Here is a 144,179-nt window from a genome sequence, read left to right on the forward strand (position 1 = left end):
TCTTATAGTATGTCGTCTGAAATACCATCAAAAAAGTCAATGCATAGTATGTTGTCCAAAATACCATCCAAAAAGACATAGTTTAAATTGTCATCTGAAATACTATCAAAATATTATGCAATAATACCATCAAAAAAGTTCCTGTATAGTATGTAGTCCAAAAAAAGAGGAAAGCCCTGTCACCAGACAGCTCTTACACCAGCCAGCTCTGTCACCACCAGAAAACCGCCACAAACTGACATTTTATTCAAATTTAAGAAGTAATTTTAGGTGAAATTTTTGGTATCTGTTGCTTTTATCTACGAGTTTGAATCAGAGTAAATATTTAAGCCATCCGCTGTTTGGATCTGGAGTAAACCGAGTGGAAAATCCTGACGCTGAAAACTTTGCCGGATTCACACGTCAGTGGGCCCTGGGTCTTTGGGCCTTTGCCAGTAAGTTTCCTCTCCGTGGAGGACCTAAAACTGCTCTGATCCTCGTCGAAGTCAAGATAACGCCTCTGCAAATCACGAGCCAACCCAGGAGTAGCAGGGATTCAATACACGCTACATCTTTGCTCCTAACCCAACATGCCACCACTCACCTCGTATTCCGGGTGTGACCGCTGCCTTCATCTGACCCAAACTATCGCTGAGCTGGAGCGACGATGTCCAACCTTTACAGGCTCAGGGATGAAGAACTGTCCCTTAATTCCCTGGTTTAACTTGTCACTTTTCCCACCGCTACGACCGAGGCTGAGCTGGGCTCCACTATCCCGGCTGACCAGGCTGACCAGACCTCCGACAACAGCAGGGTGCGAAACCAAAGAAAACGGCTAAGGCTGCCTTCACACCAAAACCCAAAATCTTCAGCTCCACTCTTAACCAGGAGCCCCGGTCCATCGTAAACTATGTAGGAACAGCAGGGGGAAGAAGTCTCCCCCGCGTCCCTCTCCACCCTGTGAAATTCGGGCCACCAACTGGTTCAGCATCCTGGATGAGCAGGACCTCCACCGGCTGACAGAAAACTGTCCAAACTCGTCTCCGCTATGTGCGCCAGTCGCCATGGCTCCGGGTGCTCTGTCAGGACGCATGGTCACATCCTAATCCGTTTTGCTCTATTTTGGGGGTGAGCTCTCTTTTTTTCTTACTTCCTTTCAGCAAACTTTTCCATGCAGGTGGCAGTCTCATGTCACTCACGGACCGCTAATCACTCCACAACAGTCTCCTGCACCGCTCACTAATTGCACTTCCTCCCTGCCTGTCAGGACCAAAAGCTCCCCCTACAGCCCAAATAATGATCATAACACACAACACACAGAGAGCCACACTATCTCAGTCAGAATCAGAACTATCAAAGTGCCTTCTGCATTTAATTTTCTAAATACCTGCTGTATTCAAAATAATTCAATTCCAGTAAAACCATTTCCCATTACTGGTCATTATTCCCTTGCTTCAAATATTCCAAATGTCTCCTTTAACTCATTAGATCTAACTTCTTTTAAATCTAGAAAAGGCTTGGGTTTGGTGCATTTAAATGTCAAAAGCTTATTATAAAATGGACCACGCTGGTGTTTTGATATCTCAGTCTGAACCTGATATCCTTGTTATTACCAAATCATGGTTAAAGAAAAGTATCAGCGATGCAGAAGTAGCTATTAATAATTATCATTTATTTAGAAGTGACAGGGTGGGCTGTCTATGTCAAATCCAGATTCCCAGTTGCAGTTTTAGAAGTTATCTCACTTCCTAAATAATTTGATTTTATTGCCCTGAAATTTAAACTTGGTCACAAGAATCTCCTCATGGCTCCAGCTGAAGCCTTGGTTAAATTGGCTGAACTTCTGTCACCTTTTCTATAGTCATCTTGGGTGATCTCATCCTCAACTGGTTATCATCTGTTTCAAACGAGCTCAAATATATCTGTAATGTAACTTGATATTTAACTGTAACAAACCTGATAAATACATCATCAGTGGGGTATTTGACCCAGGGATAAGTGATCATTGTCTCATTGGTTGCATCAGAGATGTGAGCATTAAGAAATTTTCCTCCCTCGTGAAAATTAGAAGGAATCCGAAAAAACTCAATAATCAAGTTTTCCTGCATGTCTTGTATCACAGAAACCTTTGTGATGTTATCATTTTACTAATGTTTTTAAGTCAGTTTTTGAGAGGCATGCCCCCTTTAAGAAATATAGAGTAAAAGCGTACGGTTTATCTCTGACCTAGCTGATCTCTTTAACTGTAGAAATAAAGCTTGGGCTCAAGTGAGACGGTCTAAAAACCACTCCCACTGGCTTGTGTTCAAACATCTCAGGAAGTGCTGTACTGCTGCACTGAGGGCTAAATCTGACTACTGTTTACATACTTTTTTCAGTTCCTCACATGATCAGAGCACATTTTGGAAGGTTGTTATATCAATTTAAAAAAATAATAGCTCCTTCCCAACTAGCACTGTTAATGGGGACACTCTTTTAACAGACTGTAAGGAAATTTGCACAGCTTTTAACAGTCATCTTGCTGCCTCTGGACTTCTTTTTGAGAACACTACATGTCTATGTCTATCCTCAAACCAAATGATGTACAGGCCAATACTTCTCCACAAAGCTTCATTTTGTCCACCTTCAGTCTTGAGGAAATTAGTCCACTGTTATTCCACAATACTATGTTATCAAAAATATCATGAAAATGTAATAGTATGTCATCGAAAATATGGATAAAAAAACCCTAATACTATAGAATGTATTAAAAAATCCCATAAAAACGTCAGAGTATAGTATGTCGTTAAAAAAATCCCATAAATATGTCAAAGTACAGTATTTTGTCAAAAATACCATAAAAAAGTAAAAGCATATGTTGGAGTATGTAAGTATATGATGCAATGTTCATGTTCATGTTCATTCCTTTTATCCTGATTATTCTTATGATTTATTCCTTATACAAGATATAGTACTGTAATAACTCAATGTTCTGTATGACAATCTAACCTCTGAGGTCAGCGGTGGGAGTGAACGCATGAGGCTCTGGATGACTGTTTAATGATCTGTATGATAATCTAAATCTTTGATGCCAGTGGTGTGTGAAAGCATGACGTGAGGAGAACTTGGTACCTGGAAATATGAAGAGGAGATGTGTGGGATGGATGTGGATCAAAAGGGCGTGGGTGTGTGGTATCTATAATGTTGTTCACCAGGGCACCCAGCAGGGAAAAAACAATTCCTAATAAGGGATTGTCCTTGAGGTTGGCCAATCCAAAGATGATACCATGCCGGAAGGGGAGCCAGATAACGAGGGGAGCCAACCAGAAGATGACTCTACCTACATTCGCATTTTTTGTTATTGTAATAGTATAAAATACTGGATCAGGGAAAGACAGGTTGTCAGAATGCAGGCTGGCTCGCTGATGTTGTCGGCTAGGGAGAGGCATTTCTGATCCAGAGCTCTGTAACTGCTCACTGCTTGCTTGAAAAGATTCACTAAAAGGTTTGAACTTAAAATTCTAAATTCTGTGTGGACATTCACTCATTTGCTGTTTATTGAACTGAACATAGCGCTCAGCCTGTGAGGGTGAGAGTTTTTTTCTATTTGCAGCAATCGAGAGTAAAACTCCTTCACATAGAATATCAACAAAAATACCATAGTGGAGTAGTATAGTATGTCATTAGAAATGTAATAAAAACATCACATTATAGCATGTCTAAGCGCTAATCTCTGTAATGGTCTGGGGTGGTTCGGGCCATGTAATGATTGGCTATATGCCCATTCAGTTTGAACTGTTTGACAAGTAAAAATATTTTTTGGTTTATAGGTGCAACTTAGCCATATACCTGAGGCAGTAATGTGCCTGAGTAGTGTCTAAACTGGCTGTTTTTTTTTTTTTACATACAAATATAATGATATAGTTGTAAAAAGGTTTATTCATACTGGCTTATTTATGGGGGTTTTGGCACTTCAATTTTGTTGGTACTTAATAAATGGTATTCTATGTTTACTTTTGGAGGAACAACTTATTTATTAAAGCATGAATGCTTTTATTTGTGTGGTGTCACTCTGTAGTGCAGTGACTGATAGGTATTTTATCTTTTATTTTATCTTTAAACATGGATATAAGACACTACAGTGTTAGTAGTTAAAGTAGATATGGGTAGTAGAGACAAAAATGGTCAGTTAAAGCTACGCCGTGTGTGCGCCCGCAGCAGTGCTCGTGGGCTCGTGGGCTCGTGGGTAAAAGTCAGTGCCCTACATGGACACCCCCAGTAAAATAGACGTCTGGACACGCCGCTGTTTAAAATCACTCTATTAGGCTCCTTAAATCAATAATTAGGTGCTAAAATAAAAGAAAAGTTGTGTCTGTCACAATTAAAACTTTTAAAATGTTATCTTAGTTCGTATAAAACTGCAACCGGTCTCATTCTGTGTCTCTGGATGCCACTATGAACTATTATTGGGCTGGCGACGCCTCAACGCGTGGAGCTGAGTGAGGTGCCACATCCCACTGAGACACCGGGTCCTGGTGAGTACAGGGTCATTTTGGTGGCAACACGAGGGAGTCACGATGACGGGCAGCATAGAGGGAGTCGAGAGGTTTGACAGTCCCGGTAAAGGGCGAGGTCTGCGCGTTACTAGAGCCTTTAAGCTTGGAGAGCTGCTGTTTTCCAGCCCGGCGTACTCTTTTGTGCTGTCAGTGAAGGAGAGAGGCTGCTACTGTGAGTTCTGCTTCACCGGGTAAGTTTAGCGACGACGGGGTATGTTTTTTTTTTATTTCCGCGTGCTATGAGGGTGTTTTTATTTTTTTTTATTTCCGAGTATTACTTTATTTTATTTGTTTATTTCCCCCTCCCTCTTCTATGTTGCACTTGCTTGTTCATCTTTTTGCTGTTTACAAACCTGTTATATCACTCATTGCATTGAGCTCTGTCTTGCCTTATTTGTTCTCACCTGTTTTGTCCAGCTTCACTAAACTAAATTTTTTATTATTATTATTTCCTTTAAAAAGGTAGTGTGTGAATTGGTTTAGACATTGGTTGATACACACACAAAAAATTAGGTAAAAATAATGCTTTGTTTTGATAAAAAAAAAAAAAAGTTTGATGTCACTGTCCCACATGCGGCATGAATGAGACAGGGGTCCTGGTATGTTTGAAAGCGTGTAGCTTCTAAACAAAAGTGTATTCACAGGTCATTCCTTTATGAAAATTTTAATAAGGCCTAAAATTTAAAAAAATATGAAAACACCACTTAACTAAGTTAACCGTTTTTAAGTCTTTTTAGGCATATACCAAAAAGTTTCCCACGTTACCTGAATTCATCCTATTGACCAACACACACACACACACACACACACACACACACACACATCCTTGGAAGCTCTCTGTCATGAAAATGTCACTCCATCTATTTTGGTTATCTGGTTCATGTATATCCTGTTCCGAATGTCTACATGCCTTCTCCGACACATTGTTGGAGTATATAAATGGTGAACGTGAGCAAAGATTTTGTCACCTTAGTGGCATCGTGAATAAGCTCCATAATACAGTGTCCTTCAACTCTTTAGCTGTGATTAGTGAGAGAGCTTTACAATGCAAATATTATCTCTAGTGATCTATTTTGCAGGCATGTATTATTTTATTGTTTATGGAGTAAACATTAAGTTAGGTAATCAAGGGATGAATAGGCCTAAAGGTTTATCTTATCTTGATTGTGTTTGCTTGCCTGCATGTGGAACAGTACAGTACGTCATGTGTTATAGTATTAAGTAATAAGCTGGGTGAGGCCCTGGTTTACATCTAAGAAGGTGTTATGTGGCCTGCCACACAACAGCTGTTCTAAAATCACTATAAACCACAGCTGCAGGCAGCTTATTGTTTTTATTAAACATTTACTATATATACCAGTCAATTATGGTTAATAATCACTAGACACCACACAATACAATATTATCATGATACTTTGGTCACGATACAATATTATAGTGATTTTAAACGTGTTGCAGTATGTTGAATATTGCAATAAAATATATTGCAATTTATTACTTTTTTAACTGAAAATTATGTCCCTTAGGGAATACTTTGTCAACAGATGTTTTATCTCATAAGATTAAGTTTCAGTCAGTTCATGTCACTCTAAAGCAGCAAATGGTGTCAAATGGACTAAAAACAAGCAATATATTTTATTATTCTATTAAGCTTCCAAAAGATTAATTTATATTGTATTATGAAAAGGTGTGCCAGGTTTCAAAAACACAGACAAGTCACTACAAACCACCTATGCTTGGAGCTCAAAATCCAATGAAAACACACAATTGGTTGATACACAACACCCCCGTTTGGAGCCTAAAAGCCACTGAAAACACACTAATTGGTGGCTATATAGCTCCCACATTTGGGGCCTAAGAAGCCACTGGAAAAACACAGACAGGCTGCTACAAAAACACCCATGTCTAGAGCCTAAAAAGCCAATGGACACACATCAACAGTTTGCTACAAAACACCCACGATATAATGTATTTGTGGTTTGCAAAAAACATACAATGCCAACATTTTCTGTTGGCACCTGGGCTGCAAAAAGTAGAAGTTAGAAATGCATCAAATGCATTTTGTTTCTATTGTAAACTGCTGTAACTCTGCCTCTGACCTTAGGCTTACCTCAATCCACACTCTAGCTGTGACTTCCTATAGCAACTGTTTGGGTTGCACCTGCACTTGTCATGTTCACTCAACACAAAGCAGCTTGGCCTGGCTACCGACAGTAAGTGTCTCAAAATTAAATTGGTGGACTTTTGGACCGCTTTACTTTTCAAAGTGGTAAAAGACAGCTGGTCCGTTATACCGTCAGCTCTATTAATACCACAGAACGTTTTAAAGCTCTTCATTGCTATCAGTTACGATGGGCCAACAGCAACTGCTGCTTCTTGCCTCTGAGTTATGGAGCAGGATTTTTGAATGTCCATGCAGACACTTGCCCGTGCACAGGCTTACACACTCAAGCAGTTACATATCCACATACAGGTTCATTCACTGCATCAAAGTGTGTTATCTGCAGAATGATGTTTTGTGTGCAGGTTTGAATCCACTGACTTTTGATGACATTTGAGTGTTTTGTTGTTTGTTTGTGTGTTTGGGGAAGTAAGGTATTTAAAGATGTGTGAGGATCTTTCAGTAATTTTTTAAACATATGCTTCTGCTATCCATAAGCTAATACATCCTGTTTTTGTCATTCATAGGAAAAAGGGCTTGGCAAGATGTGGGAAATGCAAGAATGCCTTCTACTGCAATGCAAAATGCCAGGTGGGAAACAGCTAAAAATGGGAAATTTTCCACTTCAGGCTAGCAATGTAGGGGAGACTGGGGGCATTTGTAACAATTTTTAGTTTTTTTACTCAAAAACCTCCTGAGCTATGAGTATGCATTTATGTGGGTAATTTGATCTGCGTTCTAATTGTTAACAATCCTCAAATGTTTTAACAATGTTAAAGTCACTTTATTGATAACTGTATTCATTCTTCCTTCCTCTCCTATTTGGTAGTAGCCTAAGTAACTAAAATGTGTGGAAGGAATGTAGTGGAGTAAAAGTATACATTTTGTTTAGGAAATGTAGTGAAGTAAAAGTAAAAGTTGACAGAAATATAAAAACTCAACTAAGGTACAGAAACTCCTAAAAATACTTAAGTGCTTTAACAAAGTATTATTACTTAATTACATCACATCACTGACTGTATGTTTTTTAAGGTAAAGGACAAACAGCCTACTAGAAGATCAATGAATCGCCGAACATGTATAGAGACATAAAACTCATTAAAACAGAATTCCTGTGGAACTCAAAATGTTAACTGTACCGATATAAGTCTATGCACATCAGATAATTAGTAAAATTAACTGCAAAATAAGAAACCAAAGTATACCGGTATTCCTTAACTCTTGCATTGAAATCGTGTTCAATTAGCCGAAAGACTACTGGCCCCTTATAAAAAAATTCTGGGGTCGTCACTGTGCGTGTAAAGAGCATAATAAAGCCATATGCTACTATTAACTGAAATCAGAGAGGGGGATCGAGCAGTCAATGAATGGGTCAGCTTGCACGAGAAGGGGTGAGGGTAACATTAGATTAACACAGTGTGGAGTCTCATCCCATCATGCTGCTTAATGCCTCAGCTGGTAGTGTAGCTCAGGGGCTAAATACACCAACTGTTAGGCCTTTTGTTGTTGTGGGACCAAAACTGAAAATAGCTGGCTCTACTGTAAATGCTCACAACAGAATCGGCTCTCAACTACAGGGATGCTCTTTTGTGTTCTGTTATAATATTTGTGTGTGTTTGTGTGTAGAGAGGGGACTGGGCCATGCACAAGCTAGAGTGCTCTGCCATGACTGCATTCGGAGAGAAATGGTGCCCGTCAGAGACATCCCGCCTGGCGGCTCGGATCCTCGCCAAGAAGGTTGGCAAGAAGCGATTACAAGACACCACGTGCTTTTGGAGTGTTTTCCGGCATGAATCTGTGGTTCATTAGGGTCATTCCTGTTTATCATGCTTGTTTTTTCTCAGAAAACACAGAAAGAAAGATGTGCTTCTGAGAGGATCTTACTCATAGGAGAGATCCAGTCACGTGAGTAATGGATCCTTTAACACACATGCATGATTTGGAAAGTGTCAGATTTAGTACAAGGTGTTCAGAGATTCTGAGCCTGTACTTCAGTCCTTAGTGTTTCTAGATAGCCCTCTTAAAACAGCACAGCCCATTCAGATTAGGCTGAGAGAAACACCCATGGCCACATCTATATATATCCTATAGATGTGGGTCGAACAGCCATTAGACAGCATAACAAGTGTAACAACTTGAATGGAAAGCAGGAGTACTTTAGACTAACACACAGTGTTGACTGCATGAGTGTCTGTAAAAGGTGTTGGGTCGAGTTAGTCGTATTAAGAGAATTCATAGTTTAGGTTCAGTTATATTTATTAATATTTTCCGACTTAAAAGAATATTGCATAAATATATACAGCAGCCTATGATGGTATATGTGGCATAAAAACCAAATCTAGGCTGTTTAAGGGGAACTCTTAAACACATGTAAAGGCCTTTACACACCAGCAGCATGATGAATAAATAACATAAAAATTAATTGTGTGAGAATTAATCACACAAAGAAAGAAGACATCAAGTCTGCTAACAGGTGTTATGGAGTACTACTTCATATGCAAAAATAGTTGTATGGTGAATTTTGCAGTTTTAGAGGGAGCTGTGGAAAATCTGATAAATGCCTTGTGGGATGTCACTTGAGTCAGCATCAGTTGGGGATGAGGAAAATTAGTTTGGAAATTAAAAAAATTCTGAAGGTGTGGAGTTAGTAATAGGTACGCTTACCAGACCTCTTTTGCCTCCTCGTCTCTGCTTGAGGCTACTTCCACAACACTAGTATTAGTTACAGGGTATCACATTGCAATTAAAGGTAAAGTTAACTCCAAAAACAAAAATACACATTTTTCTTAGAACCTTTAAAGCTATTTATCAATCTAGATTTTTTTCAGTGTGAGCTGCTAATTGTTGGATTTATCAGCGGTCGAGATGTCTGCTTTATCTCCAATGTAGCGCTGAGCTAGATGCGACTCAGCTTATGGCACTTAAAGTGCCAAAAAAAAAAACATTTGAAAAACTCAACAACAATGTGTCTTTCCAGAAAACATGACCCAAATACTCTAGATAACTGACAGACATTGTTGTAAGCACTTTCATGCAGGGAATATTTATTTCCACTGAACTACAGCTGCCAACCGAATCACTGCACAGAAAGAAGCGTGCATCTACTCATGGACGAAAGGTTCGTGCTCGTGACAGCATGAGAGATAAACACTGATGGCGTTCACCTCGGCTGAACTGTCGTGTTAGATAACTTAGAGGTGCTAGTTGAGCTAGCAGTGGGAGCACACTTCCTTCTGCATGGTTATACCGTTGGCAGGTTGTAGTTCGGTAGAGGGAATATAGTTTCTATGATACTGCTCACAAGATCTGTGGATTATCTTAATTAACTGTGGCGTGATTTCTGCAAAGAAAAGTTGTTTAGTTGATCAAATGTATTATTTTGAAGCTTTGAGCACCACAAGCCCAGTGCCATCTAGTTGTATTATATTGGAGAAAAGGCAGACATCTCTACAGCCAGTATCTCCAACACTCACACCAAAACTATCTAGAATGATAAATAGCACTACAGGCCGGTGGGAAAATATGTACTTTTAATTTGAGGGTTAACTGTCCCTTTAATTGCACTCATGAAACCCTGTAACTAATACCTTAAAGAAGAGCATGGCAATGTCAGCTGTTAAAAACAGTTTTCTTAGTGAGCCCATTCTGCGTGCGACTGTCTCATGTGTCTCTGTGTCTGGGGGGGAAAAGTTCAGCTTTCCTTTGCACTGCTGAGTAGGTGTGAGTGTCTGATATGAGAAGATAAATTGACTCTAATGTTACAGATCATGAACAAGAAACACACACACACACACACACACACATACACAGTCTGTCACCATGTCATACACACACTACAAACTGCCAGTGTGTTCCTGCTCTGAAATGGTGAGAGTGATGATGAATGGAGAGATCTTCATCCTGTTTACAGTTGGTAGAAATCAACAGACGTGACTTGATGAAAATGTATATAAACCTGATCATCAAAGGAACTTAACATGATTTACTTGACTGGTCATTTGCTTTGTGTGATAGGAATGTAGTGTTTTATCATAGTCTAAAATGAATTCTGTGAGAGAGTATGCATGCTTCCTGAGGTAATTTCAGTTAAAAAAAATAAAATGAATCGATAAGAATGTCTATCCTTCTTTCTGTAACAGATGTGGAGGACATTGATAACGACAAAAGAGAGATGAATGAGACAGACATTGCCGGACTGCATCGTTTTTTCTCCAAACATTTGGAGTTGCCCGACCATAAAGACCTTGTCACACTCCTCTCCCAGGTACTACACACGTACATGCGAATGAATCATGCTAATAATATCTTTTCATTGCTGTCCTTATCAGACAAGCATAGATTTTGTAATACTAATAAATTGCATGTCCATGATTTCCTATCAACCACTGCAGTTTAACTGAAGTAGGCAGTTTCCTTTTGGCATTATTGTGCAAAAATCCCCAAATAAACTTTGAGCATGTTGTAATTCGAATGGACTAAGATAATGCACCAGACTTGTGGATCTCCTCTCGGCTGTTTTCAGGGTTTAGAAAAACTAGACAGTGACAGAAGTCTTTGGCCAATCACAAGTTATTTCAGAAAGAGGGTGTTTCTATTGGCCGTTCTACAAGGACAAATGCAGATATGCAAGCATGTTCCTTTGGTAAAAGCCTGATTCAATAGTGGAGAGTCCTGCTGAAAAAGTTGCTATTCCAGCATTGACAACTACCTACATTGCAAAGCAATTCAAAAAGGGATGACGGACTTATAAAAAAGGGAGTCTAAAAGAGACAATAAACAGAATACAATGTACCAATATCAGAAAAGCGTATCAGAGATAGAAAAAATAAATGTTGATAATAGTTTAGCCTTCTGGTAACACGAGTGAAAGGCTCACGGCTGCGGCTTAAAATTCCAATTATTTAGCTAACTTTAGGTAGAGCCTCGAATCACAGAATGTGTTCGGCCTCACCTCCTGCTGCTACAGATCTCACTAGCAGGAGAGCGGGCAGCAGCTGCAGAGACAGACCCCAAATCAGCAGCCCCAACTCCCTGCTGAATCAGCAAACTATCTGTTGCTGCCGTTACACAAGTTAGACCCAGTGCTCATGCTGGTCATTAGCCCAAAGGGACCCCTGGCATTGGGGGACCCAAGTCAAGTTAAGTCAGTTTTATTTATAAAGCCCATGGTCACAAAACACAGTTTGCCTCAGAGGGCTTTATAGCATACGGCATCCCTCTGTCCTTAGACCCTCACATCGTCTTAGGAAAAACTCCCCCAAAAAAACCCTGTTACGGGAGGAAAAAATGGTAGAAACCTCAAGAAGAGCGACTGAGGAGCGATCCCTCTTCCAGGACGGACAGACGTGCAATAGATGTTGTAAATAATAATTAAATTACAAAAATGACAAAAAGGAAAGTGAAAGAGAGAAGGGCAGAGATGCAACGGCAATAGTGGTAACAATAGCACGTCATATAACAATAGTTATAGGTATAAAATTACTAAATGCACTCTATGATCGCATGTGATGTTCCATGCAAATGTCATTGCGAGCGAGTTGGAAAAACTGCAGGGCGGCTAGTTAGCTAATTTTTTTTCTCATTTGCAGTCTGAAAAACATAGTGAGCGGCAAGGAGGGGCTGAGTGAATGAGCTGCAGGCAACTCTGTAGTGAATTAACATTAAATAATTCAGTGTATGGGAAAGATGGATACTTTATGAAACCAGTGTATATTACCCTGGTTACTGGGTGGGAGGGGCTCTGGACAGAGAATGTGTTTTAAATTCTGCCTTTTTTTTAACTGACTTTTCAACTAGACAGCCCAGCAAATTATAAAAACATTGATGTAAAACAGGCAAAAGATAGGTAATATGTATATGAATTGTTTTTTTTTCCAACAGGTTGCCTGTAATGGTTTCACTATAGAGGATGACGAACTGTCCCAAATGGGTACTGCAGTCTATCCAGAGTAAGAGCGAAAACTCACATGCATTCATATAAACGTTAACCAACAGAATATTACACAGTGCATTCGCCCCATCGTTACATAGCTTCTTCACTGTTTCTCAGTGTGTTAGTTTTTTCTCTCGCAGTGGCTTCTTTGGATATGTGTCAGCTCCTTCATTTTATTTTGGGACATGGTCGCTGGATTTGGTATCCAGTCGTTGCTCTTGAAATAAACATACTGGAGGACAGCCATAAATGCTGAATGCCAATAGCAGCATTTCTTTGTTCATGTTTTAAAGGTCAGTATTCAGAGCAGCCTGTAACAGATATCCAAAGAGGCCCGGTTGTCAATTCCCGGCAAGACGACTTTTCTTCTGCAGGTGGTCATTTGGTGGTAAAACTGGCTCCCTGTTGTTGGTGAGGCTGTAAAGTTTTAGAACTGGCTGTGGGAATATGAATTTGCTCTGTGAGCGTCTTTTTAAACTATTTTCAGCCTGCCACCCAAATAACAGCAAGGCCGCTAACATATGTCAGGGACACTCATGACCTCCTTGTAAGTGCAGCTGCAGCATAGTGGTAATGCCACTTAAAATAAAGTTAGGTCACTGTTGTGTCGATAATAATAATAATAATAATAATAAGTTGACATCTTTCTCTCTGCTTCTGCTCTTATTTGTTTCTTTTCTTTCTTGTCTCTCCCTCCTCAGCATTGCACTGATAAACCACAGCTGTCTTCCCAGCGTCATAGTCACATATAACGGGACGTCTGCTGAGGTTCGGGCAGTGCAGAACATGAAGCCTGGAGATGAAGTGAGGAAATGGAACAGCTGCCATTAGAGGGGGTTGGGCTCAGACTTTTTTTTTTTTTTAACCTGTGTTGTTATTACAAGAGTGTGTGAGACTGATTCAGCTGATTTTGGTAGATTAGCCAAACGAAGAAGATTCACAAAACTACTTTTAATCTGATAAAGAGTAGTAAATATCTTATATTTACTTCCTTTTCATCTTCCACTTATATGAATTTATCAACTTTGAATAATGTCTAAGAGAGATATTGTTGTATTTTGATTGTTTTCTGCCACCGAAAGTTTAAATGAATAGTTAAACATTTTGGTTAAACTTGTTCACTTTTTTGCAGAGTTGGATGATATTCTCCTGTCGATTAAATATGCAGCTACGAACTAGAAATTATTGACTTGGCTAAGCATAGAGACTAGAAAGAGGAGAAAACAGCTACCAAAGGTCTACCAGGACCTTTTAAGTGCAGTAATTAACCAATATATGTTGCTTGTTGCTTGTTTAATCCAACAAAAGGTGATGTAGAAGCAACTTTTGACAAATGTCTAAACTGTGTCAAATGTTTCCTCTAAATCTTGAAACAAACTTGATAGGATGTAGTTTTGTTCTCTGTCTTAAAACAGGCAGTTGGATTAAATAAAAGGGATGAGACAGTGTCTTAAAAATGTAAAAGGAGACTTGATATTATGACCTAGTGAGATTGTGTTACTGAAAGACTTTGGCATGAGCAGAGTGGGACATCAAGTTAAGTGTAGAGAAAGAGTCTGGGTTCAATTTCAAGCCTCTAACTTGTAGTTGAGTTATCTGGCAACAAATCAAAACATTCACACAAGAGGAGAGATGTTAAGGAAGGAAAGTGTGCATAATTTAGGATTATAACGTGCTGTGTTTTATTTCTACCTTTAGGTGCTCATCAGCTACATAGACCTCCTCTATCCAACAGATGACCGCAACAGCTTGCTGAGAGATTCTTACTACTTCACCTGTGATTGCCAGGAATGTAAAACCAAATCAAAGGTGAGACACCACAACAAGTGCCATGTGAAAAAAGAGCAAATCATAAAATCAAACAACTTACATTGTTTTTCAAGTTGTAAAAAAAAACTGTCAGCAGCTGACTGTCGTGCTCGGTGTCCTTTCTTCACTTCCAGGACAAGGCAAAGTTGAAAGTTCGTAAGCAGAGTGATCCCATTGAGCCGCACGTGATCAGCAACATGGTGCGCTACGCCAGGAAAACCATCAAGGAGTTCCGGGCCCTTAAACAAATAAGAAATATCCTTTACTGTCACCAAATAATGTCAATAACTGTATTGTGTTGTAGAAATTATCTCCAATATTAATTTAATTTACAAATACTGCAGGTACGTTCAGTGCTTTCTCATTCATAAATCTTCAGCAAAGTAGCTTTCAAGACCCTAAAACATCTGTTAAAACAATCAGGAGCCATTTGAAGCTTAAGTCGAAACTCATCTTGTGTTGACGCAGTCCTTGACTCTGTGGCACCCCCTAGTGAGCTGCTGGAGATGTGTGAACAGAGCTTGGAGGAGATGGGAGCCATCTTTGATGACGCCAATGTTTACATGCTCCACATGATGTACCAGGCCATGGGGGTTTGTCTCTACATGGAAGATCCAGACGGAGCAATCAGATACGGAGAGAAGATCCTCAAACATTACATGTAATGACAAACAATGAACCCTGAAAATGTTACAGCATCCCTTCACTGCCACCACATGAAAGTAACCACTGCTTATTGCACTTTGGGAATCGTAAAGTTACGTTGTGTTATGAGTTTGCACATACTGGGAATAAAATGTCAGGATATTTTATGTTTCAACAATTACTTTCCTTACTGTGAACAGTTTAGGAAGAAGACAGGATTTTAGAAAGATATTAGGGGTCTTCTTGTGATAATAATGCAATATATAACCTTGCATATTTACCTGCTGAAGTGTAACCAGCATGTTTTCTTGTTCCAATGCAGCAAACTGTATCCACCATACTCTTTGAATGTGTCCTCCATGTACCTGAAGTTGGGCAGACTGTACATGGGACTAGATAGGAAGTCAGTGGGCATCAGCGCTCTCAAGAAGGTAAAATGACCTGCAGACTTTTTACAGACTTTCATACTCAAATACAATAAAACTTCACAGCACATTTAATAAACAAACGTACATACTGTTACAATCATGTGCAAAAAACATTAGGACTGGGTATCATGAAATATTTCTCTTACATTTAGTACCGATACCAAAAACTTTGGGGGGACAAAATGCATTTTAATTTAACAACAGAAGTCTTTTTCTCAAATTGGAGAGAAGGCAGACATTTCTATGGACGATATCTCCAACACTTGGCCTCTCACACTAACACAATCTAGACCAATAAATAGCACTACATGTAATGTATGTTTTTGTTTTTTTTAATCGATTGCTTTGACTCAATTGAATTTAGTCAGAAATTTGAATAGGAAACTGTGTAATCAAGCAATAGGAAATGATCACAAATTTGACCAAGCATTATATGGCAGTTTTCAGTTCTTCACACACATTTCAGTTGTTTTCAAAAAAGGTTTGATATACCCTGATGTAGAAATCACGTACATTCTGCAAATATTTTCAAATTATATTGTTTTTTGTGTACGCAGGCAATGGCCATAATGGAGGTGGCTCATGGGAAGGATCACTTCTACATGACAGAGCTGCGCAAAGAGATGACACAGAATTGAGGAGAAAGTTAAGAAGTAACACGAGTAACACGGTGGATCCGTAGAGACTGCATATACTTCTGTGGCTGGGAGCTTTACAAAACTGAAGGCACTTTCTACTCTTTTTGTTAAGAGAGGCAAAAATAGAGAGCGTTCATGTTTTTATACAAGGTACACGGTAGGGTTGTTTTATGCAATCTAATTATTTTTTAATTTCTGGATAATGAACTTCTGAGTGTTATGTTTGCAAGAAATCATCAAGTTTGTTGAATGTTGGATACTTTTGTACCAAGCATGAATTTAAAGTTTAGTTATAAAATCTGAAAATGTGACCAGTTCTTTTTACCCATTGTGACCATTAGGTCTTAAAGAATTACATTCTTAACTGTTAATGATTTCCTGTTTTGTTTTGGCTTGCGACTGACGCGTCAGCTGGACCTTTCATCCCTCAGAGTGCAGTTGTTTACATTTGTGTGTAGGGGCGTCAATGCAGCTAAATCCCTGTCAGCCAATCAGGACAGCTGCTTCACCACAAGGGCCCTATTAAAGCTGCAGAATGTGTCCGAGTCACGGTAGAGGGCTGCTACAGAGTACTGTGTTTGCATTTAGCACCTTGTTTGCGAGAGAAACCCTCTCCAACACACACACACACACACATTGTTAACAGCTGAAGGAAAACAATTAAAAAATAAATGAATTTGTGGTCACAGTCTTAAAGAAAATAAGGCTTTATTGCATAATAAGCAAGTACGACAGCTTCATACATGTCTGGGGAGAGAAAAACAAAAGACTTGATGCACTGAAAACGCATATACAAAACATATGTACACATACTTTGAAAGGTATTTGGGAGTTTTGCCAAAAGGAAAAAAAAATTAGGGGAAAATTAAATATAAACAAACAGTGGAATGCCGTGTACGGAAATACTGTCACAGAGACAACAGAAGTGCAACAAAACACTTATATGTCGAGAGAGCATAAAGCTTATACTTATTTGAGAATATATACATTGAAATATAAAAACGCATGCATAGTTTATTAATTTGCGGTATTTTTAGGGTACCAAGTCAAAAAAAGGAACTATATAAAACAATTGTAGAAATCTTTTCTCACATGCCCATTATGTACAAAGTTACTTTGGACACGGCTGGCTTTGCATCACGAAAAATAAAAAGTATATTTAACGTTAACATATAAAAGAAAATTCTTCAGAGTGTAATTTTATAAACAGGATCCAGGAACATGGCGACTTCGAATCACGTGAGTTTGGATCAGATTAGTTCTAACGGCTGCCTTTTTTGTTTTTTTGGCAAAGTCAGCCAGGTTACTGTTATATTATTATCCCTCAAAAATAAATCTCCTACTGTCAAATTTTACCTGAGAGTTAGGTAAATGTTTTGAAAAAGTTGTTCTTAATGACAAAACAAACTATTAAATACTGATTACTAAGGCACAATGACACAGTGTATTTGCTGTATACGGACACAATGGATTGAAAACTGTGGAATTACATTTTAAAAATTAAATCCAATTCATTGGATTTTAAATTTTAACAATTTTTTGTTTTACTTTTGAAATGCTTTTAAGTAGGAAATGTTATAAGACAAATTTGATCGCAAGGAGCTGTGGTTGAAGATAGTGATGAGCAAAAAAGAAGAAATTAATCTCTTAGAGCGACTTTTTTTGGTCTTCGGTATGTGTTCGTAAGTCCTTGATTCAGGAAACGACTTCCGTCAGCCAACAACACATTCACATGCTCCTCAAACAGTTGTTCTTTCGACTTCAGTGTGTCCATGAGCTTTAAGTTGTGATGTCGAAACGACACAGACGGCACAATGAAGATGAGTTAGATGTTATTGCTCAGAGCCTTTAAACAGCTATGATTTATGATCGGAAACACATTTTTCAGATTATTCTAACACTACATGAATGCAGCTTAGGTCTGCAGAGGTAACTAGGATGTCTAATTCACTCAAAGAACATCAGATTGTAGGTCAGTCTCATTCATTCAAATGAATATTTTATCGTTATTAATGTAAAGTTATACACGATGGCTGGAAATGCATTGGAGAGTTTTGTGGGGCGGGCAGCACCAGCTGTCAAACGTGTGTGTACTATAATGAAGTGTCACGGAGAAACTTACACCACATGTTGCAAAAACTATTAAAACTCTTGGGTCTGATCCATTTACATGAATCAGTTTGAAGGAACCGAAACTGTGAAAAGAAGCAGTCTGTCTACTGCTAATTTTAAAAAAAAGTAACTATAAAAATGTACTTTGTGTGTGTGCGTGTGTGTTTGCATGTGGAGGAGGATCTTAAAGGAGATGCATCAAGGAAAATGGGAGTGATCCTTTTGGCATTGACAAAGGAAGGCTTTTGGAAAAATATAGTAAAAAAATTAAGACGAGTTCAAAGATGAAAAATAAAAAGATCAACACGCTTGTCAATGCTCAAACAATCTTGATAGAAATAAATAAAAAAAAACATTGTTACAATGTTGAAGTAAATATTTGCTGTATTAATCAATACTCTGTTAAAAATAAAAGGAATATTTTAGCACAGTGATTTAAAGAATACTTTTGTTTGGCAAACTCTTTCAGAGTAAAGAAAATAGTAATAATACTGCTGCCACCTACTGTTCATGCAGCATAGTGCCATTTCTAATCATGGCTAGATAATGAATGAGAAATGCCGCAGGCAATCTTTCCAAACTAAAAGTGAGATTTCTCAAGATATTTGTTCTCGTGACCACAAAGGACACGTAGGCAGAAACCTGCAGAGGGAAAACACTCGATAAGCATTCTCCAAACAGAAGGTCCAAGAATTAAAATCGGGAAAAATGAACTACATACACTGATTGGGAGAATTGTTTGTCAGTTTCTATACAGGCCTACACAAAACCTTCTCTCCCTTGAGGTGAGTTTGTTTGAAAATCCACCATAAACTGCCACATAGAAAACAAATCTCTGTTCCTGCTTCCAACCAGCTATCAGTCACACTGTATCTGATGCACAGTCCTCGTGCTAATTTTAAGTACCGTCGTCGTTATCTGGTGCCATTCTGCTACGTTGTATTAGGTCAAAGGTCAGGATCCCCAGATCAGATAAGACGGGAGTTCTTGAGGAACTTGATTAGGACCTGGTAGACAAACTTATACTGGGAAATGGTCTGCACCATCAGCATCCTCTGCTGCCTCAAGCCTGACAACATGGTGGGAACCTCCACAGGCTGATGGGAAGGAAAAAAAAAACATGGAATTGAAAGTACAAGAACAAAACAAAGAAAATGCATAAAGTAAGAGACAATCCTTTAGGCATGTAAACTGTAAAACTGATTCTGTTGGGCTATATTACTCTGTGCAGTAAAAAGGCTCTGTGTGTGTTGGTTAGAAAAAGACGCAGTTACATTGTAAGTCCTGAACCTGCCTCCTCTCCTGCTACATATCTGATTCACTGAGTGAAATAATAAGTGTATCTTACCTCGATTTTCTGAGGGCCTCATTACAGAAATATATCCTAACTGCTTGTCCTATCTTAAGCTTAAAAGACAGTAAACAAACTGTTTTCGTATTACAGAAGAAATTTCTAAACTCGTGGCTGTGTTTCATCCTATCTCAGACCTCTTTTAATTTTTAATTTTATAATGGTCCAGCACATTTTAAGCATCATCATACAGTTTGAGTGGCCTTTTAATGATAAGTGTATTTTTCGGTGCTCATGTTGTTCTCCATCTTTATTATCATTGCCCTACACACCAAACAACAATGCTGCTGCCATTTCTGGCAGTTATCCTAGATTTAGGACCATCCTAACTTAAGATTCCTGACTAAGTTAAGACGGTTCTGTAACAGCTAAAAGCTTATCCTAAGATAAGAAAGGATTCTTTCCTAAATGCAGTTAGGAAACATATTTCTGTAAAAACAAAAATCATACGTGTCATCCTGAACTGAAATAAGATAGGATTTCAGATTTAGGAAGTTTCTGTAATGAGGCCCCAGGTTTGCATAACAAAGTGTATTTATTGTTATTATTCATTGTTTGGTCTGCATCCTCTTATGAGTCAAATCATGAGCAACATCTATTCAAAAATAAAAGACCTTCGTGTACATTTTTCCTACAAAGTTTTTCCCATACAAACTGTCAAAGAAAAGTTGTAATCCTAAAAAGAACAAAAACATAATTAAAACCCCGGACAGATTTTTGAATTTGGAGTCCACCAACCTCATTGTGCTCCAGGCAGCTGATCATGAGCTCAGTGAGGATGACCACTCCGGTGCGACCCACGCCTGCACTACAGTGAACCACCACAGGCGGATTGAGGCTCTTTGACGTGTCCAGCATGGAGTTGGTGTGTCTCCTCACAGACTGGATCTCCTCCAGGTAGGCTGCAGGGAAAAAGAAGGAGACAAAGGTCAGACAAAGGCTGAAGAGAGAATTTATGAGTGTGGATAACTGATTTTGCTGCTCACTTGTATTATTTCTTTTCACCATGTGCTTATCCTGTGACTTCGTTTTTAAATTGATGTCTTGAATAATAATCTAAACTATACTGTTTAGTTTTCCTCACAGAAATTAATGACATACTCCCACTTATTTTCATGGACCAGATTTCCAAACTTTTCTGTGATTTATGGACTCATAATAATAAAAAATAAATGTCTTGCAGCATTTGCCTGCTGTTTTTCAAACTTATCAGTTTAAACTCCACTCAAATGTGATTTCATCTGCTGCCTGTCATGCATGAAGGAGGAGCCTGAACACAGGGAGAAAATAAGGAAACATATGTGATAGTCAACAAATCATTGTTGCATATTAGAGCATAATTGACAGTCACAGAAAAAAGTTTCTACTGTCTTGATGATTATGATGAAGGTTATGTTACAAGTGGAGGAAAAGTTGATACAGCAGAGATATTTTAGCGTGGAACTATTCACGACATAAATGGCAAGTATCAATTTTTAAATCTAAAATATTAATATTACATATACAAATTATACCTTTGTTAGCCTTATAGAATAATAAAATCAATTGCTTTTTAGTCCACTGGATACATTTTACTGCAATAAAATGACTGAAGTCGAAACCTCTATCTTAAAAAAAGTTCATTTGCAGCTAAAAAAAAGTAATGAACGGCAATATATTTCACATCATCATATGTTGTCACAAAACTGAGCACATTGCCACAAGTTTAAAATTGCAATAATATTGTATCATGACTTATTTATTGTGATTGTATCGTATCGTGGGGTCTGTGGTGATTCCTATCCCTATAATACTGTAACAATCATTATACACAACAACATTAGATGACTTTTCCAAACTTGGAATGATTTTTATTAATTCCATGACTTTTCCAGGCCTGGAAAATAAGACTGGGAAATTCTATGACTTTTTCAGGTTTTCCATGACTGTGGGAACACTGTGAGATATAGGCCTACTGTATATTTTTCTCACACCCCTTAAAATCAAGAGGGCCAAGAGCCACTCTGTGAAGCTTTGGTGACCCCTAGTGAGGGTTGAGGCCCTGTTAACATGTTAAGTTGTTACCTGAGCGGTTCTGGTAGAAGAGTCAGGCTAAATTTACCCCCTGCTCCCAGTCTTCATGCTCCGCTAGACTAACTGCCTGCTGGCTTTGAGTTTATATTTATATTGTACAGACACAAGTTTGATATCTTGTCTAACACTCTGCACGAAAGTGAGTGAGCATATTTCACAAAATGTCCAGCTATTCCTTCAATTAGAAAGTAAATTATGACAGCGACTGATACATCACTTCCTGTTCATGTGTGACACTCACAGAGGAATCCCTGGACATATTCAGGACAGCCCTGCTCAGGCCAGTCAGTGTACTGCAGGTGCCACACCGTCCTCTCCTGGCCAGACAGAAGGTGTTTGACCTTCAACCCCGTGGTGGCGTAGCAGCCTGAGTCGGTGCGGAATTTGGTGGTCACCTTGAACTTGCCGTGAGTGGCCGAGTTGTGCTTGGAGCCCAGTTTGGGCCAGTAGCGGTGACTCTTGGACCTGCCACCCTCCTGGATGGAACAGAGGGTGAAGATTGGAGGATGAGGATACTTAGACATAAACACAAAGACACAGTAACACACACACACACACACACACACACACACAAACTCACTGTCATCCTATTTCTCATACACGCAGACAGACGCCAGCTGTCGGCCGCTGAAAAATATCCACATCTGCGTGTGCCATGTGGGCGCATATGTGTGTGAGTACCTCCTCGGCAGTAACCATGGCGATGACGTTGACCCCTTGCTCCCAGACCATCTGCCAGAAGTCGGCACAGGTGTTGGCTAGCGGGCCCTGGGTGGCAATGTAGTGCCACTCCTCCCCTCTGATCATCACCTGGGAAAACACACACATATTATCAATTAGCGCACATTGAGATTACAGTGACTGCAGTGCACACTGTAATGCTCCGACATATGGGTTAAAAAATTGTATTTTGCTTACAAAAAACAACTCACAATTTAAAAGATACTTAATGTTAAAGGGATGATTTGGATTATTTGAAGTGAGGTTGTATGAGGTTCTTATTCATAGTCAGTGTGTTAACTACAGCCGATGTCAGGCAGTTTGGAGAAGAAGGCTGGAGTCCGACACAGAAGCTAAGTGATGTACTGCTGTGGATAGAGGTCAACAACACCTATTTCAGCCACCTAAAAAAACATACACATGCTACGTTGAGAGTATTTTCAACATTTTACCTTTTTGTCTGACAGCCTGTTTTGGCAGGAAAGCTGTTAACGGCTTCAGTTGCCCATCTGGGTTCTCTTCAAAGCCACCGGACTCCACTGACAAAAACTGTGTTTTTTGCATGCTGGAAATGGGAAATGCTGGTCTACCACTGCTACTATCAGTTAGTTAGTGTTATTGTGCAACTTTGGGGAATTTGAACTAACCCTTATAAATGCCAAAGTCACCCAAAAACACAAACAAACTTCCAATCGAGGCAGCAGTAAACCAGCAGCTCCTGTGTTAAGCAATGTTAAACCACAGTTGTTCTCACTGCAGTCTGGCTCTGAAGAAAAGAAATATAACTGATTTATTTTCTATATGGAAATCATTGTCTGACATTAGGGTAAAGCAGCGAAAATATTATAAATGGGATTTTTTTTAAGTGGCTAAAATTTGATTTGTTGCTACCCCTCGACAGTAGTAGATTTTTTTAGCTTCGATGTCTTCCATGACTCCAACTTGCTTCTCCAAACTGGGGACGTGCTGACTGAAATCTACTGTTTGTAATTCAATGTCTATAGATGAGTGCTTCAGACGATCCTATATCAAAAAAATCCCAACTATCCCTTAAACCTCTTACTTACAAACATTGACAATAATCTCATCCACCACTGGAGAGCAGTATTTACATGAAATTTGGCCACAGTTTAGGTCTTTTATCTCATTTATAAAACTATCATCCCCTGTTCCTTCTTTTGCTTTCCCTCATTAATAATCACAAGGCTGCACACAGCCCTGAAAAGCTTCCCATCTTCCTTACACTCCAACCACAGAGTGCCATTACATAATGAGCATGTCCCAGCTAATTCCTCAGGCCACCTCGTGACTGTAAACACTGTATTAAGAGATGGATGGGAATAAACAAGGTCTTTTGTTCTGTGGCAGCTACCTTAAATGACGGAGGGGAGTAAGAGGGTTACACCGTGATAGGCCGCGATTCAGTGCCGCTTTGGTGAAATGCAAACTCATGCATACACACAAGCTTGTGCGCACACACTGTTTGCAACTAAGCATGAATAGAGGGGCTAGTGAGAGCAGCTCAGGTTGACTTAAGAGGGTTTGGAGTTTGGACTGCATTCTTTGGGAATTCCACGAGCTCTGTGAGCTTAAAGGTCTAAACAGCCTTCAGCAGCTGCCTTTCATCCGTTTCTGCGAGCCGTTCGCTGCTTAGGAATGACCACAACAAAGACGAGCAGAGAGCTGAATGTGTCGAGTTTATGCTCTGCGTTTTAATTTGTGGTGCATGATGTGGGTGTTGCAAAGCACTTTGAGACTAACTGTGGTGAAGCTGAGCCAAACACATAAACTTGAAACTTGTAAAACACTTTGTGAAATATTCTTTAACTTAATTTGACTGTTTAATAACCAGACAGTATAATGATTTTTCTCTATGCTGGTTCAAACTGAAAACTAAAAGATTATTCAGTCTCAGTCTTAAAAATCCAGGCTGTCATGTTGACATAGAAAACATCCAATGTTGTATGTTATCTAACAAAAAGTGTATTTCTATTTCCCCCTTTTTTTTTATGTGCACGTGTAACCCTCCCTGCAAACCAATGACTACTGCAGAGTAATTTATCCAGGGAGTGACTGCCGATCTAAGCTCTCTCATTAACCACAAAAGCCAGATTTTAGCAGGTATTTGTGGGGGTTTTGTCCAGTGGGAAAGGTGCCTAACTTCAACGATCGTAGCTGTTCTCCAGCATTTTTTTTTTAGTCTTCGCTGCTTAAATGGCACTGTTGTGAAATGGTCTTCCAACTTTCCCTTGTATACTTTCATCAGACCAAACTGAAGCAGCCACTCAGTCTTGTCTTGAATCTGTCCTTTGGAGTATATCCTTCTGTACACTTGTGTTCATGTGGTTTTAATGCTTCTCTGACCACCTCTGAAAGTAGCTTGGCCAACCGTATCACAACCTGTCCTCAATGCAATTTTGGTACATTTTCAAGTCAAGCACTATCCGGTTGCAATCCGCTCACCTAATACGCATTTCAATGCAAAGTGTAAAGGGGATCGCAGTGAAAGCATAAATTCAATAAAGGTCTGGATTACAGAAAGGGAGGTGCTATAATCAGCCCTAAAATTCCTTTTTACACTTTTACCCTTGATCCCTCAAGCGCACCTTGATATGCGAGGCATTGATGTAGCCCGTGTTGTTCTCCTTGTTTGGCACAAGCTCGACTCGATTCTCTTCATATGGAACAACGTCACGGAAACGGTTGCGCTCTGTGTTTTCGGGCAGAGTTGCTGTGGTGAGAACACAGTCTGCCCTCTTTTTGGGCACCTGCTCGTACTCAGTGAAGACCCGCTTCTCTTCCAGCTTCAGCTCCAAGGTCTTACACTGGAGCGACAGAGAGAAAAAGAGAAAGCGAGAGGAGGGGGTGTTAGTCATTCAGAGGTTTCTCTTTCAGTCCCAGAGGGCCTTTTATTCGTTTACATTCCAAATACCAAAGAGACTATTCACACCAGAAGAATCCAGAAATCTCATTACAATATACGTCCACAATTCTCGTCACCACTCATAACTGAAAATCAAAGAACTCAAAGCATTTTTAATGCATCAACACAGCTGCAAAAGAGCAAAATACCCAGTGGTGTTATTCATCCTAATGGGGTTCATGTTTATCAGGCCAGTCATGTTTGAGAGGGCAGCATCTCTCTCTTTCTATCACTCTGTCTGTGTGGCTCGCTCGCTCTCTCTTGGGTCACATTCTTAACATACCAACGGGCCTAGAGGCGATAAGCACCACCATGCCACGCGTTCCACAGCCCACTTAGGGCTTGCCCCCGTTAGCTTAGCAACAGTCGGGACAAAGGCTGGGTTTCACACCTCCACACTCAAAAAGGGAGCCAACAGACAGTATTTGGGAAATGGAATGCATTAAACAGTGTGATTAATAGAGACTGTCTGGGTTTTGCAGCAACAATCTTCAGCAGAACTTCCTTTATCACTGCCAACAGGTGAGGGAGCTGGAAGTTAAAAGGTCCGACATTAATCTTCCATATCCATCAAACAAAAAAAAAAGTTTAATTTGGGTGTGGAGGTTTTTCGAATTCTATAATTGAATGAAAAGACTCTTAATCCAGCAGAGCATCAGTTTATTGTGGTGTGCAGGCTTGCCGCAGTATACCGGTTTCACAGTATACCATGGCATGAAAAATAACGATTATCATATTGTGTGTATTTGCTTTTCTACGGTAGTTAAAAAAATGTTACCAGACTGAAAATCTTACCTTTATTTTAAACTTTTTAAGGAACTTTTCAGAACATACTCTAATTGAAAAATGTTTTTCAAGTTTCAATTATAACAGGCATTGGAGGAAAACCTCCTGTTTCCCGTCCTTATTATTTAAATTCTGTGTAATTCCGTACATCGTTAAACAGTTATATATTTAGAAATGGTTATCATACTATGTACACATCATGCATTTGCAACCCTAGTTATGTGTGAGTTTTCACATTTACAATTCATCCCAGAAAGTTTGACAAAAGAAAAATCCACTGTAATATATCAGCAACAAAAAATGACATTATTTCAACCACGACACCATCATGTTTTTAAGTTATCCACCAATCACACACACATGCTGTCCAACTGAAAAACAAAAAAGGACATTTGCTAGATCTTTCAAAGATAGTTCCTGGTTCACAGTTAAAGGCATGATATCTTAAAAACTATTCATATACTTAGTGAGAGCAAACATCTTACCCGTTCGTCTGTAGCAGCCTTGGCACCGTCTTCCGCAGGACTCTCGGGGACAGGCATGCGGGCCACATAGAGTCCGTTGAGGGCGGCCATCATCAGCGGCCTCTTCACAGAGTCTACAGACATCTTCTGTCTCTCCAGCGTCTTCAAGAGAGAGGAAAATCCTGGTGTCATGGTTACAGGTACCGGCAGCATTGCAAGACTGACTGACCTGCCGCGGCCTCAAATCGGCGAGCGCGCACATGTGAGTGTGTCGGAGTGGGTGGGGAGAATCTGACGTGCATGCATCTGTGTATCCTGTTTGTGGGGCAAACCTGGCTGTACCAATCCACTTGTATTCCGTCCAAAGGTGTGAACTAACAAGCCCTGAATGTAAAGCCTATTAAGAGTGCAGCTTCTTATCCATCTCACTTCAGCCTCAGATTCTGTCGATGCTTGCATCCTTGTTTTGTCCTCCTTCACATATTTTACATTCTGTCAGTTCTTTGTTTATTCCCACCTACCTCTTTAGCCTCCTTTTCTGCACAGAACACACACTTCCTCTGTCACCCTGTGTTTTTTCCTCTCTACCAAGCCAGCCAAACTCTGACCCACATTGCACGGTCCCTCCTTCCTCCAGGGATTACCTCTCCTAATCTCTGATGCTATTAAACCTCCAGGACAGCCCCACCTCCTTATTCCCCTGTGGGACAGTCAAAACAACAGCTTGGGGGTCACAAGGGGTGTCCTCTAGGTATGAGATAAACCAGAGGGTATAAATGAGTGATAACAGCTTTGGACTTTTAGTGAAATATTTAGTAATTTCATTGACTCATACAACAAACAGGCAACTTAAACAGCTCACACTTTAAAAAAAAGAGGTTTATGGCAACTAAGTGAGGTGATTATATGATTTAACTTATACCTGGTGCTGTGTCAAATGTTTGTGCCTTAACAGAGAGCCGACCCACACGAGAACACCCAACCCAAAGAATAATCTGAGGGATTTATGAGGGTTTTAGCTGCCTGGGGGGACTCAGAGCCTTGCGCTACCCTCTCAGGTGCTGAACCCCGGATTACTGCTAATCAGCAGCTATGAAACTAGCTAGCAAACAACAGACTGAAATATTTAAAACTGTACCAGTTTGGAGGGGTGTGTTTGTCCAGTACTGTATGATGTGCTGCATTGAAGTAAATTTGTCATACCATTTTGTTACTCAGTTTGTTACTGGTTACTACAGTTCTTGGTTACACACTGTTACATTTTCGTGGATTATATCAATAAACCTGTTGATTTTATTTCCCACCAATTTCTCTGAGCCAAAGTAGACGTCTTCAAATTTAGTCCAAACCCAAGACGTTCAATGTAGATTGCAAAAGTATACAATCTAAAATCATATAATGCAGAGAAAAGCAGCAGATATTCACATCTGAAAAGCACAAATAATTGTCCGGTTTTGGTTATACAGGGTACCCACACATTTTCAGAGTTAAACATTGACTTACACACAACAGTACTGTTACTTTGTCTGCATACTTTTATCTATGCAATATTAATCGTCTTCACTCGTCGCTTACACCAAATAGCGCTGCCGTTCACATTCAATCTTTGTTTACATCCATACATGGATTATTGCAATTCTCTCCTCTTTGGGCTCCCTCTCAAGCGTCTTCATAAACTCCAAGAATTCAGCTTCCTGTATCGTTACAAGAACTCAGCACCTTCACTGGCTTTCTGATGAAACATCCTGTCCATTTCAAGATCTGCTTCTCACCTTCAAGGCCCTTCATAATCAAGCTCCTGTCTATATCTGTCAGATCTCCTTCATATCTACATACCCTCCTGTATTCTTAGATCCACTTTTGCAATCCATCTCACTTCACCATCTGTTTGACTGACCACCACGGGCTCGAGAGCCATCGGCCGCTATTCCCCCACCTCTGAACTCTCTCTCACAAGACATTTGAAACTTTGACACCCTTTACACCATGAAAACCGATTTGAAAACACACCTTTTTAAGCTGGCATATTGATTTGATGACACACACAATCTGAATTTGATTTGATGTTGATTTCATTATCATAATTTTGTACCTAGTTTTTTTATGATGGATTTTCTCATGATATTATATTATCTTATTACTGTTGAATGATTGTTGACTTTATGATCTATGGATCCACTGCTGTCTGTTTTTAACTGTGTCTTGTAGGGTGTCCTCGAGTGCTTTGAAAGTTGCCCTTAAATAATTTATAATTATTATTATTGTTATTACTGAATGACTGACTTACCCTCTGAGCGATTTCCCTCTCCACTATGCTGTCTTCTAAGGAGAACATCTCCGACACCGGCCTCTCTTTGACCGGCTCCTTCCTCACCCTCTCCTTCACACTGGTCAGGTCCGGTTCTGAAATGGATGGACCTAAAACTGCCCCATTCACCCCACCCTGGTCTCCCCGCGTCAGTGTCCCACCACCACCTGCACCCCCACCACTACCACCACCACCACCTCCAGGCCCAGCACTACTTGGGCTCTGCCCACATTTGTGTGCTCGGCCCTGGGTTTGGTTTGGGTCCATTGGTCCCTGGTTGCTCTGAGGTCCTTGATTATGATTGTGGTGGTGAGTGTGGTTTTGATTGTGGGTGCGGATCTGAGCACTGCTAGGAGGTCTTGGGGGACCAGGGTACTCTGGAGGGGGTTTGTTGGGCAGCTTGGCCAGAGCAGCCTGGAGCTGAGCGCTGATGCTGATGTCCTCATTGAGTCCTGGGATTTGAACATCCAGCTCCGGCCTCTCCTCCTCCTCCTCCTCTTCCTCCTCCTCCTCCTCTTCTTCACTCTCACTACTGTGTATAAGCATGGTAGCATTGGAGAGAGTCTTTTGATGCTGGTAGGCCACTGGTCCAGGTGGCCCTACAGGAGCCTCAGGAGCTTTCTGGACAGGCATCTGCATGGGCAACTCCTGTGGCTGCTGAGGTGGAGGTGGAGGCTGAGGTGGAGGCTGAGGTGGAGGCTGGGGTTGCGGCTGAGGGGTTTGGGGCTGGGGCTGAGGGATGGGCTGAGGCTGGGGGGGCATCACGTGTTCTCTGAGAGTATTCCTCCGATGAAGGGGAGCATTCATGCCCTTCATCACCATGCCCTCCATCCCTCCTCCTCCACCTCCTCTCATGCTGCTGATCACCTCCATACTGTGTCTCTTGCCCAGAGTGGAGCGGTGCTTTGCAGCTGCAGTTAATGGTTCACTAACCTCCTGCAGGGACTGGTGCACCACAGCTGAGCTGTCTGGCTGGAAGGTCTTGACCGACAGCTGCACCATGCGGGTCACCAGCTCAGGACTGCTGCCCCCAATGCAGCGGTGACGGTGGCTGGCCAGGTCAGGGGTGCTGGTGGCAGGGCGGAAGGAGCTGGAGGGGTAAGGTGGAGGCGGGCGTGACATGTGGTTTCTCAGCATGTTGGCTGTAGCTGCATAGCTACCCGCATTGTTCCCCTGTTGTTTGGTATTTGCGAGCTCCGGTGTACTGACAGTGTGAGAGATGGAGCTTCCTACGCCCCCACTCCCGCCACTGCCTCCACCTCCATTAACGCAGGGTGAGTGACAGGGGCCCTGGCTGCTGGCTGGTCCTCCCTGATGAGGGCCATGGGACACCGGTTTACTGTAGCTGATCTGCAAGGCAACATAAATAGAAAAACAGTGTGAGACGTAGACAAGAGAAAGAAATTTAACAAAACCAATCACAAAGCATCCACCTCTACCTGTGGTGCATAAGGTCCCGGGCTGGGCCCCAGGGCATGATAAGGGCCCCGCTCCCTCATCTCTGGCTGGCTATACACCAGAGCCTCAGGCTGGCGGTAAGCACACGCATTGCTGATGTTAAGACTGCGCAACGATTGGCTGTGGAGGTCATGATGAGCAGGAAGCATGCGCCGCTTCTGCCGCATGACAGCATCGTACTCAGGCGTGGGCCTGTAGGACGGAGCGATGATGGCGCTGTGGCGGTGGCTGGGGATGTAGTCAGGGCGCATGAGCTCGCTGCCGGGAATGCTGAGGTTTGAGGACATCGGGGAGGGTGGGACGAAAGTCTGGGAATGATTGAGGGAGCTCAGGCTGGGGCTGCTGTACATGCTTCCATTGGGCACGGTACCGTTACGATAGGGAAAGTCCGCGGGACAGCGGTCCAGACTGGTCTCCGACTTGTAGTAGGGATCGTCATGGAAGATGCTGTCTGAAATTTAAAAGAGGGAGGAAGAAGGAATGGAAAGGAAGATTATTGTTTTGTATGACGTATTTTTATGTATTTTTCTTTGCCACCAAAATCATTCTGGAGGCTACTGAAAAGGCCCCGCAGTGGCTGTGGATCGGGGACTGCTCACGCCCAGCTGGGTCACACGGGTGACGGTGTCTGATGATTTAGGACCAGAAACACCAGATGGCTGCGGGTTCATTTCTGACAACATGTCCAAGTAGCACTTGTAGATGTATTACAGAACATGCATCACTATACTCACTCAACAGCCAAACACAAACCTTCATCCTAAGGACCACGATGGAAATAAGTTCTTGGACTTTATGGTGTATAATCATGTTTTTATGTAAATTGCAATAAATTCATAATTTATTTCATTCTAATATTTTAAGTATTCAAAAATTTGGTAGAGTTACATAGCTTACATACAATAAAGCAAGTACGATAGAATACAGAACAAGATAAACCCACAAAAACACAACGTTAACATAGTGAAGAGTTCTTAAGATGACAGCGCAAAAGGAAATTATCTGTTTTAGATACGTTGTACGGTATCATCTACTACTAGGTAGATGATTAATATAATACAGCATCCTATAACATATCAAATCATATGTTTTTTATGTAAAAAAACAAAAAAAAGTAACTATAGCTGTTGAATAAATGTACAGGAGTTAAAAGTACAAGATTTCCTTCTAAAATGTCATGGAATAGAAATATAAAGAAAGACAAAATAGCAATACTCAAGTAAAGTACAAGTGTGTGGGTACTATTTAACACTAATACTACTACTGTATATAAGGCAGTTGTAGTGTTTTATACAAGAAGTTTCATTCCTAATTTTATTTTAATTTGTTGTTGCACTTACAAGGTTTAGCCTTAAATTGTAATTGATGTTAATTCTGAGGAATTTTTCAAACAAAATGCTGGTGTAAAATGTATTATTATAATAATTAAATTCACAATTTATATCTACGTATTTATTTGCTACATTTTGTTTTACAATGTTAGAAAAGCAATATTTAAGTCAAGTCTGATGTTACACATACGAGAATGATCCCATTTACTCCCACACAATAAGGCATACAGCTTAGTGATTGAACACTGGTATCAGATCAGTGCTCTGCAAACACCCAGTACCAGTATCAACATTAAAAAAGTCGGACTGGTGCATCTTTACTAAGGTACTGACCACCTTTGGAAAAATTCTGAGAGTTTCTTAGAACAAAGACAGATTTGGATTATTTTCTTCCCACCATAATTTAGGAGATAGTGGCATGCATGTGTCTCCTCTTTACTCAACAGATAAAGGATTCTCTCGTGTGAAACTATCTTATGCCCACAAACCAGCAGACACACATAATCTCTGTCCACACAAATGGAGTGTGATGCCTGAGGTCACACTACAGAGTGATCTCACACCCACTCACAGTAGCACACCCAAAATGTTTTTCCACTCGCTCTGTTTTACTGTAAAGCCGACATGAGTGAAGCACTACGGATTATAAGGCTGACTGAGTGTGTGAACAAGTCAATGAAAGAGTGAGGCACATAATGAGGTCACTGCTCTGCATCCCAAACGTTGGGCTCTAATTGGCTGGGAGATAGTTAAAATACAAATGGGCTGTGAGTCACAAGCCTGATGGGAAAGACACAATTAGCTCTATTCAAATGCTTTAGTTATCATCAGGGAGGCTAAAACCTTAAATGACACTGTGGTCGGAGCAGTGAGCCAGAGGGGGTGAAACTCACTGTGAATGTGTTTGTGTGTTTGTGTCTGTGATTTACCTTGAGAGCTCTGTGTGTCCTGATAATGCTCGCCATACTGGAAGTTACAGGACTGGGGCCTCGGCTGAATGAAAAAACACATTTAATGCAATTAAGAAGAGGCGATTATTTTTTATACTCCAGTAAAGGAACACTTAACCACACAAATGTGCATTTGTACACCAATTATTCACCCTTCATTAGACTGAATTTGAGCAGAAAACTGGGTTTTTTTGCATGCTTCCAGGGTGAACAAAGAGTCTGAAAATGGAGAAATGTGTTGATGAATTGAAGTCATAGGGGTCCACATTTAACAACAGCAAAACTATATCAGGACATCTGTTTGCAAACTCTGACACAACTCCTGAAGTATAATCCAAGTCTCATGTAACCAATCATATGATCAAGGCTTTCAAAACATACAGTCCTTTCCTACAGGGCACTGACAGGAAAGTGAAACCTTTTTTGCCAGAATCCATTTACAAAAACGGTAATTTTACCTTACTAAACACAGGAGCTGTTGGTCTACCACTGCCTTGATCTGTAGTTTGTTTGTGGCATTGTGTGACTCTGGGGAATGTGAACTATCCCTTTAAAACACCAAAGTCACACAATAACACAAAGGAACAACCAATAAAGGCAGCGGCAGACCAGCCACTCCTGTGTTCAGTGAGGTAAAATGACTGTTTTTGTCAATGGAGTCCGGCTTTAAAGAGAGCAGAAATACGTTTCATGTTTAGTTCAGTTCCCTGTCAGAAAACGCTGTCGATTTGGGAAGAACTGAGCTGAACGACAAGACACATGAAACTTTTAATTACAGTGCATGGTTTGTGCAAGAGCATGTAAACGGATGTTTTGATATAGTTTTGCTGTTGTTGACCACCCTTTGACTTCAATTTATGAAGAAATTTAGCAGTTTTTGTATTCTTTGCTCATGCGGGCATGCAAGAAAAACTTCTTTTTTTTTTACACAAATTCACGTGAGTAATTGATATAATATTGGGGGCCGAAGTATTCCTTTAAGTTATGCACATCATCATGCGTCATATTATAAAAGCCTCTAAATAAGCCTTAATATGTCACTTTGCAGTTTTTTCTAACACAGCAGGTGACTGTGACAGACTCAGATTTACTCTTGTGCCGTGAAGTTGTCAACCGTCAATGCCTGTGGTTCCCCAGACAGACAACTGAGCACTCGAGTGGACTGACTGAACAGCTATTGTGCCACATTTAGCCAAGCCATTGTCTGGCCAGTAGGGAGGGAGTCGCACAAATCACTGCCTTCATTGTCGCACCGGAAATCAGAGCAAGCAACACCCTTGCAAACTTTCCAACAACACCCACCACACCACCAACGCACGTTAAAACCAAGGCTCCATGGCACAATTAAGTGCTGCCCTGAGTGGGAGAGCAGGGTCAAATCTCTAACCACCGCCATTTCTGTCTTCCCTCTCTGTCCCCTGTCCTCTGGTCTCATTTATAGAGGCAACAGGACAGACCACTGAGGAAGTGATAGTGCTTCTGACGTTACCAGAGAGCGGCGGTGGGTCCAGGTGGGTCTCCTCCTGATTGGTGCAGGTGAGTGAGTGGGCCTTAAGAGAAACAAGCACAGAAGATGACTCACAAACTTAACATTGAACTCTGTATTTACAGTTCAAGATTATACAGTTTGTTTTGGTATTACGTTTTTTAACAGAACCTTTAGAATGTTGCTAAACTCCATTTTAAACATTAAATAAATCGATTATTCAGGATATATAAAGGCTTTAATGGCCTTCAGCGGGCCTCTCCTTTGGCCTTGAGACTCACTCTGCACAGATTTTGTTCTGTTTGTAGAATTTGTGTCTGGCCGTGAAAAGGCGAGCGATGTACTTGGCCATTTCCATATCCTCCTGCAGATATAAACATGCAGAGAAAAACACGGATATTTTAAAAGAACACAGCAGTTGTATTTATAGATAATCAAGACCAAATTTGCACCTGTATTTGTCTTTAAACAAGGATATCTGGGAATGTGTTTGCCCTTTTTTTTGTTTAACTTCCCACTAGAAACCTTGTGTAAAGCACGTGTGCATGTACTGGGACCACCCGCAGACACAACACTCACCATGTGAAAAATGATGGTGTCGTCTCTGCTTGTTATCTCCACTGTGATGGCTGACTTGTTGTGCGCGATGGTGCCAATGTCCTTCCACCTGTCACAAGCATGGAAATACAAACAAATGCACACAGGGACTGAATTTTTCCACACAAAATTCGGAATATTTTCTTGCATACTGACGTATTTTTAAGATAGAGTCAACTTTCACACAGGCTACAAAAATAGATAAATAAGATAAAGGGTGGCGACTTACTTGTGGAGCATGATGGATCTGCCATTTCTGTGTTTGACAAACACCCCTATGAAGGACACACCGATGAAAATATCGTTGGTGTAGTTGTCCTGTGGAAGAAGAGTGAATATCATAAGGACACAGTAAAGTCTTAAAGTGTGTGTGTCTGTGTAGGAGGCTGGAAGTGGTATGTTATTTATCTACCTTAGCAGGAAAGCTCTCCTGCCCAAAGCCGTCCAGCTTCTCCACCTCCTTGATGTACAGCAGCTCTGCCTCAGCGGCCTGCATTCGACTGAAAAGTACAGACACATAAACCGTAGTGCCTGGTACTAGGTATCTCATTGCCTCTGAATCTTTTATTCTCAGAGTTTTTCCCACGTGCATGTAAACAAACAGTAAAAAAATGAAGCTGTACCAGTGACTCTTGTGCTCCTCAGCGACCTTTTGGGTCCACTCCTCCAGCACCTCGTCTCCATTGGGCCAGTTCTGAGAGGAAACATAATGAAAAAAACAGGTTTTCCATGACAGTGGGAATCCTGTTTCAATATTAACTAGTTTTTCGGGTGTTTTTTATAACATGGGAGTATTTGTCTGGGGCAAGATTGAAAAAGCTCAGAACATGTATTACAATAACAGCACGCTTTATAAAGGAAACACTTTATAATTTTTTTATTTCAGTTAACTAAAATGTATTATTAAAAATTAAACAAACCGGTTCACAGCAATCATGTTTGCAATTACGTGGGATTAGAGAGGCAAAACACACACACTTTTGTCACAAGTTACACCAGTGCTGGGTAGATGTGACTGTGTGTCTAGATGTTACAATTTTAAAAAATAGTCTGGGATATGCAATACATAAGGAATGCAAAGTTATGTACCTTGGAAATATAAATGATTGTGTCACTGATTATGATAGGTATTTAAGATATTATTATTATCAAGATATTAGTGATTACAAGCAATAAAGGCAATAACAAGAAACTGGTAAAAGACTGAACCACCTTCCATAGGAAATTGGTTAGAAATTGTAAGACGGATTTTTACGGTGGATAAAAAGGCCTACCAGCTAAGACTGAGAGAAAATGTTTTTGATATCAAAAGGAGGAAATGGATGATCTAAAACACAGTGGATCTTCAAGAGACTGGATATACATCCTTCTTTGAAAATGGACATTTATAACCATGACTATTCTGTTTTTCACTTTTTTTCTTCTTTTTGTTTTGTAGTTTTTCTGTAGCTTTTATCTCACTGATTGAGGAAAGAAAGTCTAAGTGAATACCAATGAAACTTGTGGTTGTTTGCACAAACTAAAACACAATAAACATGAAAGTTAAAAAAAAAAGTTCATGTTTTGTATTAGTTTTGAGTTGAATTTTGGTTAACTTTAATGACCTCGCAGCAAATGAGTGTCTGGAAGAAACGTTTTCTTTTTCTTTAACACTGTGTCAAACTGATTTGCAGCTTAACTGCAATGGGCATCAGGTAGCTGTCATTGTGACATAGCATAACAGTGTTTCATTCATGTACTGCAAGCATGCACTGTAATAAATTTGGTGCCCACTAGATCTTTATCTCACTCAGATTCTGGCTTATTCTTTGTCTGTTTTCTGCCTGCTAGTTAGATACGCGGAGGGAGGAGGTACGCAGGTGACACAGGAATGTGTGCCTTCAGGCAACACACAAACACACACAGACGTACACATATTTGAACAGTGAGGGTTTGAGGACTCACCACTGGGAAGAGCACGTACTCCCTGAGGAAGTCCTGAGACATGAACTGAGTGAAGTCTCCAAAGTCAGCTAGTAAATACAAACACACATATTTTACAATCTTTTAGGTGAAAAAAAACAATGTGATCTCATTTTAATGTGTATGAATGCAACAATTGCAAATCACATTAACTATGATGTATTGTTTTTCAGTGTTGTGTTAACTCATATTTTTCTAAAAACCGTAGTGTGATTTCACTGTACATGGTACAAATATATAAAAAATATTAGTTGGCCTTTATCTAAAATATGTTATTCAAACAGTTCATAATATATAGGGAAACTTTGTCTTTAGGATATGTGTGTGCCAAAGACGCTAATGCAGTAAGATAACATGAAAGCATAATTACTCCTTCCAGTCCTTCCGATTAACACCAATTGAAAAATCTTATTTTTTTTTCTCCATAAAGTTATAACATTGCCCTAGATTCCATAAATAAATAATAAACACTATATATTTGCTTTGTTATTAGTAACATTTTCAGTAACACTTCTTACTTTTTTACTTTGTATCTTATTTCAAGTTTTTGAACGGTTATATAACATTTCTTGCAATCAAATTAGTGAGGAAAAACTGTTTAATTTGACTGATAATCTTTGATTCAGAATAACCAAAGGCTACTTATTATTTTAATTGGCTAACAATTAGTTAAACTGACTATCTCATTAGTTACACTCCGTTCTTGTTGTAACTATGCAATAATTTGTGTTATTGTTAAGTAGGGATGGGCATTTTTAGTAATTTTCATAATTGTGCGCTCGCATGAAATCATTATCGAGAACTCCTGAGAGAGATTTGCTAAAGATTGGTTATGATATAAAAGTTTAATGTCACATAGCTTGCACTAACGTTGTTAATTTGTTAAAACTCTTATGCCTCGTCATCATTTCGCCTGTAACACTAGACTGAGTCATGTCTACATTAAATGTTTAAGCACTATCTGCAGCTGTGTTGACATCTTTGACACATGGATCTGTGCAGAAAATTATAGACAGCAGTTACATTACTGTGTCTCATCCAAAAAAAATGTACACAGGGCAAATTTAGGTTTCTAGTTATTATAGCATATATGTTTTCTTTTACAGAACAAAAACACAAAAACGGGATTATAAGTCTGGTACTCATGCCCACCTGTATCATTAAGTGTTATAAAAATAAATATCTGATGTCCCGACCTGCTCACAATCTCTAAAACATTGTCAGGCCTCCAGACAGGGCCTGTGAGTACATCCTGAGTACTGCTCTGCTGTCTGTCGGACAAAAGGAGGTGTAGCGGAGGATCCTCGCCTCCTGACAGATAAGGGTCTTCCTGATGCTACTAAAGCTAACCTTGCAACTCGCGATAAGCTAACTGTCTGTTTACATTCCCCCTGAGACACAGACAGCACCCAGGAACAAGACCGAGGAGATGGAGGGAGGCTGTGTGTGTGTATGTGTGTGTTAAGACTGATACCATAGGAACTCAAGTGGACTGGGCTCTCCCAGTGGTATGCAGCCATATTAGGTAGTGAAGTCGAGATGACCTGAGAAAGTGTGAGTTTTTGTTCACTCTGTCTCTCTTGTGCTGCCTGTCTCCCTCGGGTAGATTATTCACATGAGATGTTTGTTCATGTGTGTGTGTGTGTGTGTGTGTGTGTGTGTGTGTGTGTGTGTGTGTGTGTCTCACCTTGTACTGCTAGGCCAGCTAGTCTGATCCCCTGCTCTATTGCGCAGTGGAGACGTCCATCCAACACCTCCTTCTTCACCTGCAGGTAGTACTGATACCTAGAGACAAACAACAAAGAGAGTTAAAATTGAGTTATTCGGATGAGATGCTAAAGAATGAAACTTGTGTTGGAAATGTTTGACTCTGACAAGAGAATTCATGTTTTTGGCAAGCAGCAAGCAGGCTAAAGGGAGGGCAATATGGGTCAACCACGAGATCCAAACTAAAATACAGTACCTCGAAAAATTATTAAATAAATTGTGTTTTTTTGTGGTTTTTCACACATTTAATGTTTTTTTTTTATTATTCACTGACTTTTTCCTCTGGGGCAACATATAGAAACTTGGCCAGTACTTCTTGACCAAAAAAATGTTAGCATGCTAACGTTAACATGTTCACGGGTATTTTTGAAAATGGGTTTTTTCTCTACTTTGTTCTAAAAAGAAATCCTCCTATTTACACAAGCACTGGAAAAAAAAAACCCTCTGTCCAAATGAAAGTGCTGTCAAAAGCATACCAACATTGCCAGCATTGCAATTGTCCCTGCTGTAGGACAATTAAAGGATTCATTTATCTAATCTTAGCCCAACAGCTTGCAACACAACACAAAGAAGATGAAGAGGATGTTGGCTAATCAAAAGCCTGGAAAAAAAACTATTACTGATGGAGGACAACCTGGAACAGTGACCTCCAGAGGACATTTTGACACCTCCGTTCCTAGAAGAGTAACTGTATGTCTAAACATGTATAACGTCCTGTTAGAAAGATTAGAGCTAGCACAATTTTTAGCCACATCTGCCACTGCACTAAATGCCCCTTCATTTGTGATGCTTAACAAAGGAGGGGCGTCAAAATTTAGTTTTCCTTGTCTACACGTTGACAATGAAAACAGAGTTTCTGAAAATGTTCACAGTTTTACAAAAGGTCCATTTATAGAGACCTTAATCACATTTCTCAAAGGGGACAAAAGGCCAATATGCAAAAATGGCTCTGTTTTCGAAAATACCCATGTATGTGTGGAGTAAGAATAAGTAAAGCCTGATAGAGCTGCTAGTATGACTGCATAGACTCAGAGCGTTTTAGCAACAATTGATTCATACTGTACCAAAGTAAAATTGCCTCCCCTAAACTCCCCTACACTCCACCACTAATGTTGGTCCATATGCAAGTACACTTTCGCCATCATCTACGTGACCTATTTGTTGTGCTTAAATAGCAGTTCACTTCTGTGTTTTGGTGCAGCTGGTGTTCATATGTGATGCATACCAGAGTACACATGAACTGTACTACTACCTTTTCAAGTGGACTCGGCATGGACCGGCGTACCGTGCCCGGGTGCAGTACAAAGCGTTCACACTAATCAATGATGTGAAACCACCCTTAGCCTTTTTCAGACTGCATACCACAGCCTTTCTACCAGCTAAACTGCATGCAAATCTGACTAGGTGGGTGGCAGCACAGACACTCTCATTAGCTTTCAGAAACTCACCAGAATTTGGTTGGTGGTTAATGTTATTTTTCCAACTAGCCACAGTGTCTCTGAACACCACTTATATAAAATCGAGTTGGAAAACATGATGGGGTTCAGTTCAACACATTTATCCAAAGAAAGCAAAAAAGAGCTGTGCTCGAGGCGCTGCACATTAGCAACTGAGGGATTGCAAACATCCAAAGAGACACCACAGAGAGACGTATTCTTCAGCCTCTGGTTTGTGCAACAGAAAATATGCGTCAACACAGTTTGGCAACACCATTAGCTGTTTAAAACAATGCCAGAGAAGCCTGTTGCAGAATCCCAGTAAGGAATGAGTGAATCACCTCTATTTGAAATACCAGTGACTCATTTCTTACTTGAGAGGAATTCAAAATGTACACCAGTTTGGCTAAACAATATGATTTTATAGGTCCGTAAATTTTCGGCTAACAGCGAGTATGTTTCATGGTGCGAGGACCGACACAAGCTGGACAAAAGACGAGTATAATTGCTGTGTGAGTGTGAGGCAAACTGGGGACTCTGCACTGTGGTTTTGGGCAGTGGTGGTTTTGCCAAGTGTAAGCTGATATGATGACACAGTTCAGATTGTTGAGCCCACTCGCAGACTTCACATAATATGGTTTAAAAAAAGCCCCAAAACCAAGAGGCTGAAATACACTGAGCTCCTTAAAAGTTTCTGAGCTCCTTTTGTCCACTTTTAGCCGCGGTCCAAATGGATGTTTGTCTTCTGAAGAATAGAGCGGCCACACAGGAGGAAAGAGGAGAATTGTCAGGGTGACCGGGCTCGGCTGCGTAAAAACTTGCACACTGTTTCCTGTTTGTTGCCACGGTGACCACCGGCTGAGTCTTTCCAATGTGGGCTGTGAGACACCTTTTCTGACGTACGCACAAGCAGAGCTGTGAGTGGAAGCGTACATTAGACAGTCTGTGCCAGAGTACACAAACTTCTATGTGGAAACCGCTGAGCTATACATGCTTAGTCATTCACTCCCTCTCTATCACACACGCGCGCACGCACACACACACACACACGCACACACACAGTTTTGAGTTTATTCCTCAGTTCCTAAATTTTCTTTCCTCCTCTGTCATCGCAGTAGCCAATCCTAAACTGTTTGAACTTTTAATTCACCCTCAAAGTTTAAGAATTTCATGCTGAAGTTCTTTACATCTTTCATGTTCATATTCTTCTTCACATTCTCTCCCCCACTTCTTCTTTTCTTTTTTGAGCTCCACTCAGCATACTCCCAGGCCTATAATCTGACCCCGCCCTCCTCCCTCACCCTGTCATTACACCCGTTGGCTAAGCTGCCATTCCGTTCCCGTGGCAACCCCCTAATTAGCCAACCGCCGCGGCTGCAGCGGGGGGGAGGAGCTTGATGCGGTCGGGAGGGGGAGGAGCCTCACAGGACACAAAACCCTTCAAATGATTGTGGACTTTTGTTTTTACAAACTCCCCATGTTTTCCCAGCGCTCTCCCTATGGGGTCTGGGGAAATGTTGAGGTTGACAGCGGTTGGTTCTCATTCTGAGGTTCAATGCTAACAACATGATGGTGTTTATATATATGCGAGGGCAGCGGTGGAGAGGCGGACAGTAAACTGTTAAAACAACTATGAACAAGTGAAAGCGTGACAGTGGAAGAGAAGTCTCCTCATGAGAGAGCCCAAATTACACAAAACAAACCTTAAAGGCTTGAAACAAACCTTTGTCTTCTTGTAAACCCAGAACACAAGCAGTATGTAGTATGTCTACAGGTTGTTACCAGTAAACCCAAAAGCTGATTTTTCTTTTCAGTTTGTTCTATTTAAATACTTTCAGAGGCCAGACCAGATGAAATTGTGTAGTAATTCACATAAAAAATCTATAAGACTAAATCATCAAACAAGATAAAGCACTTGTAAGAATATTTCAGACATTTTTATGAAGGTTTGTATTGACATACTTATCCGTAGTTAGTGTATCCACATAGAGTAGACGTTTGGGAAACAGGCAGGACTGACAGGGAAGCTAAGTAATGTGTTGCTGTGGACGAGGGTAGCAGCAAAATATATTAAAGCCAAATCAAAAAATCTATTTAAGTGTACTTTGCTATGAGAATTTTTTAATTGCTTTATCCTGTCGCAAACACCCCTTTCCAATATCAAAACTGCCAAACTCCACTGACAAAAACTGTAATTTAACTTGCTGAAGAAGGGAGCTGCTGGTCTTCCTCTGCCTTGAATAAACTAACTGATCGAGGCAGCTGTAGACCAGCAGCTCCTGTGTTCAGCAATTGTAAATTAGCCTACTGATTGTCTTCATAAACTGGCTTTGAAGAGTGAAATATAACGGTTTCAATTCCCCATCACAAATCACTGTGACTGTGAAAATATTATGAATAAAGTATCCACTTAAACTGGTGTTGATCTTTTTAGGTGGGACTATTTTTATGTGGCTCAAATATGTTTTGATGCTTCCTTTGTCTACAGCGATACATTTCTTAGCATTTGTGTCAGTTCTCCTGCCTGCTTCTCCAAACTAGGGGCGTGCCATCTGACATCTGCTGTATGTAAACTGACAATGAATAAGAACCTCATTAAACCCCACGTTATAAGATCCAAACTTTCCCTCGAAACATCGCAGTTCCTAGGAAAAGTAAAATCCTTAATGAGTTCAACAACACAGTTTTCAGAGCTTTGTGTTAATTTAAAAATATTAAATATTAAATATATATTTACTGAAGCACTTATTCTCCTGATTCTTGATTTTGTTTATTTGAGATTCATCGTTTGGATTACAAGAGCAACAATATTATGTATATTAGACATAAAATAACACAAGAACTTTAGTTTACTGATAGGTTAATTATCAGATTTAACTTGAGAACTTTAAATGAAACAAATAATATTTTGTTTATGTTTTTCTGTTGGCTCACTTTTAATGTTTGTCCAGTTTAATTATACTATAATAATTAAAATACACAAAGCTGTTGGCTGATTTTGTTGGTTGAACTTTTGGTTAGATGTCATTAGTTGTAGCAACGGAGGGTTTATAGATATTAAACTGTAATATGCTCTTTAGATTGTTTGGAGGTTAATAATGCTGGTAAACAAAAATAATTATTCAGCCCTGAATAACTACATTAGCACACACTTAAGTTTGATGTAAGTTCAATGTAAAGCCATAAAAGCCTTGAGTAATGCATGAGTCTTAAAAAAAACATTGACAGACGCCCAAGGAAATGTTTGTGCTTGAAATGATCCCAGCCACATATAACATCCACATGCTGCATACTTAAGGATTCAATTACAGCAAGACATACATCCATTTGGAGAAAAACCACTCACTTGAAGTTCATGTCTCAATATTTCAAAAATAAAGTCAATCCTGCCCTCAAATATGTTAATACTTTGCAGACAATGGTTAAAATGGGCTGTGAAGTTTCTTTTCTGTAACAGAGTTTACTGTCTTGTTGAAAGTTTACGGTCTTGAAATCAATAAAAATGATATTATAAAAATATATTTCTTTCCACAAACAGTGTCCTCATTACTCTACGTGATCTGCATAATGCAATTTAAACACTTTTTATGGGACTAAATCTTCCAGAAAAATTCAACAACATGTTCATGATATATACATTTTTATTTTACTTTTTACCCCTCTTTATCATAAATGTGCATGAATCTCTGGCACTAACTAATATTCATCAGTTTTCATCATTTCATCGCATGGCATGACCTCATGCTTGGCAGAAAAAAACGATTCACGCCCCTTTTAAAACTTTCTCTAAAAATCAGGATTTATTCTTTCCAGGATGTCTGAAATTTGCTTGGGTATTTCTTGCCCTCAGTGCTCTCCATTTTTCTCTTCATCTCTTACTCACTGAGGAGGATGAGCTGCGAGCAAATCTTCGCATGCCGCATAAAAAAATGTAAGAAGCATCATTTGGTGTAGCTGTATCGTAGTAAAGGTGGAAACAGAAGACCTTCGTAGAGGTATAGGGCTTATACATACTGTACAGTGCGAGGCATCGGTTATGATAACAAAAAGGAGAAAATGATGTGAAAATCTGTCATGAATCGAGAGAAATACGAGACACGTGTGACCTCAGAATCTTGAATTTAGGAGGAAACCGGGAGAGGAAAAACAACCATCTTCTGGGAAAGTCAGGAGGGTTGGCAAGCATGTATAATGCCGTAAGTCGTTTTTCTGTACTGACAGTCCATTTAATTTTGTTGTTTTGGGATGGGAGCAGAAACCTCTGACACATATCTGGAAAAAACATGGACTAATAAAACCAAAACAATCTACATGGTTAGACAGCACTAGAGTTGAGTGAGAAAACATGTGTTAATGTAATTTGGGTAAATCTATCCTTTGAATTGAGAGTCTATAACAGAATAAATTAATAATAGATCTCACTTAAGAGCTTAATCATCTTCTGGTCACATAGACTATCACTCACAAGACCACACATAAGATTCATGTCCACAAAGACGACCTTATGACGCACACACCTAGCACGTATGTCAGAATGACATCACTATGCCGTAATAACAGGTGAATATACACAAATAGCCATGAGGTAGAGCTTTCCTCACTCAGAGTTACTTGTGACTTCCACCATGGCAGAGCGCTCTGCTGGCACTCCAGGCAGCCACACAGGCACAAAGGGCCCTTTATATGCCCACGCATGTTCAAGCCCCGCTCAAGACACGCTGCCAGATGTCCAAGTGGCCCCCGACAACAAGCCTGCTAGCATATGTGCATGCATGCATGAATGTGTGTGTACATATGCTTCCACCCCCTCCTCCCCCACCACCTCTGCAATGGTATGACCCTGACCACCCCCTCAGCCCTGGATGGGTCCAGACAGCTTGTGTGGGAGGCAGGAGGATTTCACTTTGAAATGTGTTGAATCAGCAGGGGCACAACAGATACAGCTGTTGTGTGTGTGTGTGTGTGTGTGTGTGTGTGTGTGTGTGTGTGTGTGTGTGTGTGTGTGTGATAACTAGCTGAACAATGCTAGGATTTCAAGGCTGTTGGTTCTGTTAGCCTTGGGGGCTGCTGAGGCCAGTTGGCCTCGCTCCGGTCAACAGCTCTGTGTTTAGGTTCCTCACTTTCTCTCTCTGGGCCCACTTTGCCCCTCCTTCATGTCAGTGAGACAGAGGGAGCAGAAGGGTACAAGCACGCACACACACACACACACACACGCACACACACACACGCACACACACACACACACACACACACACACCTTCTGAACGATGTAAGATCCAAAGAGGTGATTTTTGGAAAGAAAAAGGAAACAAAGATGTTCCTCTTAAAGAGTGGTGGAGAATCTATAATAAAAGGGTTGCAAGATGCCAGTGTTGGAACAAAAAAAAGAAAAGACTTGAGTATTTACAGTTTCTGTCACAATAGATGGGATATTTAAAAATAAAAGGATTGAGCATCGAGTTCTACAAGAGCAAGAGTGAAGATTATCTCTTCACCAGTCAAAATAAACTAGCTAGCTCCACCTTTGAGTATCGGATCAGTGTGCTGGGTATCCCAGCAGGAGGGTAAGAAAGAAACGGGACAGATCCACAACTTCTGAGAATGGAAATGTAAAAATAACCATTGTGTGACAACGATGTGTAATAATAATTTGTAAGGAACTGAGCTTAACTGGACTGCTTGGTAGGGGCAATATTTTTATCCTTTGAAACCTGAGCAAAACTGGCTTGATTTCTGTCAAACACATGAAGAATGCAATGAGCAATGAAAGAAGAAATGACACAAAAATTAGCAAAAAGTACAGGAAAATTACCTGAAAAACTATAATTTTTTAAAAGAAAGTAAAACAAAACAAAAAAGTAAATGACACGGACAAAGCGCTTAAAAATTTTAACAATTCAGTTTTTAAAAAAATGTAATTATGAAATTAGAAATATAGTATTTCTTTCACTTATTCTTTACCTACCTCTATACCTGGATATTTTCCCATTGTTTTTTCTTTTTAGATAATTTTTGTTAATTTCTTGCAGTTTGTGGAAAATTTCTTACAAAGTTGCTCATTGCCTAATTTACCAGGTTTTTGAAAGAAATCGCATCAATTTGCTCAGAGTTCACAGGTTTAAATTCCTGTAAAAGAAACATCTGAAAGCAGCACTGAGAAGTTATGTCTCTCCAGGTTTTAAAGGATTAATAAGAAGGATCTTTGTCACAGCAGTATTTCGGGATCTCTTTGAGACATCTTGAGATAATACCTTTATCATATATTGTCAGGCAACTGGACTGAGGAATGTGCTGTAAAACATGGCAAAAGCTCTAATATTTTTTACATAATCTGACATACATAGAACTCTTCAAAGTCCATCGTGCAGAAATAACTGCAACTATGTGCATAGTTGAATTAATATATCAGAGAACAGTGTTTACATGGGCTCCAGCTTTCTTGCATTACTGCCTTAATTGCTTGATAATTGGATTATTGGTGTGAATATGTAGTCAGGAAGAACACACACACACACATACTTTAACCCCCTGCTTTGGGTAATTTTCACAGCTGCGTGGAGGGGGGAAGAGAGGGGAGCAGAAACAGATGAATGGATGGACGGGAAGAGAGGGAGATCTCGTATCAGGTTACACATCAGTCAAACCCTGAACTTCAAAGACCTGACCACATTATAAAACTCACATTACTTTCTCAGTAAATCTCATTTACTCAGAGGAGGCAGAGTCAACAGTCCGTCTTTCTGGTTTCTGGCAACAAATTAAGCTATTTTAAACTAAAAACTAAGTCTTTTCTTACTATTTGCTGTTAAAATGAACTGAAAACAATAAGTTACATCTTAGGTGGGAGCAAATTAACATATTTTAATTTGAGTAACAAAATATGATGTAGCATTTTAATTTTGAAGTTTCTAAAAAAAAAAAAGGGTAAATCAAACACCCAAAAACCAAATCCACTTACTCCTATTCTGTTTTTACACACAAGCACAAACATACTTCTCTATGTGGACACTTAAATATGTTTAAGTTCCAGCAGAAGTCCCAGCTAAACCCACATAAATAACAACGTACAAACCCCAAGCCAATTTCTGCCAAACTTTTACTTTCTCTGTCCCCACTTGTCTCCCTCTTCACCTCTGTCATTCTTTCTCCGAGTCCTGCCCTCCCCTACTTTCTCCATCATACCAGGTGTGTAAGAAAAACAAAGATATGCCTCACTGGATCTGACCCAAATCAACCCCAAGTCAATAAATTACCTTCATTTTAAAAAAGAGGGCTGTTAGCTATATCTGTCATCACACTGACTGATGTTCTCAGGCAGTGTAAAAGCAAAAAAAAAAAAAAAGCCTTTTAAAGATTTTTTAAACCCTTGATTAAGACTGGGTAGTAAAAAAGTGTTTTGAACTTCATCAAAAAAGATTGTTTTCAACTTGATGTTAAGAAAAAAAGCGACGGGGCTTTTAGGAGAGCTTGCCTCGGGGAGCGTGTATGTTCTTACAATGTGGTGTATTGTGACTAACTCTTCTGACAGGGCTGCAGCTGGCTCATGAGAGGATTCTTGGGGGGAGTGTGTGAGGTGCGTGAGGTGAGGGAGTGGGAGTGTGTGTGAGTGTGTGTGTGTGTGTGTCTGTGGTGTGTGTGTGTGTGTGTGTGTTTTGTAAACCAGACATCCATCCCCCTTCCCCCAACCCCCCCCTTTACCCCCAGCACTTCTGCTGGGAGGAATGTGTGGTCCGCCTCCTACGCTGGACGGCTGTGCCAACATTCCTGACAAACAAAAAAAAAAGAGAGAGAGGGAAAAGGAGGACGAAGGGATAAAGAAAAAGTAAAAATGTGGGACTGGAGAAATGTGATCTGCTCTTGATAAAAGAGGGACTTGAGGTGACACTATGTAGACAGATTGTAAGCGAAAGAGAGGGGCTTGAGAAAAAGAGGTGGCCATTGTTCCCTAAATTGCCCCAAAGGCCCCATCATAACCCCCTTCAACCCCAAACCCCCCCCCCCCCCCCACACACACACACACACACACACACCATAAAAGCCCGCAGGGGTTTCCTGGAATACCATCCCTTTACCAGTGCAGATCCTGGCTTCTGTATAACGAACCTGCAGACACACACACACACACACACACACACACACACACATGCCACACACACAGACACACACCGTGAGTGCATAAGTCCGGTCACTAATACAAGATGATATCATTATCTATGTAAAGAAATAGCATGTTCACTCCTGTCTCTTGAAAAATGAGGAAATTCAACAGCGTCATATTTAACACACTCACACACACACACACACACACACACACGGTTTAAAACTAACTGTAACATCAAAACGTCAAGCTGTGACCTGCAATCGACCTTTCCCACATCCAGCGAAGCAGAAGCCGCAAATTCACCAGCTCAGTGCGAGGCAGACCTGAGTGTGAGAAGGAATCTGAGATGGCAGACTGTCCGCTACACGCTGACCCCTGGATGCCCTTTTCACAGCCAGCTAACATGCTCATTCACACTCTTTCTCTCACACACACACACACACACACACACACACTGTGGATAAGGAGAAAATGTCTGCTGTTGATGATGCAGATACACCTTAGCCTGATAATCAGAAAGCCACTGTTGCTATTTTTAATAAATGTAACAAGCTAGCTAAGTAGGGAGATGGCAGCCCATTTTATAATCCCATCTACTTAGCTCTGATTAGTCATCCAAAACAGCCGTCAAACACATTGCAAACAAAATCAATTCAGAGAACTGGGGCCACATGAATGCACCTGTCTGTAACCAGACTGCACAAAGTCTGCACACAAGATTCATTGCACACAGATTTATTGTTTTCCTGTGGTATCAATAAGAGTATATCTCTGTGCTCAATGATAATTTGTATATGACATCTGTTTATGTGTTTATTGAGCCGAGGAAATTTTGTTTGTTTTTCTACTAAGATTTTATTAAAGGGATGGTTCATCCAAAAATTAAAAATGAAGTCATTATCTACTCACCCTCATGCCGATGGCAAGTCAGGTGAAGTTCTATAGTCCAAAAATCCCTGCCAGAGGTTCATGCGGAGGCATTGCACTCATCTCCCAAACAATCAAAGCAAATGGTGACCAGGACTCAAATGGTAAAAAAAATACAGAATAAAACCACAAAATGTCTCCATACTTCGTCTGAAGTAATCCAATTGTCCTGAGACCCCGACATGCCAACTTGTTTTGAAAAATGTCAATGGAGCTATGTTTATAGCCTTGTTGTAGCCTGTAGCTTGTAGTGTGGAAGCCACATGATTCGGCATGAGGATGAGTAAATAATGACTGAGTTTTCATTTTTTGGTGAACTATTCCATTAAGCCACAGAAACATGAGAAACAAGTAAAAAAAAAAACAACAGCGAAACGTAAAAACTCTTCCTTTCAAGTTGGAGCATATTGGCAGTACATGGGACATGTAAGAGCCCATTTATGCTCAAGATTACATACGTGCACAGTAAAAAAAATTAAACCTCTTGTCCTCTGTTCATTAAGTTCATATTTGTGCAAGTTTTCTGAGAGTAAATAATAAGCATCTAAAAGGCAAGAAGCAGTAGACTCACTGTATCTGGCTTCTTTATAGACAGAATCATTTTCTAATGTCCAGAGTTAGTTAAATGTTATCGAAGAGCACAGATGGCATTGACTGACTTTAATGTTTACAAAGTAACACGGAGAGCTTATAACAAAGAACATTCGAAGGCGCTGGTAAAAAAAAGTCTGCAGCTGTTGATGTTTTTACAGATGGAGGTACTGTAAGTGGCATTTGGAGATTCTTTACCTGGTGACTTCTTGCTCCAGCCGGGAAACATTAGGCACGTAGAACATGACTCCAAAGAAGAGCAGCGGCTCATTGCCAAATTTGTCAAGCTGCTTCTTGAGCGGTTTCTCCAGCTCCACCCAGCGATGGGCCGGGGCCTGGGTCTTTCCCTGGAACCATAGTCCGAAGTAATTGGTCTGGAGCCAGGGGAGAGAGAAAAGGGAGGTCAGTGTGGTGCGCAGGGTCAAGGGATGGGGATGATGGAAAATGAAACAGGAAAGAAGAGAGTGGAGGTGGGATAAGGAGGAAGCAAAGATGAGTTGCATAAGCTGGATGGAGAGAGATAACAAGAACTTGGGGAAATGGAGGAAATGGCTAATGGGAGTAGAAGTACTGGGATGGGAAATAGGGGTTTGTAGGGACGGAGAGAAATAGGTTGAAGAGGGAAATGGGAAATTAGTTGAGAAATACATTGGGGATAATTGAGCAAAGCAGAGAGGAGATTAATAAGCAGCTGAAATACAACAAGCACATATTTCTCCTTCAAATCTGATCAAACCTTTGACGTCAGCAGCATAACTCTATTAAACATAAATATTAGCCTGGACCCCTTGCTCGTAAGATTATCCTGTGAGAAAAGAAACAGGCAATGATCCTATCTCACTTAATCAAAACAAAGTCCCTTGCCTATTACAAACTCCTTCAGTGAAACACCTCATCTAAAACATGCCGTATTGATTACAACACCGGTCCAAACAAAAGTGACTGAGCTCGTAATTGCTGTAACCAGTTTAGACTTCAAGAATCAGCAAATATCTCAAGTATGGATAAGAAAATTGATTTACTTTGGGATGGTTCCTGATGTTTCACACATTCTGGATTTTGGCTATAAATCATACAGAAACCTCTTCCTAAGGATCTGGGGCAGGTTTCAACATCCCATGATTTGCAACACATGATGATTTTCCTGTCACGTTTCACTCATCAAAACAAACACCATACTTGCAACCCACGCATGACCATGCAAGATTTGCAAATTTATCTACAACGTGGGAGACAGAGAGTCAGTTGTGGAGCATGACTGCTGCCATTTGCGATCTGTGTGTAAACAGCTCAAAAACAGGCCGCTGACATCAACAGAGATGGTCTCTAAAAGGTCCAGTGTGTTGGATTTGCAGAAATGGAATATAATTTAATTAATATGTTTTCTCTAGTGTATAATCACCTGAAAATAATAAAAAGTTGGGTTTACGTAACCTATAAATGAGCAACGTATATCTTTACAGGGTCCTTGCACATGGAGATTGCCATGTTGCATCGCTATGTTTCTACAGTAGCCCAGAAAGGTCAAACCAAACACTGGCTCTAGTTAGAGCTATTCGCATTTTCAAGTTGACCATCGTGGTTGGCAGCCACTCCACCATGAAAGCGGCAAAAAACACTGATTTTTTTCAAAACATAAAACTGCTTTATTCAGTGTTTCCACAGGTTTAAATCACTGAGTCATTTTGTTTTGGAGAAGATGTGGATATCTGTATCTGTGGATAATTCTGCTCCCAGTAAAAACCTCCTGAACATCTGGATCCAAAGTTACCAGAGAAAACAGGTGAGCACAGATTTGCAGGTGCTGGTCTAGCGGCAAGTCTATGACATACTGAAAAGCACTGGCAAAACACTAGCCCCCTTCATACCACCGGCTCAAGGCGGGAATATTGCACCATAATGCTGCCTTACTGTTATGTTTAAAAGGTACTATCACAAAAAGGGGATGACAGAGTTGTCTCGCCTTTGAGCCGGGGACGTGGGTAGTGACAGTGATGAATGGAGGATTTTTAAAAAGGGGCAGCTGGCAGGACAGGATAATGTGTGGATTAGTTGTGATGTTATAACAACGTGTTATGCATGTGACCAGCTGTAGGAGATTTAAAAAGGAGCTAGGAGCTGTTAGCAACTAACGCAAAGAAGAACAGCAGCCCTAAACGTCCGTAAATTGGGAAAGCAATAAGATTTGGGAGCTCTTTACCGAGCAAAGGACAGGATCAAATAAAAGGTTTGGTGATTAATTATTATGCCGTTTTTACTGTTTAAAAGCGCTGCTGACGCATATGTCGAACTAGAGGCAGATGCTGTTGTGTTAAATGTCATACCTATCATGCCTCTTTTGCTTCCACAAGGTCAGCATACTGTCCAAAATCACACACTGGACTGGAGTGATGCTGACGTTTTTTAGCTCTGTGTAAAAATACAAAAGCGGTGTAAAGAAAGGACTTCATAGCGGCCCTATAGCGTCATCTCTGTATAAAAAGGTTGTAATATGCAATCCTTCATGCTTGATGCTACTAAATTCCCCTAAATCGTACTCGCTGTCGCTTTAAATAAAGATCTCACTAAGTTTGTCTAACCTTTTTGTGCAGATAAAGCACCCATACTACTAGTGGCTAACAATGTCATTTAAAATTACACTATGATGTTGCATTTGTGTGTATTTGTGTGTGTGTATCTGTGTGTGTGTGTGTGTGTGAGTGTATCATATCATGAAGAGGTAAGCACACCTGTTTAGTGCTTGTTCTGCTGTTGTGAAAGTTGTAAAGCTGCAGCTGCAAGGGCACACACACGCATAGAAACACACCTTGCCCACTTGAAAACACACACACTCCATGCCTCAGGTACAGCAATAAAGATGAAAACAACAAATTCAGGCAGACACACACATACACACCAAGTCCTGAGATGCCGTGCATGCATGGGGACAGACGGCGGCAGAACCTGACGCGTCACACCACCTTATTTATAACATCACTGACACCTGGCAAATACCACAACACTACGTGAGTACGCACAAGTTCACCGCCCCTCTCTCTCACTTTGTCAGCAGCTCCAGCTGGCGCGGACTCACAGTTGAACACACGTATTCATCTAACTCAATCAGTCATCAACCAAACAGACACAGTCTTTCTCTGGTCTGTGAACAAACTGCACCTTTCACACACAACACAACAAGCCCCGTTCAAAGCCACATACCTGTGTTAGTGCAGGGCAAGGTGGTGCTTAAACGTTTCTGAGGGAAAAGTAAAGAAAATCGGGGAACAGACAGAAAGGGAAGAGAGTAAATATGCAGAGAAAGCATGGACAGGAGGGGTGAAGTGGGACAGGGGGATGAGCTGTATCTCTTTCTTCTGCAGAGAAAAGAGGACAGAGGTAGCCACGCTTCGTTAGAGACAGACAAGGACCCCGCAGGAGAGAGACAGCAGAGGGCAGGGAGACACACACGGGGTGCGGGGAGAGACACGTGGCCATCACACACACACACACACACACACACACACACACACACATTCTAACAATGCATATATTAATGAGTTCAAGTATGGGAGTCAATGTGTCTTTCTTGATGATTTATGTGGTTGATATGACCTTGCATACTGAGATATGAGTTGATATAAATGAATTTGTCGTACACTCTGCCTTTAATATGTTTGGATTTGGGCATTGTGGACCTTGTTGTGCACCAAAAAGCATGACAGCTTCTGGCAACATTAATTTTTTTCATTATTTTTTTCCAACAATGACATGAAGTACTTTGATTTGTCAGTGATTTTTATCCTGGAATAATGCAAAATGTAAAAATGATTTGTCTTTTTTTATCCATTATAATTTCCTTGATTGTTCCAATGAACTACTGTATATGACAATATATAAATATTGTGACATAGCCTTACATATATTGTGATTTTATTCCAATTTGCCCATATTAACATTATATCTGTTACTTATACAGTATTTCTCTCAAACGTGGTGGTGATTAAGTTTGAACAATGTTCCAAGTGCTGCTTGGATGTAGATTAATGGTATTTTGCAGTGGCATCTCACCAGCAAAAGGGCTAAAATTAGTACATCCACCCGGTTGTTGTATTTCTATCACTGCCAATACAAGCCTGTCGGAGCCAATAGAAACCCGCGGCTACAGCAGACTCATTTGTCCAGGTAGTGAATGCCAATTGTAACCTTTACCATTAAAAAAAAAGCCAGATGTGAGCTGGTGTTAGTGAGTTTTTCGTCCAGTGGGAAAAAGGCTTTAGTGTTATCTATTTGTTGAAGCTGAAAACAGCTGATATTTTACAATTGGATCATTTTCATGGCATTAAAATGTGACAGAGTCTCCTGTCAGGGTGATAACACCGAAATGTGTTTGAATTAAGAAATCATTACAGAATTCAACATGTAAATCAGCAATTATAACCTGTCGTAGAGGTTACCCTGCTTGGATCAGGTAAAAATCTCCAAAACTTTCCAAATACCAGTTTTACACGAGTATGTACATGGCTCACATAATAAAAGACTCCTCACCTCCCGTAGCTCCAGCCTTTGGGCCACCGCCTCCAGACATTCCTGTCCCGTACTCTCCACCGACAGAGTGCATTCAATCACATTGCTGTCCAGGAGGCGAATCCGTGTCACAAAGTAGTTCTTGCTCAGGACATTGTAGCGCCGTGTGCGCCGCAGCTTCAGCCGGAAGGGCATGGCTGGCTGGGGGTCGCGGCTGAGTCAAAGGTCAAAAGTCACTTGGGAGCAAGCAAGCGGAGAGAGGAGTGGGCAGGCTTTATGACCTGGCCGCTGCCCTCCTCACTCTCGCACGACGCCAGCCACGCCACCGGGTGGAAAGATGCACCCTGGCAAGGCGCTGGCCCATTCCCAAAGATGTCCGGAGAGGAGGAGGAGGACGATGAGGAGGAGGAGGATGAACGTGCTGCAGGGAGAGATAAAAAGAGGAGGATCAGTCAATAACAAGAAGCTACAGATAGTTTTGTGGATTTAAGCTTTCACATTTGATCCCACTGGAATGCAAAAACAACGTGATAGTCAGTAAACATTCTTCCTATCAAACTTTCCTGCACAATATATTTCTGCATGTTATCATCCTGCCTACCTCCCATAAACAAGGAGAAACAAAAAACAGACGAGGCCAGCAGAATCACCAGCGATAACAGGAGCAGCAGCGGCGCAGCGATATTAGCTGAGGCAGGAATCGCACAGTAGCAGACAGCTTTATCCTATAGTTATGGCAGCTGCGCTCTCTTCAGCCCCATGAGGCCCAGCATCGGGCAAAGCTGGGAGACAGAGGCAGAGATGTAAGGCTATGGATGAATGGACATCAAACAGCCGAGCGCAGACATCCATCTGAACTCGGCAGCTGGCTTTGAGGAACTAATGGAGCTTCTAAGTCTCATATCTGCCTGTGTGGGAGGCCTTTCCTTTCCTTTTTATCTCCCCTCTCCCTCTCTCTGCCCCCCGATTGCAGCACAGTGCCAGACATTGAAGCGTACAGTGTAGTAGTGTGTAAGATCACACACATGCGGTGGTGGCATAGATGCTGCCACAGAAACACTGTTTGTCAGCTACTGCCCACAAAACAGAAAATGTCACTTCACGTTGTCAATTAGAAACTCATAAAACTGTTAATTATTGCAACAAAAGTGGAACATTATGAGGAGGAGAAGCCAACACACACACACACACACACACACACACACACACACACACACACACAAACTGTGGTTTTAAGGTTGACAGGTCTTTGGGGAACACTTTAAACACAACTCTGAGTTAGTCATCACTTCTTAGCTTTCATGTCTGTGATGAGGACAGAGCTTTGAAGTAGAGCAGATGCAAACACTCGCATATTTACTATATTTATATAGTCACACCTGGAGTATACCACATATATTGAAAGCAACAATTAAAGGCAAACTTAAAAAAACCTTCCCAGGTTAATATCTGGGCCACAAAGAGATACTCAGAGTTACCACAGATTTTAATGGACAAAATTTCAACACTTTTCGTGACTTTTCAAGGACCCATAAAAAAAAAATTCTATGACCATCCACAACATATATCACAAAAAGAACTGTATTGTACATTTACTTCAAATGTTAATTATATTCTTATGGGCGTTCCACTGACACGAAGCAGTAGAGCTCCTAAAGTGGGGAAGTGAAAGCCAACAGTTCGGTTGTCCCAATGGCAGAGCTGGGATCGAGTCTTATCACTCAAGTCCCAAGTCAAGGCCAAGTCAAGACTAACATGTCCAAAAGTTCAAATCCCAATGCTTTCACATATCCGTTCTAAAATGTTTATCAAGTTGGTTAAAACAAGTGTGACTGAACTTAAACATAAAAAAGTAGTGCTGATGCTGTCAGATTGGTTAAAAAAAAAGGTAGATCTCAGGAATTAAAACTTTTTTTATTTTGTCAAGTTGAGTCTAATGTCGTCAAATTAGTAACCAGAATCTGACTCAAGTCCAAGTCATGTGACTCGGGCCCACATTTCTGCCCATTGGTTAATTTGTTAAAAATAAAAAAAGGCATCCGTTACAAACTGCCACAAAATGCAGTACAAAACTAAAACAATGGGGGCATAGGCATTAAACCTAGGGATTCATGGCCCTTCGTGTTAAGTGACAGTCACAACATCATTTCTCAAACATATAAGCATCAAACTCAAGTCGAGCATAATTCTAGCTGGCTGGTATGCATGAAGGGAGAGTCGGGACAGAGGAAGAAAATAAAGAAACGTATGTGATGGGAAACAAAATGTGATGCATTGACGCATATTACAACTATATGATGTCACCAGCTACAGAAAATAAACCTGTTATTATGTGAAAAGTAAGATAACTGCAACAACTTCATTACACAACAACAATATTCCATGACTTTTATAAAACTTTCTAAAATGTTACTAATTCCATGACTTTTCCAAGTTTTCTATAGTTGTGGGAAACCTGGATAAAGCTGGTTCTGACAACCAGAATTGAAATGGCTAAAAATCGTGTCATTTTCAGGGTGGTGGCCACTTTGTTGCCTTGTTAGACGAGAACTACACCACAAACCTAGGCAGGAAAAGAACAACCTCTTCTCCATACAAAACACTGAACATTACAAAAACCTCAGAAAAGTGCATGAAAACGGAGAAACAAAACAAGAAAATGCATTAAAAATGCTGAAAATGGATGCAAGTCATTGAAAAATGTAAGCCAAAAACATACAAACGGAAGAACGAAAAGACCAAAATACAGCACGACAATGCTCCAGTGATCAGGAGAGGAGAAAAAGGGGGGGAGGAGTAGAGAGGGAGAAGGAGGAGGAGTAAAGATGGAGTGGATGTGTTGCTTCTTGTCCCGGGTTCTGGCAATGTGCTGTTGATAGTCAGCTTGGACCCTGGCCCAGATTCCTCTCTACCCTGACTGGAAAAACAGAGCACACCTGACACAAGTATGCACCACAAGGAAAGAAAGCGTGTTTGTGTGCGTGCATGTGAGGGTGTGTGTGTGTGTGTGTGTGTGTGTGACAGGGCTGAGTGAGCGGGAGAAGAAAAGACACAGGCGAGCGAGTCCTGAATGAAAGAGCTACAAAGTGCTGACTTACAGCCGTGTTGTTTGGTACAATTTGAATCACGCTTAACAGCCGTGCCCCTTTGGAAGCCGTAACACATTCCTTTCTCCTGAATCCATCGGAGACAGCACACTGTAATGTGGCATCATCTTGTGTTTTTTATTGGGCGTTCGTGCCAACAGACACACACTGAGCAAGAAAACCACAGTGAGGGAATAATTGGGCTACAGTGGGTGAGTAAATCAGCTTTGGGATATATGACCCCAGCCACCGCCACCTGACCCAAACCGCTCTGACCCTCCCCTTTAGCTCTAGCTTAAGGGAAGTGACATCACAGGTTGGCGGTAAAACCTCCCAAAAATACCTCAAGAAATATTCCCGAGCACAAAGGCCCTGCGAGATCACTGTCAACAAGGACCAAGACGCAGATAAACACGCAAAGACACAAATAAAGACGCATACTTTCACTGTGCAGTGTACAAACATAGACATGCATGAACAGAGCGGACCGCAAACACACAGGATCACACACACACCCACCAGGCTCTTCAGAGGTTAGCCAGAGGACCAGACAGCAGTTAGAGCAACTCTAAACTAGTAATCAGTGGCATGGTTGGAAGTGTGTGGTTGAGGAAGGCCAGACAGACAGACAGACAATAGCCGGGGACCGAACCCACTCCTCGACACAAAAAACGCTGCTGCAACGCAACTACAGCGCTGCAGCAGCATATCCCCGACCATCGTGTTTATTTCCAGCGTGCAAAAACAGCGTATACGTTTATGAATTTGCACATTGTAATTTTGTGGCGTGGAGAAAACGAGAGGGAAAACTGAGGGAAGAGGGTTGTTTTTCTTTTTCAGAGTAGCAAGCTTTGGCTAAATATATATGAAACCATTCCCATCTTCTGTTGTGTTTGTTCTTTATCCCCCTTAGACTGGTGTGGTTAGGGGCAAAAAGGTGAAAATAAAAAAAGAGAGAAAATCTTTTTTTTCTGTGTGTGCTTGAACCACAAGTATATCATTTCTTCAGTATTGTTTGCAGATGCATTGTGTGCCAATGAAGTGAACTTTTTAAAACAATGTTTAGTGTTTAGAAGCCAGTCAATTCATAAAAGGAGAGCAAATCTGAAAGTCTGACCTCTCAGACCTGTGTACTTCATGTGTACAACTAAAGTTTACATTAAAGCGACTACAAAGATTGTTTAACTGGTTGCAGAACAGTTTCAAGTTAATACTAACGCCTCTTTATGACCTGCATGAGCAAACGTGGCCATCAGCCAAGAAGATTCGTTTTTACGGTTGTTCCTTGTGCCTGTCCCCGTGACCGATTCCCCACAAAATCCGATGAAATGGTTAACGGCACGCAGACTGAAGATCCTCTTTCAAAAAAATAAATTTTCCAAGACAAGTTTTGCAGTAAGTAGTACGATGGTCAGTTGAAAGGACGCAAAAGGAGATTTTTCATATGAAAATTACATTTTTGTTGTTACCTTTTTGTGGCCGTGGCTGATACTGGGGCAGGATCAGCAAAGAGAAAAAAGAAAAGAATTAACCATAAAGCAAAAAAAAAAAAAGCTAAAAGGGACAGTGATAGAGCCCAGTCATAAACATGAGTCAACCTTGATCAGTCATTTAACAGATTTAGAGAGATGCAGGATTAGAAAGGATGAAGATAGACTGTAGTATGTCTATTTTATTAATGACGAGACGTAGTTTTACATAAGTATATGAATTTACTATGTGCAATATCTAACTACATTCCATATGCAACTAGTCTAGCTCTTATGGAAGATGAAACAGTCAGTGTAGCACTTTTTATTTTATTGTGTAAATCCTTTTTATTTTTATTTTTTTATTGTAGAGCTGCGCTCATAATTTCGTTGTAAGCTCTGCCTACAATGACAAATAAAGCATTCTCATTTCTCTTTCTCTTAAGTTGGTGACTAAAGCAAGGCTGACTTTGTTCCACAATCATCATAGTACAGTTATTTATATTACATCGTCACACACAGATACACTATCTCATCACTATGCATCCTGTAAACGGCTGTGTTTTAAAAAGGAAAATACTATTAAAAGTAAGTTGTGTTTATCTTTACTTTCTTCCAAGACATATGAACATCTAACAATAAGACATGAGGTGATGCTCCCTCATGCAAAAGCCAACAGTCACGTGCAGTGTTGTAAACATAGTGAATTTCTTGCTAGATTTAGTGACTTTTCAGATGCTCTCACTAAAAAAGTGACTTGTCATATCCTCTACATTTTGCATTTGTATTCTGTTCTTATATGTATAACTTTTCTGTTCATGTAGTCAGTATTTTGTGGTCTCTATTTTGCATTTGTATTTGTTTTCTTTTTGAATTTCATGTGTCTCTGAGTACCTAGAAAAGGGATATGTAAGTCTTATCTGTTATTACTATTATTATTGTTATTATTAATAATTGCTGTGAATTTAGTGACTTAATCAGACCATCAGGAAAAAAGAGACAGATATATTATAACTCTTTTCCATGCACTCTGCTCAGAGTAATGGCAGTCCACGGCTCTTAGCGTAACATCTCCCCCCTCTGTCCTCTTGCGCCATGCAGCAGGTGTGGGACAGGAAGAAGGAGAAAGGATGCGCTTTTAGACTATTGTTGGCATCGTTGTCCTGCTCTTTGTTGTACTTGGGGGAGTTTGAGCTTCTAAAAGCCCAGCTGATGTTACTCGAATTTACACAAGGAAAAATTAAAGTCCCTGTTTTTTTTTTTTTTTTGTTTAAAAACGAGTCAGATGGGAACATTAAAAAAAGTAAACCAGAGACAATGTTCTCAATAAACTCATGAAGCTAATGTTATCTTAATTTGCTCGCTAACCACAGTTGATAGACCAGCAACAGATGTTATTGCAAACAGCTAGAAGTGAGAATCATGCTTATGTCTACCTCTGTTGAAAATAAAAGGACTCAGTGATGCAAAAATCAAGAATTTAAATTGGACCTTGTCCCCTGTTATTATTGTAAATTGCGTGCTATGATGTGTCGTGCGGGAACGAGAGCTTGACAGGTGCAGCAACAATGACTAATGTGAGTAGAAGTAGGGTTTAGCAGCAGTTGATGCTATGTGTTAACAGCTGACAAAAGACGGATATAAAATGAGTTAAAAAACTATGTTGACACAGGTTTCCCCCCCAGGGTGTGATGTTTTGCTGCCAGTCATCTCTCTGCTCAGTCAGGTGTGGATTCAGCACACAGGGGCCACTTGAGAATTATAATCAAACCAAAACAAGCTGTGACTAACACCAGCCATGCAGAAATACACAACAAGTACAACCAAACTGTGGCGTTTAGTTGCTCGTCTGCAGGTCAAACACTACAGGAAAACACCTAAACTAAAATGTTTAATTTTACTTTATTACTTTTGCATTATTGACAGAAAGACAACAATTATTACAAGCACAGTATCAGAGCTGCAGGTCTGGGTGCTGAGTCTCGTCTCTCTTGGGGCAGCCCGTCTGTTGCCTTGCTCCATTCACATCCACACAATAGCGGGAACAAAACAGCACTTTGTCGCCTACTGCTAAGACCATTAGACGCAGGCCGCCGAGAACTGAGGACGCAAGTGTAGCGTGTGTAACTCAATCAATCTGATCTCTGTTGCTTGTCTCTGTCTGAAATACCAACACCACCCCCTTCCTCCTCCCCTCCAGTTACACATGAGCGCTATAGCAAAACAAAGGGGTTAAGTGCTTCACGGCTCGTAACTACTCTTCCTCCAGCATAGTCCTTTTACAGTTTGGTCTACGAGCCTAAACTAGGCCTGAATCACTAAGAAGGAATTCAAATCAAGTAGTATTTACAGGAAACATGCTCAAGATGCTTGTTCTAACATTGGAAACAAACAATATTCCCCAATTGTGCTTTGTTTTTTTGGATACTCCTGCTACCTAATCTCTCGATTATTTTTTTCTAATGAAACCATCAATCCAGTGTTGCAACAAGGTCTGATGCTTTTTGGTTTTATATATTAATCTGCAACCCTTTTTCTCGCATAATCATTTGGTCTATAAAATGGAAGAAAATAGTGAAAAATCCCCATCAAAATACCACTGAGCCAAGATGTCCTCAATATTGCTTGTTTCATCCAACTAAAAGTCCAAAGCCCAAAAGAATTTGAAACAAATCTTAATTGTAAAGACTGGAAGCAGTACATGTTTGGCAGTTTTGTCAAAAAACCCATCAATTTTTTAAAAAGTTGCCATTCTAGTTCATTCATTTGCTCACGAAATGTTGGAAAATAGTTCAAATGAGCCAATAGTATTCAGTTTTGTGTCCAACTAAGTCTAAAACACAAACATTTCCAATTATGTAAATTACAGTAAAACAGTCAACTATGCTTGATGAATGACTTTAGGATAAATCCATTATCAAAACTCTTGTTGAGTTATCAATTAACTGACTAATAGTGTCAAACCAGAGAGTTAGCATTCACACAGAGGACTCCCAACTTAAATACTGTATGTGTCCGCTGCCTCCCCACTTATTTGATTTTTCGTTTTAAAATGCACAGGTATTGCCTAAAATACACCTTGTGTTCGCACTGCTCTGGCCTTTTGGAACCCCAAACGGAGACATTTGAAAATGCTGCGGACTTCATTTTAATTTGAATAAAAACTGTGAATTTTGAACTATGACATCAACATCAGCTTCCCAACAGGGTCTTAGTGACAACCTGTCAAGCCAAAACATTGCAGCTAGGACTACATACCTTTTGTAATTTTATCCTTCTTGTGCGGGTAATATTAACATTATTTCTTTCCAATTGCAACGGCATCCTTTGCTGATGCTCCCATTTAATTTGCATCATCTGTTTATATGTTTTCCATCACCTTGACTGCATCATAACTATGTGTTCCACCTCATCATCGGTCCATGCAAAGAGTGATCTGCTCTTACTTTTCACCATCTCCATTTTATTTTCTATAAGCAGCCAGCGGCTTAGTAGACAAACTGTTTTCTGTTTGCGTCATGTGATATCCATTTTCAGATATGTTATCTGAAAAGATATGGACAGAGATTATTTTTGACACCATGCTAAAATGCTTGTGTGTATGGAGATCCTTTTCATTTCTGAAGTGCTGTTTTAAAATCAAAAACATGAGTGAGGATGTGGCCTGAGAGCATTTTTACTTGTATTGTTTATCTGCTGACAAAACCATCTGTTTCTCCAAGGAGATAAAACACGTCTGCTCCAAAACAGCCAGATTTAGTCTGATTTTTCCCAAAAAAAAATCTTTCAAGGACTTTGATCCTCTTTTGCCCCAGTGGCTTACCATGGAGCTGAGACGAGCTCAGTCAGCAGTGAGATGTTTTGGGGAAATACAGCTCTGAAGTCTGCACACATTCTTGCACACAAACAGCCAATTTCTATCTGACCCTGGATCAGATTTGACCTGACTGAACCTTGCTGCCCAATTCACTCGAGTAAAACACAAACTATGTAATCTTTTACTGTATAAAAAAAAGTTAAGGGACATGCATGCACACACTGCACACAATTGTTTTGCCAGCATGCCTTAGGGACAGCAGGACACTGCACCAGGCCTGTCTCTGTTATCTGACACTCTGGCCATGTGTGTTTCTGTCTGAGCCAGAGGATAGTCGATGCATATGTGTGTGTACTTTCATGCTAAAAAAAAAACGGTAGACTTTAGGTTTCCTCACCTTATAGGAATGAACTTAGAAATACATTCCACAATACACTGTATGCATACACACAGCACTGCACGCACACACACATGCACACACGCAATATACTGTCTGTCACACAGAAACATTAGCAGCTGCAAACAGATGGTGGAGCCAGGCGGCCAGACAGTGTTTCTAACAAGCGCATCTGCTTTTTCACTTTCCAGCTCTCTTTTTTTCCCCCCTTTCTCTCTTTCTCGAGCTTCATCTCTGAGACAAAGACACACAGAAACACTAGCACACAAACACACACACACGTTCTCTCTACTACACGAGAGCACAGGGGACAATCACAAACACACAGAGCAGAGTGTTCACACAGAGGTGACATCCAGACAGCGACGGAGCCTTGTCTGAAAGCTTTGCACAGTCACACTCCCTGTCTCTCCCTCTATCTCCATCACACACACACACACACACACACACACACACACACACACACACACACACACTTTCTCTCCCTGTCTCTCCCTCTATCTCCACCACACACACACTTGTGCACAGATCAACAAGTTCAGCTGGAGGTTGAAATCATGCAAGCTACACTCATAAGTTTAAAGAGGTAAAGAACATCTCGTTCCTCTGTAAATACCTGATACTATCAGCCAGTGCTACAAGTGATGTTTGAAATTGGCGTGCATTTGCTCTGAAAAGATTCACTATGTCTTCCATTTGCAGAACTTGCTATGTATGTAGCAAATTTCCTTGTATCATCCTGTGCATTCAGAAGTATCTATCCACATTTTTCTATCTGTATCTGAGGACTGAGCAAGATGAAGTTGAAAATTTTTTTTTCAAATAACTCTCAAAGTCTGTTTCATGCATCCAGATATTTTGCAACAGCAGATACTTTCTTACAACTGCTAATGTCTCAACTTCCACCGCACTGTAGTCTTACTCTTACTAGGAATCTACCATTTGTGAAATTTTTGGGCCTAATCCCAATACGATATTTAAGATAATTCAGCCAATAGCCAAAACGGACACAGATGTTTTTGTTTTTTTGTTGTTGTTGACATGTTTATTTTGTTTTTGTTGTTATTTATTCCCCCTTTTGTGCCAGAGACGGTACTATTTTTGAATCATTAAGTCAAGCATTACACGACCTTTTAATGAGCACAAATTTAACCATAGAAATTTATGAAAAGACCTTTAATAAGGGTTACAAATCATAAGCACTTTACTTGATCAATTACTGAGCGATACATTTTTATTCTTTTTTTAAAAAGAACATAAAAACTGCTTATTTCAATGTATATATTCCTCAATCAAAGCTAACAGCAACATTTTGCATATAACTTGACAGCATTGCGTGGCCTTTCAACTGATCGATTAATTTTTTACGTTCTATTAAATTCTTAACAACCAATTATTTGATCGACAATTTAGTGCCAACAAAAGCTTTAATACTCTATATATCATATTTCCCTTTCTAACATCTGTTTTATATCGGTCAACACATCAACACATTTCTCCTTCCAACAACTGTATTTATTCAAGTTTCTCACCAAAAAATAAAGTTTTTAAGACAACATTACAACACATAATGTTATAATTCACCCATGCCCACTTCTCATTTTCACCAAACAGAGCATGAAAGCATCATAATGTGACTCTAAGTAATCTTTGTTAGCTGTTAGTTCCAACAACCAGCTGCTAACGTAAACTAGCTCTACTCTTTCTGATCTGAACTCAGGTTTGTTATTCACGATGTAACATTATCTGGGGGAAAAATTGGGTGCGTAGCCTGCAAGATCAATAGTTTATTGCACCATTTTGTCTCCAATAAGTCCTGGGTAACATGTTTTCTTTAGTCCCCGGGACAATGGGATACCGTTAGTTCAAGCCCTGCTTTTTAGTCTGCTCAAAACTGATGTGACACAACAGAAAAACATCGGCCACTGCCATAAAGGATTGTCATCTTATTCGCCGATAGGCCGATGGCAGTAAACAAGATGAATGTCAGCTTACACTGATGTTCAGCCAATAAATCGGTGCATGCCTAACTGTTCATGTATCAGTTCCTTGTGCAAATAAAAAATCCGTAATAAAAAGTTGCCCGTAACACAAAAATACTGCTTTCAAAATGCAAAATGCATTGCATATCAAGTGCAGAGTATGAATTGTGGAAAACTGGACCACTTGTGCAACGTAAAACGATAAATAATGCGTTGTTCCAGCTCCACATTGTTGAAAGTAAATGTATCATTGCACTCACACCACAAAGTATTACACAAAGAAAAGAAACTGCAAGAAAGTAACAGAAATCTGTGTTTGTAGGCTGCTGCACTGTGCCACAGTTGACAGTAACAGATAGGGAATGCCCAGTGTTTCAGACTGGCATTACCGTCTAAACACTGTCACTGGAACATGAAGTGGGGGAGGATCAAAGAGGGAAACAGCCCAACACTGGCCAGAGACTGGTTTTCCAAACCAGCGATGACGTAGCACTGCCGACTCATCCTGTGGCAGTGAAATCTGGGGATTGATGACATGGAGGCGTGGAGAGTTTGGAGATATGATTAAGTTGTGTGTGTGTGTGTGTGCGTGTGTGTACAAGCGTCCCTGCGCCCGATTGAGAAAATAAGATAAGTGAGGCAATGGTGAACAGGGCAGACAGGGAAGAAGAGGTGTGACACCGGTGTTTCTCAGGCTCTTATCATGTTGGTACAGGTGGGGAGGGGGGGGGGGGGGGGCACTGAGGGGAGGATGGACGGAGGGAATGACGGGCAGTGAGGCTGATAGTGGCGGCTCTCTCCACTTCAACAACAGACATATGGGACCATTGGCCATCACATCTGATCCAACCAAACCGCGGTGCTGTTCACATTTTCCATGCCCCCCCCCCTCCTCCTGGGAACCACATCACACTCACACAAACACACACACATGCTCAATCACCAAAAAGCCACTGAGTGTTTTCTCACAGTTGAACCTCGAGGCACCAACACTAATAGGGACCTCAATAGCACCGAGTTTACAGGCCTATGAAAGCAGCAACACTTTGGGGTTGCTACTGCTCACATCCGGCTGTATCCACCGCACATAATGGCCATGAGGAAAGGAAAATTCTCACATTTTACACCAGAGATCAAATGGAAAATGTCTCTGTGTGATGCTCTATTAGCAGGAAAGAGAAGTGGCCTAAATCACGTACACACTTCCACACAAAATACCCTTAAAAAATATGTCTGTTATGTTAAAACTGGGCCCGAGGAGAGGGGTCTGACCTGGCCTAGGGGGGCAGCTGTGATTGACAGGTTGCCCGTAGCACCTGGAAGGTGCCTAAAGGTTGAGTGTGGGAGAGTTGGGCAAGTTGCAGCACGCTGTCTGCTCTGTTGTTGTCTGTCGGGCTGCATGAGAGTTCAGCGCTTACACAATTTTGACAAAAGCACATCTGCAAGTCTCAATACACACACACACACACACACAAGTTACTGCACACAGTCACATAAACACAGCTCACATAATATTGTATATTATACTATTTCATATTTTTGGTATGCATAGGTGTACATTTCAGAGGGGTGCTGAGGAGATCGATATTTACAGCCTATGAAAACATGAAAGCATAGGACTTCTATTTTAGCGTAAATAAACACATTTTCAACCATAAATTGATGAAAGGGAGTAAACTGGTGCAGAAAATTTCAACAGAAAGGCAAGAAATGTAGTAATTGCCCCTATAAATCTAATTAAATCACTGCTTTCCTAAAACTCTACTTTTATATTTAATTCATATTAATGGCTATTTGTTTTATGATTAGAACTGTGTGACATATCTAAAACTAACATGACAAATGAATAAACGCATTTAGGGCTGCAATATTACTATCTGTATTAGCAATTCAACTACGAATCATGAAACGGAGGTTAATATTGAATATATTTTGATATATTGTGAAAATGTAAGCAAGGCCATATATTACCTTTTTTTAAATGTAATTCTGGAGAAAAAAAACACTAAAGACGAAAGGACATACCCCCATACACATACAATCTGAATAATAGGATTACTTTTTTATGCAGTCTATACTTTGGGATGTGCATTTCTATTTATCACAGTCTCTGTAACATCCAAGACCGTGGCAATAGTTTTTGTGCACTCTGAGCAAAGGAATTAACATTTGCCTATATCAGTAATATAAAATAAAATAAGATACATTAAAATAAAATCATGCACATTTCTTTAGGGGGAGAAAATTAATAAAATAAGAAATTGTAATCAATTAAAAATGGATAGTGTTTTAAGAATCAATATAGTTTCACAACACATAACATCACATATATACTGTACGTCTTCTGATATTTATTTACACCCCTATAAACCATGATAAATCCACAGCACTAAAAAGAGTTTTTATCATTATTTAAGCTGCCTTACTTTGTATCTCAACAACTTTATGTTGTTATTTTGTCAGGAATTCATTCAAATTTTAAGAAAGTGGTCATAGCCCTTCATCTGCAGAAAAACAAAACAAGCAGAGTTTGAAGGAGTTCTGTACATTTCTTGGCCTTCAGTTAAACTTCTATGACAAAAACAACAATAACTTCTCCTCCCTCCCTCTCTTCGAGTGCCACAGCATGCAGCACTTGACCAAAATTACAGGTGTGTTTGCTCCACGTAGCAATCACATGGACTTTAGACTAAAATGACCACTGGCTACACAAACAATGGCCACTTTTCCTTTTACATGCAGACTTGCATTATGCAGTAAACACCTATTAGGATCTTAGCATGCTGAGCATAAACAAAACATGGCCTTTGGGACTTAACATTTCAGGAGCAACTAGAATCTTTGTTTTCAAATTTGATGAGACATTAGATGTTTAACCCCACTCTGTTGTGTTTTGACTCTTTAACAAGCCCCACAATGAGGTGATGAGCAGCATGGACGAAGGCGGAACCTACAACTCTGACTTTTGGTCCTTTTAAATCCCCCACCAGTTTTAAAAGTGGTGTGTACTCCCCAAGCCACTTGCTCTGGCACCATGTAATTTACACAGCATGCCTTTGAGCTTATAAAGACAGCCAGATGTGTGTGTGTGTGTGTGTGTGTGTGTGTGTGTGCGGCCTACGCCTCCTGCAGCAGCTATATTTGCCTTTACAGAACTCTCCTCTCTTTTTTTTTTTTTACAGTAATGGTGGCAGTCTAAAATGTGCATGTCCAAACACATCTTTTTACACACTCACACAAACATGCATGCACGGTGTGAACACAGGGTGTGAGCAGGGCAAACAAAAATGATAACGTCATCATTTGTAGGCTCTTTTAACCCATGAGGTGACTGTAATCACCTTTGAGATAAATGCATGTGCAGCTCTAAACTGCCTGGATGCATTTTTACCTAAAAATCACAGACAGGTCGACAGCAGGTTGATTTCACTGTGCAGTTTCTTAAAGCTGCACTCATTGGTTCCTCTGTTTCAAAGCATTGTTGCAGGACTATTGTACTTGTATGTCACCTTCTGTATGTCAGTGTCAGGGTGTATCTCAGCAGGTCTTTTAATTTTTCCTTTATATTATGGTTGACTCACAGCATATATTAACATACTTTTGAGTATTTATTTGTAGTAACTTGCTCTCAGACTCTTTCTTGTTGTCAAACATCACCTTGCGCTTCATACAGCTCCAAATATTTGTCTGTTTTCTGTTAAACTAATACATCTCCTTGAATCTGTTTCTATAACAACAAACAAAAGCTATCACGACCTCTCAAATAACCAGAAAAAACTTCACAGAATAAAAACAAATAAGGTCTGAATCTCCCTGTACAATTTAACGTTGTGACAGTGTTTGTTTTATGTCCTCTGTGTTTTTGTGCTTGATGTTTCAAATATGATGGTTATTTTTCAATGTTTTAAGATGAAATGAAAATAAAACAAAAAAAGAACTTAATTTTGTGTTTGCTTTGTGTTTTTTATTGCTTGTTTTGGAGTTGCATATTTTGATTTTGTATTTTTGTCATTTGTAGTCTATCTGTAACTTATGCTGCTGCCTTTTTTTTTATCTCATGAGGTTTTTTTCTGGTTAAAATGAACAAATGCAAACACAATAGATCATTTGTTGAAGTGCACTCTGCATGGCATGTGTTTATTTGCCTCTGGATCCTAATGGAGGTTTTGCAGAGGGTTTACATAAACTCCCTTTAGACAAATACATTAATATAACTCCCCTCATTAGCTGAATTCACGCTGTTTTGCATTCACCTGCATGTTATTTAGGTACCTCTCATCATGCTTACCACAGAAAAGGAGGATTTGGGGCTGTGTGTGTGTGTGTTAATGTATGTTTATGTGGTGGAGGACGGAGGTGGGGGTTTAGCATGAGAATATTTGGGATCCCCTGCCTCCTGCCCTACGTGGCCCAGCCGTTTGGCCTACATTTTCACACTGCAGATTGATACCTTAAAACAGTGTCCCTCTTCTTCAAGACGAGTTTTGGAAGCAACCACGAGCACAACAAAACTGCTGGTGAAGATTTTTTTGACTCACCCTTGATCCTGAGCTACATGCCGTTTTCTGCTCCCCGCTGGAGAAACTCCTCTTTTGCTCGACGGCGTTTAAACTAACAGCAAACACGTAATCCTCGTGTATTCTGCGAAATAAGTCCTCACGTTCAAAAAACACGAAGTCTCGAGACACTCTTGAATCTGACGAGCGCGACTTTCAGAACAAAAAGTCGCCGTCCTGTCGCTGCTCCAACGCCAAAGTTTTTTTTTATTGTCCGTTTCTTTAAAGTTTTTCACGGAGCACAAAAGTTATTGAAGAACAGGAAAAAAGTTTCACAGCTCGGCCGTGGATAACTAGGACGTGGTCTTGTCCTCGCGCAGGGACTCTCGGTATGTTTATAGTAGTGGTCCCTCAAGTCCAATGGAGACGTTCAGGACAGGGGGAGAGAGGAGCAGATGATGCGTTCAAGAGCAGCAGAAAGCATCGGAATATCGAGATTTATTGTAAGTTAGTGTGAAGCAAAGGTTCTTGCAAGGTTGTTTTAGTTAAGTAAAACTAAACTAAAAACTAAAACTAGATGTGAATAATAATTTTAGATCAATTAAAAACAATAAAATAAAAACAAGACTGAAATGCTTTTGTGTCCTTCACGCAAAACTCTTTCTTTTTTTATTTAATTTTCTATTTTAATCAAAATTGGTGCACATTATACAGCACAGCATACCATCACCATCATTTTCTTTTTTTCTGTTTTAAAAAATAAAACAAAAATAAATTAAACGTTGTAAGATGTATATGTTACAAAATCATTCACACATGCAACATCATCACCAATAGTATGTTTTTCTGAAGAGAAGAAACAACCTGACAAACAAAGAGACAAAAAAGAGTAATCAAAAATTAATAAAATCAATAGTAATTTGAAAGGGTTTTTTTTCTTTTCCTTTAATTTCTTTCTTTTTTTTTTTGAGAATTATTCATCACACAAAACAAGTAATAGAGTCCATAACCACATATAACACTTCTCCGCATACAAGGCACATCGGTAAGAAAGATAACTTGAAAATACATAACATTAGTAACAGAGCCGAGTTGTTGTTTTTTCTTTTTACAGGTAAAATATATTAGTAATAAGTTACTCTGGGATCCTTAAATATTTTTAGCTCATCGTAAACTTTGAGGAGAGACGTTGCTTGTTCAACAACAACTACAGCTACATAACTAGGCTACGCAAGTGAATTTCCATCACAAACTGTTATGTTTGAACTTGTTAAATCTTGCCCCTGACAAACACACCCCACATTATGATTAATAAATAAAAAAAACTAAGACTAATCCTGAAACTGATAAAAACTAAACTCAAACCAAAAATGTTTAAACAACATAAATTGAAAATGAAACAAATCAGCCATGGAAACTGACTGAAATTAAACTTAATTTAAAACAAAAGAAACAAAAATAAAAACAATTTTAAAATAAACATACAAAGGTAAAATAACTGTGTTCGGTACCCTCACAAAGGGTCCCAGGAGAAAGCCAAGGGGTCATGGGATGATTAAAAGTATAGCAATAAAGTATTAAAAGAGGCTAGCTGTTTGATCTTGTTTCCAGTGTTTTTACTAAGCTAAACTAACTGGCTGCAGGTTTTAACATATTTAATGGTGAACTCGTCATCTGTACTGGACTCACTAATCATTGTCTCTGTTGCACATCTGCTCTCAATTCTGCACATTACTATGTTTGCACGTCCATCTTCACTTTTTGCACATATATTTGCACATTTTTTCTTTTTTTATTGCTCTTTTTGATTATTTTATTTTATCCTATGTTAAGTGCCTTCATTTGTATTTAAATTTGCATTATTTTGCCTTTTTAACAAGTATTTCATTCAGTTGCTGCTCTCATATTTGCTGCTGTATCAAAACAATGCCCCTCACGGAAGTGATTAAGTATTTCTATTCTATTTTATTCTACTCTACTCTATAATATTCCATATTTAGCATACAGACACGAATGAAAGGGCTATCAATGTCCTCATCTAATTCACAGCAAAGCTAAAGGCTATTCTGCATCCCCACTGTACAATTACACATCAGCAAAACATAACTTCATGCTGCTGGTCAAAAGAAAGCACATTTATCAAAAAAGGCAGGTAGAAACGTGTCCATGTTGATTTCCTCCACTGGAATAAGCCAAACATAGAGTAGGGCCCAGATGTCGCAGCCGCGGCGGGGCCCGTGAAGGCAGCAGCGGGTCCAGATGCCTCCGGAGGCCCGCCCCCTCTCCTCTGACATCAGACCGGAGGAATCTGAGGAATGCCGGGCTCCTGGGAGAAGTCCTCTTCGTTTAATGGTTTTCCAGGGGCCACAGAGGTGACTAAACGTCGAACAAAGGAGGTCCCCTCACATATTTATGTCCCCCCCTTTTGCCTTTTGGCCCGGGATGAGTTACAACCTCGGTGGGGCAATTTATTTGCATAAGCTACACTTTTACAACATGTAGGCGTTAGGCTATTGTGTAGGGACAAATTTCGATATTGTTTCATTTTTAATATGTTTTAATACATGAGCATGCAAGACATATAAACTTCTGTGTTATGTAAGGTTGATCGTGAAATTCGATACGTATGATTAAAAGAAAAAGTCTGCCTGATAATGACGTTTTGTGATATGTTTTAAGTTTATTTATTTATATTTATCTATTATTTCATTTAGTCAGTTAGTTATATTAGAATTTAGCTAGTTTAATTAGTTAGTAATTAGTTTTTGTTTTTTTTTGCCAATCAAACAAATATGTTGAGTCCAACAAATATCTTAAACAACCATTGTTCTTGAACTTTGTTTCCTGTATGTTTGTGGGAGTAGTAGTAAAACAGTAAATTATTATTTATCATAAACTTTTTATATATAAGGTTGTGTAGTCCACACTGCTACCTTAAACCACCTTAGACAATAATCTCATTTAACTAAAATGTGATTTATTTGCTGCTACAGTATTCTGTCACCCACTTGCTGCCGTGCTGTCATGTATTTGTTTTTGTTTTTGTCAGACTTACATATGTTCAGCAACAGTCTTTTAAAAAACAATTTGTCTTATCGATCTCTGTTTCCTTAAATATGGCTTCATCTTTGTGGGAGTAGTAGTAAAACAGTAAATTATTATTTATCATAAACTTTTTATATATAAGGTTGTGTAGTCCACACTGCTACCTTAAACCACCTTAGACAATAATCTCATTTAACTAAAATGTGATTTATATGCTGCTACAGTATTCTGTCACCCACTTGCTGCCGTGCTGTCATGAGCCCTTGTGAGTAGAGTCCATGGTGATCTCATTATACCTTCTCAAAGCAAACTCTATAAACCCCACGGCCAGTGATTAATCCCTGAGTTTTGCAAGGACATCACAGGAACATTTAATGGTACCACAAGAGAGTGAAAAATACAGGAAATAAGAAACAGTCATACACGTCTTGAAACTAGTATGAAATGACATTCTTTTTGGGATGAGAGCAGGGTTCAATGAGAGAAAAACTAAACTTATTGTGTTTCCCTTAAGTTATTCCTCAGCTCTTAATTATCTTGAAAAGTATAAAACAAATGAATACACTGTGAGAACTACACAATCAACATAATCTCTGCTCTTTTAAGTAGGCCTATGTATTTGCTTGATTATTAGTTCTAAAAAATAAGAGAGCAATTCAACTCTCAGTGGACTAAAGACAATCCTGCCTTATTTGTGACCAAATTGCAGCCTCTTGTGGCTAAAATGCTACTTACAGCAGTTGTAATTAACACAAGAAAACAGCATGTAAATAAATCACAGTCACACAACACTTATTATAAGGTGACACTCACAAGCATGTGTTTATAAAGTTCCAAAAAAAGAGTAAAGCCAGACTAAAAAAATAGCAAAACTTAGAAACCTATATAGCAATTACATGTCTCACATCTTCAAGCAATTGTGGTGCAAAAGACATAATCTGTACCAGTGTTTTCCCAGTTTTACGAACTTCTCAGATAGGTGGTCTTACTCACCTTTTATGTTTGAACCATAACTTTGGAATACATTTAAATATATATTTGATGATGCATGCATACTTGCATACAAACCCCAGTCTGTACTGGACTTCAGTAGTCCTTTCCTCAGCATCCACCACACAGCAGTGCTCCACCTATTATAATATCACTGTTATGCAGAGCTTCATTACTCACAAATCTAGATTAATGAAAGAATTCAAAAAAGGCATATTCAGAACATCTATGATTCAGAGTCTGGGGTGGGATTGTCTGCGCACAGTTCTCGATATGGAGGTAGCTGAGCTGGTGGTTAACGCTTAATGGTGGTAACTATAAACTCTATATAAAGATGAACATGACAGTTGCCCCAAAGTGTAACTTTTCAATCTTGATCACTCCCTGGTGTCTGTCTGCAGTGTAGGTCATTAAGCCCACCTCTCCATGTTAGTGAATGGGACATGAGCCAAACTAAAAACTCAAATTACACGCCAAATACATTTTTCCCAATGATGGTTTCTGTCACTGAAGGTATTTCTCATCACCCAGATGTTTGTTCAAGTGTTTGTTTTATTATATGTTAGGTATTAATGAGTTATTAAATTCGACAAAAAGGGGATTTGCCGCCATGGTTGGCAGCTGTGACAGCCAATCCATGCACTCGCATTCAATGAGGCTGCTCGCGATTGGTCAGATGGGTGTTTTGGCGGGAACTGTCCCACTGCGGATATCACTTCTGCACAGACTCTGGCTCTGAATGACTTCACCATCACAAGACAGCCGCGCCCTTATAACCAATATTTTAGCCTCACTTAAGCATAGCGGGGGGTAAGTGGGATCACGTTGTCTTTTTATACAGTCTATAGTGCTAACTCTATAAACAGTACTAACAACTGCAACAGTGCTTAAAAAGTTAACATATTTTGGGGGAATCAGAGGGTGGGCGTTTCCACGACAACGCTGTCCAATCACATGGTTTGTGGTGGCGTTATCAGTGCATTGCAGAGCAGCGATTAACTAGGCAGTGGGATACACTCAAAGCAGCCGGACCAGCTACCACAACAATTTACAACGAAAGTTCAGATTACAACACACTGCTATATCATCGCTCAACTGAGCAACTGAATTCGCTGTTATTCAGTATCACAAGTATTTTGATATCAGACTGCCAGATTAGGGAGGCAATCCCTCTCCTTAAAGGAAAATTCCACTCTAAATACAATGATACAGTGAAAGAAATAGTAGTTGGTGCTGCAACTTGCCCACTGCAGCATTTCTGGTCCCATGCCCTGCTTGGTAGTATATTTCCCTTAACTAATTATTTGTTATATTTTACCGTCAATAAAAGGACAACATGACATCACATTGAAATATTTTCAGCTCAGGTCATAGACGTGGGAACGACTTCAGAATTCTCTGAACCTTTTCTTCGTAGGCTATTTTATCTACTGTATCTATTCATCTACCGCCGAAGGCCTTAATCACAAAAGACCAGAATGCAATGCACACAAAAGAAACATTACATTTTCAGAATATTAAAAAAAATATATATTTTCTCCAATGAGAAAATGGCAAAATAAATACAAAAATAACAGTACTGCAGGCTGGGTGTGTCTCAGCTATTCACCATGACCAATAGTTTAGCTTGAGTTCCAGGAGAAACAATGAGTTTTTTATTTATCTTAAGGATTTTGGAAGCAGGCAGAGGACTGTGTTTCCTGTGATATCCTGTGGGAGATGCTGTGGGAGTGTAAAACACTGGTATTGCTATTATGAGACCTTCAGCCCTTTTACAGTCGCTGTGCATGAAGTTCTGCTGTTTGATACGCTCAAAAGAGCACAAGTGGTTCTCCCTCACATATGTGTCCACATTTATAGTGGACATCATCCTATAAAGCATTGAAATGTTTTGGATGATTGGATTACTGGCAGCAACAGAGCCATTTATTATATCTTTCTTGCTTTCTTGGTTTTGTCATTGTTATTGCCAAAGTTATTGTGCACTCTGTGATTGGGAACGTAGTCTTTTTTGTCTGTGGGGTTTTATTAACCCTTTAAAACCTGAGCAAATTGGCTTGATTTCTTTCAAAAACATGGGAATAAGGCAATGAGAAATGAAAAAAGAAATTACCCCAAAACAGAACAAAGGAGGAAAAAAGGCAGCAAAAGAAAAGTGATGTCACTCCAGGTTTCAGAGGGTTAAAGCAGACCTATTTTGCTCATTTTCAGGGTCATACTTGTATTTTGAGTTTTGGCAAAAACATGTTTAAATGCTTTGTCATTAAAAAACATTTATTTCCTCAACCAATCTGTGGAGCACCTGTATTCACCCTCCGTCTGAAACACTTAGGCTTAGCGCCTGTCTCTTTTGATGTTAGTCACATCAGTCAACTCATGTGACTAACAACTGATGCTGTAAAATAACATTTGACTTTTAGTTTTACACAGGACACAAACACCAGTCTCCTAGGTCAAAGTCCTGTCCTCTAGCCCTAAGTGGATTTTTGTGCTCTTTATACTACATCTGTTGCTCTTAATGTCTGCACAAGGAAACGGAGGAGGAGGATGTAATATTGTGCTTTTGAACTGAGGAAGTGTTGTAGATGGCAGAGGTCTGTGCAAACATGATATACATATGGACGGAGAATTTTTTTTTACTCATTTTTGACTTAATGTCATTATATATTACAGATTTGTTCCATTCTGCCATTTTAAATTTTTATTCACTTTGCCTGGTGGCCACTTTTTACTCTAGCACCTTATTTATATTCAAAAATATAATAAACTAAAATCCTTGCATGAATAAGTTTATTTTCATTATGAGACAATGATTAGTGGGCCACCCAACACACTCAGGCACCAGATTTGGCACACGGGCCACAAGTTGGGTACCACTGGGTTAAGTCATGAGCTGCCCTATACTCTGCCTTACACTGCCTCTGATTGGCTTATCCAGACATTCTTACCTTAACCCCCCCCAAGAAATCAAACTTTTGTAACCTTAACACAACCAACAGAGGCAAAGAGCACTAGCCAGTCAGAGGGAGAGTAGGGCGGCTCATGCCTTAATCATCCAAGGAAGTAAATTTGGCTATGCCAAATGACTGTAACAGAGTATAACAGCACTTTCTTTCATCACCAATAAAAGCTTCAACAGCAAAATCATCTCAATCTTCACAGACACGTTCCAGCAGCAATTTAATCCAAAATTGAAAAGGAAATGATCAACATCAGAGACTAAGACTACATGTTTCCCTGACTTTAGCATGTAGCTACATGTAGCTACATGTAGCTGTGTACTTGCAGCCAGGGAGTCACTGTAACACAGTTTAGTGGCAATGTCTACAGTGAAAAATCTCCAGAAAAAGCTTTAACACCACAATTTTCGGAACAGAACAAAGATTACATGTTTCATTGATGTTATGCTGCTGCCACAGGCAAGGACAAGGGCAGACTTCAGTGCATCATTCCCTATATTGAGACGGTTATTGGATGTAACCTGCTGTCCCTCCTGAACCCTAAGGTGTGGTGGAAATATTGAAGCCTTTGAGCCAGTCCTGTTTGAGGCTTCAGTCCATCAGGAGCAAAACCTCATGCCACAATAACAGTTTCTTCACGACTGCAGTGGGCTTCACCAACAATGCCCGAGACCCGCACGGACACACTCTCTTGTCCCCACTTAGACACCGTCTATATACATTATATTAACATACTTTGACCATTACCTCAGTTCATTGCACATATTCACTACACTGTGAACTTTTACACATCCCTTAAGTAATATTTTTCGCACATCCTGCACAAAACTGTACATCTTTCTCAGTGATATTTTAAATATATATGTTTTAGTATTGTTTAAAGTTAGTTTTTGTTTTGTAAAGTTTGCATTCTATGTTTATGTTGCAGAACTTTGCCTTTATTTTCATTTCCTCTTAACATGCTTACTGTATATTTAATGTATGCATCGCATCAAAATAGGTTCCTTGTAAGTGAAAACCTCCTTGGTAATAAATCCTGTTCTGATTTTGATTTTAAAAAAAATCACCAAATAAAAGCCTCTAAACCAAAATTTTCACAAGTAACTTAAAATCACATTTAACTACATGCAGAAATGTGGGTTATGTAATGTAAACATTTGCAGTAGCATGTCTGGAGCAGATGAGCATAGAAATAGAATAAAAATGATGATGTTCAGAAGGTTTTTACACACAGAGATCATTTTTACATAATTTTACCTCAATATTTGAAACTTCGGCAGCATTTAAAATGAACAGCCGACATTGTGACATTATACATAAATGACAGAAAATAAGGAAAAACACAAAAGGTCTCCTTTAAGCCCCTGACCAGCTTTTCTTGGCAATTGTCTGCAATTGCCAAGAATTGTTCAAAAGTTAGTAAATCTCAAAGCCAGATACATTTGGTTTCAGTGCTTTGTATTTTAAACTTGAGGCATACTTATGATGGAGAGCTATGTAAAAAAAACAAAAAAAAAAAAAAGTCCTGACAGGATTAAGACCAAACCACGCACAATTTTCCAGGAAAGCTTTTCAAAATGCAGTCAGTCATTAAAATGTTAGTGCACACTGTTTCAACTGAAGAATCTGTTTCTAAAACCAGTAAAGTGCAGAAGACAGATAAGCTAAAAAATAAAAAAAACATATGAAATAATTAGAAAAAATAAAACCACATAGATTCAAGCTGTGAAACATTGTGTAATAACATTCCTGCCTGGGAGTAAACAGGTTGTTGTTTTGTTTGGAAGTCCTGTAGAACAGGGAGTTAACATCTGAATCCCTCTGCATTTAATAATTACACAACATTTGCTCTTTGGCATCTCATTTGGACAGCTATTAGTCTGATTCCTCTTTTCTCAGTACTTATTAAAAGGATTTCATTCGGAGCCGTTATATTTTGTCTGCACTCTGTTTGCCCCCTAGTTTTGGCTTCAGATCTGGTTGTGATTAACTGATAATTGATCTAAATCCACATGACCAGACTTTACCCTCCAGAGCTGCACTCTCCGCGATGCATTATGTTGCGTATTGGTTCAAGATGTTGACCCAAATGCAGAATGGCAGGTTGGTTGATGAATTTGAACAAAAGCAATTTTTTAAATCGAAAAAATCACTGAAATCGGATAATCAGATGATGCAGATAACACAACTAAAGTAAAACCAATTGGAAACACATGAGGAACACAAGGAAGAACTAAGAGATCAGAGAATGACAAACCAGACAAATAAAAGACAGGTGTGACAGGCGGGAAACAGATGAAGGCAGGAAGAACTAACGACACAAGGAAACCACAAAGGAAAATGAGGGATGTGTTCAGTTTCAAAAGGCGTGCTGTGTTGTGATTTTCGGATTTGAACCACAAGTTTGCGGACAAGGGTTTGTAACGGCGTGCAACAGACTTTGAGGTGTGTTTGGTGGGTGTGTCAGAGGAGTACCCAATCAGCTGCAAAATGTATGTAAACCAAAGTCAGGTAGATCTTTCCTTCTTGTTCTTAAAATTTTTGTTTCTATGTCACACTTGCTTTTGTAACGTTGATGTTAATTTTCCCACGCCAATAAAGCACCTTTGAATCAAATTGAATTCAACTGCGCCGTATCAAAAGGCGGTGGACCTGCATAACACAACAGTGTGTTAAATGCACTACTGTTTCTGTTGAAGTCGCTATGTTATGACAGGGCTAACTGCAGCCCAGGTGAGTGGACAGGTGAAATTAATCAGGGAAATACTAAGGCGGGAAAAACACACAAAGACAGGAAGTGAAATCAGTAATGACACACGAGCAGGGCCGGCTCTTGGCACAGGCGATATAGGCGGTCGCCTAAGGCGCCATCTGCTGGAGGGGCGCCGCCAAGCCACCAGTCCCCCTTGGCCTCAAGGAAAATAATAATAAAACAATAATTTTCTATGGCCACTGGCGCCCTCACTTAGTGTTTTCTGTCAAAAAAAAAATATATATATATATATTAACATTACAAATAAATAAACAGTGACATGTTCCTAAATTATGTGTGAGCATGTGATGTGTCGTTATTGGGTGCGGAGTTGCGGGTTAGGGTTGGGGCGCCTTGGGCACCAAATTGGGTAGAGCCGTCCCTGCACACGAGGAGTCATTCTACAAAATAAAACAGGGAACAGCACATGTACAAAATGAAACAAGGAAAAATATAACAGAAGAAGAGACAAAACCCAGAATCATGACACAATACACCAACAGTCAGAAATGATCGTCTCCTCTCTGACATCAGCAATTTAAGTGTTCTGTTAATGTTTAATTATTTGGTAATAATTCATTGTTGGAAACCAAAGACATAAAATGTATCCATGCTTCTGTTACTCTTTTTTGGATAAATGATCCAGTGTATTTTTTCTAATCTTTTGAGGCCTCCAGGGACCTGGAAAAATCCCCAGCTTTACTGAGTGTCGTTGTTTTAACATTATTTGATCAGTTCTAACATTGAAACCCTTGAAATCTGATCGGCCACCCCTTCATTATGATTGGCTTCTGCATGAATGAATTAATCTTTTATTTCGAATATGTAAAAACAAAACTCACAAAAATGAACGGCTGTACAGCAAGTGCAATGAACAAAAACAGAATGACAAAAAAACCCTGACAGATATGTTATCTGCCCAGTCAGTTTAAACTGTCTAACAAATAAAATGAATTTTCATTTGTAGGTGCACTTCATTCTTAAGCCTGAGAGGCAGTAATGTGTCAGAACAGCGTCTAAACTGACAAATTTTACAAATAAATTGATAAAACTTTTAAAAAGTTTAAAAAAATAAAAGTGTTATTTATTTCAATTTTTTGGCACTTTAATTTTGTTTTTTCTTAATACTTGCGGTTGTACCATTTACTTTTGGAGAAACAATTTCTTTAATAAAGTACGGAACCTTTTTTACATTTGTGTGGTGATACTCTGCTGTGTTGTGTTCAGTAGGTCTATTTATCTTCTAACTTAACTATAAACAGGAATGTAAGACACTGCAAGGTTAGTTATTAAAGTAGGTTTGGTTTGGTAGGTTTAGAGAAATGGTAAATTAAAGCTATACCGATGCATGTTCCTACAGCAGTGCTCTTCAATTTCATTGCAAGTGGCGACAAAAAACTCTTTGAAAGTCTTAAATCTAGCTTGTTTTAAACTATAGGAATGCTGCTGTATGATGTTTGTTTAAGTGAAAGCAGATATAATGGTACACAGCAATTTTGATATAAATGCAGTTTTTAAATTGACTTTGGTCAAAGTATATTCATCCAAATAGATACAAAACGAATACAAGTGATAACAAGGCAGGGGCAAAGGTCAAGGACCGTACAGCGCCCGTACTGCCATAATTCATAAAATCGCAATACTTCCAAAATGTGACAATAACATAACATAGCCTATACAGTGCATCAGCCCACACATCAGACACACCCCAGCCCACACACACACACACACACACACACACACACACACACAAAACGTTCATGTCATAGACTAAATGCATAGCACAAGCACACAGCTTAATTGAAAACAGAATGATGATTCACTTTTATATATGTCTTTATTCTAAAAAATGACAAATATACTAAAATGCTTGGGGGGCTTACTGGAGCTATGCATATTTGTGAGTAGTACCTAGTCCCAATGTAGTGGAATGCTTGAATATCATTTATTTATGAGTCAAATTATAATATTGGAAAGATAAACAGGAAAAAAAAGTAGAGTTTGAAGGTAAAGCAGTGTCCATGACTTTGCCCCAGGCAACCTCATGTCTGGATTAAAGCCAGAGCAGTTCTTCTCTGAAGCTCATGTTTTGGGATTCAACAGTGTGAAAGAAGTTCACCCTGGGACCCAAATACTTGCGGGTGTTTTGTTAACCTGAACAAATTTGCTTGAATCCTTTAAAAAACATGAGAAGAAGACAATGTGCAGAAAACTAAGCCCTGCTGATATAAGTCTTCAGCAACTCTAAAATATGATGCGAGGCAGATTCTGTCTACCTATAAGGCCGTGGCCACAGAAAACGGACACTTTTTGAAACCACACATCTCTCTTGGTTTCCTTCTTTCATCCACACAAAGCCAGAGCTTCCCACCCACAAATACTCACCTTTTCTAAAATGCTCTCCCAAGGTGATGAATCTAAAAACGGCTGCCTCGCACCATAGAGTAGTTGGAGCTTTTTAAACAGCTTGACATTTTTCAACCCTTTGCAACATGTGAACGAGCCCTCTCAATTCCTTTTAACTTGAATTGCTTCTTTGAGCTTTAGTGTCTTCCTCCAATGACGTAGAGGAGGATCTAAGGCAACACACACTTGCCAAAAGGGACATTCCTCCTCATTCTGTCAGTAATATTTTAAAGGAGCTCGATACACATTTCAGAGCATATGAATTGTCTATGAACATGGAGGTGACTGAGCCAGCGACTGTCAGCTAATGGTGCTAATTGGCTATCTGCCCATTCAGTGTGAACGTAGTGAAATGTGTCTGAAATGAGCAAGTCTGCTTACAACCACAGCCCGGTCTCATAGGTAAAACAGACATGAAGCCTCAGAGTCACCCGCCCTCTGACTTTCAACCAGCTGTTTGTCTCCTGTGTAAAACCAAAAGGTCAACATAGTTATATCTTTTACGGACTTGCGTCACATAAGTAGTCATTTTAACCGAAAACAAACATCTTTTTTCTTAACCTAAACAAGCATTTTTTGTTCTTGAGACATTAAATGTTTTTCATCCCTAAACTTAGCCAAACTGTGACCATTACATAAGGAAACTGCGTCAATTTGTAAAAGACTTTGTGTCTTTTACAAACCACAAATTAACTCGCATTACAACAAACACAGAGGTAGTGTAACTTCATTCTCTGCTCAGGATGCCATTAGTCCACTGAATATTTACCTAGCAATAACTTTTTGTTGCCATAGTAATGCTCTGATTGTTGCATACAGCTCCTTTAAAGTGTTTTCAGATGACACACAGTTGAATAACCTGATACAGCACCTGTTACTGATTGTTGTGGATAATGAGAAAATCTGATAAATACTTACATAGAAGTCTGTAATTGTTTTTTTAAGCCTAAATAGTCAATATAATGTTCTACTCTGCAGCTTTGGGGGGAAATAATTGGACTCTCTGTCCTCTATGACTGAGCTGAGACGCACTTGGAAGGAACAGAGGACATCACAAATAGAAGACGCCTGACTGGTTAATGACTAAACAGTAAAAAGGTGGTGTTTTAATGATTCATTTATTATATAAATCACTCCAAAATAGAACAAAATGGGAAAAATGTGGCATCCACTGACATTTAATAACCTAATCACCAGAATAGCTGTTGGCATTGTACATTTCTGCAAATCATGGATATGAAACATTTGTATGTTATTATGTAGCAGATTACTTATGCCACTGATATCTTGCTAAAAACATCCAGTTTTTGTGCTGTTTTTTCACATACAAAAAAATCACTGCTTTTGGTGGCACCAATCCCACTGGAAAAGCCATTGATGTCTCGTAAAAAAAATACCAGCTCTTGGTGTCACAATTGCAGCTGAAAATACCGCCAAGGCCTTGCTAAAAAAAAAAAAAACACCCTGTTTTGGTGGCACAGCCACTGCTGGAAATCCCTAGATAACAACTTAACTGCTGTCATTGTACATTTCCGCGGCAGATGTGTTACATTTTTTCACTATTATATAGTGAATATTGAAACTTGTGCCACTGATATCCCACTAAAAACAGCCTTGGTGGCACAATTACCCAAGGCAGACAATGTCTTGCAAAAAAATCCCTGTTCTTGTTGGTTCAATTGCAGTCGAAAAAAAGCTACAGATGTTTCACTAAAAGATACCCACTTTTGGTACGATAATCAGGTTTGGAAATGCAGCTGATGTGTCAAGAAAACAATTCTTGCTTTTTTGGCACAATCACTGCTGAAAATGCCTCAAATATCTTGTTAAAAACGTCCCCGTTTAGTGGGACTTAGGTGACACACCCTTCACATCCTGATGAAATTCATATACATGTGATCTAAACTGCATTCCTTTGAAAATACAATACAATACTACAAATGCAACGGATCTGTGATTTATAGATATACACAATAGCAACATTTTTCTCTGGCAACTGGGCTGCATAAAAATGGGATTTTTTTATGTTGGCATCAGAAAAAACATGGCTACTATTTATTTATCTATTGTGTTCTTTTTAAATAATAGTTTAGTGTTCAAGAGGTTCAGCATGTTTCCAGTTCTGTTGCCAGGCAATAGATATTTTAAAAATTGTTGAAGGTCTTTGCATACTTATTTTATTTGCTTGTTTGTCTGTTGTTTTTGTTGTTTCTTTTGTGTTTTCAGGGTCATTCTTGTAAAATTCTTAAAACTCCCATGATCATTGGTAGATTTTAATAAGAAACAAAAAAATGTATTTAAATAAAGAATCTGAATATTCCCTTTAACACTGTATCTATCTAATCTAATTCTATGGGAACATGAAGTACATCATGATGGGATTCTGATTGATCAAGACGTGCAGTGGAGGTTTAGTAGATTTTCGGTCAAGTCGCAGGTCTCGCTTGTTTATGGCCAGTCAGTGCTTCAGGCGGTCTTTGTACTGAGCACTGTTCATATGGGTGTCAGTCAGTCCAGAACGTGTCGAGGACGTGTGACGTTCGAGAGGCAGGAGGATGCTCTCGTGTGAAATGAGAGTGTGTGACCTCCATCAACTTACAGCCAATGACACAAATAAACCTATTGGTAAACCTATAAATATCAAATGGTGCTGCTACGGCTCACATTACGGCTTACATTTTTGAAGACAAGTTGACGAACCAAGTCTGCATCTTACCTGCAACTGTACAACGTGTCAATGCCACTGCACTGTAAAATATATGCTTAATTTAAGGGCCTAAGATACCACTGACACTGGCGCCGCTGTTGAATTTTAAGCTATGATCTCAGAAGTAACAATACAGTAACCATCACAGGTGTGTTTGTTTAAACAGTGTTTATCATTTCCATCATGCAAATCCATAAGCGATATGGTCTGAGTTCACAAGTGTGTTCTCTAGTGGCATCATGAAGCAGCCGTATGTCTATGCGAATGTATGTCTGTCTCTGTGTATGGGGAATTAATGTAAGTCAATGTGATGTCCTCTGAAGTGAGCATAAAGCACTGTTAAAACATAAAATAAGAAAATAAATTATGAATTATGTTACTTGGGCTATGAATAAACAAATACTGCCAATCCCATTTGCCAACAAAAGTAATTCTAGAGTCTGAATGCCATTTTAACAATGAAACAAAATGTTATTAAAAACTAAAAAATATAAATAATAAATCATAAATAATAAGATGAAAGATCAAGAGGTATCATGAGAAATAAAGAAAAAAGAAAGTAGTAATTGTAGTCGTAGGTCCAAGTATACAAAGAACAATCAAATATAGAGTATTCCACTAAGTAACACATATTATTGAAAATTTACATTTGCAATCAAACTATTGATCTGATATATGCTTTTATACAGCATGAGGTCACATTTTGACATTTTATATGATTTTCAGTATATTAATCGCAAATGCTGCTCAATATTTATCTTATTAGAGCATCAACATTTACTGTTCAGTGCCCAAAACAAGCGGTACAAAGGTCAGATCTGAAAATGGCAGATTCGGGTTGTTTTTGTTTTCGCCTTCTTGGTCTCTAAAACCTCTGCAGACTGATGAGATGATAACACTTGTATACATGGCAGTTGGTTAAATGGCAGAGTCTTTATTAGGCAGTGATTCACACACCCTGCACAGCTTTGTCCGGGGGCTGAATAATTATTAAGCGGTGCAAGTAAACGACATCAACAGGGAGATGAATTACACTCTTAAGTGCTGTTGGAAAGCATCGTCTCCATTTGTTTTGAACCTTTATTTATCCATCGAAGAGGGGGCTCAGCGAGCATGCTCTTTTTGTTTTAGCATTCATATCCAGTAATGACTGAAATTTACAAGCAGAACAAACAGCACCTGCAGAGGAGGGACATGTGGAGATTAAGTGGGTTAAAGCTGCTGTGCTTCGACACTTGTTGCTACAGGGAGACGAGAGAATTAATTTCTCTCCAGAAAGTCTGTCACTCTTTTTTTACACTTAAAAGCTGTTTCTCATTATGGTTTTAACCATCATGCTCTAAAATGTTCATCGTGCATTTCTTATCTGCATTTTAGTACATTTTTTCTTAATGTGGGCTTACAGCTACCTGTTGTACTATTTTAAAGGTCCCGTAGGTAGGATTTCGGGGGATATATTGGCAGAAATTGAATATATTATAATAAGTATGTTTTCTTGTGTGTATAATCATCTGAAAATAAGATGCGTTGAGTATTTTGTTACGTTAGAATAAGCCTTTTATATCTACACAAGGAGCGAGTTCTCATCCATGAACTCCACCATGTTGCACCACCATTTTTCTATAGTAGCCCAGAATGGACAAACCAAACACTGGCTCCAGATAAGGCCATCCGTGTTCCTCCCTGGCCGGAGAGCATAGGAAAAACTATTTTTTTCTCCTAAAATGCCATATGGATGTAGTCGATTGGAATTTGTTTTAGTGAGCTCCATGCACAGACAAACATCCAATCCAAATACATTACGAGGATAAAAACAAATACATAAAATAGGTGCAGTCCAAATCTTTAAAAACGTTTTAAAGATGATTAAAACCGATGGCCTAAAGTGCTAGATCCAGGGTGTTAAGGAGGCCGACAGCTTCAGGGTGTGTGCGTTTCTGAAAACTGGTTGTCTTAATGTTTCTCAGTCTTTTGTGAGAGGGGAGAAGGGTAAAAAGGCAGTTAGCTGGGCGGAAAGGGTCCTTTAAAATCTTACAGCCTTTCTTTTGCGGCATGATTTCTGCTAGGAATGGGACCTCTATGCGGATAATTTGGCTCCCGTCGAGACCTTACATAATCAGACAAAAAAAGCAAAGCATACATTAGCAGGTGTTTGGCCAGGAGCCTGTCTCTGCCATGCCAAACACTGTAGGAGAAACGTTGATTTGCAACATAAAACAGCTTTCTTCAGTGTTTTTACTGGTTTAATTTGTTGGGTCTGTTTGTTTTAAAGAAGAGGAGACCTCTGCAAATATTTTGGCTCCCAGTGACAACCGCCTTAACGTCTGGATAAGAAATAAGGTGATCATACATTAGTAGGTGTTGTGCAAGCGGGCCATCTGTGATATGCCAAACAGCAAAGAGAAAAGACTAATTTGTAACATGAAACTGCTTTAATCATAATTTTGAACGGTTTAAATCATTATATCCATTTGTTTCAGAGAGGAAGAGGAAATCACCTCTAAGTATTATTGAGCTCCTGGTAAAAACCTCATGAATGTCTGGATCTTAAGTTTTAAGAGAAAAAAAGGGAGCAACATAAGCAAGCACTGGGGTTGGCGACCTGTCTCTGACATACCAACAGCTTAGGAGAAACACTTATTTGAAATGTAAAACTATTTTTACTGGTTTTAGTAACATGGTCTGTTTGTTCTGGAGAGGATGAGACAGCTGCAGATTATTCAGCTCCCAGAAAAAAATCTCCTAAACAATGAAGACCGAAGGAATTATAAGCAGGAGAAATTTCAGCTGATGCAGTCTCCAATCCTCACAGCAGGATGTCATTAAATCAAAAATATACTTCACACACAAGTTTCTTTAATTTGAAAATGTGTGTGAGTGATATTCAGTCAGAATTGTGGAATTGAATTTGTGGTAAGTGCTTAAATCAATCTAGATATTTAATTTGATTCATGTAAACACAACATATTAAAATGCTAAGCTGCATAACAATAAAACATCAGGAAAGTTAAATAGTCCTGTAAACCTCTCAAGAAATAACCGTGAGGGTGGACAAAGGAATCTCACAGTGAGGGACTTTTTCTGAAGCATAAACCATAGTTTGTCGAGGCAGTTCTGTTTTTATTGCAAAGTGGGAGGATCAAAGTAATTTGAAACAGTGTGATAGGTCATTAGAGGAAACGGTTTCCAGTCCAAGATTACAAACACCCTTTTTAAGGTGTATTTAAAGTGTTTATTATATTGTCTGCCACAGGGGGACTTTCATTTTTGATGCATGCTTTACACTTGTGAGATAACAGTTGAGACATTTAGAATAAACATTATGTTTTCATACATTTAGCTCTAACCCTTTGGAGGAAAGCAACATTTCTTCTAATTTGTGCAGCAACATATTTTTTAAAAGGTCTTACTGATGCCTTAGAAACCATCTGTGTTTCTTTTTTAAGCCAAATGAATGGACCTTGTGTACTATTTCCCATTGATGAACTGCCTTATACACAACAAGTGAACAAGGCGTCTCCTCATAACTTTGCCCTAAAGACATTTATTTTCTCACTTAACACTGCTGTCATTTTAAAATAAGCAACTCCTGGATATGTTTATAACTCATGATTCAGTGGTTTTAGGAAATGACCAGACAAGAAGGAACACGTTTTACTTCATGGAGACACAGGGGCCGTGATAAAATGATGTGGATTTTGAGCAACAAATAATTTTATAAACATAGCCTAAAATATTATCTTTAAAGCAATAATTATATTTTTCATCCATTTCTTTTGCATCAAAGTCATTACATTTTGAGCACCTTTCACTATTGCTTGTAGGGTAATGTTATGTATTTCTATCTTATTAATTTATTTCAGTTTTTTATGAACATTATTTTGCATGTAAATTCAGGAACATTTACTGTATATATGTTTGCATATACAGTATGTTTACATGGTGTCGAAATTAAATTGGGTAGAAGGGACAAAACTTCCTTCAGTTTAATTTGGATAAAACATAGATGTAGATTTCTGAAAGGAAGCATGAAATACTTGTACCACTAAAAAAAAAAAAAAAAAAAACCCAGAAAAATAGCAAACAGTGTGTAAGATTTAGGAGGAGTTAGCAGCATCTAGCATAGAGGATGACAGACTATAACCAGCAGAAACCTGAAAATGCAAAAAAGTGAAAGGCCCTACCTTGGACCAGTGTTTGGCTTGTCCTTTCTGGGCTACTGTAGGAACATGGCGGTGTGTCATGGCGCTCTCTGTAGACAAGGACCAACTCCCTGTAGATAAAAACATCTTAGTCTAAGGTAAAAAAAAAAAAAACACAACAATTTCTTATTTTCAGGTGATTACACACTAAAGAAAACATACAGATTAAATTCCTTTTCTGCCAATATATCCTCCTACCTACCTTTAAAGACATATACACGATAAACTGATGCAGAAAATGCAAAAATTGGTGAAAAAAAATGCAGAAAACAAAGTGTTTGATGCAAAAAAAAATGTTGGTGGAGGATCCCAAACACCCCGTTTCATATGCGTGTCCCCCAAAATTGAAAAAAAAAAAAAAACCTACACCCAGTTAAGATAATAATGTACTATCTTTCAGTAACAGCATTCATAAAACACAGGACTTAAATCGTCATTAGTCATGATTTGTTTTCTGTGTATATTTATATATTCTAATCAGAAAGCAGCTTAATTATTTTACATGGTAACTGTGCTGTTAATTTACAGGTTTGCAGGAAGCAAACAGGTAGCTGTTGCCATCTCAACATTTAATAGGAAGATTCCAAACCTGCACTGATAAACTTTAGCTAAAAAAATGTCTTTTTCCTCAGTTAGTCACTTTGTCCTTCAACAGGAATGAACATATTTTGAGGACTGTGAAGTGAAATGCTTAAAATAGTGTTTTGAAAGGAAATTGATTTCTCAGTGTCTCTTACAACAGGCATGTTTTTTCCCCAGTTATTCTGTTTAGTTCATCCTTGTATACTATAAAAAAAATCTTAACACCCATAACAAACAGCTGAATGTGTACGTCATTTTATTCATTTTCAACAGCATAGCCTTTCCTCTTTTAAAGCACCTTGTGCGTGCGTGTGCAGCAATGACGTGAGTGAAGGGAGTCTGGTATTCCATAATGAAGTTTCCACACAAGGATGCTTGCAAGAGCCGCTGCAAAATGATCCACTCAGTCAAATTGATTTCAACACTTCAGCTCCTCATCCCCTTTTGAAAGGATGTGGCTCTCAGCGTGAAGATGTCAGCGGTTTAAACCTGCCTTTGAGGGATTTAGAGGCGAAATTGACAGGAATACATGAATGACCTGCAATTTATTAGTGTGTGTACACAGGCATGCTATGATTGCAACCCCAAATAGAAGACAAAGAAGAAGCAGGAGGACAGTAAATTAACTATATCACTAATTATTCACCTGTTGTGTTGGTGACGTGAGCTGCACCATTGATGAAAAAAAAGTGTGTGGGGGTGGCCTTTACCATACACACAAATACACACTCCTCCTCCCCATCCAGAGAGGAGCCGGAGACCCTTTAGCTCGATCACACCCCGAGGCCTTCAGACACTTTATGCGTCTATAAAAAGAGCTTTCCTCCTCGAAGGAAGCAACAGAAGATCCGCTCCTACTGAGTGCCTCATCACAGAGCAGAGAGAAAGCAGAAGAGGAGGAGAGACTGTTAGGAGTTGCCACTCTGGAAGATTTGTGGTGAAACGGAGAGTTAAAAAAATAGAATAGAGGAGAAGGACATTTTTGGAAAAGGTAAAAAAAAACCCTTTAATTTGTTTCTTTTTCTTGGCATGGATAAAAATTGAGTCTGATTGTTGTTGGCTTCTTGTTTTACTAAACAAATAAGCTATTTTGCATAGATTAACCAGATTCACTGGGTTTTATGACAATGTGTGACATATCAAGCTGCATTTGTTTTGTAAATTAGAATTAAAGTGGATTTATATTTCATAGTTACATCTCAGCTTTTTGTACAGTTGTCTTTGGTAACATTTGAGCTGCTTTGCATGAACATAAACCTCCACAAACACTGATCTAACTTACAGATCCTTTAAAAAACTCCATATGTTTAAAACACATAAGGTTTAAATCTATTTTGATCGCAGCTTTGGGCTTCTTTATCAGAGTGTGTCTGTGGAGAGCAGAGCACAGCTGAGTGAGTCATGCTGTAGGAAGAGCAGAGAGTCTCTGCCAGAGTTACAAAGACGATGGCCCACCAAGGAGTCACAGCATAATAGAGAGGGGAGAGCAAAACAACAGGAATGCAATTGCCCAATAATAGAAGGAAGATGAACTCAGTACACCAAAATGAAAAAAATAAAACAAATATCAATCGGTCAGTGTTAAATATTAAAGTTATTTTTTCTGTGTTATGTAGCTTTTATAAAATAAACTCCCTACAGTTATTATTTGTAAATTGGTTAAGAATAGGATGACAAGAAGTGACAACAGATATAAAAGCAGAGAGATGAAGGGAGGCGTTTGCTCAGTAATGCGTCATAAGGGAGGTCATTCAGTGCCTCATCTATTGAAAGAATGTGTTTGTATGAATATAAATTGCTTCTGATGTGTGTGTGGTTCATGTGAATGCAGCCTCTATGTGTCCTTGTATGTATCAGTATGTGTGAATTGATTATTGCCCTTGGACTAGCACAAAAGGTATTGCTTGCTGTTCACCTAACTCACAAGACTCACCTAGCTTAAAGGAAGAATTCATCCCTAAAATAAAAATACTTATTTTTCCCCTTACCTGTAGAGATATTTAGTCATCTAGATTATTTTGATGTGACTTGAAGAGTCAGGCAGATATTGGCCATAGAGATGTCTGCCTGCTGTCAAATATAATGGAACTAGATGGTACTTGGCTTGTAGTGCTCAAAGTGTCAAATAAATCAGTTTGAAAGACTCAATAGCAATGTCTCTTTCCAAAAATGATGAGTCAGTTTCTAAAGATAATCCACAGACCTTGTTGTAAGCACTTTCACCTAGGAACTATTTTCTTTCTACTAAACTACACCCACCAACCATATCACAGAGCAGAAGGAGACGTGCATCCTATAGTATTTCTTGTGTATAATAATAACTAGATAAAAGACGACACCTATTCAATCCTGTGGAATTGCCAACACATTTTCATCTCAGCTCGTTACTTTTTGCAGCTTTGTCAGTGGATATTGTATCTACATTTTACGAGTTAGGTATCCTTCTGCGTCTGTTGTTTATGCTCCAGGCTGCCACTACCTACTACTACCTACTACTACTGCCGACAACTTTGGTAGAAGTTAACGTCACCTATTAAAAAAAATGCTCAAGAAAAAGTCTCTAGGTGTCTGATATTTATTGTACTTAAGTATCAAAAGTTATTTCATGATATTAAATGTACTTCAGTAAAATTACTTAAACTTAAAAATGATTATTAAATTATGATTCATTTCTTAAGTTTTTTAAACGTTTTTAAGGGCAAATAAGGTGCATTCAAAAAGCAACAAAATACAGCTTGTCTTAAAAAAATAAAAAATAGAAAAAATACTGTGAAAGAAGCCCCCCTTTTAATGTCTGGGCTAAGCCCCTAATGTCCTCAAACTCTAGATACGTGGGAGTGAGGTTAAAACTTTTTAAAAAGCCAAACCACCCAGTGCCATTATTATTTACTTTGGGATTTTCCCTCAATCGAAAAATAACCTACAAAACCCTCAACCATGATAATTCAACTGAGCCCATCTTCATTCAGATTTAATGTGATAAAATCGGATAAGATAGAACTTTATTTGTCCCAAAGGAAACTGCTGTGCAGCCATTGCAATATGAGATTGCAGATACAAGAAATGCTCTATACAAAAAGACTGAGATAATATAACAGTAGGTGCAAAGTATAAAACTAAATAATACTAAGGTGCAATCCAATGCACACATTATAAATAATGCCAAAACCTGGTTAACAGTATGAATCATAAAAATGGTAGGGTATGTTTGTTACTGGAGTAGTAATACAAAGTCCAACCTGCTCATTTTGAGTGGAGTTATGAATTGTCAAAACTATGTGAATCATAAACTGTGCGTCATTCCAGCTGCTCCCTGTTTTTTAACCAAGAGCTACTAAATGAACAGTTATTACCACTGACATTTAGATTTTTCAGTGCTGCAGTATTTTAATTTATCCATCAGTAGATCAGGCTGGGTTTGATTTTGAAGTAATATCCGTAATATTTCAGCCCGGGAGAATCTCCCCAACCAGTTGTTTCATCAGAAATGCAGCCAAACACACTCATGTTGTTTCAGTAAAGAAGTCAGTCTGCCTTTTCCTGTCACCCCACAATTGATTTCATGCTACAGACAGTACAAGTAGTTTTACAGACAAAAAGCTCAGTGATTTTTTTGCTCCGTGATCCTTTAGGCCACAAAAATGCTGAAAATACATTTTGTACATGCATGTTTAAAGAATGATGGAAAGACCGCAGTTATCCTAATACCGCAGTGACAAAGAAGGTACATTGCTTGTGGCTGCTTCTCAGTAAAGCCACATTGGGGGGGGGGGCTTAGTAGAGTTAAATATTTTTATGTGAAGCAGCAGCTGTGTATGATGCCACAAGTGGAGGGCCTGAATGCTTCCAGGCAAACAGGAAGTCATTTGTCAAAAGAATAAAATTACAAAATCTTCCTGGCATGAGAAGCAGGTTAAAACAGACACATACAATCCACAGGTGAACAGGAATTAGGTAGGAAAAAAGGTGCAGGCAGGTAGAGGTTCAGTTCAATCAATTATTTATTTTGTCCTTGTAATTATACAAGGCACAACCTCAGTGAAATGTGCTAATTTCCTCCGAAATGCATCTTCTTCCACTGTTGGCTGCTGGTTTATGTTTGTCCATGTTTCCAGATGGTTCTGATTATCCATGGTTATAGTTGTGGAATCATTAAATCAACATTAGCTTTCTTGTGCTGTGCTCAGATGCCCTCTCTCAAGCTTTTTAAGTCTTTAAAACCTGTGCAAATTGGTCTGATTTCTTTCGAAAACATGGGGGAAAAACGGCAAGGATGGCTTTTGCAAGAAATGTCCGACAAATTACAAAAAAGATCCGAAAATTAGGGCCGAATGTCCCAAAATCTTTCTTTTTAATCATAATAATTTTGTATTTGAAATTATGTTACAGAAATAAAATTAATAAAATTAATATATAAGATAAATTGTTTTTAGAACATTTTTAGTACATATTTAGGTCATTTGTTTTTTACTTTTTGTGCCTAATTTCAGGTAATTTTCTTGTAACTTCTCTTCACAGATTTTTTGCAAATTCTTGTTAAGTTGCTCACTGCCTTCTGCCAATTTTTTTTTTTTTTTTTTTTAAATCAAACCGATCTGCTCAGGTTTCAAAGGGTTGATTGTCAGCACATTCCAACCCCAACATGATGGCTGCATGGTCACTCTTCCCGAACAGGGGCAATACCGCATTGCAGCAGCCTTTGTACGGTGTAAAGCAGTTATCCACAGCAGGATTGGGACAGCACCTCACATTTCCACCAACATGCCAGTCACCATAAAGCAAGAAGTCACCTGGTTGAATGGTGCTGTCCAGGATTTAGCCAAGGTTCGGTTAATTAAATGATATTACAGTTCCCGGTATCGCGTTGGAAACTGGTGTGGCACAGAGGTTGTCCAGTTTTATTATCAAACAAATATACAATGGCTTTCAGGATGCAGCTGATGTCCAGCTGATGCTAGTTCAGCTGCCTTCCACATTGCAATGAGTGTCTCGCAGCCACACACCACCGCAAAAGCCAACCACAAAAAGCACCACTAAACTTGCAAAATGGACAAAAGAGCCTAAATTTAGCACAAATTTTGCTGAGTCGACAAATAGGCAACCATAAACATCCATACCTACCACATCACACCTACATGGGCAACAGCACAACCATAACAATCTGGCTGGGAATGAATGGACATGGGCTGGATATCCAGGATTTCACAGGCAGGAAAAATGTCTGATTTCATGGCAGTTTTTCTAAAACGTTGCAATGCATGTTGCAGTGTTTTAAGCATTTTTTTGCAGTGGAATAGTGGGAGCAAGTAGGAATGTGAATTGATAGAAATGTAGTGATACCAATGCCAGTATCGTTATTGGCCTTATTGATTCCTGATCAGTTTTCTTTTTTATTAGAAAAAAGTATTCCCAGCATCATCTCAATTGTTTTATCATCTCTGAGTCTGGATTAAATGAGAGAATATTTGTACAGCATTGGTTTTCATTTAGGTTTTCTTAGTCTAAGAAGAAGTCTGCGTGAAGCAAACGTCTTTGTCTTGGATATTTACCCTCGTAAACAGATGTGCTGCTCAGTTGGGGAGCAGGAGTGCGTCAAATGGCATTCCTTGGAATTCAAGCTCATGTTATGTAGGAAGACTTTGTTTCACCCCTTGCTTTAAATAATTGTTTTACAGACATGACAGCAGCTGTTGTCATCTTTCTTCCTGGAATGAAGTCACACTTTGGACCATGATGAATGAGTTTGATTTCATTTGGCAGTGCACAACAGTCAAAAAAAAAATGCCTGCATTTAAAAGAAGGAACAAGATCTGAAGCATACAAATCCATTTGATGACGCCATTCGAACTGATTCCCATTTGAAAGCAGCTCTTGATTTGCATGACTGGCCGAAACAAAAAGTGAAAAAATAATTGTTTTCTTTCAGTATAATCCATCTGCTGTGCTCTAAGTTACTTTACCAAAAAGTCTGAATAAAGCTTTCGTATCATAAACATATGCAAGAATTTTATTCCTAAACTTTTTTCTTAATCACACATAAACACAAGTTTGTCATGCAAACAAGCAAGCATTCCTCTATCACTTTGTGATTTATACCACAATAACATTATCTCTAACCATGTCCATGCACGTTTAATGTAACTCACCATGATTTCTTCAGCGCTCGCAAGAGATGTGAAAGCAGCAGCTGCTGTCATGCTGATTTGTCTTTGTTGTCTGTTTCACCAATTCTCCGTCTCTCTGCATGTTCCATCTTTTAATGCAGAACATCAGGGATTGTCCATGTCCAGTATTAAGCAGTATTTTTTGGTTGTAAATGTGAGACATCTGTGTCACATATTCACAACCAGAAATAATGAGTCTGGTGATTCACAAGAAGCTACCATGCTTCATTAAAGTTGCAAAAAAGTTGGACAAATTTGGAGGAGGTTGTGCAGAATTCACTGAGGTTAGTTTGATTTGCATTAATTGTTGAGAGTGCAACATCCTGGAGGGGCTGCAGCTGTAAACTGCGGGCTGATGAGGGAAAGTGAAAACAGGTGAGCAGGTGGAAAATAAGAGTCAGGTGACTGGGACAGCTGGGAGAGTCTGAGGGCATCTGGTGGATGGATGGAAAGTAGCAATGCATTGAATTTGCTGGAGACTGAAACTGAATTTGAAAAAGTGTGAATCTGCAATGGCTATGGTATACACATGCATCCACACATTCATGCATTCACACACACTAATGAGCCCACCCTGCAACAAGCAATTCATGAGTCATGTAAGGGGACGTGGGAAAATTATATGTATGTGTGTGTGTGTGTGTGTGTGTGTGTGTGTGTGTGTGTGCCTTCTATACAAGTTTGGTCATGTTACGTGAATTAGATTAGTGGTTATGTCTTTTTCACATAGGCCACCCAACCATCACTGGCACAAGCACAAAAACACTTCTTCATAGGTCCATACTCACTTTAGGTTCATGCCATATGTCAGCCTCTGAGGGCAAAAACCACGGACCAACTGACAGCAGAGCTAGTTACAGCTAATAAAAAAAAAACAACTATGTTTTTTATAATGACTGTTCATTTTTGGGAAAAACATGGTAAAAAGTGCAAAGTAAACATCTAGGATGAGAATCAAATAATTCTGTACCACATGTGTGACTCATTTCCTGTGAATACATTGTTTTTGTGAAGCCAGCTTGAATCAAGTGCAGGGATAGCAAAAAAATAAAATAAAATGCTTTACCAAAATTGGGTTTGATCTCGTGAGAATTATAGATAAACATTTTTGTTTAGATATGTTTTAACTTTACTATAGTTTCGTTTTGATGGCCATTAAAAAAATGTTATGGTCCTTATACAGAGAGCTTTGATCAGCCCCAAGTTACTATTAATATCATCTACTGTCTCTCAAAACTTATATTAAGGTTCTAAATGTTAAAGATATATGACGCAAACACATTCTCATCCCATCTTTACATTCATGCTGGAAGCAAACACAGGGCTCCCAGAGTGAAGCCCTGAGTTTGTTGAACCCAGACACCCCCCAAAGATTTAGAAAAAGTTTATATGGTTCTGAAGAACAAGATGTCCTGGTGAAAGTCCCATGTTTTGTTCCACAATCCACCACCCCAGCCTGCTGTACTCCTGTTAGCGCACTGGTCACATGACCACAGCTCTCTAAAATACATGGGTTTTGCACAAATCACTGGTCAATGAGTACGTGGGATATGAGCGAATTTTGATGCATTACTTATTGCAGGAAAATGTACAGTGGTGAAAACATTGCATAAGAACATCCCAACAGAAGTAATTCCTCTTAAACTTATGACCCCACCAGAAGTGTGTGTGACTGCATATTTCTTCTGCAGAGACTCTGTCCTCTACTTGTATTTCCTTTTTTTATTTTTATTTTTTATATATGTGACATTTATGGATGTAACCCCCCACAGCTCTTTGGTGAGGTCTGAGCTTTATAAAAAAAGTTGGCAGCCAGCTGCCAGACCATAAGCAGCAGACATCCAAAGACACAAGACACAAAACCCAAACCCCCAAACCCAAAAATGTTAATTTAATAAAGCTTTTACTTCCACTTTTGCTTGTGGGCATGTTTCCAAGCAGTAAACAACAATCCTGCATAGTGTAAAACACACTTCACAGTCCAAATACAGACATATTTTTTTTCCTCTGGATATGGAATATGGTTCACACAAAATGCATTTTGTGAGCATAACTATTTTTAATGTGACAATTTAATCTTTATTATTTTTAATTACAGATGTTGCAAAATAAAGATCAAATACAGCATGAATCTAAAGGAAGAAAAATATATAGATCCTGCCCCATTCACTGAAATGACAATTAGACACCCCTTCAATCTTTTTTTTGTATCCTACCCCATATTTCTTCATCCATGAAGGGATAAAAAGAGCAATCTTTAATCAAGCCTTGTTTTGGGAAACATGCACATTTTCCATGGCTTTCATTATCAACCACTTTTAAATAAGATTCATGTGCAACTGATTTACGAGACCATCTGTTATAATAGGTTACAATATTTGCAGGCTAAAGGAATGTTGATGAATGGTATTTATCTCACAGTTATTCATCCAGGACACACAGCTACAAATCCACCAGTTATCTTTGGGACAGGGTTGAATCACGCAAAGTTATATAAAGAAGGAAGTGTTACACAAGTGCAATTATCAAGAGGCACCTGATCATAAAAGTAGCAATGACTATATCAACCTATTGGGACTGTCCTCTTAATAAATGCGCTTCTATTTTTTTGAGGAGTTTCCCACCTGTGGCTTTACTTTCTCTTGTGTTTCTGTCCTCCACACCAGGCTGAAGATGGTGTATCTGTGCTGGTTGTTAGTGGTGATGATGGCATATGTGTGCGTCCCCGGGTTCGGGTCGGTGTGCTGGGACAGCTCCATCTGCAACGACCTGAGTACCAAAGAAAGGATACTGGTAGGTTAAATTGTTGTATCATCTACACTGCTGCCTTCTCTCTATTACGTCTCTGTTACTTGGCCAGGAAAAATCCTCTCTATAAAGTCCCTTTAAAAGGACACAGAGACAACAACTTAAAAACAGACTAAATTAAAATTTAAGTTGCATTAAAAAAATACATTTTTGAGCATTAAAGCTCACTCACTCTTGGAAACAGTTGACAAAACAATCTTTCTTTAAGCTTCATTTTGGAGCTTTGGATGTTATTACATTTCTTCAGATTCTTTGTAGCTGCAGGAGGAGTTTTTGTTTTTGTAATTCTGCCGTTTATTTATCTTTCAGTCTTTCCCAGATTTCTGCCTACCCTTGTGCCAATGAAAACCAGTAAAATGTGAAGTGTTGAAGTTATGAGGGGTGGAAGTAACGAAAATGTATTGATTAATAAAATTAAACTGAATCAATGGACTGAGATGTTTAAGAGTGTCATTGTCAAATCTGGGATATTTTTCTTGGCATTTTTTTCACTGAGGAGTGCCCCAGATAATGTCTCTCTGGCTGACCAGGTGCTCTTGCTTAAAGCCTGAAGGATTTTTTTAGTGAATTCTGGATGAAAGCAGAAAATAAGCTCTGTGGTAAACAAATGTTTTGTTTAGCAAGATAATGTTCACAGATGAACTTGCAGGATTTTTGAAGCCCAAATACAATCACCAGAAGTAAAAGGTTCACATTAGGCTATAAACAAACTGTAATATGGTCACATCGCTGTAAAGAGGCTGTAAATCCGTGTTCGTTGCCGCTTGGCGTGATTATGTTCTGCAGCTAGTCTCATATCTGTAGTCTCATCACTTGTTGACCTTTTTTAAAACCCATAAAATCTTCAAAGTTTATAAGGGGGGTAATTCCTGTCCATAATTCAGTCTAAATAACAATGAGACAGATTAAAGATATTGTTATTTACAGCAATTAAAGTCTGTTATTTCAGTTTTAAACGCAGCTTTAAGTTTTTTGCTGGGCAGTTTTGCACATTTTCTCAATGCATATATGCAGAGATTTTATGACACAATACTTTAATAATGATTTATGTATGTAAATTTCAGTATCGTCTGCGAAACTTTGTTGTTTGGCATAGCTTAAGCTGATGGGAGCACAAACTACAATAAATCAGTTAATGAAGACAAAAAAACAGTCCCATTACTGTATCACCGTCAGCTCCTCACATGACCTCAAGAAAACACATCATTTTAAAATGTTCACTGGTGTCTCTCTGATTCCTTCCACACAGGACTGTATCGACCTCTGCGTGTCTGTGATCCAAACTGAATTCCCACAGCTCAGTGCGTTGGCCCTGAAGTTTAATGATGATGACCTCTTACTCAGCATCATTATGGCCACCCTGGTTTCTGAAGACAAGTTATCAGAGGCAGATCTGAAAGCTCACAGTGACCTGCGACGCTCCTATTCAATGGAACATTTCCGCTGGGGCAAACCATCTGGTCGTAAACGCCGACCGATAAAAGTTTTCGCCTCTTCTCTGGAGGGAGGGGGCTCCTCGGAGGGCACTTTCCTCCCTCAGTCTCGCAGACAGCTGAGCAGTTATGAGGACGAAGTAAAGGAAGAGGCGGATGGAGGAAGTAAAAACCAGGGATTGCAGAGCGCCAGGGTCAGCTCAAAGTCACATGTCACACAGGAGAGAAAAGATGGGACGTATCGGATGAGTCACTTCAGATGGGGGCGCCCACCTGCCTCAAAACGTAATGGTAGATTTTTGAAGCCATGGAAGGTGAAATCTCAGGGGAAGATGTCCAGTTCTCCAGTCACATTATAGTCACAGATGTGCAGATGGTAATGGGCTGAATGGAGGAGAAGGAATGGCCGGCTAGTTAAAAGAATCTAATAGCCATTGCATGTTAGTACCTGCAGGTCTAAATTTTAAATTACTGAAACTTGTCACTATAATTAGCATGTTCAATATCTTTTCTGAGCCAACAATGTGTCTGTTATTGAAACCTTAAGGATAGAAACAACATGTTTTTCTGTTAAATAAAAACAGTGCACCCACAGATTGCCTTGACCTCCTTGGTCTGAATTGAAAGCTTTCTTAGGAATGTTTTTTTTTCTTTTTTTCTCATATGTAACGTAAATTGATCCATATGTTTTGATAAACAGAGAATGCCATTTCAAGGCCAGAGGTGGGTGTGAATGAAAGTATTTTGAAATCGATTCAGTTTATTTACAGTGTGGTTTCTTTTTGTAAATTAATATAATATTAAAGATCATTTTTGTTTGTCGCAAAAATACTTGTAATGGACTGATTTCATTTAATAAGCACAGACTTACAACATGAACTCTGAGGGTTAATATTAATGATACTACCAACAAGCTAATGAAGGTCACCAGATGCAGCTGAAAACACTTGAAGGGAACATTTTTTCTAAGAATCAAAACTGATTTAGACAAAAACAAAACAAAAAAGCATTAAATCTAGAAATAAATAATAAAATTTTACTGGTGACAGATGGGGAAGACTGTTGACCTACTATATGGTGTATATGCAGGAAGTACTACATATTTTTTAAAAAAAATCTAGATAAATTAAAAGAGTTGCATTTATCAAAAGCAAAACTATATGAAAACATGATGAAGATTCTTCATACAGATCATGAGGTGTAAGACTGGTTTAGGTTAGGGTATGAATGTAGTTTTCCATGTTCACCTCCTTTGTTAAGCAGGTTCTCATGCTTACGTTTGCTAAGTAGCACTAAGTGAAAAGTAACCCACAGCTGAGGCTGAGAAGAATAACTGTAGTTTTGCAGATATTTCTTCATAAATGAGATTTTTTTTTAACCTGGTGCCAGATAAAAGGTCAGAGGAAGAAACTTTTAACAGTTCATCCTCTGAGGAGCATGAAGGTTTGTACTACATTTCACAACAATAGTTTTGGGCATGTTTCCATCGTGACCAAAGTGATGGACAGACCCACAGATACAATGGTTAAAAACAAATTTTCCCTACCATGTTTTTCCATTTATTGTCCATTTTTGGACATTTTGTTAACTGAATTAGCAAAAAAAATATCTACAAGGTAAAAACATTTGAAGTATTTTACTGCTGAAGGCTGTAACAGTAGAAAAAAGACACAATTTAATACACATGCTGAATTTAATTCTGGTAAACTATCCAATCAGGTGACAGTCATGGGAATGGCAAACACACAATACAAGCACTGATGCAAGTAATGTAACAGAAGCCAGTCTATTACAGCAACTAAAAAAATAACACTATGAGCACAGCTGTGGAAACCGAATATTCAGTCTTGAGTCAAAGATTGTTTTCATACTCTGCATGATGATGCATGATGACGCTCAGCAGCTTCCTGTGTCTCAGGCAGATCACATTAAAAAACAACATTCTTCTTTATCAGGTTTTTGTCATCAGTAACAAAATAAATCACAAAAAGATCAGACAGTTTCTGCTTACAGACAGATTTATTGTACAACACGGCAACGTCACTAGCATGCAAAGTCAGGTATGACACTCATAAGGCATTTTCTCCATGTAAAAGCTGCCTTTGTCACTAGGTAATCCAGTTTTTAAAGTGCAAAGTTCACAGAATGAATAGATTTGACCTACAGCACTACATTGTAAACAGATCTATTAACCAGCCATGTAATGACAAAAGTAAGATCGGATTACCGTCAGTTAGTATTACATCACGCTATGCAATGACAACAAGCACACTGGTAGATTTACACGTCTTCACTGCGAGGTTGCAAGATGCTGAAAAGACAGTTTTACACAAAGTGTCACTGGAAGGTTTAGACAGCTGCACATTACTCTTAGATAGCTTGTTCTTCGTTAACGTGGTGGAAAGAGTCACTGGACAAAGACTGTAAACTGTGTTTGAAGAGTTTGGTCTTGGGTAATGTATAGAAAGACGCACATCTACATGGATGTTCGTACGGACACACACTCACACACACGCTCACCTGCACTGACAAAAAGATGATACACTGGCATTGGTGGACATGAATACACACACAGAGGACACTACATTGCAAAAATGAAGCAACCAGCGGGACTGTAACACATGACAATCGGGGACAAACCAGACACTTGTTGCTTACATTAAACAAGATGGCTGCAGCGCGTTTCACACCCGGTGCAGTTAAATCACAGAAGCGCAGGAGCTGGAGGGTCGGCCCTTTTACAACATCACAAAACTGACCATCACGGTATCACAACAACAGAAGGTACGATTTAAAACACAAAAGGATCTGCTACCAACAGTTGGGCTGTGTTAGCCAGGCTAGTGGCAAATTATTGCCATTATACTTTTTATACCTGTGTGTATGTGCACACATGCGCACACAATGGCTTTTAGACTTTAAATCTTTCTGAATGAGAGAAGTGCACTGCAGCAGCAGTATGGCGTAAAAATACAGTGCAAACTTAATCCAGCAGGATTGAGGATGTAATGGCAACAATAAAGGTCGTTTTTCTGGTGATAAGACCTTTTGCAAAATCTGCGGCTAACAACCAAGTTGATTATTTTAGGTTCTTAAATTCTTTAGCAGGACACTTTCAGACTTCACTAGTGTGATACACTGGCCTCGAGATGATGAACACTGGACAAAAGTTTAAACGCAACACCTTCGTTTTTGCTCCCATTTTTAACAGGTTAACATTAGTGAGCACTTCTAATAATCCACTTATCTGACGTGTGGCATATCAAGATGCTGCTAAAAAAAAGTTGTGCCTTAGGATGGTCACATAACAGGACACACCCAAAAAATATACAGTTTCAACACATAACAAAATGCAACATTTTTCAAATTTTAGGGGAGCGTGCCATTGGCAAGAGGATTGAGGATTCTATGAATTTGGCAGTACATCCAACCGGCCTCACAACCGCAGACTACTTTTAACCACAACAGCTCAGGACCTCCACGTACAGCGTATTGTTGAAATATTTGTTTTTTTCTTTACTGTGTTGTGTCTATTGTTTCTATTTAATGCTTTGAACAGTAATGTCTGTCTATGTTTGATGCAACAATTTCCCTTTATCTACAAAAATTTTCGTCCAAGGAAGACAATTAAAGAAACCTTGAACCTTGGTTTGCCCAACGGAAAAACTTCTGCACAAACTGTAAGTGACTTGTGCGGTTATAAGGCTGGTTGGATGTACTGCCAAATTCACTGAGACGACATGTGAGTCGTCTTATGGTAGTGAAAAAAACGTTCAGTTCACAGGGAACAGCTCTGATGGACAGTCACACCGTCAGCGTGCCAATGGCGCACTCCCTCAAACCTTGTGACATCTGTGGCATCTTGTTGTGTGATCAAACTGCAGAGTGACCTTTAATCGTGATCATCTCAGTTAGTAACAACTGGGAGTAACAATAGTAACAGTGCTGTTTAATCCGAATCTCGATATGCCACACTTGTTGTGTGGATGATTATCCTGGTATAGGAGTGCTTACAAACACAGATTTTAACACATTATTGACCAATCTTCGACAGACTTATACAGACTTATTAAGTCTAGGGTTGGTATACCGTGACATGAAAATGAACAGTTATAGCATGTACATTTATCTATGGTATTTAAGAAGAAGAAAAAAAGAAAAGCAACCTGATGAAGAATCTTTCGTTATTTTCAAAAGGGAGACTTTTTTTATAACATACCTCCATCAAAAATGATCAAGTTTAAATTATAGTAGAGTTTGCTCATGAAACCTGTGTTTTCATTCCTTAAGTGTCATTGAAACTGATAATAATTGTATTCTCTGAAACCGTGATATTTCTAAAACGGTAACTCTACCATGAAAATCTCAGTCCATTAAAAAGTCTTCAATCTTAAACTTAAATCTGTGAAAAATGGGAGCAAAAACAAAAGTGTTTGGTTTTTTTGTTCAGTGCAGATTTGTACTATGGGCTTCTCAGGTACACATTTTTGATTTCAATGTGTTGCTGGTTATTCATTTTAGGGTTTTACTTAAATATCTGAACACCAAGTTCTTCCCCTCTACGGACACAATCAGTGCAGTGGCAGTCTAAAATTAGAATATACAATATATATACACACACAAAAACAATCCTACTCTGTACATCAGCATAAAGATTTATATATTTCTCTGTATATACACATTTATATGGAAAGGAGGAAAATAAAGGATCCTTAATTATCTTCTAGTGTTTGATCGGATAAATGTCACAGTAAACACTTGAGATGTTCGGAGGTTTAGTGTCGTCGTGACTGTGGTGCAGTGTGCGTTTTTGTGTGTGTTTGAACTTGAGTGACCTGTAAGGCACTCAATTTGGAAGGACAGTTATCTTTCATTCAAACCACAGCTAAAAACAAAAATAACCATTAGAAGAAGAAACAAAGCTAGGTGCAGGAAATAAATGCCCGTCATCAAAGAAAAAGCACTTTTGGCTAAAGCTAAAAAAAAAAGGCGAAACAAAGACAGCATTAAATACCGGGGACAGATGTTTAGAAGATGAGTAACAGATGGCAAGGGTTAGCGTCATATCTGTATGTATTATCTATCCATATTTCAATTAAATATACACAAAAATACAGTCGGGTCATTTAAAATGCATCTAATTCATTTATGCTTTTCCTGTCCATAAAATCAACAAACAAAATAAATACAATATTAAATATCAAAATCGGCTGAATTTTGTAATTAAGGGTAGTATGGCAACCTGTATGGGACAAACAAATTTTCCCTCACAGTTATTGGCAATTTCTAATTTAAAAATCCGTCCAGTGGAGTTTCAACAGACATCTAAGAAGAAATGAAGGGAATACGTGAAATGAATGTTTGTTTTACTGCTGTTTTTAGTTACATTAGCTTTTTTTTGTTGTTTTTTTTTTTGCTTGTTTTGGCTGCGATCACAGGGCAAAGGAACTAAGTTAATGAGGAGGTGGCTTGTTCTTGAGTTGGCTTCAAACAAGTGTCTCCTTATCCCCCGTGGTTGCTTGACTCTACGATGAAGACGCCTTTACAGTGAGGATCGGTTGCCCTTCCCAAATCCCTTTCCTGTCCTTTAAATGTTAAATAGTTCTGTAACTTCGCTCTTCGGTTTAGTACACACAGAGGTCAGGAAACTTCATCTCGTAGATGGGTACAGATCGACTCTGGCTTTGGCCGTAACCTGATGAAATGGTTCCAGATGGGCTTGGCGGGGGTCTGAATGGGGAGAAGAAACAGTCAGCATCGCCATGAGTTAATCATCTTCATCATCTATTTGAGTCAGTATTACAGTTGGGTGATTTGACGGTGTAAAATGTGCAACGATAGAAATGTGTCCGCTGGTAGAGATTTGGCAATACTGCTTCTGCTGCGGGAGCTATTTGGAGAATAATATGCAGCAAACCAGGGCTGGTTTCTCATGTGACCTTGTGATTTTTGTGTGATCTCGTGAGTTCAGCTGCACCGCAATGTTTATTTGGGCAGACATGGAGAAGGAGAGTAAAGCAGTGTCTAAAAGAAACCTTCAACACTTAAAATTATTATTCTCAGGAACCTTGAAGTTTCAACTTAGAAGGTTAGTGTTGCTGTTTTGAGTATTTTGTTGTTATTTTGTTTGTATGGGAGTTCCAAATAAAGAAGAAATTAATCACATAACTGAGGTGAATTGAACTTGTGTTTCTGTATTGTTTAATACAGTGTCATCATGATATAAAATTGCATGTACAGTGATGAAAGATTTTGTCCATATCACCAACTCCTTGGCTATATTACTGCCATCAATGTCACTATCATCACTTTAGAAAATAATCCCAAGGCATCACCTCTTACCTGATTGTAATCTCAAAGATCTGATTTAGTTTGCTCTGCAGTAGTGTGGCCTAGAAAGGACACAAAAATATCACATCAGACAATAGTATAAAGCTGAAATAAATAAATAAAACATTTAAAAAACGATATTGATAAAGGAAAAATGCTTTTGCTTTACCCTGGCACCACAGTGGGCAGCTATCTCCTCGAAGGGGGCCTTCTGAAACTTCTCGACCACTTGTCTCCTCCGCTCCCTCTCCTGCTCCTCCATACCCACACTGTCCACTAGAGGGAGGCACAAACAATACAATAATGCATTATGCTGCAGCATATTTGTAGGTGGCATTTGTGCTTGACTGATTCTTCTTAAAGCAGTGAATGAAATCTGAATTATTGATTCCCCTGAATGTGTGGGTTTTTGTTTTCCTGCAAGATCTTTTGGCAGCTTGTGTCCATTTTTTAATTTCACTGCAGCTCATGTAAATTTGGTGTCAACTGCACAGGAGGACCATCAGCACAAATCATTAGAAAGTTTTACACGTGTTGATACGGTGTCAATAAGCATATCATTTGAATACTTTTAAGCAGAGGTTGTGTTAACCACATATTTGCCATCATTCACAGAATTTTTTCAACAATGGCAGAAAAATCTTCAAGTAATTCACATCCCTGGTGGCGTGTGCGTAATTAAGTAGCTATTGTCTAGTCTTGATCTCACGTTCATGACTTCACAGTCTAGCTGGCTTTAGCCATCACATCGGTTGGATGTATTGCTAAATGCCAGTGCAAAATGTCACGGCAGCTAAATGTCCAAACTTGTTTTTAAAAAATGAAAATTATTAGTAAAATATTGTTTAAAAATCAACATTAAATGCTAATAAATATGTCTCGTCATTAAAAATGAAATTTTGGGGCGCCTGGTGGATTAGTGGATAGAGCAAGCTCCCCATATATGGAGGCTGTGTCCTCGCTGCAGCGGCTGTGGGTTCGATTCCAGCCATGGCCCTTTGCTGCATGCCGCATATCAATTAAAGGCAAAAATGCCCTAAAAAATATCTTTTAAAAAAATTTAAAAAATAAAAATGAAATTGTGCAGAGTGGCGGACATTGGCTGAGCAGAAAAGATACACACAAAGGACTCATGCACTAACATGCATGTAGCACACTTTAGTCAGATGTTGTTGTTTTATGATGTCGTTGTTGTTGTTTGTGTGTATATTAAAGCTTCTGATGTCGTATAGAGTTCTTTTAAAAACCACTAAAGCTTAGAAGTGTGTGGACATACCGATGGCATTTTTCAGGGTTTCAAATGTGATCTCCTCTGCTGGAGTCCTCTGTAGAACAGAACAAGAAAACACAGAGGCTTGATGCACTAATAACTTCATATAAACTTCCCGTTAGTGCTTACATTTGAGTTTTACACCACGAAATTGTTACAAAAGATTTTTGCCTTTACCTCCTCTTTCTCTGGACTGTTTCGGGATTCCACCTCCACCTGCAGTGAGATGGTCTCTCCGATGCTCTTTCTCTTGGACAGACGGTCCTCATCTGGAAAGACAGTGCAGACATTTTTTGTTTTTACTTTAAACAGGGCATGTACAGAAAGAGGTAAGTCGAATTCAAGGGTTTTCAAGTAATTTTTTAACACTTATTTTAAATTCAGGCTGAAATGTATTTTTTCCACAACCATATGTTACATGAAAATTGTGCAACATGCTACAGGGGCCTAAAATCAACTGCTGCTCTTGTACTGCCAAGTTACAGATCAAAACTTGCAGCAGCTCCAGTGTGAGTGTTTTGCAAGCTAACAAAACATCCTGGCGCTGACTATTTACTGGTTTTTACCAACCGATTAGTGCTAATACGGCTTACGCAAAAAATAAACGAAACCACAGTCGTTAAATTATCTAATCCCTTTCATGACATAATTCATCATTCTTTTCTCCTCTCAATTATATTCAAGGTCTTTTTTTAAACAAAGTAAACAAAAACTTTGATTTTCAAGGTATGCAAGGACTTAAATGAATGTCAAATTCAAGCACTTCAAGCACCTCAAGCACCTTATAGGAACCCTGCTTAACAGAAAACTCTTAACAAATGGTGGTTCTATTGAGCATTTTCATGCATTTATTGAATATGTAAAAACTGAGTAAACCTGAATAGTAAAAACACAGAGGAATTGATGGCCTAACAAATAAAATTCAGTAAAGGTTGCCAGTCACTCAGAGAGGGCTCGTCCTTCAACCCAATGATGTGGGCTCTAAGCCTCGAGGATGAAAGAGGGTCTGCCCTGATGAAGTGTCCCTCAATGAAACACTCAATCCCCACCAGCTTCAGGGGAGCAATTCAGCTCTGCATTTCCATGCAGGAATCAATAAAGCACCAACACAAGGCTGTAACACGCTGGCAAGTCAATAACACATAATCAGTATTTATTGTTGTTTTCTTGAAGAGGGGAGCACATTCCTCATTTTAAGAACCCCCATTCTTTGCCACAGCTGATTGTGTTACTTTATAAAAGGTACTTTATAACACAAGAGAGATTTTGTTTGAGCGTACCAGTATACTGGGGGACATAAGGCGTAGCCAGTCTGTCTGTGTTATAACCGCTGCCTCCAAGGACCTCAGTGATCTTCGACTGAAGGAACAAAACATCCCCTTCTACCTTCTCCAATAAAGACGGCAGCCTAGGAGGAAACAGGGAGTGATGAGTATTTATATTGTAAATAATAAAAGCTAACTGCTGTTACACTTGAATGTGGCTGCTTCATACTTGGGATTATCAACGAAGACATCCTCAGGCAAAAGGTAGGGACTTTCTTTTTGTCTAACCTCAATTACCTGCAAGGCAGAGGGGAAATGGCCATCTATTAAAAGAGGTTTTTGATATTCACATACACAAACAAAAACATAGAGACATTTAGAAATATTCAAAAAAGTCTATGTCCAGACCTCGTGTATGTGCTGGCAGAAGGCTGGGACGGTGGTGAGCTGGCAGATGAGGTTGAGGTAGGCAGCGGCAAGGGCGTGAACAGCACAGCGGTTATAAACGGGGAGAGCCTCGTCGGTGGACAGAGCCAGGTCCTGCACAGGGAAGAAAGACTCATTACCAAGGACACCCTGCCTGAGGAGTTCAAGCACACAATAACTTTAATAAATGACTTCCTTAAAATGCTCTCAGACTTGGTTTTAGGAATTCTGGACTGTTACCACTTCTAAATATTGTATTAAATATTAGTATTTATATGTTTTATTCAACTTTATATCATTTTTTTGGTAAGAAATCACTGCGAAATGGCTCAAAAAAGAAATACCTGTTGCTGACAAATGGATTGATGTAATATACAAAATGTATGTAATGGAGAGAATAACTTTTAATTTGAAAACCCAGAAGAATACCTTTATAGAGAACTGGACATAATGGATACGTACAGTTCATAGTTGTTATTTTAAAGCACTGCTAATTGCTTCGTATTTATAGTGTTATATAAATAAAAATGAATGGCTGTATTATTACCCCTATCACTCCACCAGTGCAGTGCTGGCACATAACTGTCTGGGAGTAATAACTGCAAATGCTGCAATTATTTCCGGACTTATTGTAACTAATTATTTTCCAAATAAGCAAACAAGTAATTATAACAAATTAGGTGATTGAAAGCATGTGCATTAGTACCTGCAGTGCGAGTGTCAGGCGAATGAGGTCAACCACCACCTCTTCATTTGCCAGCTCCACGCTGATGAGACCCAGCAGTGTGAAGAGGGACTCGTAGTGCTGCGGACCGCTGCTCTGCTCCTTACAGCCCAGGTAGATGTGTCGGTACAGCTGCTGGCCGTGCTGTAAGAGGGAAGCGCGAGAGAGGGGATGAGAAGGAGACGGCGCTCTTTAAGTTAAAGTGCCATACTTTTCCTGCTGTTGTGTCACCAGTGTAAACAATTATATGTTCAAATTTCAGAAACACATTCGATGTTTTGCTTCATCGTGTGCACAAGGAGTTGGGAGTGTAACGACGCTCCAAATCACAGTTTGGTTCAGACCTTGATTTTTAAGTTTCGGATCAATGAGGAAAATTTTCTGGCTTTTTACTAAATCAACTACAAAAATGCTTTAAGAACTCAACAACATTGAGGAAGATTCACTTCATAAATTTACTTCATTTAAATTAACTGAATAAAGGGAACCGCGACATGACAGAAAACACTGTCGCACTGTTTCAGCTCCAGAAGCATTACACCTCTATTTTTTAAAACAGGAAAAGCAGAGAAAAAGATTAGACTGCAGAGAAAACAAATTAATTTTGACTTGTTTTGACTTGAGTATTGTATTCTAGTGATACACAAAGTAAAAGTCAATGGAGGACAGGTTTTGTACCTTTTTCATAAATAGGTTGTCTTGTCTGGAACACTTGTCAACTTTCAGCTTGAGCACAGAGATGTCGGAGATGATGCTGCAGAGAGACGCGGGACAGTGATTAACACAAACATCACTGAAGAAACGCTCAAATACACTATAAATTAGGCCTCACAGTAGACATGTTCCTGCAGACACCCCCACACACCTTATGTTGGAGAGCTTGGGTGTGTTGTCATGCCTGTCGATGAGACTGAGGAGGATCTGGAGCACCAGCAGCCGAATCTCTGGATCCTCTGTCAGAGAGAAGGACAGCAGCGGCTCCAGGAACGAGCTGGGCAGTGCCGTCAGCATGTTGGTGGTCTGGAAACCTGCTGTCACCTGAGAGATTGATAATCACAAGTAATTTAAACTTACCTGCACATGAATAAAATTATTGTGAAAAACAGTCGAGTTCTTCTTTAGGCCTTTACTACATGCAATCTATAAATATCTTCTAGACAAATAATCAGAGGGCTTAACTGAGACCGTAGGCCACATTTAACTGTAATAAACAGCAGGGTGTCTACAGGCAATAGGTACTGAAATGTGGGTCTTTTCAATAGCTTTTCAAGATCATTTTCAACCAAATTGAAGGCAAGATTTTTTTGGAGGGCAAATGGTCTTTTTTCCTTTTTTATGAAATATCGTAGATTCAGTCTCATGCAGTGGAAGGTTTCATGTAGAAATATGGGTATTAGAGCATGTTAGGTTAATATTAATTTTGCCAACAGGTAAGTACAAGTATGAAGTAAACATACACTTTTAGGTTCAGAGATAAGTTTGAGGATTTGTAATATAAGACCAAAAAGAAATTAAAAGATGGATAAATGATATTTAAGACTGCCAAAATACAAGTTTAAAGTTATTTAATGAATTTTAAGGCCTAATTTTAAGACTTTTAAAGGATGTGCAGACACTGTGTAAAGTCTGATGAGGTGACTGTGTGAGCAGCAATGAGTTGTTATTCTGTTACAGCATTTCTGATGTTTGATTTTGTTTATATGAACAATATTTTCAAACGTGCAGAGATGACATGTTAAATAACAAAGACATTCTTCTGGTTTGGACTGAAGTGCACTCTGGGTCAAGCTCCTGTTAGCCTGGATGGATGGCTGCTTTCACAATGAGCACATATTTAGGGTTTTCTAAAAGTATATTTACTCTGCAAACACTACATTGTGAAAAAATAAATGAGAAGCTGCACAGAGAAATGAAAGATGAGAGAGAAAGAATTCAGAGACCATAAGGGTTTCTGCCAAAACACACATGGTTTGTGGGAAATTATTTTTTCAAGAGCCGTATGATGAGATAAAAGTTGACTGATGACAGCTATTGAGAAGTGAAGTGTCAGCCTGACTGATTAGATCTAATTTACTACTTCTTTAAAGTTATAGCACCTTGATAAACACAGCGTGCAGGACTGTTACGTAAAGTACTTTCTTAAAATGGTAAAAAAATGCACAGGGAACATGGCAAAGCATCTCCTGCTTCAAAACGGTGCTGAGAGCCACTTTTTGAACATTTTGAATTAATACTAAAGCAAAGCTGTAAACTTACCTGGACCAAGGACTTGAGTAACATAACCTGAATCATCCTGGTGCCCTCGGGCCTGGAGATAAAACCAAAGAAAGATACAAATTTAAACCCTTTAATTCACCAGCATTCAGCTCTACGCAGCATTACTTATCAACCTTTTGTAACCTGAGAAAACTGGCTTCATTTCTTTAAAAAACATGGAAAGAAGATGATGAACAACTTAACAAAAAATGGCCCAAAAAATAGCAAGAAAACATATAAAATAAATTAAAATAATCTGAAAATAAGCAAAAATGTGAAGTAAAGTAAACAAAAAACATAAAACATAACACAATATTTTAAATTATAAGAATCATAAATATATTATTCTCTGCTTTTTTTCTTTTATTTGATACTATCAAAAAATACTTAGCTAATTTTTAAGTCATCTCCTTGTCAACTTTCACTTTTTTTTTTTTGTATTTTGAGGACATTTCATGCCTAGCTGCTTATTATGATTTTTTCCATGTTTTCAAAAGAAATCAAACCAATTTTATTAGGTTTCAGAGGTTTAAATGCTTGTGAACAGTGTCTGAAAAGAGATGTCGATCTAGGTGTTAAAGGGCTAACTAGGGTGAGACAGAGTATTACATAATCACATACAGCATTCAGTTTTGGTCATGCATGTGTGTCCTGGGCATATGCTGCTGATGTTTGAAAATTACCCAGAGCCTGTAGAGGGAAGAGCTGGGTGAATCCCGGGGACAGGGATCTTCCCCATGATGAAAAGCATGACCTCTGATCTCTGGTATGTTGGTAGAGTGTTTGCAAATGAACCTGAAAGAGACAGAAAGAGAGATGAGCATCAGATGGAAGAGAGGAGGAAAAAGAGAGAGATGGCGATTTTAACAAACTTGCCTTCACAACTAAAATCTTATTAAAATAATCTTGTAATCTGCACCCTACTGAGCACTTAAAGATGTTTCTGGTGGAGCAGCATCTCGGCATGCTCAGCCCCGTTAATAAGCACAAGTGACGGGCGAATTTTAAATCCTTACAAACCAGTTTGCAGTATTTTCTGCATGAATCTGACAACCTGCATCTCCATTTTTCATTTTCCTGCTAACCAAAACTTTGTTCTGCACTCCATAAGAGTAGTGAACATTAGGGATATGTTTTGTATTGTATTATTAAAGATAAGATAATGAGAAAATAAAAAAGATTTTGTAATACTGTCACACTATGCAGACACACAGAGTTTCAAAAGGGTGTTGTTTCAATAGCAGAGAAATAATAATAAAAAATAAATAAATTGTCTAAATATATCTAATGCCCAATATATTTTGTTTACAATGTTCATAATCTTTTGGAAAGGTTTACTGGCATAACATCAACAGTATTGCTTGCAGAAAGCCTAAACTTTGAATTATTTCAAATCTCCGTCAGACACTGAGGTTAAGGATAATCATTAAAAATCTTTAATCCAAATTAAATTCTGAAGTGAATAATAATTAAAAGAAATACTCAACAGAGAATTGATTATTTAATTTTAAAAAAGAAATAAATATACAACTTCTGCTATAGCTATTACTGCTATTATCAAGGAAATAAAAATAAACCTTACAGACAGGCTGTGTAATATCCTTAGGCTCACCGCATCTAAATAAAATATTTCCACATATAAGATGTTACTATTTTCTTTGACAATAAGACATCCATGCTGACATTCCTCTGGTGTACTGTGACATAACTCCCCAAACTCCCGCTGCCTACTGGCGACCTCGAGTAACTACGATTGGACAATACTAAAATAGAAAAGACCCCCCTACAGTACAAAAACAAACTGTTCCAGCCTGTCGTGCAAAGCCTCCCACACACACACAAACCAAAACACACAAACACAGCACCCACAGACGTACCGATGGTCCTGATGACAGCCTCCTGCAGCTGCCTCTCCTCATGAGCTTTTATGATCTTGGTGCCGATGTTGGTGCTGCCGTCGTAGGAGCCGGTTAACTCGTAGTCCACACTCAATCTGAGCTGCCGCAGCAGGGTGTTGAACACCTCCAACACTGTGGGACCTGCACACACAAAAAGCGAATAATCAAAAGTTCACCCCAAACATACATGATCCCACTGACAACATATAAACCAGCCACCCTGACACACTAATCAGCCAATGTTGGGCTGTCAGTGAGCCCTGGCGGTGTGTTTAGCAGTGTGTCCTGGCCCTTGTTGGCAACTTTTTGACTGATTGAGCATGCTGATCAGTGGTGGAGTGAGACAGTGAGAGATATCAGTTCTAGCAAGTCAGTGCCCGACGAGAAACGGAAGTGAGGGAAGCAAGCAGATGACTTAAGTCAAGAGGGCAGACACAGAGGGTTGTTTTAAATTTCCATCTTCATCTCATCATTCCAATACATCAAACTTTTCATGGCATGGCCATCTGAAATGAAGCAACTGGAAACCAACAACTTGTGAGCGAGACTGATGTGAAAATGTTGCTTCGTAAGTGTTTATACAATGATTTGTATATCCGCATTTCTACGTCTTTGGTTTCCCTTTCTGAATGATGAATACAGACGACATATGCAGAGCATATGTGCTTGTTGGCCACTGGCTGTAGTTTTTGCAGTGTGTGTGGCAGAGAAACAGGCAACATGTCTGGGCCTTAACAGAGTGTGTGTGTGTGTGTGTGTGTGTGTGTGTGTGTGTGTGTGTGCGTGTCTGTGTGTGTCTGTGTGTGTCTGTGTGTGTCTTCTCACCCACAGAACCGCTGGCTGCAATGGCTGCTGCCTCCAGCAACACCTCCACTATCCCGGCTCGCACTGTGGCTGAATTCTTGCTGTTGGCATCCAGGTGACCGAGAAGCTGCTGGATTACCAAGTGAGAGTGCTGCGACTACGTCAGAAGGAGAAAAGGAATGAATGAATAAAACCAGGTTGACACTAGAAGTGCATTTGGAGAGCTCGGACCTCTATCAAGGCCAAATGTCACAGTCTCACAATGTTGAAGGTGTGATATACAACGTTCAGAACATAAATTTTGCAGCAATAAACTATTATTCGTGTCCCCATTGTCTGGCTTATTGCCACCGCTCTGCACTGCACACTACCAGGGCTGTTTATAGCAAAGTAAAAAAACAAAACTTGTATTCGCACAGCAATTCAGATCACCTCCAAAATTTAATGGGTTTGTCCTTGACCAATGCTACACCCTTCTGCCAAGTTTCATGAAAGCTTGGACGGTAGAAAACATGTGAAATGTGGGAAGAAACAGAGAAGAAACAGAATGAGGTCTTTAAATATCTCTCATTTTCTAAGCTACTGTATTTCAATGTTTCTATTTTGCACCCATAAATCATGTCAAAAACACTTGCAATGATAAAAACATTGGGCCTCATTTACAAACAGTGCGCACGCACGAATCTGTGCTTAAACCATGCACACGAACATTTGAGTAGAAATCTAGGATTCATCAATAATTTCTTACCTGAATCTTTTTCTATTGCGAACAAATTTAGAGCTACCTCAGACCACACATATGTACATATTAGGAAGGCCAGGCTGTCTTAGAAAATGTAAAACACATTTTTTAATTCATACATTAGTTTTTTAAAAAATAATTTACTCATTCAAGCACCTGTTTCATCCTAAGCCTGTCATTCTCCTTAATTTATTGTCACAATTAAAATAGTCCAGAATTAAAACCGAGTGTCTCAGTCCAGCTTACAATGAAGTGTATGAGAATTAAATCATGATGACTACTACCACCAATTTTTAGTATTATTGGATTTACTTCCAAGCAGGTATTAAGATGTGATATCTAACTTTGCTGGAATATATTACAGTCTTTGGCTTCAGCAGTGTGCACATCAGAGACCGACATGTTTCAACATGTTTGCAGAGAGTGAGAAACAGCTGATCAGCTGTTTCCTACAGTTACATTCACAGATGCTAACTGACAGTCCCACACTAGTGTGTAAGGGCCTTAATATGTATGTAAAAACAACTTCACTGCTTTCTCCATGATACACCTCTGGGCTAATACATCCACACTCAGGGCAAACGTATTCCTTATACACAGAAATGGGGCCGTGGCTGTATGCTGAATGCAGAAAGCGGCCACGAGCCTGCCAGTTCAGAATGATTCTGATTCACCAACACATGCATGGTGGTAAGATCAAAATCAGCTGATGTGCACCCGTCATTAAATTTGATGGTAGTTTTGTGGCCGCACTTATTTTACACAAAGAGTAAGAACATTTCTATGCATATATTAGGCCCAATGTACTCTGTAAAGCCAACAAAATGTTAAAAGATTCCATTTGAAGTTAAAGACAGAAAGAAAACAGTGGGAAAAAGAGGTTTTTATGAATGTGCAGTATCACTCACCTGGATGGAGTACATGATGATTTTGAAGCAACGCACTGCAAAGGTCTTCCCCTCCCATAGAGAGTGGTTATCTAAGTGCCTGGGGGAACACAGACATAAGAGAGGGATGCGGAAGATGTGTTAATACAGAGAGGGTAGTGATGGAGAGCAGCAAGAGAGCTCATTTATCATTCTCAAAAAAAAGCTTCAACACCAAGATGTTTTTTGATGACGGAGCGCTGGGGAGTTACTTATGTGATAAAATGTGTAGATGCACAACCAAGGACAGAAACACTTTGGCATTTAACTCCATCTTTCATTAATAAATGTAGTCAGGATGTAAGATGCAAAAAGAAAAAAAAAGATTAATGATAATAATCAGGATAAAAATATCCATCAAATGAGATCGGGATCATTACTCTTGAATATTCAAACTGCAGAATCCTTATGTACAGAGAGACAAGGACAAAGTGAGATTAATACCTAAAGCTTGAAACAGACAGAAACACAGACAATGATGGATAGACGGGAGGGTGGGGGTGGGGTCTCTCTGCACCTCACGAGGCGATTCTGACTCAGAGGGCTCCTTAAACTTAGCTTGTTTGTGATAATTAATAATTAAAGTAAACAGATGAATGTACCTACATTATCTCTTATTGATACAATAGTAGTAAAACGTAAACACATGACTACATCCGTCACATTTCATTGGATCACATTCTAGAAACGCACAGCCCAGTCTCACAAAATTGTTACGAGCGATCACGATGTTGAGATTTCGGTTTAAATATCTGCTTATTGGCTTTTTTGCATCATGACTGAGCAGCAAACTCCAGGGCTGCAAAATGAAGCTAATGTGGCTACATTGACAAAATTTACAGCAGAAATAAACATGTTTACAGCCTGGTACAAAAAGGGTTTTGGTCTGTTTTGTTAATTCCCCTATTCATGACAACTGTATCAGAGGTGAATTCATGTATAACTCATCTATTAACATTTTACTGATGCTTAAAAATACACATAATTGAGGGTGTGTCCACTTTGAGTGACAGGCTGTCTGTGAGGCATCACTATGTCTATGCGTCAGATCCACCCGTCTCTCCTCCACAGCTCCAACCTCTCAAATATGGTCGCTTCTGACTCCAAAACACCAAGATGGCGATAGTCAAAATGACAAACTTGAGTTTTCAAAATGGGAGTCCAGAAACTAATGTGTGTCGTCATGGTAACTAAGTCCATTATTGTCTGTTATCATGACAACTTTCGATTATTCGCGATGCATCTAAGAATCATTTTTTTGCCCTGACTCCTAATGGACGAGAGCTGGTCTCACACGTGAGGTGAAGTGAGATGAATTGAAGGGAAAATCAAGAGAAAACTGACAATAGATAAAGACTACTAATAAATATATTAATCTAATATAAAACTGCTCAAGAAAATGGTAACTAGAGTTGCAGTTGGTTTCTGGAGTAAAAAAAAAAAAATCAATATTAGAGGCTTACAAGTCCCTGAATTTTGGTATTTTTGTTGGCTTATTATGTTTTTATGGGTGTCAACTCCAGTGCAATCTGAGCTAACTAAAAATCAGAATTTGACTGTGTAATTATGGGCTGCATTATCTAGCTGCAAACACATGGTACATGTATAAGTACTGGTTTATTTTATCCACAGTATTCCTTAGCAGATCTCTGAAAAATTTAAATAATTTAAACTTTTAGTGTGAATTTAAAACTCATGGTCAGTCTGCGACACACATCATATCAACAATTTCAGTAAAATATAAAGAAGGACGGATAATAAACACCAGCTGGGATGCAGGTAGGAAGCCAAGGGGGACAGATGCATGAACAACAGACAAAAAATAAAAGCCAAGACTATACAGAAAGGAATAGGCGTCGATGTCTAGGGCCCAGAGGAATACAGGGAACGACTGAGACAGACAAAAAACAACATTCCAGGAAGAACAGTAGAGCTAAAATTGATTAAAAAAGAGCGAGACAGAGGAAGCATCAGATGTATACAGAGACAGACAACTAAAAAGAAAACACAAATCACAGAGGACCACGCTGAGACATCCAAAGTTAAATTTAAACATCATAGAAGATGACCTTAAAAGCCCCACGAAGCTGTGATAAGGTAGAGAATCTACATTATTTTATCCGAAAATAACGAATGAAATTACAGACCTTTATAATGTCTCATTTGGAAATCATGCACTCAAATCTAGTCAAAAATAACTACGTAACCTTGCGGTGACCTTGTTGCACCCCAACATGCCAATCAGTGCACAGATAAAAATACCGCAACACAGCCTTAAGAAGCATCCCTCCTTGAGATTTAGTCAATGCGTCAAAAAAACAACAAATGCTCGAAGGAACAGATCACAAAAAGAAGAAAGAAGAGTTTTAGGGCTGTCTCACATCAGCACGGGCGTGACGGCGTTCTTGATGTTGCCATAGGCGGCTCGTCCCAGCAGCTCCCTGAAGCAGCGCTCAGTCAGCTCCACCGGGCTTTCCTTCTCCTTCTCCGACGCCTGCAGCGGAGAAGGGGAGCGGCTGGTAGGGAGCAATGCAGGTGAGAAAGCAGAAAAGAGGGAGAGAGAGGAGGGGAAAGAACAGGGAGGGGAAGTCGGGTCGGGAGGGGGAAGAGAGGGCGAGAGAGAGAAGAGTTTGAAATCAATTTGATTCAATAACATTTCCACAAAGGCTCAATTTCTTACACAAAACACTCTCTGGACTGCTGTGTCACTGCAGCCTTCTCTGCTGAGGTTACTTTACCCTCTGCAGTTCGTCTGCAGTGAAAATCAACTGACTGTGTTTGTTGTTGTATGTGTGTATGCGTTTGTGTATTGCACATTTGTTATGACCATGGGGTACATGTCCGTGTCTAAGTTTGTACACGTGTGCGAGTGTGTGTGGGCACTCACACTGGGTCCAGGCTGTCTTTGCTCTCATGCATACTTAAAATCTCCACTATAACTTCATCTTAGCCATGACTTGCCTCGGGCGGTCCACCAATGATGACATTATTTATTAACAGCCTCACTCTTTCATCTTGCCTGCTGCTGATGTGGAGGAAATGTGACTGCCTTCCTCTCAGTGGCTCCTCTAAATGAACTCAAAACCCAAAAAAACTAAAAAGACATTTAAATAGATAACAGTATGAGCAAGAGAAATAGGAGCACAATCTTTAAGTCCCCCTGCACCTCCTGTGGTTGCAGGGGGTGCAGGGGGAACATAAAAGCGTTTCTTGCTTTTATGTACCCTAAATTGCCTGACCTTGACTATGCTGACCTGTTTCTGTGCAAAGTTTGTCAATAGAGAAGTGGTCACACTCCTCCACTGAAGGGGCTGATGTCTGTGCTCTTTCCAAAAATCTGAGATTCAAACAGACGCCGGACAAGACGGATTAGATGTGTCACTGACACAAAAGCACGAAAGCAAATCGCTGTAAGCACTCTAATATGGGAGGCACATATCAATGGAGGAACAGACTTCGACCTGCAGCGCAGAGCGGACTTGTCAGAGCGCGAGTTAGCATTAGCATAGCAATTTTTTGACAGTAAACATGGTAGAGTGCAATTCTTAGATGTAAACTTACAACCTGGAGCTTCCTTCCACTATCCACTAAAAAACACATCGTAGCAGATATTGTTATATGTTTTACAACTATTACCAGGGTGTCAGCCAATGCCAATTACAAGCTAATAAGCCAACAAATAACATACCAGTAAACAACTCCAAGATGCTAACTACACTTCCCATTTGTGGTGCACAACAGACTTTTCATCTGAGTCTGGGTCTGACTGAGGCTCACCTTGTTGACATGCCATGATTACCCATATCTGTATCTGCTCAAACAACAAAAATGATCAGTCTCTTTATGATTATTTGGATAGAGGACCGAGGTCGGCGTGGTTTTTGCCTTAAGTTCCATTAAATCAGGCAAATGTTGAAATTTCTTACCTAATATTCACTGGCTATACAATTGTTGTGCCTAAAAAGCATCACATTGTCTCTGTCTCTATCACTCCGTGTATATTTCTATTTTTCAAATGTCTCAATCATCACCACCATTCCTTTACCTGGGGGACACTTATCAATCAGAACTGAAACAAATGTTCTCTAAATCAAAATATTCATTGATTCAAAAGTTTGCACTGTGATTGAAAATGACAAAGAGAGTTAGGAGTTATTCATAATTTACAAAAACATTGCATAAATCAGTCCACCTCACACTCCCCCCCCCCCCCCACCCCCACCCCCATCCCTCTCTGTCGCTCACACTTTAAAACAGACACACACACCTCCGGAGAATGTCACAGCACACAGTCCTGTCTCTGTCCTTGTCTCAGTCTTGACATTTTTGCCACTATAATGCATAAAGTTGGCTCTTAATCAGTCATTATTAAAAAAGACTCCCGCACATCATAATTGGTCAGCTCACAGCCCACCTCCTGCTGTTTGGAGGCAATTACAGTATAGCGACCACTTTCCAATAATGTGTAGTAAATTAAACTACTAGTTACTGAAATCAATGCCCTATATTGCAAACAGAGTGGGCATTTTTATCTTGTGGTCATCCATCATGACAATAATCTATTTGAGGAAACGATATTGCTGAAATACAGTTAATTCATTTTTTTCTTCACTGTATAATGATGAGCAAATTCAGGTAGAGTTGTTATTTGTTTCCACCACATTATCTGTGTTTTTGCATTTAAAATATTCTGGTACATCCCTAATATTTACATAGTTAAGAACGTGTCTGCAGGGAGACTTTAAATGAAGCCATCTTCCTTTTGTGCTGCAAATGTGGAAAACTTGAGTGAGTTGTCGGCTGCTTTGGTGAAGGTTTAGTATTTTTTCAGCAGTAACTTATAACGCTTACAAAGCCACTCTCATTGACCCCCATCTGATTGAAAAGTGCATCTAAAACACCCACAGTACACTTCAATTTGAGGTCACCCTAACAGCCTCTCACTGCAGTTTTGTCTAATGATCTGGAAACTCACCAGTGCAAAATGTTTAACATGAGGTGAAATCCTCATCATCGTCTCAAAGCCTACTTGGCTACAGCAATCTCACCTCACATCTGCTTTCATCAAACAATTTACAGAGGCTGTTTTCTAAGTCTGTAACAGGCAAGGATCATTTGTCTTAAAATTTTCTGCTGAGGCAATGCCTGGAGGAAAATTGCTTGGAGAATATAAAACCTTTGCAGACACTTGCACACCACGTTATAACAAATCAGTAATGCTAACATTGTTTTGAAGTGAAAAACACAAAACATGGCTCACAGAAAGATGTCACTATTTTCTGAAATAAACTACAGAAATTAGTCTCAATTGTCAGACTTGCCAAAACTGTGCCCGGGGTTGATCTTTAAATGAACTTGCTCTTGTGCATGGGGATTAATGTAGAGAAAAATGCACCATCTGTGAGTGTAATTAGACTGTACTGACTGCTGTGGATTTTATGGCTGGTAATAACCGAGGATGCACAGCAGGGGCAGACTTCATAATACACACAGAGCAAAGGGAAGCTGAGAGGGAAATGTGACTCTGTTGGAGTGTGTCTGTCTCTGTCCATCTGTCTCTCACTCTTTCAATAGCCTCCACATTTCCATCACACTACTTCTATGTTATCTACCCTCCAACCAATCTTCCAATGTTCTTCTCACTGCCCTCCCCATTTTGCTCCACTAACCCTCAGATCTCGGCATTGACGTCAAAGTGAATTTCAGCATGTGGAACGCTGCCAAAAGCGGGAGGCTCCAGACTGTCTCTCACTGGCAAAGTCTAGCTCTCAATGCAATTTTTAATAATGCTTAGAAATGAAGATAGCCAATCTGATCCACAAGCCTCCGGACTGCCAGAGCTAGGACAGAGTCAATCTTCGGAGCCAGTTTCCACCAGATCCGTGTGCGGTCCGGCTCTGATCCAGTCGCTCTCTAACTTGTAGATTTATCTGTTTACAAAATTTTTCAATTGTGTTTTAATGTGTTTTTACAGTGAAGTTGAACGATTTGGGTTGGTGACGTTTAAGACGTGCGACCACGATGTAGTTCGTCTATAGCCTAACAACAGCTTTTTGCCTCTGGCGATTTCATTTATGCTTCAAAACACACAAAAGTGGTGTTGATCTATGAAGATTATTATGGTAAATAAAACGTTTAAGTTTCATAAACTCATGTTCATCGGAGAGCTTATTTTTTGGTGATAATCGCAAAAATCCCATTCAAAAATCCCATAAGGTTTTTGACGAGTAAAACCAGTGCGATGTTAATTTCCTGGTTGGCCTACAAAAATACATCATCCCTTCACCACTGTCCATGCTCTGCTCCTTATCTCCTTTAATTTTTCTGCCCATCTCTTGGTCTCTTTGTCCTTGGATGCTGCAGGTGGACAAACAGACACCCATCAGGGGACCAGAGCTGTTGGTGGGTTCACTCTGTGATGACAGTGATGATGAATGACCCGGGTGATGGTTGACTAGACTGCCAGGACAAATATGGCCTAACATAAGACAAACGGCTCCAGTCTGTTTCAACACAACAGCTCTCGACTGTGTGACAGAGGCATGGCAGGTCAACACTGACTCATTTTAGGTCATTAACTCTGTCACCACTTGTTCGCACTGTCTGGCCTGTTATGCGAGGATGAGGTGATAACATCTGCCTTAAACTACACACAGGAAAGTGCATTTGAGACAGTCAGTTTTTCTTGTTTTTACTGAAAACTATTGCTTCTTCATCAAGTCCCACAACCCCTGGTTGCTGTCCAAGACCTGCCAGGATTTCACACCCAGCATGTCGAGATGGCGTTTTCATCAGTGAGAGATATTCCCAAAGGAAACAACAGCAAATTGCTGTAATAATAGTTTTTACAATATCAGATGGAAGGAGACAGAGAGCACTACAATATGCATTTCAGAGCTACAGTGCTGTGCAAAAGTCTTAGGCCACCTTAAATTGTGTTATTTTAGCAAGGTTATAATGATCATACATATTTATTTCTCAGAAATTGTTTTACTAAAATACAATCAGGACATACACGAAATATGAATACAGTATAAGAAATGCAAATAATTCTGAATTAAAAGACTTTTATAGGCTAAAGTTGCAAATATTTAGTGTGATTTCCCTTGTCCACTTGAACTCTCTTGTGCAGACAATATGAGCTTTACAATACTAATCTATCATTCAAGACATGTACAAAGCTCAAAATTGATTGTTTGGGCTATCTTTTGTTCTGGTTGTATGATTCCAAGCTTCACACTGAATACTGACTTCAGTCTGAAAGAGCCATTTTGTTCTGACTTCTTTGGTGTTTTAATGTATTGTACATTTTATCTGTATTCTTTGTTTGTATCTTAATAAAGACACTGATTATATATACATACATATATATGTGTGTGTGTGTGTGTGTGTGTGTGTGTGTGTGTGTGTGTATATAGCCAGAGAGCAAGCCTTAGACTTGCATTTCCAATAATTTATCAGCAAAGTTATTGTTATTAAAATCAGTGAAGAGCTTACCTATCCTAATGCAAGCATCAGGCAACCCACCTCTTTACAATTCAAATGAAGGACATAGCAACCTACAGAACCCAATCAGTTGACCTTTCCTTCGTTACAACTCACCTCTCTGTGCGCTCTCCACTCTGCAGGTTGAAAAGCAGAGAGGGGACGATCTTGTCCATGTGCTGAGGGTCCCAGATGTTGGCCTGCAGCTCATCATTTACAGTCTTCCTCACCACACCCTGCAGGCCCTTGATACCTGCCATGCGGATCCTGGAGGGGAACAGAAATAGAAGATCAGAAATCAGACACCGTTTGACTGGTAACTGAATCTATAAATGGAAGATTATATTTAGGAAATCTTATTTCTGTCTAGATTTAAGTCCTTGAGTGTTTGTCTGTTGTCCTTTCATCCTGAAAAGTTATATTTAACTGTTCAAAGACGTCACTTTGTCTATTTTCAGCAGATGACAAACCTCTTTTAAAGGATATCTTTCTTGTTTTTTTACAGATATAAAAAAATGTCCAGGAGCAGCAGTAATCCAAAAAAAGACTTCCTGCAGCAGTCTAAAAGCAGCAGTTATTTAATCATTCTGCCTCTAGTGCAATCAAGCATCTGTCCACTCACTTTGTGCGGATGTCAGGGTCCTCGTAGCTTGAGTGGCACATCTCACTGAAGCGCGACACAAAAAAGTCATAACTGCGGTGGTACGATGGTGTGTCTTCTTCTATGTTGGCAAACTTCACAAACTGAGAAGGGAAGAGGAGGCAAAGCAGGGAAAAAAAACACAAGTCAAACTGAAACTTTTCGGCTCAAGAGATTTACAGTAATAAACCTGCTCCTCAAAAGCTCTTTGAGTTTATTTCAATTTGATTAAAAACTCTTTCAATGAAATAAGCCTCAATCCCCATGATGAATATCTCTTAAATTAAAGTTAAACCGCAGCACCATAACATCTCATTAAGAGTGAAAAGCACAGGGCAGAGGGGGGCTCTCCCACTGAGCCAGAAAATGTCATCATTTAAACACGCTGACATTTAGCTCCACAACACTCACCAATTAATAAGTTATGAACTCGCTTTCTTTAGAATCGAGACAGAACGGATGCTACCTGACGCACGAGTTATACAACAAATTAATAGGACATCAGATGGTAGTATAAGTACATCAATTCAAAAACAAAGGTGGATTAGTGATAGGAAGAGTTCATGTGGAAAATGAACATCCAGAGAAAGCCCTTGTAAACCTATTTCCTGTGTACAAAAGAGTATTTCTGGAGTGGTTCTTTAAATTAAATGAAGCACCCTTGAGTAAATTAAATGAAGTGAACTTAAAAGTACTTGTGTGCAACTGCTCAGCTGTTGCAGTAAATTGCTGCAGCAGTTGATGCCCAAAAGCTGCTCAGTATTACCGGCTGTAACAACGCGCAGCTTCCAGGTATCGGTGTATCAAATCTGTCTGCTGACTCTCGATCTGATTGAAAGCTTTGAGTATAGAGTCTGAAAAAACAGCAGCTTAGATTATAAATGTTTTCGTTGCAACCAAAGGCTACACCAGGAGAAACTTGCCTCAAGTCTTTTTCTATCACATCACATAAAACAAACTGACAGGGATACTAACTCGGGCACTGATGTGTTGAAGAGTTGGCTTCTGTTAGAAAGGGCTCTGCAGTACAAGGTTTCAGGTCAGTGAAACAGAGTGCGAGAAAACCTGGCAAGGCTTGAGTCCTGTGGTGATAAACTCTCTTAATCCACTCCTTTCGCCTCTCTCGCTACTGGTCTGCTTCAGATGAGCCATAGAGTTCACACTAAAAAGGGAAGATGCTACAGCAGTGATACTCAACTTAAGGCCCGCGGACAAAATCTGGCCCCCTAAACATTTTTTAATTCATAATAAAAAATAAAGTCAGTCATACAGGGAATAAGGTGCCACTGTGCATAAAACAGCATTTAAATAGAGCTTGTTGATCAAAAAAAGTCCCAGTGGAGCATCCCGACACCTCCGATATTTTGCTTAAACCAGTTAATAACCGTTAACCATGTGATGCTAACAGATAGCCCTTTCCCTGTATGTTTGTGGTCAGGCAGACTCATGCTAACTGTCTCCAGCACAGAGCTTACACTCCTGCAGCAGCAGCCACAGCCCATACAGCCATGATGCCACCAAAACCTTCAAAAGTATGGCTAAACCATATTCCATTACATTCAAATTATGGGTTTTGAATGAACTATTCTGTTTGTATTGGTACCACGCTAAGGGTACTGGTATTGGTATTGGCATCATATTTTTTTAAATGATACCCCAGTCCCATTACAGCAACTCCATTTTTTTACACTGAGTATATGTATAGCTGTGTGATGTGACTCGGGGTTGCTGTATGGACTAAGCAATTAAGGCGAATCTAATCCCAATCAATATCTGTACAATGTTCAACAATAGGCATCTTGAATGCATAGCTTTAAATTAGCACATGCTGCAAAATTCCTCTATTGATTGCGGTAAACAGCACTTTGATGCACAATTAATTAGGCAGCACTGATGTGAGTGTGTGTTTATAGATCAGTGTATGGCCTTGCATTTGTCCTAAATACACACCCATGGGTGTGTGCAAGGGAGATTGATAGCATGAAGATTATGAGGCTGGCGTGTCTCGTCAATCTGTGTAGATGACTGCGGAGCTTTGCCAGTGTGCTGTGCAGCTAATCTGATTTCCTTTATGCGTCCTCTGCTGACCCACCTGACAGCACTGATAGCAGCTTCCCACATCAGAGGATACTCATCACTCCCACCCCCTCTGCCCACCACTCTCTTGCTGAGCTCTGATCTTCCTCAAATAGTGACGCAGTGTTCCTCTCAAGGTTAACATCTTTTACTTTGTACCATCACATCAGGATAGCAAATGCGCCCTGTCAACTTTTGATTAGATAATACCCCTAAATCCACTGAAATGGGTAGACTTTGATGGACAGAAAAGCTTAGAAACGGATGCACATTAGACACATTAGTGATGACCAACAGTTTGAGGATGTGGGTATTTGTCTAAATTTGTTTGAGTGAAACAAGCCGTCTTAGTGTTTTATGTTTCTTGTGAACAAGAATTTATGGAGAGGCAAATTTGTTTTGCTTGTTACATTATCCTTAGATCACAAAATAATCTGTGTTTGGCTTCTGCAGTAAATTAATACTATAAATCCTTTGAAAAACGACCTAAATTTAATCAATGGTCATTTAAGTTAAACAGCCTTGAATAGTGTATTAACTATGTCCTCAATGTTTACTACAATTTTTACTGTACTTTTCAGTTTTCACTGTGACCTAAGTTTATTGACACTTTTCAATAAATAATAATTGATATTCTTCCACAACGCAATAAAGTCCAAGTTACAGGGTTCCCAGACATTTTTACCAGTGAATTTTAAAAACCTTTCCATAATATATTACCCCATTTCCATGACTTTATTTGAGTAATTGAAAGTAGGTTGGCCTATATAGCAATACAACCATAGATTATTCAACACCCACTTCCCAGGCTCACGCTTGCTAAATTTACTCACTTGTTAGACATGCCCACCACCCACTTGTTAGACATGCCCCCCCCCCCCCCCCCACACACACACAAAGACACATGTCTAGTGCAACTAGACATGTGTTTGGATTATAATTTTGACCAGTCTGTAAGAATTTCTTACTTGTTAAACCAATTTTTGTTTTATTGACTTGTCTAGCAATTAATGATTAGTAACTAATTGCAAATTTGCCTAAAGTTGAGCGTTGTACCTTAATAAATGATTAAATTCTTTAAATAGCTTAATGATGCCTTGATAAATTAAGGCTTTTTCCATCCAAGAGGATGACTGACCCATCATGGGGGCTGGATATTGCTTATGTGGACATCTGCACATGTAAAGATATCCAGATTACAGTACATAACTGCAGATCGGCGCTGGAGTCAATAAATGTCCGTGATTACTGTAGAGTCATTTGTGCTATGAACAGATGCCGATTTTAACACTTTCCATTAAATACAAAAGACAGACGTTAGTGGGTGTTGGTGGGTTTTTGGCCAGTGGGAAAGTGGATTTATGTGACCTCAAATGTTAGTGTGAAAGCCTCAGTTAACCTGGTACACAACAGCTTTTCTGCATTTTCCTGTTTCTCTCCCAATGGCAATGACTCAATGGCAGTCTGGTCTTCATGTATGAAGGGATACAAGTGACGTTGAAACGGTCACAAAGGGCAGCACTAAATTTTAAATTTGTAATGCAAGGAATGTTTTTCATGTACCGTTGGACATGTTTTGGGATTTTTATGAACATACAGCCAAAACAAAGTATATTCAAAACTTTTCCAGACTTTTCAAGACTTTCCACGAATTCTAAATCTTTTTTTTTTATATTCCAGGCTTTTCATAAATGTGGGAACCCTATAGCTTAACAAACTTCAAAATGCTTAATGTTCAGGAGTTTTTTTGTTTTGTTTCACAGCTTTAAAACTATAAAACATCTGGTGGACTCTTTCAAGTAAAAATATTGATGTAAACTCACAGAGTTGGTTCCTAGGATCTGCAGACTGGGTTTGTCTGACTCCAGCAGCTTTCGCACCATCTTAAGAAAACTCTCTACGAACAGGTTGATGCTCTGACAGTGGCAAGCCATCAGCAGCTGGTCCAGGGCTTCCATGGCTATGCACACATACCTGAAGACGAGGGGAGAGAGACACAGAAACATCTGGATGACTCCATTAACCCTGTAGGCGATAAAATCTGTGTCTGGATATCACATATGGATAATTAAATATGTGCATTTATTCTTAAAACCTAACTGCATAAAACAACAGAAAAATGAAAATGTGATAAGCTTCGCCAGACGATCTCTGGGGACTCGCATATTGAACAGATTTCAGCTGGACTCTGCCAAGTGTAAATGTAATCTGTACAGGCTGTTTGCACTGGCGAGAATAATCACAGTGCATCCTAGTCATGAGTCATACAGAACAACAACTTCTGTGGCTTATAAAGTAAGCACAGAGTGTACAGAAACTTCACCACTGATGATGCTACAACAGCCACGTTGTTTTTCTTAAAAAATTTACCAACTTGCCTTCCCCTCCACCTGGCTACTTTGTATGCAGTGCACAATAAATAGTTTGTCATTATAAACAGAAAAGTGTAAAGAACACATACATATCTAATAAAAATGCTATGGCATTATATTACAGTTCCTTATCCAATCTGCAAGTGATATGTATCCTCTTGGACAAGCTTGTAAAAGGAGATCTTTAAAGTGCCAGGATTTTAAAATATCAACTTCATCTATGTTAAATTTAAATCAGAGTTTGGCTATATGGCAAAAAAATATGATCATATAAAGTTTTCCCATATTGACTGATAGATATTTACAGCAATATATAATTCGATAATGGTGCCAGGTTAAAGAGTATCCTGATGATGGCCGAAGCTTGACGAAACAAGACAGTTCATTAGTTTAAATATAGAATATAGATGTTTTTAAACATATAAAATAGAATAACATAAACAATACGTGTGCAATTCTGGCTGTGTTAAGAATATATTTTGTGATGAAAGTATAGATTGAATATCATGTTGTCCATCAGTTAAAATTTTCTGGAAGTTAATAACAAAACATCTATCTGAAATTTTGGGTGTAATACATACTTAATGATGACTCAAGGCAGAGCTTTAACGGTACTCAAAGGCAGCTATGGCTATCAGCATGCACTGTTGCTAAAAAAATGTTGGCGGTTAGGTGGCAGCAGTCACACACTCTTTCTATTCAACAGTGGATTTATTTTTTATTGAGATTTGATCTGTGGAGCTCTCTGCTGCCAGGATGAATGGTGCAGGACATGTTATGCTTGAGGCTAGGGAGGAGGCACTCAACTTAGCTAAAAATATGATATTAATTTGTATTAAGATTTGTTCTTCATCTTTAATCTATAATGGATGTGCAAGAAACCTTCAACATGTACAGTGGAATTTAGAGAAAGACCCACAGGGTCTGATATTTCTGATATTTCTGTACGTTATGATATTGACGGCTGATGTATACCTGGAAGTAGTGTTGAAAATAAATAAAAAATACTGGTAAAATAAATAAATAAATTGAATGCATTTAAATATGAACATTAATCTTTTCAAACATGCTTCATTTAGCTTAAAATAACATTAAAAGTTAGCTTGCATTGTACCTGAAAATAATGATGAGGTTTCTAGGATGGTACCTTTTCAGGTGATAAAAAAGATTTGTTGTGTTTCTTTATCTTTATCTGTGCTTTGTCTCTTTGAAGAAATCCAAACTACTTCCATATAATTGACGTCATGCACTTTAGCATCAATAAGTGCCGTGGATGTGCAAAACAAACCAAGTGTGGATTAAGAGAAGGCAGCAAGTAGACGTGGACTGTGGGCAGGGTGACCGAAGATGTCACATTTCTGTTTATGTTCTGCTTGTTCAAAAGGTGTTAACAAATTAATAATTCTGTCTCCTTTTTGTTGCACATGTGGATAATTAGCACTGACATTGCTAACTCCAATAAAATATGTCCTGAAGTCTGTTTCATTGCCTCTGCTGTGAGCTTTGCTCTGAATTACATTGCTGCCATGCTATGTGTGTAGAGCCATAGCCCGGCCCTCCTGCAAACAGGGGATGAGACAGAGCAGAGGCAGAGAAGAGGGGCAGCAGGCTGACTGGCTGGCTGTTGTCGCATTTATTTTTACTGAGTGATAGGCTGTTAGATCTATCCATGTCAAGTAAAAATGTCAAAAGCTTATCACTGTAATCAACATAAATTTTATCATGATCCCCTGTTGAGATCTTGTATCACCCTGGCCTCATTAAAATCAGTTAGTGTGTGGCAGAGAATAAAGACTACAACAAATGTGCACATAGCATTTGTCAGGGCAGAGACAGATGCAATGTTTTTTGAGAGAATGTTTTGAATGGCAATTGACTGGTGATGCTCACCCGTATCTGTGTCGGGCAACATCCCTTGACAGTCTCTCAGACAGGTAGGCTCCGATTCGGTCGAGCTTCTCTGGAGCTGACAGGGCGTAGAATGTGAGCTTCTCCATGTTGGCCTTCACCAGCCCATCCTATGAGGGTGACAGAGGGAGGGAGAAAAAAAGGTGGGAAACAAGACAGATACAATAAGAAATTTTTACGATCTTTTTCACGTGGTGTAGAATTCTAAAGGAACGGTTCACCCAAAATGACAATTAAGATACTGTCAGGTCAGAGATGTGCATAAGGCTGGTATGTCCACTAAACAAAGAGGCAGCTGGTTACGGCAAAAAGGCTGTTTGCTTCCACTGAAAAAAAAACACATTCATTTTGTATTTCATAAACCTATGTAACAGTGTGTGTACTCAAGTCCTTCTTCTCATAACCCAAATTTATGTGCAACTAGTTCACTTAGTTTCACCTCCTACTTTCTCCCTTGACCTACTTCACTGCTCTTCAGTCTGGTCAGGGGGAGGAGAGAGCTAAAAACATCTATAGTCCACTGAGAGCCCGTTTACATTCATGCAAGAGGCAAACCATGCAGTCAATGAAGTGGAACTCTAAACAAAAAAACAGAATTTCAAATTCTCTGTAAAATGGTTTGATAAGATTAGGCTGTGATATGATGGAGAGGAAATGGTAGATTTTTGGAGTTAAAAACCCTAAGTATTCTGTATGCAAGGCAAAGTGACTCTAAAAATAATAACTGTGATACATGGGCAGAACATCATTCATCATTTACAAACTAGAAATACCGCAAAGAGTATGCCTCTGCGCACCAGTCAAGTTTCACTTACAGTTTAGATGCATGTCTGTGAAAACATGCATGCTTCACACGCATCATTCCCCCGGCAGCACAGATCTTTACAATCAGCAGAGTTTTAAGGTGAGCACCTAAAGTTAGTGTCACCAATTCAATATCTGACCAAGTATTCCCCCATCTGTTCCTGAGTTATGATGTTGAGTAATGGGCAACAAAAATGCTTTTTTGCAGAACAGTATGTGTGTCCCTTTGACCTCTTGGATATAAAATTTCAGAACTTCATCATTGTATCCTATTAGACATTTGTGTGAAGTCTGAGTGTATGAATTCTTAAGTTATGGCCTAAAACATGTTTTATGAGGTTACCATGACCTTAACTTTTGACGCCAAATTCTACTCAGCTCATTGTTGAGGCCAAGTGAATGTTTGTAATTCATTAGAAATAATTTCCGCTTGTGCTTTTTTTTGTATGACACAAAACTGCCTGTTTTCACACTTTGTACTAGAAAACGTTAAGTTACCAACATGACTGATGGCTGCAATTTAAGATTGTACATTTCCAGAGCCCACATATTGTGCATGCCGGCTCATTGGCAAAGCCTCCTGCCAAAGCTTTGAGAAATGGGGACCTCATTAAAGGAGCAGTGTGTAAGATTTAGGGGATATGGCTCCATCTAGCGGTGAGGACTGCAGATTAAAACCAACTGAAACCTCTCCTGGTTAGAACTGTTTCAATGTTCATTGTCAGGAGGTTTTACCAAGAGGCGAATTATCCACAGAGGTCTCTTCCTCTCCAAAACAAATGGTTGCTGTCATTAAAATCAGTAAACACTGAATAAAAGTTTAATGTTACAAGGAAGTGTTTCAACTTTTAGGGATATCTAAAGACGTCCACTAGCCCAGCTGCTAACATGTGCTCACATTTTTCTACTGATGAGTTAAGATCCAGACGTTCCTGTGGTTTTTACCAGAAGTTGAATTATCCAAAGAGGTCTCTTCCTCTCAGAGTTTCACGGTAAAAAAAACTCTGTTTTGCTGACACTGAAAACGTGAAATTGCTGATGGCCCTATCTAGAGCCAGTGCTTGTTTTGTCCCTTCTGGGCTCCTGTAGAAACAAGCCAGTGCAGCTCATTGTAAGGTTATGTCAACACAGTTATTCTTATTTTCAGGTGATCATACACTAAAGAAAACATACCTATTATATTATATTACATTTCTTGAATGTTATGAGATGCACCTGTGCTTTACAAGTCAAAATGTATGCTGCGTGAAAGGGCCTACTCCTCTCATCAGGGGTTACTGGAGGTCAGCACCAGGCAATAATGCTGCTTCTTTTTGTTCCTCCAAAACATCCTGTGGCTGCGATCCATAACAGATCACACAGCCAGAATATTGCAGCTGGCTATAAAAGAAAAACACCCTCCAGTTGAAAAGCTGATTTGGGTTTTTTTGTCATTTGGATCAATCATTCTTTAGCCTTGCAGACAAACAGCAGGTTTCTATCGAATATTAACAGAGTAAATTTTATAGTTGATCCTCTCAACGATAAACTACAACCAATCATCAATTTACACTGGTAATGTACACTACTGCGGGGACATTTTCTGAGTGCAGCAGGAACATGCAGGGAAAACAACCTATACTTAAGCATCGGCCTTACCACCAATTATCTGGGAGAAACACTGTACAAACACACCCACATGCTCACACAGTGTGACACAATTTTGAGTAAACGTTATCAGACGGCTTCATTATTCCCAAGCTGCTGGGATACCGGTAGTTAAAGTCTCAGCCACAGCAGCTTAGAGCCAAACTTAGAAACCATTTTTGGGAGCACAGTGAGCAGGTGTACACGCACGCACGCATGCACGCACACACACAAAATAGTTTAATGAGGTCCGCGTGTACTAGCATGTACCGTACTGCAGTTTTGGCCACAGATCAGATCTGTAAAGTGGGTTAATGCAGTAGCAAAGAGGCACTTATGAAAAGTTTCCTCCGCAATAAAACAGCTCCTTCTTCACCACACAAATTAATTCTCTTTATGAGTCATCTGTATCAGATCTCAAACAGTAGTAAAGATGATATCTGTGGGTTGAACGGCTTTGAAAAAGATAGTTAGGTATGGAGGCTGTGCTGTGTTTTCTTATCACCTCTACCTCACACTTCCTATATCGAAGACAATATTATAACACAGTGTTTATATTTACATGCCAGGGACTACAGATGAAAAGCTTCCAGTTAAATACGGAACAGCTCATTATTTGTCACAATTTATTCTCACATTTTTGAAATATGGGTTCTGTTGTGCAAGCTTCTTTTTTAAATTACACAATGTTACAACATATTAAACTAAACTAATCTTGACAAAGACAGTGGACTTTGTTTAGAAGAACTGCATTAACAATGATTACCCAAATACATTTGCAAGATCCACATAATTTCAAAACAGAATGATACAGAAGACAAGGGATTAGTCATCAGCTTCAGACATTAAAAATACCTGTTTGCGATCAGAAAGGCATTACTAAAGAAATACGAAGTCACTTGAGCATCTCACCTCTGGGTCTTCTGGGAAGATGTTGTCTACCAGTCTCTTGTATCGAGGCCTGAGCGCCCCGCAACAACCACAAACCCCTGAGGAAGACAAAAGATGAGGAGGAGGAGTGAGAAAAAGAGAGAGAGGCTCAGTTAGACTTAGGCAGAATGCAATAAAAACAAAGAGAAATAAATAAGTAAACGCATCTTCCTTTCCTGTCCCTTGTCTGATGGTTCACTACTCGTCTGTCTATAATCAGCCACTTGTTTCGAAGTCAAGGTTAGAGACAATACATACTGTAGGTGTAGACAGTTATTGACTAGCGCTGCCAAGCACCCCTCAGTCGACTCAGATTTGTTTAAGACGAATACTATTCTTGTTTTTTTGTTGATTTTTGTCAATCAGTCTGCGGTGTAGTTCTGAGGAGGTGCTCAAAATCAAGTTGCGCCCTTCTCACACTGCTCTGAGGTACAGGCAGCTGCGGACCCAGACCCAGGTTTTGCTGACCCCTGGATTCCTGCAGCTTGTCGATGATGTTATGTCTGCAGCACTGTTTTGCTCTGTCCACCACACAGCTCTATATCCCACCTGGCATCGTCCATGGGAGTTTCAGAAGCAGAGCGTCCTGCCGGCTGATAGATTAGACTTTCTGAGATTCTGCTTATTTCATTATTTTCCCTTAATTTTGTGGTAATATTTCCTTGATTTTTGTGTATATATAAATGCATTACTTTTCTGTCTGTTTAAATTATGTTTATTGATGTTTTTACCCACTTTGTTTTGCTGTAGCCTACAGTCCAGCCAGGAACAAAGAATTCTGGCTGCGTTTCAGTCAAAAAACATGCTCATCTTATTAATTATACAGATTAGTATAAAAATCAATCCTGTAAACATGGAACCAATTGAAGATTTGTGGCTGTGTTTCAGTTGAGACAGAGGGAGATGTTCGGAGGAAGAGAGACTTTGCCTGCTCGGGCTCCAAGACACATTATCTTCTGCCCTCTGCTTAGAGGTGGAGAAAATAAAGCTTACAGCAACTTCATTCGATACAGCTTCCAGCTTTTGTTTTATATCTACTGAGGGCAACATTATATATTTCCAATCTATTGTTGGCTAGGTTTGCCCACATGAGCTCAGAGGGGTAGCCTGGCTTGTTTAAACGTCGCTATTAAACTGAATGTCCTGCTGAACTGAGTTCTAACTCTCAAACACTATATGAGGGGAAAAAAAGGAAGAAATAGTTAAATATTCATATTGAGCAGCCTGATCTGATTCAACTGACATAATTCTGAGTTGGGTTATAGAACAGAAAGATTTCACAAAGAATAAAGAAAAACAATTTACCCAGTGTGGTAGGAACAACTGTTAAATTGACTTGTCAGCAAGGAAAACACAGCTGATGCAAATAAGATAATAATGGCAAAGCTAACTAGAAAGTATTGACAATAGTCTTGACAGTATTATTCTTAGGGCCTGATTTAAGTGGCACAGTTGAGTATAAAATGTACAACTTGTTCATTTTATAAGTGCTAGGTTGTAGAGCTTGCTGTGACAGGTAAAAATGATCGCCTGAGGTGCAGAGAAGCAGCAAACTTCATGGGGAGCTGCTGAGTACAGAAAGAAAAGTCAGACTGACAGAGCTCCATCAATATCTTTCATCATATCAGGGCTAATGATATAGCAAGAACCCACAAAACGGCAAAGTCAAACACCCTGCAAGAAAACCAAAGTTGACAAATGCTGAAATGATGCCATCTATCAAACTACTGCATCCAATATTAAAAATGTGAAGATCAAGCTCACAGACCTCCTGTAAAACAGAGGCTTGTCTAAGTGAAGGTAATTCTGTACAAAAACATTTGAGGAAAGCAAGATATGGAAAGAATGTGGTCACAAGACAATTACAGTCACAACAATGGCTCAGACACACATGCACGCACACGCACGCACACACACACACACACACACACACACACACACACACACACACACACACCCACACACAGTCTCTATTTCTCTCACTGCAATCAAGACAGCCTTGATGAGAAAAGTGCAACACTGAAGAGTGATTATTCTGACTTAACATTGAGGAGAAAAGCAAGCCAGACAGCAAAGAGAGAGCAGGATTCTGATTGGTTAAAGGAATTCAGCAGTGGTGAGTCATAAGGAGACCCTGGGAGAAAGAAGAAAACGGGGCAAAAAAGAGATAACCTCAAAAAAAATGCATCATTTAACCCTTTATGGAGCTCTGCAAAACAATACAACAGAATATCTTCCTGCTTACACCAAACCAGAATACGTGACTTAAGGAGTCACAAAAGCTAATGACATTAAGTAGGTCATTATGCAGACAGCAGTGCAGTCAAGTTTAATGAATGGTTTAATAGCCTGACACTTCAAATAGAGTCAGCAGAAATCTAGTGTGTGTTAGACAAAAGCAAAACAATCTGCAAAGAAACAGCTTTTCTCCTTTCCTTCCTGCTTCTCTTCCCCCTATATTAGTTTCCTTCCTTCTATTCTCCCAAAGGGGAAAAAAAAGGTTTCATCATTTATTATTTCAGTTTGCTGTTACACAGATTGAAGTCCGTTTTGCTGATGTTGCACTAAAACGCCATTCTGTGAGCAAACTGACCAGACATTGACAAAACAACAAGCAGTCCAATAACCTCCCCCTGCCTCAGTGTGCTTTCTCCAACATACAGTAGACCCATCACCCCAAGATAACACCGAATCTCTTTAATGCACCAACAGATATGCATCAGAACTCTTTAACCAACCAACACAGCTAACAACAAGCCTTGTGATCAACACTGTTCACACTATGAGACAATCGCCTCCTACGGAGACTAGATTGCCCAAACCAGCTGTCAACTGGTGCTGCACGTCCTAAAAATCACAAATATCATTTTCTCAATTTAAAATGGACCAACTGTGCAAATTTCACACAGATGACGGAGGCAATAAGCTGCCACGTGCCTGACTCACCATTGTAAATGGATGAGCTGAGCTATTACAACATTTAGCAAGACACACAACAACCAAGTTTCCTGCGCAATACAATTGCAACACATAGAAAAATGAGGATAAAAAAAACAACCAAAACACATGCAGTATTTCCAGATCATTGCAGTACAAAGCCCATTAACGGCAACATTTGATCTAGACTTTCTGACTTGTCAATTTGATCCAAACCAAAATCACAGGTGTGACACCTCCAACAAACCAGGGTACGAACCGAAGAGCCCAACCTTGGTCTGATGATAAGTGGGTGTCTTGGTCCAGATCAAACTGAACTGTGGTTCGGTTTGTCTGTGGCGTGACAACATTTTTTGGATGGTTTGAACTTTAGGACAAATTACAGGAAGTTTGGGCTGTCAACATGTGATGTGAGTCTACTCGATGATATGAGTGGTTGATGTCAGTACTGTAGCACCTTGTACATCCTCCAGGAAAGAGGGAGATGACTTAACAAATAGTCAGTTAGAAAAAAAAAGTACTAAAACTCAGAGAGCAGGAGAGAGAAGCTCACATGGGAAATGACGACAGGACATAGGATCATTATTTATAGTTTTTGGTGCGCTCCCATAATTGCAATGATGAAACCAAAGCTAACCAGGCCATATGTTATACAATAAAACAAAATACAGTTCCTTGGTTTGGACCTTGGTTTAGACTTTCAGGTGTGAAAAGGCCCTAACATTATTGAAGACTCTCACATGAAAAATGATCAAGGAAATGACGAATTTATTTTCAGGACATAGGATCATTATTTTCAAATTATAACAGATAAAAACATAAAAGCATGCAAGCAGAATATAATCAATTAGCAGGCACAGAATGTACAACAAGACATTAGAAATTAGCTTGTGTGAATTTGACTGTAAGTTCATCGAGTGAACGGAGGTGGTGATTCAAATGTGGAATTGCATACTTCACAAGTTTAATATGTTAATTTGTTCCCAATTTTCAAATATGTAATGAGGAATACAACAACACCAATCTGAGTCTCATAAAGAATGATTTTATATACAATATGATATGATACAATACTATGCTATACGATATACTTTATTGTCCCCGTAGTGTCTTTGACTCAGACGTTACGCCCTTGAATGCCTTCAGATGCCTTCAATGTCTCAATAAAACAAACCACATATGAACAAAACAGCCCTAGCTGTTCATAATCACCCAACAAAATGCACATAATCCAAAGTGCACATAACACATATTGCACATACCCTGTGAAAAAAAACGTGCTCTTCGACAGAATTGTTTAGCCCTGTGGCTACTGTATGAGTGGAGACCATCTTTTTTTAGACAAAAAAAAAAAAAAAAAAAAAAGTACTGAAACTCTGAAGACAATAAAAGGTAAATGGCTGCATTTTATTAGCACTTTATTTGAGGCATTAACAATATGTCTCCCATTCACCCATTCATATACTCACACACTAATAGCAGCCTTCTGGCCTGACCATTAGGAGCAATTTGGGGTTCAGTCTTGGCCAAAAACACTTCACATGCAGGGAGGAGAAGCTGAAGACGGAGCCAACAACCTTGTGACCAGGTGACAACTACCTCCTGAGCCACAGGCGCCCAAATGATGCTCCCTTTTTGGGGCTACATTGTTGCATTCACCAGCTTTCTGGTGTGTTATCAGTGACCTACACCTGGGAGAAGGGTAGTCAGCGCAGGCAGGATGTCCTTGAAAAACGTTTCAGTGGAGTAAAAAGGCATCTTTAACGTCTTATCCACTTAAAAGCCCCTCTGTTTCAAGGACTCTGCTCTCTAAAAGTTGTACTGAAGTCCACAGCAGGAGCTCTGCTGGTGCTCAGGCTTATCTCTGAGCCGTGTGTCTATTCATAGTGCTGCTCCCCTCTCCTCCATCACTTCAAACACTAATGAGGCCTGTGCACCCCTCCATCCCTCCCCGTCCATCCTCTCTCTGTCCCTTCCCCCTGCACCCACTGAACCTCCCTCTACCACCTTCTTTCATCCTTGCTGTATTGGCCCGGGGCCTGAGTGTAGGAGTCGCCAATGAATTAATGAAAATGAAGCAGGTCCCAAGAGTGGAGAGGAAAGGGTGGAGGACAAAGAGTGACAGAGACACAGGCAGCTAAAGAGGAAAAAGATGGGAGTGTGATGGGGGAGGTGGATTGTGATGCACCAAATGAGTCACAGATTAGTGCTACTTATTGCATCTTCTCAGTCCAGCACAAATCTGTCCTGTCCTCTTTGTAGGCAGAGGCGAGAAGAGATTTTTGGGAGGAGTACAGAGAAAGCAAAAGAAAAGTTTTGCTGTTAGTGTTTTTAACACAGTAAAAAAACAGCAGAGCTACCGTGCCCATAAATCCACAATCATTTTAACAGCTCAGTGGGTGTAGCGTTTTACATGGTATTTCCACTCCCATGAAGCACTGGGAGCAGAAATAAAAAGCATCTGCATTTTCCATTACAGTTGGTTATGAGCGACTGTTATTTATAGGTACTTCTTTGTGTGACTTTAAAGTTGTTGCCACGTTTTTTAGGTCAGTTGGTAGGCCAGTTGCATGCAGCGTAACCCTTTAAAACTTGAGACAATGGGCTAAATTTCTTGGAAAGGCACCAAAATCCTAACTACACTCAAGTGACATCTCTCCATTTAGTGCATGTATATCTCCCATTTGTACTTGTGTGTGTTTTTTGGGCTTAAGTGTAAATGACAGCAGAGTGAGAAAATTGGAATTTCCCCTCAGGGATTAACAAAGTATAAAAAATAAAAATAAAAAAAAATTAAAATGTTTTAAGTTAAAAACCTGTAATTAGCAAAGCTTTTTTTAAAAAAAAAAAAAAAAAAAAAGAAAGAAAAAGGAAAAAAATAGGAGATTACCTGGAAAATATGTATAATGTATGTATATATATATGTATAATGTATATATATATATATATATATATATATTTCCATAACCAATCATGAAAAGTTGTTGGTTGCCCTTTTTCCCCATGAAAGAAATCAAACGAATTTGCTGACATTTCAAATATTTAAATGCTTGTGAAAGGCATGTGGAGGCAGACAACTGATCCTTATCTAGGTTTCACAGGGTTAATACATTTTGACTGTACACCTCAACAGTTTGGTTTTTTTTTTAAATAAAAAGTGAATGCATTTAAAAATGGGAAAGTTGCTCCTGCTTTTTCAGAGGTTTGATGAAAAGCTGTTGATGTGTTAAGGTCGCTTGAAGTGGCACGTACCATACTGATCACTGTAACAATAAAAACTGCAACTAAGTGAAGGCAACTCGTGATTGTTTTAATTACCAACAAATCTAAACTGATTATTAAGTTTAAAAATGTGAGAGAGCTCAAGAGGACATCTTCAAATCACTTTTGTCTCAATGAAACCCAATGAACAGTCCAAGCCCCAAAGAAATTCAGTTTAAATTAAATTAAAAGGATAAAAACAGCAAATCAGAAACTTTGAGAAACTGAAACTAGTTCTTTTTATGCATTTTGGTTAATGAACGACTTAAATAATTCAAAGATTGAGAATTGTTGTTGATAAATTTCCAATCGGCAAGTCATAAATTGTTTCAGCTCTAAAATGCAAGGGAAAATTTTGACTATTAAAGTCAAGAATGCCCAAAAAAGGTATAAAGAGGGTGGAGTACAGTCCTCCACAAATCTTATAAAATCCTATAAATCCTATAATATTAAACAACTGTAGAATGAAAGAACATGCATTGACCCATTATTTTGCACAAACATGTCAGCACTGAAATGTGCATGAGTGTGCTCTTGAGAAAGAAAGGCATTCCCTCTTGCAAAGAGTTAGTTAAAGAGGCCCATTGTACTTGAAAACATGCCACAACACCAGGTTTCTCATAGAAATGACTACATTGCCACTCCAACAGAATACTGTATATCTTCAGAGCTGTTAAGTTTGTGTACAAAAATAAAAATAGGGAGTGTTGATAAATAATGGTGGGTTAGTGTGGAAGAAGCTAAAAGAGATCAGCAAGGTGGGTGGACAAGAATTTGGATGACAGCAAAAAAAAAAAAACACACCAACACAGGGGGTCTCACGACATCCACCCACTCTGCATGGAAAGCTGACAACACATTTAGGGGCTGGACACCAAGCGGCTCCACACATAAACCCACACACAAACAGCGTGGAATTGCTAGTTGTTGGGAGACAGAACAAGACAATAAAGAGAAGGCGGGTATCTCTGCAGACTGGTGCTCCAGACTTCGAAAAAAACTTTGGCCTGTGTGAAGCCTCTTGCTTGTTTCACATCCTTGCTAAATTAATTTACGTGTGCATCATGTGTGCACATGTGAGGGGGGTCTCCACCCCTCAAATCAGCACAGCAAGGAGCCAGCCAATCACAATGCTATTTTTATCCCCAGAACAATGGGCTGGTACATTAACAGATTACACTCTCCATTTCCCCCAGGATGTCAGCTTAACATTTCCACATTAGGGTGAGAGAGAGATGGAGAGAAGAGAGGAAAAAACTGCATGCTGAAGTGAGAAAAACAGAAGCAAACATAAAATACACAAACATACAACATATCATGTTGTGCATGATATATTTTAAAAATCCTCTATACACACACACAAACACGGTGTTAAAAGGAGTGATGCACTGTGGGCCACATATATCAGTGCTGGACAATCAGCAAACCAAATAGTTTGTGTATGATGCAAAAGGAATTAATCTATGTAATTGTCATACTAATTACAAAGCACACACGCACACACAGAAGGTAGTGTGTGACAAGTGGCCCAGCACATCTTGCAGTATCGTATCTGCACCTGCTGTCCTGAAGCTGCTCTGTTGTACCCAAAGTCACATGGCTGACAAGAGAGAGTAAATATAGTCCTGCGCGAAGAATATCAAACACACTTTGGATCTGTGTGTGTATATGTGTGTGTGTGTGTGTGTGTGTGTGTGTGTGTGTGTGTATGTGAGTATTTGTGCAGTCTTGTCTGCAGGAGAGAGAGTGAGAGACAGAACCGTCAATACACATTTAGACCTCACCTTCACCTGAGGTCATGCATAGCACTGGTTTTACTGGCAAGAAACAAACAGACAGAAGCAAACACTCTGCAACGACCTGCATGCTTTGTATATACCTGTGCATAAAACATGACGCTTTTCGTGATGGTTACAACGCATGCTGCCCTTCAGGGGTGTTATTACATAAGGGGGGGGGGTCAGACCAAGTCCTGCTATTTTTACATCAGCAAACAAAGATGGACAAAAACATTCTTAAACAGTAGATTCACTGGGTAAAATGCAAACACACACCAGAATCTACAAATACTCAGAGAGAACAGGCAAGGAGTGTTAGCAAATAATGGATAATGAGCTCGGCTGATTCAACAGCCGACCAATATGCACATAAGCTGTCGCTCAATGAGTTTGGGAGAGCTGTAAAGCAGCTGAGGAGAGGAGGTGAGTATCGTGGAGAAGGGGGCTGATAGCATTAGGGAGAGCGTGACAACGAGAAAGAAATGTGAATTTTTGACACTAAGGCATGCAGAGAATGACAGCTACTCAAATGTGTCGCATATATAACTACAACATCTCTTCCCTCTGTCACGACGAGCCACGGAGACTATATCTTTAGGCTACAGACACACATGCACACTGCATGCACACTTTGCAGAGGCAAATACAGTATATTTTGAAGACATCAATCCATAAGTAAGATTCAAAGCACACATTCGATTCAGTGTGGGTGGAAAATGAACATGGCTGTTATAATGCGACCAACATACTGATGTACAGACCCAGCTGCCAACAAATCCTCATGACACAAGGCCGATCCGACACACTATGAATCACAGTCAAACAGGCACTGAAACTGGGCTGTGAGGGACTCGAGCCCAAAGATCACCATTTCCTTACAGTAGCTCACCCATGAGCGGCACAGTGAAGCCTAGCTGAGCTTGTTCTTCCAGTGTGCAGTGTCTGTCTGTGTTAATTCATTAGCCTACTAGCCTTTTTCCATCAATAGTCTGCAAAGCAAAGCAGACTACATTTTTAATTAGTGCTAATCAATAAACCATATATCAACGTGCCCCAGTAACACCACAGCCGCAGTAAATGCTAACACCAATGGCATTTTCTCATGATCTTAAAGTTTTGCAGAAAAGTGGCACAAATTTTAACTTTCAACAACACATACACTACGCTTCTTATATCATGTGCAACCTAAAACATTGAAAACCTTTCATGAATAACAAGAAAATTAAACCTTTTGTAAGCTTGACAACGTCTCACAGAGTCGATCGTACAGATAACAGTTAGCTGAAGTGCAGAGAACACAATGCTACCATCTCAAATTTACCACAAGGACACAACAAGTAAAAAGTGTTCAGACCAAATAAGTATCCATTACCAAAAATAAACATCTTCGAAGCGGTGCCTCCTTGCAAGCTAATACTGTAATTCAATAAAGCAATATCCTCATAAGAGTCCAAAATCCCATAATAAGCTTTTAGGAGACGTTACACTGTAGTGACAGCTGCGGTATATCACAAGAGGAAACGTGTTTGTAGAATGTGGGAAAACTGGCTGAACGCTGGATGCTTCACAGTACTCACATGCTTTCACAGCCAGAAACACACACAGAGAAACAAACACAATGGAAGAGTGATTGTCATTCTTACCGTACATCGATCGTGATGTTGGAGTTTCTCACTACAGATGCTTATATTTTCTTAATGTAGCTTCAGTCGCTCATACAGACACACTGCTGTGCCAAGGCGCACTGGAAACGCACACAAACACACGCACACTGCTCACTCTGGTATTAATGCCTGCACGTGTGCTTAGAGCTAAAATGCGCACCGTGATTGGTGCAGAGCCTGGCTCGATGCGCTGAATTACACACACACACATACACACACACACTCTCCCTGCCGTGCATACACACGCGCACGCACAAAAGGGGGTTGAAAGGCAACGTCAGAGAGAAGCGTGCCGTGATGACCTTGGATTTTCCCGTTTGTCTTCCGCAACAGCGCTCCCTCTGAAGGGGGGCAGTGCGGATTTCACATGCAGGCGCACATACAAACACACCCACCTCACTAATAATCATTTTTCTCAGTTACAGGGAAAAGAGACACAGAAAAGGGGGGCGGGTGGGGAAAGAATAAGACAGAAATGTGCACCATGGGGATAAAAAGGGAGAAGACCTCCCACCCACGCAATCTCCCTCTCTCCCTCTCTCCACCCCCTGCCAGCCACACTCTCTCCCTCTTCCTCATCATTAATCTTCCCATGCCTCCTGCTTTACTTTACTTTCAGTTTTCTTTCTATGCTCATGCAACTTTCTGCCACATTTCCTCCCATTTTCTAGCCCAAAATATCTCTGTGATTGTGTGATTACATAACCATGTTTACTGGCATCTGCATTTTATTTTTATGCAAAACAGTGAAATATTATCATTCTCTTCCTGGTTTCATTTTCCAAATC

The 144,179-nt window shown here is 39.4% G+C and overlaps 4 protein-coding genes across 5 annotated transcripts in view; 2 read left to right on the plus strand and 2 right to left on the minus strand.

The window, feature by feature from the left end:
- Positions 1–4,079: 4,079 nt before the first annotated feature.
- On the plus strand, positions 4,080–17,347 carry smyd2b (SET and MYND domain containing 2b). The gene is made up of 12 exons (XM_042503033.1): positions 4,080–4,705; positions 7,203–7,266; positions 8,302–8,412; positions 8,520–8,580; positions 10,815–10,939; positions 12,556–12,623; positions 13,309–13,411; positions 14,306–14,416; positions 14,551–14,671; positions 14,903–15,077; positions 15,384–15,492; positions 16,047–17,347. The coding sequence occupies exons 1-12, from the start codon at positions 4,536–4,538 to the stop codon at positions 16,125–16,127; spliced, it is 1,299 nt and encodes a 432-aa protein (XP_042358967.1). The 5' UTR covers positions 4,080–4,535; the 3' UTR covers positions 16,128–17,347.
- On the minus strand, positions 16,819–69,618 carry LOC121955187 (tyrosine-protein phosphatase non-receptor type 14-like). The gene is made up of 20 exons (XM_042503032.1): positions 69,263–69,618; positions 53,995–54,394; positions 49,669–49,844; positions 38,336–38,433; positions 36,631–36,698; positions 35,310–35,380; positions 35,099–35,186; positions 34,916–35,004; positions 34,669–34,756; positions 34,371–34,453; positions 34,093–34,153; positions 32,583–32,646; positions 30,304–30,773; positions 28,844–30,214; positions 26,578–26,718; positions 24,990–25,208; positions 22,345–22,473; positions 21,905–22,139; positions 20,329–20,492; positions 16,819–19,336 (listed from the first exon to the last, which is right to left on the minus strand). Exons 2-20 carry the CDS (start codon positions 54,166–54,168, stop codon positions 19,208–19,210), a joined length of 3,918 nt encoding a protein of 1,305 aa, XP_042358966.1. The 5' UTR covers positions 54,169–54,394; positions 69,263–69,618; the 3' UTR covers positions 16,819–19,207.
- A 20,011-nt stretch (positions 69,619–89,629) lies between these two features.
- Positions 89,630–100,098, plus strand: LOC121955516 (pro-opiomelanocortin-like). The gene is made up of 3 exons (XM_042503512.1): positions 89,630–89,855; positions 97,695–97,821; positions 99,086–100,098. The coding sequence occupies exons 2-3, from the start codon at positions 97,702–97,704 to the stop codon at positions 99,626–99,628; spliced, it is 663 nt and encodes a 220-aa protein (XP_042359446.1). The 5' UTR covers positions 89,630–89,855; positions 97,695–97,701; the 3' UTR covers positions 99,629–100,098.
- An 850-nt stretch (positions 100,099–100,948) lies between these two features.
- LOC121955338 (protein EFR3 homolog B) overlaps positions 100,949–144,179 on the minus strand; it is a 47,600-nt gene continuing 4,369 nt past the window's right edge. Inside the window, exons 1-23 of one of the 2 annotated variants that reach the window (XM_042503244.1) lie at positions 143,371–143,469; positions 133,734–133,810; positions 130,374–130,501; positions 127,935–128,085; positions 124,018–124,139; positions 123,513–123,662; positions 118,292–118,426; positions 115,893–115,971; positions 114,264–114,399; positions 113,418–113,579; positions 112,224–112,335; positions 111,541–111,592; positions 110,150–110,322; positions 109,963–110,038; positions 109,267–109,428; positions 108,543–108,674; positions 108,364–108,431; positions 108,150–108,277; positions 107,047–107,138; positions 106,876–106,924; positions 105,769–105,875; positions 105,612–105,661; positions 100,949–104,999 (exon numbers count right to left, since the gene is read on the minus strand). In XM_042503244.1, coding sequence (XP_042359178.1) covers positions 104,894–104,999; positions 105,612–105,661; positions 105,769–105,875; positions 106,876–106,924; positions 107,047–107,138; positions 108,150–108,277; positions 108,364–108,431; positions 108,543–108,674; positions 109,267–109,428; positions 109,963–110,038; positions 110,150–110,322; positions 111,541–111,592; positions 112,224–112,335; positions 113,418–113,579; positions 114,264–114,399; positions 115,893–115,971; positions 118,292–118,426; positions 123,513–123,662; positions 124,018–124,139; positions 127,935–128,085; positions 130,374–130,501; positions 133,734–133,810; positions 143,371–143,377 — 2,454 coding nt within the window. In that variant the 5' untranslated portion in view covers positions 143,378–143,469 and the 3' untranslated portion in view covers positions 100,949–104,893. Of the gene's footprint in view, positions 105,000–105,611; positions 105,662–105,768; positions 105,876–106,875; positions 106,925–107,046; positions 107,139–108,149; positions 108,278–108,363; positions 108,432–108,542; positions 108,675–109,266; positions 109,429–109,962; positions 110,039–110,149; positions 110,323–111,540; positions 111,593–112,223; positions 112,336–113,417; positions 113,580–114,263; positions 114,400–115,892; positions 115,972–118,291; positions 118,427–123,512; positions 123,663–124,017; positions 124,140–127,934; positions 128,086–130,373; positions 130,502–133,733; positions 133,811–143,370; positions 143,470–144,179 lie in introns of those variants that run through there. The other variant, XM_042503243.1, reaches the window with a different exon arrangement.

Source organism: Plectropomus leopardus, chromosome 16, assembly GCF_008729295.1.
Source record: "Plectropomus leopardus isolate mb chromosome 16, YSFRI_Pleo_2.0, whole genome shotgun sequence".
Lineage (NCBI taxonomy): Eukaryota > Metazoa > Chordata > Actinopteri > Perciformes > Serranidae > Plectropomus > Plectropomus leopardus.

Bases quoted from the DNA above. Each gene is read 5' to 3' on its own strand.
- smyd2b (XM_042503033.1), top strand. From the start codon at position 4,536: ATGACGGGCAGCATAGAGGGAGTCGAGAGGTTTGACAGTCCCGGTAAA. The intron at 4,706-7,202 runs GTAAGTTTAGCG...TGTCATTCATAG, and splicing joins TGTGAGTTCTGCTTCACCGG to GAAAAAGGGCTTGGCAAGAT. The intron at 8,581-10,814 runs GTGAGTAATGGA...TTTCTGTAACAG, and splicing joins CATAGGAGAGATCCAGTCAC to ATGTGGAGGACATTGATAAC.
- LOC121955187 (XM_042503032.1), bottom strand. From the start codon at position 54,168: ATGCCCTTCCGGCTGAAGCTGCGGCGCACACGGCGCTACAATGTCCTG. The intron at 30,215-30,303 runs GTAGAGGTGGAT...GTTGCCTTGCAG, and splicing joins CGGGACCTTATGCACCACAG to ATCAGCTACAGTAAACCGGT. The intron at 19,337-20,328 runs GTTGGTGGACTC...CCTTCCCATCAG, and splicing joins GCTGCCTGGAGCACAATGAG to CCTGTGGAGGTTCCCACCAT.
- LOC121955516 (XM_042503512.1), top strand. From the start codon at position 97,702: ATGGTGTATCTGTGCTGGTTGTTAGTGGTGATGATGGCATATGTGTGC. The intron at 97,822-99,085 runs GTAGGTTAAATT...CCTTCCACACAG, and splicing joins GTACCAAAGAAAGGATACTG to GACTGTATCGACCTCTGCGT.